Genomic DNA, 121,896 nt, shown 5'->3' on the forward strand with positions numbered 1-121,896 from the left:
ACCGGAACAGACATGATTGGCAGGCGTTGTTGAAGAATTTCCAAATCTTTGTGAGGGTCGCGCAATTACTGTTCGTGGTCTATGTGTTTTGTCCGGAACTGCATGAGCATCCTCAACATGCGCGCATCTTCGAACGCAACACGCGATAGACTGCGCAACAGCTCAACCTGACGCATGATTGGTGGATGAGAACCTTTCGTTCCTAAACTACCTGAGCACTGGCCATATATACCACGCTCTATAAAATGGGACAAAGGCCAAACTATTGAACCACCTTGAAAAACTAAAACTGCAAAACTATGTGGGAATTGTTCTTTTAACCATTTAAAGCGTTTAAATAAGTTAGAGGGGTGTTTTTAAAAGCTTTAAAGGGAAATTGAGAACAGAGCTTTGCATTTATATTAGAGAAGTGAATGTTCCACAAAAAACTATTAAGTTGCTTTAAAGGCGCAATACTATTCGAAAAGGAAATTCTTACCACATTTTTTACTTAAGATAAAGAAAAGCTCAGTGATAAAAATAAATGATGTTGACATATGATTACGTTTTATAAGGGTAAATATAACTGTAGCAACTATGATATTTTGTTAGAAATAATTGCTATGTCGCCATCTTCTGGCCAAAAATACAACATGGTGAAGATTGTCTCTAGTCAACTGTCATTATAAATGAAATTTTTTTCACACAATAAACAGTAGTCTAATGTTTTATTACACTGTAAAGCTGCTGGACACACATGAAAGTAAAGGGAATGTATGAAAACATTTTAACAAAATACAACAGTTAGCATTTCTTTTCAATAAAGATATCTGTGCACTATCGAGGTTTTCCTGGCTATGATGGCCAAATTTATACAGATTTGGTGACTCTGATCACAACTGAGCTGTCTGTCACCTTGGTATCAAACAATTCAACCATGAACTTGTTCTTCAGTCTGTGGAGGAAGTGAATGTACCTCACCCCAGGTCCGTACTTGGAGAATACATGGGAGATCTAGTACCCAGAAACACAGACATATCATGTAGGCATGTGACTAATAAAATACATGAATATTAATATATGGATCTACATTGTATATCAATATAAATGATGTGGACCTTTTTCCAAGTGTGTGAATAAGTCTCCAGTTCTTCTTCAGGGCTACAGGTATGCTCTTTGATGACCGTCTTACCATCAGCACCCAAGAGCTTTACGTCAAGCAGATAAATAGATTTATGAAGCTGACTTTCCTCATACCTTATAAAAAAGAGGGGATATCATTTAATTGTTTGAACACAGCTGAAATGAAATGGATGTTTCTAAATTATAAATGTATTTCGGCAGGTGAGTAAGAGTCATCTTGAACCTCTATTCAACACAGTAAACATACAGCTAAAGCTTTAAATATATTAGAATATGCAGTTCAAACTCACCAGTCCTCAATGACTATCTCTGGCTGAAACTCATCCAGCAGTTGGTCCCACAGACCCTCTGCCTTCAGGTCCACACGCTGCTCTAAAGAGAACCACCTAGATGCATCCAGGCCATGAATTTTAGACAAATTACAGCAGAATAATAGAACTAATAACATTCTATGCACAAGAATCATTAAAATTTTATAAAAGGTAATAAAATATCCACCTTTGTTCTAGAAGCCATAGGAACGTGACCAATGCTTTTAAATGCCTTTTTATCAGATGAACACTTTTCTCACAAAATCTGGACTCACTTGTACTGAGGCAACTGGCAGATCACAACCCCTGGAGGAATCCCACTAGTATCATAGGGCAAAACTTCTGTACTAGTGCTCCAGCCAGAGAAGTCGCCTATGATTGTTATTCAGATTTATAACTTTTAATGGGTGAACATTGATAACCTTAGGGCAACAATGATGAAAGTGTTTAATAAGTTATTCTATAAATAGTTCAATAGTTAAAGACAGCAAACCCTCCAGACTCACCATCTGGCTCAAACCTTGGTGGTTGGCCTGCAGGGGGTCGTTCTCCCGTGAGAAGAGGTTCAGGTGGTGTGTTGGTGTGGTTCACACCTGGCCATTGAGCAACAAAAACAGTTCTTGAAAAATCCTAATAAAGCCAAACATTCACATCCACGTTCCTGTGATTCCCTTGCACGCGTAGTGCTAGCCATAGGAATTGTCTTGTTGAATAACACGTTTCAAGTTCTTTCCAACAATATGTCACAGTTAAAATGAGTCTACACTAAAGATATAACAATAAGCAGCAGTGTCGAAAACGACTGGCAACTATAACTAAACTCACGAAAAACACGTAAATTATTTTTAAAAATAAGTATACTCCATGTCTCTTTATGTGTCAGTATACACATTTAGGAGATTGTGTGCTGCGATGTGAACCAGCTCGTGCGGTCTGTGTGACGACATTACCGTAAGGCGAAGGGTTCTGGAGCAAGTTCCGCTCAAAGGGCTTCTTCTCATACACGGACTTCCAATCTACGCCATCTGGAATAGGAACACCGTGAGCCCCCAAAGCCCACTCTGAATCGCACTTCTGTTTCCATTCAGCCGCCATGTCAAACCGAATGACCCGCAGTCCGCTTACTGCACTAGGAAGTGTTTTCTTAGTGCCCCACCCCAGAGAGAGATTTCAACACATTACAAGATTTCACAAGCCTATCCTCCCTGCGTTTGACCAAGAGATCCCTTCGAAGTCACTTTTTTACTTTTAATATGGATTTCATTATGGTTTTAATGTTGACTACGTTGGGAGAATTTGAACTGTTCATTCCTTAATATGTTTTATGCACAAAACTACAGAATTACAAAATTCTGCAGGATTACTCTGGTATGTTCTCAGTACAATGATTCATGATCAGCGAACAACTTACAGACCTCACCCATAATGAAAACATTTCTATGACACGGTCAAATGCTCATTGTGCAGACATGCAGCATGGTTAGAGGAACTTTTTATGACGAATGCATCTGATTGAATTTACAGAGCAATAAATATAGCAAACATACATTGCAGAGAACAAGAAATCACAAACATCTTCATTGTTTTAAGTACACACACTGATATCCATTTACACATAAACATCTTTTCTGTATGTTCTGTAATAAAATTCACAGAACACCATTTGCAACTCAACGATTGATTATTAATCAGTTTGTTATAGATTATCTCTTGATCATTAATCAATAATCGAATGTGTGTTCTCTAGGTTTTGGATTGCAGTGTCAGCAAATGACCGCTAGGGGGTTTCTTGGTTGTGCTCCATAGACACAATAAATACATGTCTATGAGGCGCCGTATAGGGTGTAAATCAAACTGCGCGTATGAATACATATATAAAAGCGCGCATACACACATATACATTGCTCACACATACATACAAACTCCGCACACCCACACACACACACATCTATAAAACACTCGCACATACATACAAACTCCGCGCGCACACACACACACATCTATAAAACACTCGCACATACATACAAACTCCGAGCACACACACATCTATAAAACACTCGCACATATACATACAAACTCCGCGCACACACACATCTATAAAACACTCGCACATACATACAAACTCTGGGTACACACACACATCTATAAAACACTCGCACATACATACAAACTCTGGGTACACACACACATATATATAACACTCGCACATACATACAAACTATAATGCAAACTTATAGAAATATAATGACTGGCATCTAGTGATTTCATGTGTGGTTGTGCGTGAACTTTTCAGTGTAAACGGAAGTCATTTCAGTGTAAACGGAAGTAACCTGGCGACTCCACGAGGTTGGTAATTGCAATGGACAGGGATCGTGCAACAACCGAAGCTATTAGCATTTTGCGAAATGTTCTTGCTTCGCCATCAATAATCAAGTCAATTGCTGATTCCGTGGAATCAAACGTGTCGCATTGTGCTCAGCGGCAAACAGAACCAGAAGCTGAATTGCGCGCTTTGTTCCGGCCTTCGACGCCTGTTGTACCAACCACGAATAACGGACTAATGATGCCATCATCATCCGCCGGGGCAGTTAACGGGCCACGATTTCACGCTCGGCAGCAGTATGGTAACTGGCAGTCTCGCTCTAGGAAAAGGTAAGAAATGCATCTAGGAATGCCCTTTCCTCTATCCCGATTTTTTGTACAATTAGTTTATGATAAATTCTGCTTACTTTTCGTTAAGCTGTGTTTATTTTTACAGACCCAGGACACAATACCATCGGACCTTTAATAAGGATATTATATTGTTGACGTCCCCACACGATAATGTCGTCGTAAAACAAAAGAAAAAGCAACACTTACATGAAATTGGACACATATTAAATGCCTTTGAAATCGATAAGGCGTGGGACGGTACAACGGTACTCGAAAAAATAAAACAAGGCTTCAAAGAAAAAGTGCCATCTGATGTGAGGTAAAAGTATTTTTTTATTATAATAAGTTGTATTTATCATAATGTAAATGTTCTTTTCGATGTTTTAGTACATGGTGTATTTGTACTGCTCTTTTTATTGTGTGCAGTTTAGAAATACTAATGGGATGTGGCAACAAACTCATGACACCAAAGTTAAGTGAAGGCCAGGATCTAGATGGCAGCTTGATTCTAAAAGTGTTCAGATTAAAGGCCTTATATGTGAGACCCTCAAGAACACTACTATTGGTAAGACTGTTGTGCTTGTTGAATGATTAATAATAAACTTCTATTTCTTTACTTTTCATGAATGTTTTTTAACATTTAGGGTTATTTTAGGCAAGACTGTTGTTTAGAAGGAAGCTTTTATATTAACTCATGTGAAGTCATAGAAATATTATGCTATTATTGTTCTTTACAAGATATTTTTTTCCAAGGCTGAATCTGAGAGCTCCGATGACAGCTGTTTTGAGGTTGACATGCCTTGTGACGATAGTGTCCGCCAGTCATTAGATTCTGTTTCTGAAAATGGAGAGAATATGACTGGCCCGTCCACGACACAAGACTCTGTAAGTGCCCACTGTTAGTTGTTTAAACTTCCCAAGCACTGAAGCTGTTTCTAATGTGTTTCTCTTCTCAGTCTTCGATTCAAAGCATCTCTTTTCAGTCCTGCACCAGAGCTCAGTCCCCCATAAGTGCTCAGGCCTCCAGGAGTACCGTGGGTGCGCATCCCTCCACCAGCTCCTTCGGTGCGCAGCCCTCCACCAGTGGCCTGCCTTGCACAAGACCTCGCTCAGCACCCGATTGTTGGGACAGTGAGCAGTTCTCCAGATCTGCTTCCCGGGAGGGTGATTATGACACCTACATTTCTCTCATTCGGGCAGTGTCTGAGGATGAGGAAGATGATGAAGATCTTTGCCATGCCATAATGGCAAGCATTGAGGACCATGCGTGAGTATTATTCAGTTGTCAAAAATTCTAGTTAAAGCGGCCTTAACTTAAACAGGTTCTGCATATCTCATATTAGTTATTGAGTACTTGCAGAATAGTATCACACCCTTCAAATATCCGTAGTTTTTAGTTTCATCACAATTTATAAAAGACAGATACAGCTGTACAATAATTTTTCCGAGATCAGTCAAGCTGCTGGAGGCATGCATTGGGTGGAACTTAAGCACACAAGCCATAATCGCATTATCCCTGTACAGTTATGTTGATTCACTTAACTTTCGTTTTGTTAACATTATGCACACACACGTGATTTCCAACAAATCACAGACATTTGATTTTGTTTGACCTACCATGTGCTATTCATGTCTGGCATCTTTTAGAGTTGGGACCTCTCCGTCTATCAGTTTCAAACGATCTCCTTATCCAGTGGTATATCCACCGTTTACATATCATTTATCACCCAAATGCATTGAACAAACAAACATATTTGAACTTCGCCAATGCACATGCTCATTCTCTTTTGCTCCAAGTGGTTGACTACGCGCGCATGCTCCTTCGCGTGCTCTTCTCGCTGCAAAGGCTTGATGCCTGCGTGCCTTTACCGGGAGAATTGTCCAAGAAAAATTGTTATGAAACTTATACAAACACTGGGGGACTGAATCGAGCACAGAAATACTACGTCATACGACCAACTCATTTTTGACAAGTGGACATGTCAAGCATGAGAAGACAGCAATTCAGAATGCATGAAACATCATTGCACAGGCTTTTTAAAGATCACAGACTGTGTATAGCTAAACATTTTTGACCTGTATCACACATTACAATATGCATTACACAAGTTACCTTTTGGTGTATTTTCCTTTGTTAATTATATTTCATATTACTTATTTGATACTGCTTAGTTTACCTTGTTTACTGATTAATTCATGCAGTTACATTGTTGCCAAACAGAGTATTTAGTCATTGTAACTTCACTTATAACAACTAAATTTCATCAATAATTTATATTAGAATACAATATGAATGAAGCTTACTCTTTTTCAGAATTCCCCTTACAGTTGAAGTGTCTATTAAACAAATACTGGAAGAACTGTCAACAAAAATAAATACAAATCAAAACTGCAAGTTCAACATCAACCGCGCAGCTGTGCTGGATGGTGCAATCCGTGGATTTACAAGACTCTCATACAATCCAAACAACAGAATGGTCATCAGGTTTTCTGATGATAAAGGGAAGTTTGAAGAAGCCATTGATCTGGGTGGTCCTAGGCGAGAATTTTTACGGATACTCCTAGTGGCACTGATGCAGTCATCAATGTTTGAAGGAAAAGAGGGCAGTCTCAACTTGGCACTTGATTCCCAAGGTATCATTAATATTTCTGCTTTTTGAAAACTTGTACTCTACATTTTATAATGGTTATTTTTTCTGTGAAATCTGCTGTATTAACATGATTTCTAATTTATATCAGCCATCAGGGAGGACAGATATTTCATAGCAGGGAGAGCAGTTGCAGTCAGTCTTGTACATGGAGGACCTGCACCGGGTTGTTTATCAAAGACCCTCTTTGACAGCTTAGTTCAGGGCCCAGACATGTGCAATCCTGTTTTGGACGATGTAGCTGATTGTGAGCTTTATAATAAAATCCAAAAGGTTTGCCTACAAACTACAGTATAAAAGTAATATTTTCTTATGGAATCATGCTTTATCAGATTAAGTAAAAAATTGTGTGTGTTAATAAATCCAAAGCTTACTATAGTATATACTATTAGTTATTAATGGCAAACATTTCCATTTAATGAACTTTAATGAAATGTTTAACTTGAAATGTATGTGGCATTTATTACTATGTAGATTTCTGAAGCCACCACTCTAGAAGAGCTACAACACTCAACAGAGCCCATCATGGACTACCTTGCCAACGCAGGTTGTCTTAGGCAATTAAAGAGCATTGCCGACAGGGACAGGCTGGTTGAAGACATACTGATGTTTCAGGTGATGAATCGAGTTCGTGGACCATTTGAAAGGTTTGTTAGAACTTCAAAAATATACCTAACCAATTTTGAAACAAACATATTATCATAATAAATGCAAGAAGTTCTATGAATCAATGTTATTTAATCATGATTCATGTTGAATTCCATTAATTTAGGTTTAGGGATGGACTAAAAACTCTAGGCATCCTTGAAAAAATCCAACAACACCCAGAAGCTTTCAGATCTACATTTTGTCACCAGCCAAATCAGCTGAAAGCAGACATATTGGATGACCTGTTTGAAATAAAGTGGTCCGAGAATGGGAGCAACAAAAGAGCAAATGAGAACCAAGCTATAGCCTTCTGGAGGGACTACTTGCAAGATGTGGAAGGTAATCCTGTTAATAAGCTTTTTGATGTTGATAGCATCTAATAAATTAAAAAGCATCTTTGCTAAATTTAATTCATTGAATTGCTACGAATCATTCTCATTTGTTTTGTGATTTAAAGACAGTTTTTTTCATAAAAGTGTGGTGCAGGATTTTTCAACACATTGATATCTGGCCTTCAATAATTACCAAGATATTGTAATAGCTTAGCTAACTCCATTTCTACATTATGTAAATGTATCATATGATGCCCTGAAATATTTGATTCTAATTGGCTTATGACATTCCAAGATCTGTTATAATAACCGCTCAAAATGAATAAAACAGGGTTGTTTTTTCATTTAGTACTGATCTGATACTGAACACAGTAATATTGAACCATTAAACTGTCCACTGTTCTTTCAAAAAAAATCCCACATTCCATATTTTTGTAAATTCAGCTTGGAAATAACTTTAGTTTTCTATTAAGAAGCACTGTGCAAAACAAGATTTGTTTAAACATTTAGCAGGCTATATTTTTGTAATAACACTGCAACACAAAATTTATAAAAATTTTATAAACGTTTATGTTTTGCTTTTTTCCTATATATTTAGAGGAGGGGTCACAGAAGCTTGGAGCAATCTTAGCATTTGCTACAGGATCCGATCAAGTCCCACCAATTGGATTTCATCCTCAGCCATCTATCGCATTTCATCATGACACAGAAACTCCCCAAAGATTTCCAGTTGCAAATACATGTATCAACTGTCTTCGTTTACCACTGTATAGCACATATAGTGCTTTTAAAAGCAACATGGACTTTGCCATTGATAACACTCACGGATTTGGTAAGGAGTAAAAGATACTTTTAAATCAATGATTGTTAATGTTGTGCTAACTTGTTATTTTTCAGGCATTTGTTTAGTAATGCTGTCAACTGTTTAACTAATATCCTGCAATGCTAAGTTAAACAAGTTCTGCCAAGATTTCTTCTTAGCTGTTGGTTTTTCAACTGAAATGGTCAATATCTTTATGCAACACTTGTCAACCTTTTATGGGTTTGGTGCATAAATAATAATTTGTCAAAAGTAGTTGTTTAACCCAAAACATTTTTATGCAACAATTGTCAACCTTTTGAGTTCAAGTTTATAACGAAACATTGGTCATAACTAACATTTACATTAAATTGCTTTACGCTTTTCAATTTGATTGTCTTTCCACTAATTGTACAAGTGCCAAAAACATATCAATTCCATGATTTTCATCATTCTGAAATGGGTTAAAGGTACGATAAATATATTCCATTGTAGTGTCATTCAGGTGGTAACTGTTTTCAGGAACAATTATATTATTCCTGGTGTGTAGTTCAGGTGCTTGGTTGTTTTCATTCATGAAAAAATGTTCATCATTCGCTAACACACCAGATATAGCTGTGGTGTTATTGCCAATATGACTAATAATACCCCTGTGCCATAACTGCAGAGGGGTTTGTCCTCTTTCAGTCGACAGTCCATGGTTATTCCACATGTCCCTAAATTCCCTAACTGCCCTCTGGATCCGAGGCAGGTAAATGAAATGCAAACAAAATAAATGTATCTCAGACAGAGAGTCTAATACACCTTGGTACTCCATGAAAGTAAACAAGTCTGAATAATAGTATGAAACAACTCTGTTCAACTCTGCCCATAATCGTTCTATCCGTTGGTTATGAACACTTCGGCCTGTAATGACACTTCCTCTATTTAGTCCTCTTCTGTCTAACATGTAACGTGCAACCTCAATGTTTTCCATGCCGTGGTCACATCTCATCCTAGATGGCAATCCAAAGTTTTGAACCCCTTCTTGGAACAAAGATAGAACACTTAATGCTCTATTATTATTCAGGCAGTTAAGGTAAATAATGGTGCGGCTATATCCATCAACACACCCGTGGAAAACCAGCCTCCACCTGACCAGTTTATGGTTGCCATCTATATGCCTGTTAGGAAGAGAATAACCAATTAGTTTATTATTATTAATTAGTTTATTTCCATAAAATATTTTATCCCTCATATTTTGAGTGTCGTTTGGAATAATCCCCTTATTAAAAATAACCATGATTTTTTTAACAGTAAAGGTGTAATTTTTTTTTTGCAAACTGATTAGCAACTAACTACAAATATAGTTACCACTACACTCCCTAATAATAATATAAATAATATAAAAACTATGGTTACTACTAGTTGTGATTAATTGTCGGTATATTTCTGGCTCAATGATAGAGCATTGTGGGTTCGATTCACAGGGAACGTAAGAAACACAAAAAAACATAACTTGAATTCACTGTAAGTCACTTTGGAAAAAAAGCATCTGATAAATATGTAAATCTAAATATTTTAAGGTAGTTAAATAAACCGATGGACGTACCACAATTGGTTAGGAGTTTTCACAGAATAAATTCTTCTTCTAACAGCACGTCGGCGCCTGAATGATCTACCGATGGGATCTATCTCTTGCAAACTTTGTCTCACCCTCCAACGCTGGATACGGATGTGGCGAGACCTGAGGCTGCCCAGAACGTAGGTCTCGCCCGCGTTTGGGGTTCTCTGCAAAATCTGTCTGACGAGTGTGTTAAGTTCATTGCTAGACAGTTCTGTAAACTCCAGTGGTCCAATCCCAAGATCCTGTCTGTGCTGGAACAAAGTGCGGCGATCTATTCCAAATAAGGATGCGATTCCCTGCCAGTTAAATCCAAGCTGGAGACAATGGGACATTTGCTCATACGAGATGTCATAACGTGGACGGCCTCTATGGCCTGTTCTAGATGTCGGTGGTGGGACTGGTAGTTGTCCAGCAGCTCTCACACCATCAAACGGAGGGATTATTTGGCGCAGCGTACGGTACAACGTCTCGAGTTCTCTGGTTTCGACATTTTGATCAGAACGAACCACGGACAAAAGACTGTTAATTGTTCTGGCGTGGTTATCTAAATCTCTATAGAGTGTCTCCCTGGGATCCTGCTGTATCCGTGTAAGGCAGTGTAAAACGCTATTAAAGAAATCTGCTATATCATCTTCATTACAACTTGCACAAGCAAGTAAATGACTAATGAACGTCAAGGCTATTATCGCTCTCAGGTTCATGTTCATCTAAATGTAGACGACTTCCGTTTATACTGAAATGACTTCCGTTTATACTGAAATGACTTCCGTTTATACTGAAATGACTTCCGTTTATACTGAAATGACTTCCGTTTATACTAAAATGACTTCCGTTTACACTGAAATGACTTCCGTTTACACTGAAAAGTTCACGAACTGTCGCTACCCGATCCGTCCCGGAAACACGATTTGTTCCGCGCATGCGTGAAACTGACGTCACTTCCTGTTATCGCCGACGTTTTTACGACAGTTTTCTCGACCTGGGAACAGCTCGGTTACGTCGTGCAGCCAAACCCCTTTCGTTTATTCAATGATAACTCCTGAACTACAAGCACTTATTATAGAACATGTAAGTTTTGTTGACAGAAAATTTTCCAACAAATTCTTAAGAGACTGTTTAATACAACATTGTTTTCCTGGTCCAGTATTGAGAAATTATATTTTTCGTCATTATGAGAAGAACGATGTGTGTAAAATTAGGACTGTGTTTCTTTCATTTCCCATTAATCCTAAATGTAAAGAGGTGCATTTTTAAATTCTGAATCATATATATCCAACAAAAGAATTTTTAAGAGTAAGATTTAACGTTGGTAATTCAAATGTATGCCAAATATGCAAGGTAGAGATAGAAACGGTTGAACACTTTTTTTATCAGTGCAATTTGGTAACCATATTCTGGAACGATGCGTTGAGCTGGTTGCAACAAAGATTCCCTGTAAGGCTGATATTGTCGTGGGAACTTATTAAGTTTGGACTATTAATTAAGGATAAAAAGTTATTTTTTGTAATTAATAATGTGTTGCTTTTATTGAAATTTTATATACACAAATGTAAATTTTTCAAAATTCCTCCACGGTTAGTGGCTGTCAAGGAGGAATTCAGAGTATATTTAATGACCGTGAAAAAGTTGAAAAGCCCTAAAGCAGTGTATTTGTACTCAGTGTTGGAAGATTTTGGTTTTATAATTTGAATAACTTCCTACTCCACTACTTTGTTTAATTTATTGTTTGTTTATTTATCTATTTTTTTTTCACTGTCTTCATTGTATTTATGAATGATATGAATATTATGTTCTAATATTTGTATGTAAGCTAAGGTTGGTTGTAAATGTTAAACTATGATTGTCTTTTTTTGTTAATGTTCTACAATGTTAATAAATAAAAAACAAAAAACAAAAAAAAACCTTTCATTATGTGTGACAGCGGTATGGATTCATTTGCTTTTCACGAAAGACTTCAAAAATGTATCTTAAAAGGAGAAATTCCTGACTGTCCTACCGGGCATCTTCGAATTAAGTAGCGTTAAGCAATTTTATATTTAACACAAAGGAGAACTGACCATCTAGAAAACAATAAAATCTTCACAGAGATGCAAATTTTTCCATTAAAATACTACTATGAACTATTAGCTTTTACTATTAAAACCATTACAAATGTCATTCCTTGCAGTGTGATTTGGGCATGATTCCTGTAGGATTGAATTGTGTTATTGGTTATAAAATCAATTTATATAAAAAATTGGTTAAATTGATGTCATGTTTTTATTGACTTTTATCGATATCAGATAGTCAGATAATATGTATTTTAACTGCAACTTTCATGCTTTTTTTCTTATTTAAACAGGCGACAGACTCTTCTACACCGGCCCAACTAAACAGTACATGCGGCTAGTTGTCCTGTCCGAGGAAAGAAGAGTGCTGTTCTTGCAGAGTGCTATAATAACCCTGGAACTGGCAATCACTGTGGCATCAGAGGCAGTTGCAACAGTTGTTTTTTAAACTAACTGTGGATGGACTTTTCCTTTTCCAGTTTTTCCTCAACAGTCCAGTGGGGATTCTTGCGGTGTCTACATGCAAGTCTTTCAATGTAAATTGTGTTTCACAGTATGCTCTCAGCATCTGCACATCATGTCCCTTAACATTCACAAAGGTAAGCTGCATTTTCACACAAGTATGTCATTTAACTACTGGTATGTGTACATTTCTTTTTGTGTTTGTGTGTTTTAGGAGGAGGTGCCATTAATTCGCCAGTGGTGGTGCATTAACCTCATATGAGAAAGATTTTGCTTAGAGGGATATGATAGATTCTACAGATATAATTTCAGTATCTTGGCTGTATTAAGTAAGCTAAAGCTATTAAATAGAGTTCATATACGTTTACATATATTTCAAAGGCATGGACAGAGGTTTGCATACTGGACTGAAGAAGCATCCCAACTCCTTCAGGGGATCGTTGAGCCTGTGTTTAGGGTGTCGAAATTCACCACCACCAAACTGTCACCCAGCAGAAGAGTAGTGGATGACAAGGACATTGATAAGGTAAATTATTATACAGAAGTCGTTATACATTAAACATTTGCATGCATGCTGAAGAAATAGTTTAAATGTTGTGCCATTTTAGTATGCAAGAAATAATTTAGTCAACCAATTAGAATGTAACATAAACTTCACTTACTTCAATAGGTGCAGGACCCAACTATTGTGCAAGACCTAAATACAGCGTGGGACTGGGTACAGAATCACAGACACGTATTCCGTGGGGAGGTGATAGAGGAGGCCTTTTTGCAGATGAACAGGGGGGATCGAGAAAATGCCATCAAGAACCTCCTGGGGGGTCAATTCTCTGAGGCGAAGGATGACTTTTTGTTTATATTTTACTACCAAGAAGACATGGAAACATTTTTGTCATATTGTGTTGATGAACAAGGCCTAAAGGTCAATGTTATGTTCAACAATGAGAAATGTAGTGTGTGAGTGTGTGTATGTGCGAGTGAGTGATTGAGAGAGAGTGTGTGAGTGAGAGAGAGTGTGTGTGAGAGAGAGAGTGTGTGTGTGTGAATGAGAGAGAGAGAGTGAGTGAGTGAGAGAGACAGGGTGTGTGTGAGTGAGGAATAGAACACATGTATGAATAAATTGAATCAATGCATATATGACTTTATTCTGTGTGTTTCTTAAATGCAGACATTTGTTAAACAATCTAGAACAGTTAAGTAGAACCCTCTTTAGAAAATTAATTGAAAGAAACACACCTGTATTTTCCAAAGTCTGTCTAGAGAATTTAAACAATTCAGTTTAATTTGACCATTTATTTAATTCAACAAAGTGAATTTATGGCACATATTAACCAAATTTTAACTGATATGGATTTAGTAGTTATTTTTTATAACCACCATAAAACAAACAGGCATTATAATGCAGCAACAATTTAACAAGCCAGGAAATATCTCAAAGCAGCTTAAGAAACACATTAAGAAAGAATAAACGTATAGGCCTACAGATATAATAAATACACTTATTAATAAATGTAATACAAAATCTATAAAAACGCAGTGGGCGTATCGGGTGGCGAGTGTAAAGCATAATAATAATTATATTATAAATAATACCCGAAACTGCCGTAAAGTGTTTCGATTGATTTCAGACCGGAAGTGACGTCCGTTTCGCGCATGCGCGGAACAAATCGTGTTTCCGGGACGGATCGGGTAGCGACACGCACAACCACACATGAAATCACTAGATGCCAGTCATTATATTTCTATAAGTTTGCATTATAGTTTGTATGTATGTGCGAGTGTTATATATATGTGTGTGTGTACCCAGAGTTTGTATGTGCGAGTGTTTTATAGATGTGTGTGTGTACCCAGAGTTTGTATGTATGTGCGAGTGTTTTATAGATGTGTGTGTGTACCCAGAGTTTGTATGTATGTGCGAGTGTTTTATAGATGTGTGTGTGTACCCAGAGTTTGTATGTATGTGCGAGTGTTTTATAGATGTGTGTGTGCGCGGAGTTTGTATGTATATGTGCGAGTGTTTTATAGATGTGTGTGTGCTCGGAGTTTGTATGTATGTGCGAGTGTTTTATAGATGTGTGTGTGTGTGCGCGCGGAGTTTGTATGTATGTGCGAGTGTTTTATAGATGTGTGTGTGTGTGGGTGTGCGGAGTTTGTATGTATGTGTGAGCAATGTATATGTGTGTATGCGCGCTTTTATATATGTATTCATACGCGCAGTTTGATTTACACCCTATACGGCGCCTCATACATGTCTTTGGTGCTCTCTCTCCGCTTGTTGGCAGTTAAGACAATTAGGTTTCCAAGAGAAGCTACCTGAAAGAAACATCAAATATAAACAAAATTGTAAAGAAATTAATAACATATTTATTTGAAAACAAAACCAAACAAATGTCTCTCTTAAAATGTTAAATGATTTAATATAGGTTTAAAAATACACATAAAATAAGAATTATTATAATAAATTTGGTACTATTTATAATAATCTTATAAAATAGTATTTTATATTTAAAAAGAGAAACCCCCTAGTAATGTGTGTAATATATACATCTTCTAGGCACACAGAGTACCAGACCTACTGAACTGTAAATAAATATAGGCCTAGTCAATATCACATTTCATAAAACACATGCCAACTATACACATGATACACTCATTATGTAATTGGCTAGACTGCAGTCACACACATCAAGATACAGTGAAAGAGAATAAAAAAATAAACTACTGTCGGTTAAAATAATTTTGTGGAGACTATTTCCTACTCTATGTGAAGATGTAATTTATATATATTTAATATTAATACATTTAATTTAAAATTTATATTTAATCTATTTATTAAATATTGTCAAGCTAAATCAACCGGAACCAGAAACACTTCCGATAACAACTGATGTACTTGTTCCACCAAAGAGTTCAGAACAGGACTCTACTCTCAGCCAGTCTTGTCTCATTGTTCCAAGGTTACCACAGCAGTCAGGACACAGTTCATGCCCAGACCTGACAAGAGCTGAGATAATAGAGCTGGATAAAGAAGGACATGGCAACTTGACACGTCTTCCTTACAAAATTTCAACTGCAACTATTAGATTATTAATGATAATCTTAAATCTATAATTCACCTTTATTTATTTTGGCTGCAGCTTTTGCCAGAGGGGAACTGGAATCCCCTGGTTGGGCCTGGTTTCCCTTGAGGTTTTATTTTCTCAATTGGAGTTTTGGGTTCCTCGCCACCCTTTGCATACTGTATGCCTGGCCGATGGGGCTTCTTCAAGTTTTATTTACTTAACTCTGCATATAGGAATTTATAGTCTGTTTAATATTTGACCTGTGTTTCTCTCTCCTTATCTTGGGTGTGTGGTTCTCGGTGACGGCCCCTGTGCGTGTCTGTGTGTGTGCATGTGTCTGCCCATCCATCTGTGTGCGCATTTGTGTGTCTGTCTGTGTGTGTGTTGGTGCATGTTGTGTATGTGCATGTTGTGTGTGTGCTTCTGTTTGAATCAATGTATGTGTTCTGTGTTTTTACCTTTTTGGTTTTTACCTGTATAATATTTTATGTTTAGCTTATACTGCTTTAAAAATGAAAATTGTAAAAAGCACTATATTAACAAAGTTGACTTGACTTGATTAGTCTTTCTATTCTATTCTCTTTACACTGTAGTCTATTATGTCTAAATGACCCATTGAGAGCACTGATGGATCTACCCTCGCTGCATAGAAAAACATAAGAACTTACTCACTCTTTACACAAGAAGAGCTGTCTGGCTGAAACAAAGCAATCATATTCTAATCTAAATTACATTTGCCTTCTTCAGATTATTCTCTTTCTACAGTGCTTTACAGTAAATTTACTGTATACATTATATCCATACGTACACAGGGTTCAAACTCCATAATTTATTAGTCATCTAGTTTAGTTAAAGCTGGAAAGCAATGTTTTGTTGTGTTGTCTCAGGGTGGGGTTATCAGAGTTAGATAATGATTGCAAAGCAATTGTGCATAAAAACCAATAAAAACATGCAGAGTTTATGATCAGTATATTAAAAGTCATGGATGTTGCATAAATCAGGCAGGCTGTATTCCAGTTTTGTGCAATATCCATCAGACTGTTTGACTGAGAGTGATAGGATATTAAAGAAAAAATTACAAAACATGGAAATGGAGCTTTATTTAGAAACTTTGTTTGTTAGTGTAATTTGGGGTTAGATTGTGTATTGACAAGTACAAGTTCTGTCAATCTCATAAATCTCATGCATTAAAGTTGATTTATATTAACTTCACCCTTTGAGTCCTTTGCTGAGTCAATGCAATATAACCCTAGACCAGAGAGAAAGAGAGAGAGAGAAAGAGAGAGAGGGGACGAGCTGGCTGAAGCGGGGTGTTGGATACATATGAAGTAGGGGAATATATGTAAATTATATGTATCATCTTCACCAACCTCAATACATTAAAAAATGTGCACACACTTACACTCTGGTCATTACTTCAACCAACATTTAAGAGATACTTCACCCATATATTCTGTGATACTCACCTTGTGTTGAACACAAAAGAAGACATTATGAAGACTGTAGGACAGCAAACAGTTCTGTGGTACATTTGACTACCATTGTATTTTTTCCTACTATGGTTGTCAACGGGGGGCAAAATCTGTCTGGTTATAAACATTCTTCCCAATCTCTTTCTCTGTGTTCATCAGAACAAAGACATTTATATAGATTTGGAACAACTCCAAAGGTGTGTAAATGATGACAGAATTTTCATTGTTGGCTGAAGCATCCCTTTAAGTGCATGCAGGGCGTCTTATTTTTACAAGTAATGCATGAGTTCATCTAATGTTCATATAATGTATTGAAGGCACTCTCTTTGCTAGGAAGAAATTCTGTTACAGGAACAGACACTTTAATAATCCCCCTTTAAAAGTGTTTTGTATAATGCTAAAACTTTATTTATATGTCAATGCATTAAATCGTTGAAAATATTTGTGACAATATTTAGGAGAATACATTGTTAATATATTACATATTAATATTAATACATTAAATAATTAGAGCCTGGAGTAGCATGGACATCCAGACTATAAAATCTATAATGTAAGACATCAGCTCCATGAATAAAGCAGGGACTAAAGGGTGTTTCCCCATAGAAACCCTATCAATCAGGGGCGTGGCAAGCCAAAATTGGCGGCCACATAAACCCTGAGAGTACCGGGGCAGTCTGGCAGTGAACTGGGTCTGCATGGTGTACTAGATCCTTCAAGTGGAGGGAGCCCTAGCATTTAAAATAGTCTCTATTACATCAGGCGGAAGCACCGAACCTCTTAGTTGGTGCCTTTCAGGGGCCATATATGGAGATTTCACAGCTCAGTGAAGGGATGAAACACTGTCCCCTGTGCCTGAGACAAAAGATCTCTCCTGACTGGGATCGCCCATGTTGTGTCATAGAGGAGGGATATTAGGTCCGAAAACTAGATTGTTGTTGGCCACCGAGGATCTATCAATAAGAGGCGAGCCCCCTGTTGACGGACCTTTGCCAGGACTCCCAGGAGAAGAGCTATCGGAGGATATGCTTAAAGACGCAGTCTGGGCCACGTATGGGCCATCGTGTCCAGACCCAGGGGAGCTGGTTGACTCAGAGAGAAGTAGAGGGGACAATGTGCTGTCTCCTGTCTCAGGGTGGAGTTTCCATTCCTCGTTCGTCACAGCTTGTCTGGACAGCAAGTCTGCCTGCCCATTCATATGCCCCGGGATATGAATCACTCTGAGTGACAGGAATTTGCCTTCTGACCAGGGCAGGATCTGCTGGGCCAATTTGTTCATGTGGTGCGACCGCAGCCCACCCTGGTGATTTCTACCTGCACTAGAACATGGTAGCCTTGTAACTGCCGGAGCCAGAAATACAGCCATCATTTCGAGGCAAATGATGTGCCAGTCGAGAAGATGACCTCTCCAGATCCCTTCGGCTGGACAGCCATCTAAGACCGTACCCCAACCCGTGAGGGAAGTGTTCGCCGTTAACATCTTGTGACGACAAAACATGGGCCGAGAGTTGGACCAAGAGTCAGAAACCGAGGTCTGAACCATATAGAAAGGGTGCAAAGCCCATGGCGGTCACCCTTATATGCCTCTGGGGGTTGGCTCTTGGATGAATCCCCCTGGCTCTGAGCCCCAACGGAAATGCTGCCGCCATGAGACCTAGAACTCTTTGAAAGTCATGATTTGTCACTTTCTGGCCAAACCTGATGCTCCTCAGGGTGTTCTGGATGGATTTGACACGGGCGGGTGACAGTTCTGCCTGCATTGCGATCGAGTCCCATATATTCTTTTTGACGTTGAGTCTTAACCCGAAAGTCTCAAGATGAACTAGGACGACATCCCGATGTCGAAGTACTAGCTCCCGAGACTGAGCTAAAATCAGCCAGTTGTCTATGTAATTCAAAATTCGGATGCCCGGGAGTCGCAGAGGAGCCAGATCTGCATCCACGCACTTTGTGTGTGTGCAGGGTGACAAGGTTAGGCCAAATGGAAGAACCCGGTACTGGTAAGCTTCGCCCTTGAAAGCGAACCTCAGGAATTTCCTGTGATGTGGCAAAATCTCTATGTGAAAGTATGCGTCTTTGAGATCGATCTTCACGAACCAGTCGTGACACTGAATTTGAGACACAATCATCTTGATTTTCTAGCGGTTCAATCCGCGAAGATCTAGAATTGGACGCAACCTCCCATCCTTCTTGGGAATTAGCTAATAGAAAATAGTAGTTTCCACGCTGCCAGCTTCTCTGAAAGGGGTATAAATGTTGACACCTCATCTAGTTGGGGGGATCCAGACAATCGGCGTCCTGATTTGTGGCAGGAGACAACCGAACATTTAGCATTTTTGATACCGCTATTCCCTGAAACGAATATGGCAAAGCGGGCTTGTGAGGGTGCCTCTAATTTCTCAGGATCTCTTCTTCTTGGAGGAGATGAACTGCCTAAGCTCCGGCCTCGCCACGGTGGCCTTGAGGGGCCGCTCCCCTGCCTCTTTGAGGGGGGCGTGACTCGCCACACTCTGCCTGATGACCACGTCTCAGGTAGACCGGACCCACCTGAGACTGTGTGCCTTGTCGGGACTGGGAAACTGGTCCGGAGTGGGTGGCTGTTATGTTGGGAATCAGTCAAATAAAGAAGCAGAGAAACAGGCCGTACTGAATCACTTCTGTTTTTATTAACGAGATATTTCACGAAAGCCTCCTCGTAGTGTCTCGCCTCCCGGAACCTGGTGACTACGGTATTTACCGCATCACCAAACAGTCGAGAAGGCGAGATCGGGGCATCAAGGAGGAAGGCACGGTCCCTGTCCCTGAGGTTCAGCCACAAGTGTCTCTCCATGGTCACTAACGCAGCCATAGAATGGCAGCCTTACCGGCTGCCTGAAAAGCCTTCATCACCAGTGCAGATGTAATCCTGCAAGGCTTGGTGGGGATAGAGGGCTTTTTCAGGGACGATGATGTCCCAGGGGAGAGATAGCTCTCCAGCGACTCTTCCACACGGGGCACCATCGTGTACGCCCGTGGTCTTGCGCCGACAATAGTCAAATAAATTGACGTTGACGGCACAAAAACACAGGAGGAATGAGGTCTCTGCCATGACCGAGATATCTAAGCGTGGAGTTCCTCAAAAAAGGGGAGGGCCCGACATTTGGGCTCGTCCCCTTGGCCACCCGACAAGTACCTGTCGTCTAGTTTCGAGTGTTTGGGGTCTCTTGTTCCTGCGGCCAGTCGAGCTTAAGACGGTCGACTGCTTTCGTCACCGCACCAAGAAGCTCATCTTACGCTTTCGCGTCGCGAGAGGAACGCACCGAGGCGGCGCTCTCCAAGCCCACAGAAACATCGTCCTCTGCGAGATCCGAAGAAGTGCCGGGGCACGTTTTGTAAGCAGACGCGAGGACGTCGCGGCTCGGCGAGTGCACAGGAGAAACAGCTTCAGTCTCCCGTGCCTCGTCTAGATCGAACCGCGAACCCCAGCTCGGGGGAGAGGCGGCTCGGTCGCTCTTAAAGAAAGAACGCCGAGCATGGCGAACTCGCATGTCAAATACATCGCAAAGTTTGCACTCTCCCTCTAGCCCCCGGGTTGAACGATCAACCCCCAAACACTCAAAACAGAATACATGTCTCTCCAGTTCGTCCAGGTACCTCTGACACGGAGGCACACATTTCCGTTTTGGACATGATTTAATTTACTCTTCTTTTTGTTACCAAGAAACCGTAGTACTTAGAAATACAAAAAAGCCCTAATCTACTTTGCATTGCACTATTCTTAATAAATTGCACACAAGGCGGACCTTGAAGACAAAAGAACCTGAAGACGCGTTCGCGCCATGCGTATTTATAACCTGCAGGTGCTGGTGTAATTAGCCATGTCACCTGCCCAGGTTATTTAAAGCCAAAAAAGTTTGCCGTGTTTGACGCACGTGCTACACAACCGGTCGAACAAAGACGTTCTCCCATAGCGTTTGAAACGCAGCATCGAGAGTAGCTTCTGATAGGAAACTAGCCCTGAGGACTTTAATGCGGTACACATAGGGCCTTCCGCAGACATGGGTGTATGTGTATTTTTGCTTTAAGTGCATGCTGGCTGTCTTTTTTACAAGTATTGCATGAGTTCATCTAAATGTTGTACACTTATTGGTTGCATTCCCTTCGCTAGGAAGAAATTACATTGTGCAAAATGGTACAAGAACAGACACTTTACAAATCCCCCTTTTAAAAGTAGCCTTGGCTGAAGGTCATGTTACCTGCTGCAGCTCTTCCAAAAGTCAAGTGTATTATTAGCCACTGCTGTTAACCTGCTACTCTTACCCAAACTACAGAGTGATGACGATGACATGACTTCCCGTGAACACACACACCAGCAGAACATGTTACATATGAAGACATTGAGTAACACGTTTGATTTCGACTTCCTCATTCTGTATGTGAAATATGTTTTCTTCTTAAGGCTAATTCACACTGATCCAAGAATGATATTCTGATTCATCATGAATGAGTTTGTTGGCGTTTATTGTATCGTGAATCAGCCTTTGGTGCCTGGCAAATCTTATTCTATAGATGATTTAATGCATCTTACACAGCACGGTACATTCCAGGAACATTCTCTGTGACAAGGGAGTTCCACTAAACACGTATTTTACACTGCTAGGTGTATGGGTGCTAAGACCTTATGGATTTTAAATGCTTATGGAACCATTAGCATTTTATTACAACAGTCAACTTTGAATGTTATTTTTTACACTTTGTTTTAAAAACTACATTCTATCTTTTCTTTAGGGGGTTGTATAACCGTTATGTGTAAGTAGATGCAGTTGTAACCAGGATCTGTACTTTCATCCTATACTAATGTTATGTAACCATACCGCTCCACCCATTCTGACACCACCTTCGAAACCTAGAAAGATACTACATGGCACTTAAACACCCAAATGAAAGAAGTAGTCTTGCACGATTAGAGTGTTTGTGTTTACTTCGCCGTAGAAAGGTTTCTGATTAACTTTAAAAGGAAACCCATACTACTAAGAGCCAAGCTGCTTTCTAATCTCAATAATAACTGAACCGCAACACATTTACTTTCTGCACAGGACAAACAGAAGACAGCTGTGAGTGTGAGCAGAGACAGGACATGCAGTATCACCACAGGGCAAGGGCACAGTGAGACCCAACCCCCTCACGTATCTAATGCTGGACACAAATACCACAAACTCACCAACCAGCCAGTTTTCAAATACTACTCCCCTCAAATCTGTTTTTTAAGCATACATCTGAAGCCACATTGAAAAGAGTTTCATTAAGTACTGAAATTAACAAACAATTGACACAAAGAAAACAACTGAGAGGCGTGCATGTTTTTGTGTATGTGTTTGACAAGTGCTGGGTGAAGATGCTAGCCATGAAAGGCATGTTATTCACACTTGCCATGTGTCATGTTGGAGACTTTTCGACTAGAATTAATGTCTCTCAATGAGTCCTGTGAAACCTGAAGCTATGAGGAACAAATAAACAATGCATTACGTGAAAGGTGCATTCAATCGTTTGTACGCCCAAAGGCTTTACACATAAACAAAGAATTTTTTTTTTTAAAGAATGTTATTTTTAAGGGACATCATTAACATAAAGTTAAATTTGACATGGACTGGGTCACCTTATGACAGACATGTTAACGGTATAGTTCACATTCAAGGTGATTATTTACACGTCAGCCTCTTGTCATTTCTTTCTTTCTTCTGCAGAACACAAAAGAAGATTTTGATAACAGAAAACTTTTGGTCCCCTTTGTCGGGTGTACTCTTTGTTTTGATACATTAACTAATATAAGCATGTGATTCCGATATATATATATACACATGTATAAATAAATGTAGTCCCATATAGGCTATGTTTGTTTAGCAAGGGTTCCAACAAGGTAGTACAATAAAGAGTGCATAAAATATGTCAATCGATTAAAATTCAAGGCAGAAGTAATCAAGGAAACATGACAACTTGGAGGGATGGGCATACTCATATAGTGTGAGATACTAGCACTGACGACACTAATGGGGTACACACCGGGCCTTCCCCAGAGAGAACATGGGTGTATGTGTGTGCATGAGAGAAACTGGGCAGACAAAAATATCTTACGTACCATAGAGTTACTCAAGAGAAGACTTAAGAATTCCTAAATCCTATGAACATTCAAGGTCTTTTGTAAGGTCGAGTGCGCTCAGCCACTAAGCAATATCCATTTAGAATTATACAGTTATACCAATGTGAAATTAATATGTTGGGTTACACTGATATATTTGGACAGAACTGTTGGTGATAAATTAAATTATTATGAAGTGAACTTTCACAACAACTGTGTCATCGTTAAAATAAGGTGACAGCTGGTGACCTTTAACACCAACTGCATGAATAATTCCTTCAACATGACTGTTAACATATAAATGAAATAAATGTGCAGAGGTTTATCATTTAGTATGTTATGGACTTGTGGACCAGTCTACTGTGTGACTTTTTCCACAGCTATCTGCCTGACGTGAGCACTTTCATATCCACGGTATGTTTGGCAAAAGTGCTGCTCAGCCTTTTTAGCAAGGCCGGACTCTCCAAGCCCCATCACCCCAACTCTAACTTTCAACCCGCTGGAAAGCTATGTATGGGTGGGAGGTGTAAATGGATATCGGAGGGGCGGGGGAAAACAACCCGCAGCTGCCATCGCATCTAAGATGCCTGTGACATAAATCGAGGCCTTTTTGTAAACTAAACAGGGCATAGGAGACAGGGCCCAGCCAATCAGAATTTAGTTATCTCTAAAATGGGCCAGCCAATGCCCGCAGGGGTTAGCAGTATATAAACCCAAACTGGATTCTGCTTGCTTGGGTGACCCCTATTTCGGCTTTGGTGAACAGGATCTGATCCCAAGGACTGTTACCGCTTTTGTTGCCTTGTGTGCAGGTAAAGATATTAATATACTAAAACAGCCATCATTCACAGGGATGGAGAAAACTTAGTTTAGTTAAAATAATCCGATAAAATATTGGTAAATGCTTGCTAATTAAATGCCCCCTAAAAAACAAGACATTTTGATGATAATAAATATTGATTTGGTAATCATGGTTAAAGTTAAGAGAGCACGTAATATTACTTTTGGGGTTACATTTCATTTCCAGTGAAAATGTTGAAGTATTTGTGAAATGCATCTGAATTTACTAGGACTATGTAAATGCATGTTCAGTATTTCTTTTTTTGAGCAGTTTTTAATATTTTGTCCAATCAGATGTCAAATGAAACCTTACAAACTCTCATGTACGACATGCAGTTGCTCTGAGAGCTCTGATACAGCTATAAAAACTCTGGAACATTCTACTGTTTCTCCTACTGAAGCATTTGGGACAGGTTTCCTCTTATGGCTATTTTTAAAAGGCGATCATGTGACATCCATGTGAGAAGCTCCAGACTAATATATCTCACAGGTGTTCAGTTATATTTCATTAGTAGAGTTTAACCCAGAGCAAAGAACACTGCTAAGTCAACTCTAATGATATGAACTAAATTTATGAACTAAAAATGATTTACATCGTAGATCTCTGCAACATCGCACATCCAGGATCAAAGAGTTTGGTCAACTCTTCTGTAATGCGAATGCTTGGAGCATTTCCTTTTATTCTCCTTCAAATGTTGCAGAGCTTAGTGACTGCAGGTGGAATATATGTGGCTCTTTGGAAACGATTCAAGATAATGTGAAAGCACATGGTAGGGAGTGGATACCATAGTAAAAATAGACCAGTCTACATATAGACCTGAGAGTGTTTCGTTTTCAAGTCAGACATATCATTTCACAAATATTGACCTCAAGTGCAGGTTGTTAAGACACCTGACAGATGCTTTGAAACGGTTTCATATGTGCATCATTCATCACAATGTAATGACACTTGAATTCAACGTGCAAAATGGCATTGAATGATATAAATCAAACCATTTGACTGTCAAGCCATTTATGAATTTGTATAATATAAACTGGATTGGACTGGCGTCATGCATCAGGGCCTTCACATTCTGTAGTGCTTCATTATATAATTATCTAAATTAATAGTTTAACAGTTTGAAGTCATAGACCTCACCAATTTTATACAGGTATTTGTCTATTTAAGTGAATTAACTAATGAAAGCTCCGTATTTTAATATGACAATAACTGGAAACATTCAAAAACTTTTCTAATTTCCCATCTTTCTCATGTCCAAACCCCAGTGTAGGAATCGCAATCATGCCTTTTGGAAATACCCACAACAACTTCAAACTCAACTACAAAGTTGAGGAGGAGTTTCCAGACCTTTCCAAGCACAACAACCACATGGCCAAAGTGCTGACTAAGGACATCTATGCCAAGCTTAGAGACAAGCAGACACCAACTGGTTTCACTCTTGATGATGTCATCCAAACCGGTGTCGACAACCCAGGTGAGCTCCACGTCTGTTTTACATACATTATTCCTTCCACAAATCTGCTGATTAGACTGAATCAATTCTTACCCTGTGTTTTTCACCAGGTCACCCCTACATCATGACCGTCGGCTGTGTTGCTGGTGATGAGGAGTCCTATGAAGTGTTCAAGGATCTCCTTGACCCAATCATTTCTGACCGCCATGGTGGATACAAGGCAACTGACAAGCACAAGACTGACCTTAACTTCGAGAACCTGAAGGTACGAAACCTTACCTCTTACCTGTGATAAACACAGTGTTGCTTAATGCTTTTATAAACTCTGTAGCTCTGTCAAAACATAAAGACCTACATTACAACATTAGCTCAACCAAAATTGTGAACAAATCAGAACTGGAAACTAAACAATTTGAGTTGAGGCCTGAATAATATTAATTTAGGGAGGACCTATAAATGTGTCAGACCAAAGGCAAACAGAGGAAGTGTTTAGAAAACCTTTTTGAAAACATTGTTTTTGCAAAATCTTACCATCATGCAAACTGTACAAAATAGCCCAATTTATCTTTAAATTGTTAAACACTATTTACCTACAGTTTGGAATTTTTCTGTTTTAGGGTGGTGATGATCTGGACCCCAACTATGTTCTTAGCAGCCGTGTGCGTACTGGCCGAAGCATTAAGGGATACGCTCTGCCCCCCCACAACAGCCGTGGAGAGCGCAGAGCTGTGGAGAAGATGTCTGTTGAGGGTGTGTAGAGTAGAAAGATTTGTTCTTATATATGTGCGCATATTACAAATACATAAAGTATTATACAGTCGCAATAAGGGGATAGTTCACCCAAAAATTTTACTTCTGTCATCATTTGCTTACCCTCAAAACTGTATAAAAATCTTAGTTCTGTAGAACACAAAAGAAGATATTTTAAAGAATGGGGGAACAGTTGGGGCACTATTAACTGCCGTGTCCCTATTATGGATCTGGATCCTCCAGATCTGTTTGGTTACAAACATTATTCCAAATATATTTTTTTGTGTTCAGCAGAACAACAAACTTTACACAGGTTTGGAACAACTTGAGGGTTACTAAATGATGACAGAATTATCATCTTTCGGTGAACTATCGTTTTAAACAAATATACGATTGACGAGTGACTGAAATCAATCACATTACAAATGCCAACATCGCAGAAAAATTCAACAAGGTGAAATCTGTTAAACGAGGGTTTATAAGGATAAATTCTCTTTCTCCAGCTCTGAGCATCTTGGACGGAGAGTTCAAGGGTAAGTACTACCCCCTGAAGTCCATGACTGATGCCGAGCAGGAGCAGCTGATCTCTGACCACTTCCTGTTTGACAAACCCGTCTCCCCCCTGCTGCTGGCTGCTGGTATGGCTCGTGACTGGCCTGATGCCAGAGGCATCTGGTAAGTGAAAGGACTGAACAGAGATATACTATATTATGTAAAGCATATATTCATATTAATATGATATTATACAAACACAAATGTTTGAAAAACCGTATGCCTATATTTTTCAATGAATTGTCTTTCACAGGCACAATGAGAACAAGACCTTCCTGGTCTGGGTTAATGAGGAGGATCACCTGCGAGTCATTTCCATGCAGAAAGGTGGAAACATGAAGGAAGTGTTCAGACGCTTCTGCGTTGGTCTTCAGAAGGTATCAAGAACACACGTGAACACATACACAGACAGACACTCCTCCATTGTCAGTTACAACACATGATGATGTTACAACACATATGCTCTACTTTGACAGATTGAGGAAACTTTCAAGAAGCACAACCACGGATTCATGTGGAACGAGCATCTTGGTTTCGTTCTGACCTGCCCCTCCAACTTGGGCACAGGCCTGCGTGGTGGCGTCCACGTCAAGCTGCCCAAGCTGAGCACACATGCCAAGTTCGACGAGATCCTGACCAGACTGCGCCTGCAGAAGCGTGGAACAGGTATACAACACGCACATAAACTTAAAAAAAATCAATCAAATCCCTTTATTATAACTTAACCATATACGCAAGTTCAACAGTTGGATGCAGTTCTGACCAACATAGCAGTATAACAGATACTAAAATATATGAACATATTCACTTTAATTAGAATGTTAACTAATGGTATGAATGCAAAATTCTTCTCTTTCTCACACAATCAAATTTTTTCCAAAATTCTCTCTCAGGTGGTGTTGACACTGCTTCCGTTGGCGGTGTTTTTGACATTTCCAATGCTGACCGTCTGGGCTCCTCAGAGGTGGAGCAGGTGCAGTGCGTGGTCGATGGTGTCAAACTGATGGTTGAGATGGAGAAGAAGCTGGAGAAAGGCGAATCTATTGACAGCATGATCCCTGCCCAGAAGTAAAGCAAGAGTTCTTGCTTTATTTTTTTCCTCGTCTTGTGTTGTTTTTTTACAGCCCATCGTGACAGCAATGCAGAGGAAACTGCTGCTCAAAAAGACAGTCTTGACTTTGCATCTGTCTTAACTTTCCTTTTTGCCTTCTTCATTTTCAACGTAATTTCATCACCACGTTTTCCACTTTGTTTCCCGTTCAGTCGGTAACCTCTTGGGATCAGATTCTAGGCACAGGTGTGCGAGTACCTGATGTCAAGGCTTCACCTTATTCGTAACCTTGGTTGTAAAAAGTGAATCAATCAAGTTGTATTTCAATAAAATACCCCATAAAACACAGCAATGTCTTCTACTATTTCATCACGTTTGTCTGAAAACGGTTACATTTATTTTTACATTTAGAATTATTGCAATACACTGTGTTAAAAAACATCTAGTTAGCAAAAGGCATGGTTTATGGATAATGTAGATGGTTTCAGCAGCAACAACATAAACAACTGTTTGTGGCCCAAACTTAACTTCTGGTATACCTCCGCAAAGAATCAATAACTGTAGGTTAGTTTTAAGTAAATTGAATCCATATACAATAAAATAATAATATAAATTAATATTAAATAAATTATATCGTTATTTTTTATTATAAGTAAATTAAAATAAATAATAAATTAATTTCAGGCCAGGCGTGTGTGTCTTATTAAACCGTATTTGTTACATTTGTCATTAAGACCAAATAGTACTAAAACATTACTTTATAATTGTAGTAATCATTACGAAGAAATATCAGATACAGAATGAAAATCATTAAATCCATCATATATATAGCCACATGTACATCCTAATCCATTAACCTAATGTAATAACTCAACACAAGCAGAGGCCAACATCAGTGAAGTTTATTTCTCTCAAGATCTTTTGTTTCCATTTTAATATTTGTCCAGAAGTTCAAATACCTCTGTCAAAAGAATTACTTTCTGAAAACAGCAGTATTGAATCTCTCTCTTGCTCTCTCTCATGTACACGGTTTGTCCACCTGACTTCTTTCGGTCATATTGCATTTTAGCTAAATGCATCATGATAAATCCAACATCATTGCAGACAATTATGACAGATAGCACAACACCGAATTTGAGAGATTTTACCATTCACACAGAACACAGATTCAAAACTCTTTCACTATCCATAATATTCCCTTTAACATTATAAAGCACACGCTTTCACTCCAGGTCAAGTATGGCTACCAAAGCAAAGGTCTGCCTTAATTCTCACACACAAATGAGAGAGAGAGAAGGGGAGTGAGACCCAGGGGTCAGAGAAACAGAACAGGGTTATAATATTCACACATACATGCACACGCGTACACATACTAGCAAACACGCTTGCTCGCTCTCCCTCTCTCTCTCTCTCTCTCTCTCTCTCTCTCTCCCTCCCCGTAATTCTTCTGCACCTTGCGTTATTTCATGTGTATCTTTTCTCCATCTTCCATCCTTTCTCTGAATCATGCAGGATTGCAGGTTAGTGTTTCACTTCAGTACACATAGAAACGTCTGAAGAGCAAGCAGAGAGTATCTGCTCTAGCTATGAGTTAACCTGGAGTTCTAAGATACTGTATATACTATACGCACAATATTATCATCAGTATCATAAACGTTATATACAGTCAGAGTCTGACTGATATAAACCACATATTTTCTTTCCTCCCAAGATAATTACTCTAGAAAATAAATTAAGTACCTGTGCAAATATACACAAATCCAAGTGTTCACATTTAAGACATTGGCGCCTTCCGGTGGCCAAATATGGGTACTACCCACAAAGCTGTAAGATGCAGCTGATTCAAGTCAACATGAGTGCACAGAGGGTCTTAATGAACATCTAACAGATACAGATCTCAGCAGTCCAGTCTAAACCAGACAGAGTCAGATTGGTCCAGGACTTATTACACTGCCCAGTTTTGAAACAGAAGTCTCTCCGTGACAGGAGTCCAGAGCGGACAGAACAATGACACAAGGGGTTCCATTGATTCAACAACTGGACGAGGAGGAACTGGGGTCGTTCCAAATGTGCAGCACAAAGGCAGAGAAGAGGTGAATTAGACAACGTAAAAAGTGGGTCGGCAAGAGGATTCAATGGCATTTGAGTTGCTATGTGGCTTAAGTCAGAAGTTAAAAGTCAAGAACCACAGTGCAACAGTAAAGCCGGTCATCACTGTTGCTCAGCACAAACTTTCAAGTGTGAAATTGTAGATCAGCCTTAAATGTACTGGATGCAGACGACAACCAAAAAAAATCAACCAACTCTGAACCACAAACAAGCATATCGGGCCAAATTGAAACCCTTTTAGGAGCATGGAGAAAGTAGAAATGAATCCTTCTGTATTTATGTTAAATGTCATAATACCTCAAACCAATCAAAGGGTCTCTAACACATCACAACCTGAACATCTGTATGACATTGCTGTCCACACTCTGATTGAAAATATGCATGTCATTACCCACATACCCCCTCATATTAAACATCTCTGGCAGCACCAACAGGGCGTAAGCACGGCATAAAATAAAAACAACTTTCAACATTATAACATCATATAACGTATAACATTTATTGCTATTGCACCATTACCATCACTAATAATCACATTTTTGATCCACTCAATAGTAAAATCTTTTGAATTTAATGCTCAACTAATGCAAAGCACTAATAAAAAGGATTGCTCAAAAAACAAAGGCAGAGGCTTTTTAAAAAGTTTATAAGGGATTGGTCCATAGCAGCATATACTGTTCCTTCTTTTCAATCACTCCAAATGTATAAGAGAAAAAGATTCACAGATGGCTACGATGGCCAACCCACGGATATTTTTTTAGACCAGAAAAACTGCTTATAGACTTATAGGCTTATAGACTAACTCTGTTACACAGCATTGTTAGGACTTGGCATGGCTACTGAAATGCTTCTACGTGGATGCCAAACTAAAGAAAGACTGGCTTGCCACACACTATACAGCTCTTTTACAAGCCCTGTTGGTGCATTTGCCCCTACAAAACCTATTGAGAAGTAAGAGCACTAAATCTTTCCCTGCACTCCTGCATGAAAGTCTCCTGCATTGTAGATATCTGGTGCATTTGTAATATTTCATGTACTTTGCACATTTTTAATTGAGGTAATATTTGTTCCTATTATTTCTGTAGGTGCTATGTATCCTATACACGCAATAGAAATTCTAATTCAGATTTGGTCATTAAATCATGTTTGGGAAAGTTTTATTCAGATGTCCAGAATGCAGGAGGTGTGTCTTCGCGAACAGTGATTCCTTAGAGCTGAATCGATCTTACGTTACACAATCACACATGCTGTAACCTCAACTCTGTTCAAAATTTAAATCCAACAAGTAAAGAGCTATCAACCAATCACAAAGCCAGTGTAAGAAGGGTCAGGGTCAAGTCATTTGGCATCAATGTCTCTTCTATATCTGGATAATAAATAATTTGAAGGTAATAAGTAAACTGGCACTATACTTCAGAAAACACATTGCCTAGGGAAGAAAATTTAGCAATCTCAAGAACAAAGTGTATCGTGTTCCACTACGAGTCTGTGATGGATTGTGGACACCAGCGAGTTTGATTTAGATTTGGGTGGGCAACGTGAGCTAGGATGACTTTATGATGCGTTTGCCAACTTCATATTTGTGCATATAGTTCATTGGCAGCTACAGTTCTACGTTTTCAATGACTCAATAAGTTTATGAACTGTGTATTAACAAATGTAAGACACGTTAATCACAAAAACATAAAAAACGATGACCCGTTTAAAATGACGAGACTTGTTGAAAACATACAAAAGTGTTTAAAAAAAGAATGACATCAATTATTGAAGTAAGAATTTCATGACTACAATGAGAATAAAAATACTAAACTGGATTCAATCCAGATCCAGTGAATGAGGCTGCTCGGAGTGTGTGTGCATTCGTGTTCGGATGTGTGTGTGTGTGTTCAGAAGCGCTCATGTTCCATGTTGGGCATGAAACGGGGTGTGCTTGTTTTTGTTTTTGAGACGTCAGTGTCCCGTGCCTTTAAAGTGACTGCTTTTTCTCATGTAAATGTGTGTGTTTTTAAAGTTTCGGTATATGCAGTGTGTTGACTGGACGAGGGAGCAAAGGTTGTTTTAGGTCTATAACACATAGGTGGGCAGGTCAAAGTCACTTCGAAAGTGAGGGGTCGTATCCTAGACAAATTTCCTCCCCCATTCCCTCAGAGCTCCACCTCTTTAGAGATCTGCGAAGCGATGTGCCTGAAAGCGAGGGGGGCCCCCCACAAGCGTGTGTAGCGTACTCCGTTAGCCTCTGCGGGACCCATACTCAGATGGCACACCTCAGCTTGGAAGGCAACCTTTGACCCTGCCGCCCCATGACTGCAGCACAGCAGAAACGGGCCAGCATGCCGGACCTGGCAGCCACACCCCCTTGCTGCCTCACGCAAGGCCAGTATCACTTCTGCAGGGGCCCGGGGGGGACGGGAGAGATGACTCCTTACATCCCACCCCCCTCCCCCGCACCAGGGCTCGGACGCTTTCTGATCCCCAGATAAATTGCCACTGGTAGACAAAAACAAAGTATGGAAGGCATCAATACTTGGAGATTGGATCGAAAGTGTTATTTGGGGAGGGGCATTACTAATATTTGAGCTGCAAACCCTTTAGAAGAAAATCACATGCAAGTCTGTGTAGAGTTCCCAAAAATGAAAATTCTGTCGTCATTTACTCTCCCTATTGTCATTTTAAACCTGTATGATTTTCCTTCTTTTGGTAGAACAAAAAAATATTTTGAAGAATGCTGATAACTGTACAACGCCGGTACCCATTGAGGATGAGTAAATGATGACGGAATTTTCATTTGTGGGTGAACTATCCCAAAAATAACTAGATTATGTGTGTGCATGAATGCTTTGGCAATACTTGGTAAAAACACTGTTTATAAGACAAGTTGAAATTAAATGCATCAAAAGATTCGTCTTGTCTGTATTTAACTTTTAAGAGCTTTTTAGACAATTATGTATATGAAGTCTTACCTTGTGACCGAAGATCTGCAGACTCCCTCAGATTCATTTGCGACCCTGCAAAGAAAGACGTATTTTTTGGTGATCTGCTTTTACCCAAACAGGGTCAGATCCATGCAACAGAAACTTACTTCACCATAAACTACAAGCATACATGCATACATACAGTACATCCTCAATCCTGTCTGAAGATGATCCAACAATCTAATCAGCAAGTCAACATAACTGGTTTTAAAACTTGTTTTCTGTGTATTTCCTGTGTCGCTGGATGTGCATGCAAACCAATAAGAGACAAAGCCTCCATGCACCACTATCCAGACTTTCCTCACACTTACACACTGTTTACCAGCAGGATCTCAAAGGGGACTGAGATGCATACGGGCATGCCAGGTGCCAAGACAGACAGACGTGCAGCGAGACGGGCAACGGACAGGCATACAGTCGCAGGTAGGGGAACTTACTAACTGTTTTGGATCCCTGTGGTAGAGTGCAACCCGACACTGATTTATTAGAGCCTTGGCGTTTAGAGGGGTCAAGATTGACCCTAGAAGAGAGCAACACATGAGGAAGAGCAAGAAGGAGAGAGAGAGAGAGAGAGAGAGAGAGAGAGAGAGAGGATGAAGAAAATCAAAGAGGGTCAGTGAATGAGCGGCAGTCCAAGCAATAGTGAGAAAGAGAAAAGACAGAGAAATAAGAACAAAGAGTAAGAGAGTATAAATCTGTAAGCATAGTCAGCTTGAAAGATAGGTTGACTAAACAACAGAGATTTTTGAAGCGTGACGAGTATAAAACTAACTTTTAAGAATACAATTTCCAGCTGCTACCTAGTATTACTGTAAATAATATTGTCTACAGTTAAAAGTCATCCAGATTTCTTTATTTAGAGGTCATGACCAGTACGTCTGGCATCCAAGGTCCATAATTATATTTCAATAAGGACCAAGTGTGGATAAAATGATGTTATGACTGTGACATCAACAGTTGGCCAGCAACCTTCTAAGAAACTGTGACATAATTCATGGCTGAAGTCAAATTGTAAGAATGATGATTTGACATGAACTGAAATAAACTCAATTCAAATCAAAGAGAAACAATCTATCATATTCTATCAAAACAAATGAATCTAGGCTACCTGAAGTTTTTTCCTCGATGTGGTTTTCCATCACATATGTGAAATAATCCTCAAGAAATCACTCCTCGCGTTTTTTTATAGTATTGATATTTAGATTTTCTTAAATAGCATGAAGAGAGATTAACTTCACTGTTTCGTTTTTCCCCCCAATTTCTGCTGTCACATATAGGACACATTTATGGTTTTATTGATCAACTACCACTAAAACTTCTTTAAAACCTTTTCTTCAGAATAAATTAGGTCTTGTCTAAAACAAGCAAAAATATCTGTTTTACATTTGATTAAGATTTTCATTCAAGCTTATTTTTCTTACCCCATTGGCAGATATTTTTGCTTGTTTTATGCATAAACGTAATATTTTCTTTCAGAAAATGAGTTGATATCGTAGATCTCTTTGCTTCTCAAGCAATCTGTTGTCGAAACAAGAAAAAAATACTTAGCAAGAAATTTATTTTTTGCACACTGTAAAAATTTACACGGATATTTACTTAAAAAAAGATGGTAACAATACTACACAAAAGTACTTTAAAGCTTATTTTTTATGCAATATTCCATGAATAAATTAAGTAAAATTACCTAAATTATTTAGGCACATGTCACATGATAAACTTGATACTTGAATACTAATTTGAGGATTTTTTTAGTTTCAGTTTAACATTTATTATTGTTTCCAACATATGTGAGCTATGTACAAGTAAGCTGAGAGTTGTCTCGATACTGGCATCAGTACCATTACTGTTCACTAAATGAAAAAGAAAACATCATGAGCTCTCCCATAACCCAAGCACCACTCTTCTGAACGAAATACAAACAGAATCTCTAAAACTTGAAGACAAATGAACAATAAACAAGATTAAGTGTTTCATTTTGTTGTAAAGCACATGACTCTCAAAAATGACTCTCCTAATGCTGTCGCATTGCAAAGCATACTGGGAACTCTAAAGTCACTAAAATAATTAATGTAGTCCCACCACAAAATAATTAAGTAAAGCTCCTTTATACAAGTTTAAGTGGGTTGCACATGATAATATTAAGTTGAATTCACTCAATAATTTGTGAATTTAGAATTCCGAGATTGTTTCTATAATTTTTCCTAAAATATAGAACAGAGAACAGAATTGTATTAAGTAGAGTTTACTGAATTAATTTCATGAAATCTGCAAAGAATAATCCTTTACAATGCAGTCATTAAGGTCTCATTTTTGTTTAAATGACTAAATCATGATGTTGCAAGAGACTCAATAACTGGCGGTCTCGAATGAGCAACTTCTTTCCAATGTCAATAGGACAAAATACATATTATAGACTGTAAATATTTAAGATTATTTAAATAAACCTATACAACATTCTGTTTCCCCGTAAGGGAAAATCATTGAAATGATAGAACTCAAGATTTAGCTATTTAAGGATCTCACTTGTGGACCTAAACATCTCTTCCATTTCAGTGACACATTACATCACTTACTATCATGTGACATGTAAATCTTTGTTTAATTTCACTGCTGGATGTTTTCTGTATTTATTATTATTTATATTTTTTTCCATAATGAGTGTGTGTGTTTACAGTTCCCTCCTTACCGGCGTGTGAGTTTGGAGGTGAGTTTGGTGAACAGGTTAGAAGTGGCCCGGCTGCGGGCGTTGGGCGGCAGGGCTCCAGCGTCATGGCTGAGAGTGGGCGATGTGGGTGGAGGTCCATAGGTGGGTGGAACGCGGTCACGGAGCTGACCCCCATGGAAGGTGCTCCGGATGGTGGATCCACGTGTCAGCCGACAGCGCTCGCCTGAGGAAGAGGAGGAGGAAGCGCCTGCTCCGACAATACTGAGGGTAGAGGGAGAGGTGGGGGGGAGGCGATGAGACAGAGAGCTGAGGAGAGACAGAAACAGAGTGAATAAGAGGCAGAGAGTGACCAAGGGTATACACATTTTATTGTGCGCCTGTATTTGAGTGTTTTTGTCACCTGTTGTCTTTGCCGTTCTGCAGCAGCGAGTGGCGTTCAGTGCTGGAACGATCAGTACATACGTAAGTGTTCCTGCGGGTCATTGTACTTCCTGGGATATTATTCTGCAACAAACAACATTTCTTTAATCAACATTACAAACTATCATATTGATACACATTTTATACAAACCCTCCCAGCCTCCCTCATTCCCTCTCTCTTACAGTGGTGGCCGTCATCTCTTTGCGCCGGTCAGGTATCTCCGCCTTGTTGGGGTTGTTAGCGGTGCTGACCATTGGGCTGGATGGAGGGAGGGTCCGACTTCCCATTACGCTACAGCTGGCCTTCCGCGGTGGCATGCGGCTCTCGCGTAGCTCACGATCTCCGCCGCTGGTCGGGCTTCGCTTAGGGTGCATCACAGGCATGCTGGGACCACCTGTACATGTAAAGATTATTACAGTAAAGAATTAGTATCACTAGAGTACTTCATACATTTCTGTTTAAAGTTCAAGCTTCAATGAGTGTCTCATACAGAAGTCACTGTGCCGTCTCTGGCGATGGTAAGTAGAGGCACTGCGCTGAGTCTTGCTGTGTGAGGATGAGGAAGATGATGAAGAAGAGGTGTGTTTGTTGGTTCCATTCGTAATTGGGTTTGGACGCACCCGTGGCAACGTCATACTGCCACTAACTCGGGACTCAGGGGCATCCTGTAACCATAGCAACAATGTCACATTCTCAAGTGGTAACAAGCAAGAATTAAGGGTACTGGATCGATGGATGATTTTCATCGTTTCCTGGAAATAAATACAATTTAGAGGTAAGTGTATTACCTCTGTCTTTAGGCCCAACAACAGATATGTAGCCGTGACTTCATTATATTTCTGATTGAGTAAAGAATCTTTAATCTCTTCTGTGGTAAAACCCATGCCGACCATAATCTCTATAGAAAGAGAGAAGAAAGAAATAATTCCAAAAACTTTTTTCCTTTTACAAAAATCCTTGTAAGCAAACTGTGACAAAACAAGATGCTCACCAATGCGGTTGGCATCACTGTAGTCCTCCGTTGGCTCGATGTGGGGCTTTAGGTCATCATCCTCATACCCTGTATTCATCCACTTGTCATTCATCACTTGCTGTGGAAAGAATACAGGATACTAAATACAGCTTGTTATTTGACGTCAGAGATTCCATAGACATACAGTATTTTCATATTTTCCTTTGAGGCATAATTCAACCAAAAACATTTATTCTGGCATCATTACTCACCCACTTGTCATTTCAAACCTGTATGACTTTCTTAAGGTGGTAACAAATAACATTGCCCCCATATTTCTGGACATTTCTCAAAATATATTTTTCTGTGTTCCACACAATAAAGACTCATATTCGGATTTTGAATGACAACTGGGTAAATAAATTATGACAGATTTGTTTGGCTGAATTATCTCAGTTAGTTCAAACAGTTTAATTCATAATTATACCCATTACACTACATAATACAAAGACTTCACAGAAATCATCTAAGTTTTCTATTTAACACTCAATAAATGAAAGAATCCTCTCTTTCATGCGGGCTGAATGATCACAGATAAACTCAAAGGGAATTTTCGTCAGTAATTTTGCTGATAAGATTATTGCTGATAGAAATACGGCAAAGAATGTTACAATTTGCATAGTATAATGTGTCTGTGTGTGTTTCGATCTGTACCTCTAGAGTGCAACGTTTGGAGGGATTTAGCACAAGAAATCTGCGCAGGATCCCCTCACAGTCTGTGGACATGTAGAAGGGTACACGGTACTTTCCCCTCAACACGCGCTCACGCAGCTCCTGCAAAAAATGTTAGAATAGAAAGTGTTAAAAATTTATAAATTGGTTAAGGAATAGCTCAAAGTAAATGTGAATGGGTCAAAACGAATCAAAGACAGAGAAGTTGGAAACAATTTTTAGAACCCAAATTGCAAACCATGTTAATGTGAATGAGATGCGTAGAATTGTTGGTGTCAGTTTACTGTTTCTATATCATGACAAATGAGTACAACAATATGATACTATACGGTTCTTCGGCGCTGGAGTTGTAAATAGGTTAGAATTGATGAAGACTGAACTAGCTGTACCTTGAGGTTCTGTCCATCAAAAGGAAGAGACCCGCTGACCAGTGTGTAGAGGATGACCCCCAGACTCCAGATGTCCACCTCTGGCCCATCATACTTCTTGCCTTGAAAGAGCTCTGGAGCTGCGTAAGGCGGGGAACCGCAGAACGTGTCCAACTTATTCCCCAGTGTAAACTCATTACTAAAGCCAAAGTCTGCAATCTTTATGTTAGAATCTGCATCCAGCAGCAAATTTTCAGCCTATAATAAACCAAGACATGAATGAATAAAGGAGATCGAAAAAACAAGTTGGCAACTGTGTGAAGGTCAAACCCAGAGAAACAAGCATAACAGATGCTGAAACACATTACTAGAGCGGCAATGATGCCAACATTTCTGTTGTCAATACCTATTTTATTAATACAGCAAAGAGCTAAAAAAAGAATGTAATACTGTTCAAATGTAGGCAGATTAAGGCTTCATTTATCAGATGTGTCTTCTGAGAAAAAGACCAGAAATCTCACATTTGTCTCTGTAAGTGGCTCTATTTTTTGCTTGGTCTATGAAATAAAAGATAGAGACGGGTACATTGGACTAAATCCAAATCCACTATGTTAATACAATTTGTCTGTTACCTTTTTATGTTCTTACTTATATTTAAAACACATATGCAGCTGCATTAATACCTCACCAACATTTGTAACAAGATTTGCATTTGACTGTTTTTTTTTCCTGAAGACAGTATCTGTCCAACTGTAGTATTTAATTTTTTAATTGAAGAACCAGAACTTTTGACATTGCTGCAAGAACAACAACTACTCCTTTAAACCCGTACACATTCTCCTTTTCAGCTTATACCTTCAGATCTCTGTGAACTATATTCTTCTGGTGACAGTAGTGAACAGCTGACACAATCTGAAACAAATAAAGAATGAGCGAAACTGTAAAACTGCAGCATTAATGTGATGTTACAGCAAAACGTCTTGATCGCTGGTCCTGCGCTGTGGTATAAACATATCACCTGTCTGAATTTGGCTCTAGCCTCAATCTCCTTCATTCTCCCATGAGACACCAGGTAATCAAACACCTCACCTGGAAAAGCACAGGTGTATCTCAGAGATCACAGTTGCACCCGGAAGTATTAGGTTAAGGTATCATTTTGCCATTGAGCATCCCAGCAGTATTCAGAAGCAAGTATAAGAAACCTTTGTAAACGCAAAGATTCTTACCTTAAGGTGTCTTCTGCAGAAAAAGTACAAACTCGAGTACAAACTGCACGACTTACCTCCACTTGCATATTCCATTACAAGATAAAGCGTCTTCTCGGTTTCAATAACCTCGAAGAGTTGCACTGTAACACATAAGTGTAGATTTTAAATGGTTTTGGAAAGCTGACACCTATCTACAGTAAATTCATATAAAAAGTCATTTGTTGCACTTCATTGCACCTTACCTATGTTGGGGTGGTGGAGGGTCTTCATAATCCGCACCTCTCTGAACAGCTGCAAGAGAAACACACCAGTGTGAGAAAAGTCATCAAATATTCAGTGGTTTTTAGCTTCAGAACATAGGAAAACTAAACATTATAAAAAAATAATCATCTATCCAGATATAGAAACAGACATTTTTATACTTGTTTCTTAAATATTTAGTTTCTCTTTCTCAACCCATAAGGAGTAACCAATATACAATTCCTGTTGCTATGGAAACCCCAGTATGGAGTCCTGCAACTGTTCCAGAGGGATAACCTGCATCCGTCCCATAATACATCCAACAGGCACGCGGTCCAAGGTAATGGATTTGAAAAGGTCACAACCTACATGTCTCTGATTGACATTCTCAGATGACACATACACGTGTACATGCACATTCACATAATTGCACACATAAACACAACACACACATCAGGAGGCCCATCAATCTAACTTCTGATTGACCAGCCATGACATGCAGTCTAATCTGATTTCTAAACAAACATCTGTGTTTCAATTTCAAAATGGGGTAGATGCCCCACTATACATGTATGCATTTCTGCCTCTTCACTTCTCATGTCTAAAAGTGTCAATGTTATGTTAATTTTACTATAACAGGAAAAGATGAAGTTTACAGAATATTTTCCCTTTAAACCAATTACGGTGCCTTGTTCTCTCATGGTGCTTAGGCACAATATAGTGCTAAAAGATTCCAATGAAAACGCAATAAAGCTTTTAAAAAATACATTTGAGAGTCCTTTAAAAAGTTTGATGTTTAAGTTAGCTTTTAGACATCAGACAAATGTTGAGGCCCAATGAGAGAAGAGCAAACTAGTTGAAGTGACAGAGATTCTGGGTAATACAGCCATCAAGTCTTCATGTGTCTCGCGTTTCATCAAACAAGCCTGTTGCATCAGAAAATGGCCAAATGAACAGTAATTGTATTATAAATAAACCTTTCCTTGTCAACTAAATACTGAGCTATGCACATGACATGCAAAAACAATTACTTTATCGTGAGCATGAGTACGAATTTGTTCCCAAGATAAATTCATATGTGAGCACGTTTTTATTAATTCCTTCCCTCTTTTAAGATAAATGAGTTTGTTCACTCCTCTTGTGAACAGGTTCACCATCCTGCCTAAAAGTCAAAAAACATCCACAAAGATTTGTCTTTGCGAGCAGGAATTAATAAAACATGAGTATGATTTACCTAAAAAGTGGGAATTATATAATTAAAAATAAATTGCATGTAATGTGCAGGGTTTGGTAACAGTACATACAATGTGTATGAATAAATGGTCCAGACAACATTCACAATTTTATTTCACATGTAAAAACAGTACTATGTTGTCTTGATGGTAATTTAGCGGTAAATGAACTATCATCCAATATACATATGCCTTAAACTGCATGGCAAACATTTTTTTGCAAAGGGTTATTGTCTACGTAGAGTAAAACATAGACTGTTATATTGTTTAACAAAAAACTACATCTGACTAACTACAGAAAAACATCTTTAAACACCTGACCAAGAAAGAGGGGACAAAAACTGGTTTTGTTTAGCAAATGGTCCACTGAGCTGTGATTCTACCCTTACTACAACAACACAGTGCCATATGACTGATCAAAATGCCAAACATGACTTATGTTCAATAAGGATGGTTTACGGTTTGTGTAAAGTCAATTGTGTGTGTGTGTTACAAGACTGAGATTGAATCACAGAGGGGAACTCTGGGCCTGTGGAGAGCTGCGTCTGTCGACCTCTTCTCTCCAACATATACACTAACCACACAAACAAATGATGCATTTTGGAAACAAGACTACCTACGACCAGATTTAAAGAGATAACAGTGTAAATCAAGAGAATCAGGAATACAATTGATTTAATAATTGAATAAATAAAGTTCAATGCATTAAAATGTACTTATATACACAAACAAATATATAATTACCTACTGTATACCGTAGAAATACATAGATATACGTAGATATTTAGGGAAATACAATTATAAACGATTAACTGATTAACAGTCCAACGTGAGGCATATAGAATATAAAAAATCACAGATTTTACAACTCAAATCCAGAAGTGTAAAGTATAATCTAATGCATTATATAAACTTGAATTAAACAGCATTAGAGTGGTGAGCAAAACGAAGGCAAGCGATAATCTATTGCAAGACAGATGAGTCACTGGTGAACAGCAGAGCGCAGACTCAACACAGATGCTAAATACTCGCACTGAAAAAAACACTGCAATACTTTAGAAGACCTTTAGTGAAAAAGAAGCCTCATAAAACAACACAATGAGCCGTTTAATATGTGGTGTTTCTTTTTCATATGGATTTTTTTTATTGATTGTTTATATGTAAAATCTATACAAATTTCTATGTATGTACATGAAATTCTTACCTTTTGTAGGCTGGTTGGGTTCAACTGAGTTTTGTCAATAATCTTTATTGCAACCTAAATATACAATACACAGTTAGTCACTTGACAGCATCAGAAATCCAAAACATATGAAATGTTCATACATCAGATACAGACCCTACATTTATTTATTACCATATTATACTTTTTTAAACTAAATGGACTGGAAACCAATTTTAACTCTTCTTCATTACAACTTACTAAAACATGTCTGTACATGAATCTTTATTATTAGATTATTTTTATTTTATTTCTGATTTCACCAATCATTCACAAAACAATAAAAGCAATAAAGAATTAAATATGCATTTTTGTCCCATGCAGCTTAAGTCTCTGATATTCTGTGTTCAGCAACAAATGGTAAAAAGGTATGGTATAGAAATGTTGTATTCATAACTAATATCAATAGAGTATGAAGAAAATACCTTTATGTTAAGACTTAGCATTATTTGGGTGTTAAATCCTGTATTTATACACAAAGAACCACAATTTAGGGGACGTACTCCCACAGCGAAATGCAACTTAAATTCTATCTTAAACCAGTCTAGGGTGGTTAACTGGTTACCCAGCTAGGTCAAACTGATAAAGTCTGTTTTTACAGTTTTCAAAAAGATTTTGGCCACTTTTCAACTTGTCAGGCTAGCACACAACAGCAGCTGGCTGACCAGCTCATCATCGTATTGGTTTAAGTTGTTTTTTCATTCGCTTCTGGAATGTATATAAATGACTATTCATAAATTCACTTTTAATTGTGAAAGAGATTGTAGGTTTACTATGCTTATAATTCTAATATTCCAGGCATGTATTACATTTGATTATTGTTCAAGATTTTTAAAGTTTTCTGCTTCCTACTAAGAGATTTAAAATGGCACAATATCTGGTTTGGTATATAAAAAGAAACCGTGGGTGTGGAAATGTTCACACTTGAGTGGGAGCAATTTAAAAATATACACAAAGACGTACATTGGATAAGTGATCTCATGAACATAAATCTAAATAAATGTTTATTATTTAAAAACACCTCTCTCTCTCACCTCTTTGCCTGTGAGGATGTGGCGGGCTAGTTTAACTTTAGCAAAGTTTCCCTTGCCGATGGTTTTAAGGAGTCGATAGTTTCCAATATGTGGCACCTCGTCGGAGCAAGAGGCCATGGAGTTACGACACCTTGCACCCAGTGAACGACTTGACACATTCGTCCCCTTTTCTGAGCGACTCGCCACCAGAGACGCATGCTGGACAGAGGGAAAAAAGCACATCAGAGTTACATTTGTTATTGTATTGGGTTGAACAGGGGAATACAGTTTGGTGGTGAAGCAAAGAATAAGGCTCTTAACACCAACACACAAAATCAGTCTGCATTTACATGAATGCAAATAAGTCAACATGAGTAACTAGTTATTAGTATTTCATTTTTACTGCTGTTTAGCTTTTTTTGGCCACTACAACACTTTCACTGTAATGTCTTGCTTGCACTGTTACGGAAAATAATACATTTATTTCAAAAGACGACAATGTTAGGTTTATACAATACATTGCAGAGCCGTTTAAAAACAGAGTTGCGACACTTGCATAGACGTTGCGTGGAAAAATGGAATGCGGAAGTTACTCATGTCATGGAGGGCTTTTCAGTTCTAAACATTGCATTGAAGCCCTTTATTTAACTGTTTCCCAAACCTATACGCAGGTAAAAAGCCCATTTATCTAACTGTTTCCCAAACCTATTCGCAGGTAAACTGGTGTTTTCCTAAATAAAAATAGCTTTTAAGTGTGTCTGTATGTGTGGTTGAATGACTTACTATAAAGACTGCTCATTAAATAAAATGTTATCTACCCTTTCCCTGTATAAATTATATAATACAATCTCTTACTGATTGAAATTTTCATTGCTTGAATATTGTAAATTTTTCAGTGTTCTTTGTGGTGTGCATATACTTGCAATCATGGATTATTTATCAATAAATTACTTATGCATTTTTATGCGAATGTCTTAACATAATTTAACATTGGTTGTCGGATGATCATAGAAGCATAAGAAACAGATGAATGCATGCATACAGTAAATGTATTGCACATTATGCATTCTTCCTAGTCAAATTAAATACACAAGACTGTCTCTCTACACTCATTAGACAAAATGTTCAATTGAATCAACATAGTAATCAGTTCATATATTGTGTTGGTATTAAGTAAAATTCTTTGCAAATACAGCTGCTTTCAACTATTGAGAGCTCCATGAACCACGTGCCTACGCGGCGGGGAGATCAAAGTGTGTCGCAATTCGGTTTTCAATGGCTCTGGTTCGTAGGAAATATTACATTTAAGGAACCGATTTTACACACAAGATAAAAAAAAGTGTTTGCAGTGCACAGAGTTTAAAAGCTGTCCAATGAGCTCTTTACAAAGCTATAACATTAAACAATCTGTTTCTTAAATAAATCAAAAATATAAAGGAAGAAAAGAAACAAAGTCAAATCTGATGACTGACATGCATGATCATTTGAATAATACACACTGGTGTAATGCGGGCAAACAGAGGTCGTGTTTGTGTGTGTGTGTGTGCGTGTGAGTAATTCTGCCCTATAATACAGGATTAACTTACTTTGCCAGACCAGCCAATTTAAAACTAACCTAAACACTTAGGCATAAGTCTGGTAGAGCTTCCGAACCGATCCAACGGCCTCCTTTAGAGGCCAGAGTAAACACAAAAATTGAAACATGCCCAGGATCCCGTCTGCAGCGCTGACCAGGATTACAGCTCAGGGACTGAATAAATTACTTGCTGTGCACTGCCCTACTCTTACTGTGCTCTACCCCACACACGCTGTGCCCTACTCCAAATTCACAGTATACACTCTTTCTCACTTTCACTTACTATCTGTAAAAGTGCTGTAACTAGGGGTAATGCCGTTGACCCATGAAAATTGAGAATTGTTTTTATCAGCATAGGCTACTGTATCGTGAGGAATGTTTTTTTTCAAGGAATCCTAGCCTTACACTGGGTGGGTGTAAAATAAATCTGTCCAGTTATTCACAGTACATTAAGACCTTACTGGTTTACCTACAGAATCCGACACAAAGGTCTAGCTTTCTTCAAATGGCCCTATTTGTTTGTATACTGTATGGTAGGCTATATTGTGATCAATTTGTTTTTTATTGGATAAAAATGAATTGAACGACATCTATTTGTCACAATTCATTAAAAAAAATGATTTTTTAAATTATTTTATAATTTACTCACCATTAATATATTACTTTCTTTTTTCTGCGAGCACAAAAGAAGATATCATGAAGAACGTTGGTGCCCCAGCAACATTGGGGCCCTATTGACTTCCATCGTAAGGACTCAAACCCCATGAGACATTTCTCAACATATCTTGATTTGTGTTTCTCAAAAAGAAAGTCATACACAGGTTTTGAATAACATGACGGTTAATACAATTTTGAGGGCTACAAAGTTACAAATAAAAACCACCAGATTATTGGTCAACAAAGAAACAGATGAGCTCTCAATTCCAAACTGAAATGTCAACAACATAATCCTTGGAGTGAAAATGTTACATGCATTTACTCTGAGAAAACGTTTTACATTCAAACATATTGCATTAAGTAACACTGTCTATAAGTAAATCCAAATCTTTAAAATCCATCTTTACTGATGTGCATGTTGACATTAAATTGACACATAAAACCACAGAATAAAGCAGTTTTCAGAATTAAGACACTTCGTGGAATACAGATCTTGGTCAGCTCATAAACCTGGCACAGAAATGCTAGGCCACTACGTCAACCAGTGCGTCTGTTTATGGAACATGCTCCTAAAACAAGTAAGCGAATGGAGAAAGCAGACCACAGCAAACGCTTGAATGGCATTCTCACACTCCACCCTGACAGAATGTCTCGAGAATGCCATGCTGCAAAATACATATTTTCATTATAACTATGTAGCGTTTTCTTCATTTTCACACGCAAATATAGCAAATAAAGCTCAACTGCTCTGTGTGAGAGAGGTGCGCTATGATTCCGTGCAACGGAGCTGCGCTGTGAGCGTGAGGCGCTAGTGTGCAGACGCTGCGCTGATGTCTACACTATGCGGATGGCCTGCGCTGTGCTGCCTGCGCGTTTCGCAGCGGCGCGTTTGCTGTTTTGCACATTCAAGGATGCGGCCCATTTTGCCAATGAACCTGCTACGCTTACACGGGCCAATGTATCCATCCTCTCCATCCTCCCATGAACAATATCTATCATTGAAGGCCAGAATTCAACCCCGGCTGCAAAATAAACCATGAATCTAATAATACAATAGCCCAACAAGTAATACCTATTTATGTGGGATTTTGAGCAAGGTTGTTATAATAATTGAAATAGTAAATGAAGGCACTTACATGATCTGTGCTCCGGTCGTTCGCAGACGGCAAAGCAGACCGAGAGGACATTTTCCCTGAGATTGCAAACGATTAGCGACGAATAACGCGAATAAATATTTACAAATTTAAGCTCCCCCGGTAAAGGCAGCCCACATCGGCCGTGCTGCTGCAGCTGGGGCCGCGCTTCTCTCACACCGCCTGCACGGTAACCGGTTGAGCCGTAAAGCCTGCGTCTGTCATGGCAGCGGCAACAGCAGTCCCGCAAATCTCACAGATGTCCTCGAGACAGCTGCATTATTCTGATGTGATGCAACGTTACGTTCAAAAGCGTCTATGCTCGATGGAAACGCGAGCTCGGCGGTGAATGCGTGCTAAAACAGAGCAATGCTTGGCCGGAGACCAACGATTTTGTAGCGACTCGCTACCCCCCGCCTCATCTCCGCGAGCAAAACAAATACGGCTCCGACTACCCCGTTCGCTTTTCTCATAATAATACCGATTATCAGTCCGCTCCTCTGCACTGTACGCCCTCACTCGCGCGCTGTCTCTGTTCGCATCCGTTTGTCATGGAAAAACAGTGGCTTTGGCCGGTGGCGAGGCCGAAAATCGCTCACATCCTAAACGGCCGTAATATTCCAGCGGCGGTTATGTGAGATGCGCCACTGCTGCCTCCTCTAGCGCTCACTGACTGACTGACACACGCGCTCGAGCATACACGCGCAGCGCGTGCACTGCCACTGGTGGAGACTGGCAGAGAACTTCTGTAAATTCTTCGTTATAGCGTGGAAGTGGATGTATAAGCTTGCTTCAGAATAATCGTATCTTTATTGAGTCAAAACGTTTACTTGGTGTTGTCCTGGGTGCGCGCTTTATTTTTTGATGCTGGAAAGAGAATATTGTGGGTAGATCATAATGAAACGAAATTGTGTAATAAAATGTATATGAAAGTAACAAACAAAGTCTGCCTGGTCCGGTATTCATTGACAGTTGTCAAAAACAGTAGCGAGTCATTTGTTGTGGCGCCATTTCAAATATTGTCGTTTAAATGACCTCTTAGAAAGTGTATCATGGTAAAGAAATTTCATTGCTGACAATTTCATGTACTGGTGTGTTGTAACAGCTTTTGGTCAGATGATAGTGCCAGTTTATAATTCTAGTCCAGTTGTACCTTTTTTGGCTACTTTGTAACTTTTTATAACTTACAAATACTTTCAATATTTGGTAAAAAAAACAATCAGTTACTATTTCAGAAATGTTCTAACTAAAACTTGTTTTCTATAGAACAAAATAAAACCCGTACACCCTGACTCATTGAAATTCAGCGATTCAGAAATAAATGTCTGCAATTTTGTAGACCTTACCCCGCCATAGATTCATTTACACTTTTTTTACATTTAGGCATTTGGCAGACGCTTTTATCCAACGCGACTTACATTGCATTATCCTATAAACTTTTTTACATAGGTATCTGCAATCCCCTGGGTTCGAACCCACAACCTTGCGTTTCTCGAGATTCAATGCTTTACGGTAAAGTTCAACCAAAAATTATTTTATAATATACTCACCCTCAAAACAGTATAATTTATAATAATTTTTATGGCTGAATGGTTTTATTAAGACTTTCAACATGCAAAGAATATTGCTGTTTCACAAAGGTTCTTTGTACTGGTAAAATGTTCTTTAGATTATAAAAAAGAATTTTAGTCTTATAGATTTATAAGAATCTTTGAGTAAATGATTCTTTGGGGAATCAAAAATGAGTGTATTTTGAAGAACGTTGGTCACTTTTGTCCGTATTGACTTTTATTGTGTGAACAGGGTATGGCAGGTTGTGAACAAATAAATTATGTTGGGAGGATAAATGATGACAGAATTTTTATGTTTGGGTGAGCCATGTCTTTCTTTAAGTTATTTGCCTGAAATCTATTAATTGAATGTCATGTTACATAATTTTCCACTGCAGCACCTATAAGATACACAATTTTCCACAGCACTGTTTAGGAACAGGATATCACCGCCTGTAATTCACAGGACTAGCCCCGGAAAAGCGTTATGCTTGACAGACCACATCATTAGTGATTATCTGCATTTTGCAGATCATTTAACCCAAATGGTCATTAAATGTATGTGCAGCTCAAGAAAATCCTTCAGGACCTTAACCTCCCAAACCAACGAAAGTCTCGGTCATGTAATGGAAAAAGAGTTGTTAAGTATCTCATAGCCTTCTTGGCTTCCTTATGATTTAACATAACAATTATGCCTTGGACATTCAGTTGCACTTTGCACAATGTACAAAACAGTCACATGTTTCCCAAGAGCATATTGTTTTTAAATGAATTTATTAGAAGTTCAATAGATAACTGTAAGAGTAAAGTTTGAAAGTCTGGAAAAATATGGGTATACTTTTTGTTTTCGTCATACAATTTGTGCCATACTGTCAAATCACCACTAGATGGGGTCCTCAGATCATGTTAAAGTAACAGTTCACCCTAAAATAAAAATTCTGTTATAATTTACGCACCTTCCAGTTGTATCAAATCTGTATATATTTATTTGTTCTGATGAACACAGAAAAATAGATTTGGAAGAATGCTTACAACCAAACAGTTCTTGGACCGAATTGACTCCCATCGTAGGAAAAATGAATTAATAATTTATTTTGTTCTGACATAAAAGAAGATATTTAGAAAAATATAGATTGCAGGTAATAACCTTTATACAGCAAATTATTAGCTTTTTTATTATTCAACAGAAAACTATTAAGAAATGTTTCCTAATATGGTAGTCAACGGTTTGGTTACAAGCATTATTCCAAATACCTTTCTCATTTACATGGATTTGGAACAGTTTGAGGGTGAGTAAATGAAGCCAGATTTTCCATTTTTGGGTGAACTGTTCCTGTTCCATTTGAACAATGAAGTAGCCCCATAGTTGACTTTGGTCCAGATGTCTGCCTTCTGTTCATAGACGAGGACAATCACTTCTGTTTGTAGAAATATTTGTTCAATGTGTTAAATTTCTGATTAATTAAATTGATTTGTAATGAACAGTAATGTCCGATTTTTTATGATCAAAGCAGAGGATTAAATTAACTTTAGTAGTTCTTTCTGTCATCTTTTTGGGATCTTTGTAACCATGCAAGAAAAGTTCCTTACAACCCCAATGGATTCCTCTTAAAATTATTAAAAATGTGTTCATACATTTTGTACGTTTTGAGTCAGAGAGTCCAAGAGTTACACAGAATTACATCTACACAGCTACTGGTGAAAGTTTCCATTTTCATTCTGAAGAAGGGTTGTGTGAACAGAGGACCCCGTGGCAACAAACCTGCATGCACAACAGAAATGTCTGCTTACACAGTACAGTCTCTCTAGATCATCACAACAAATGGAAAAGCAGCAGAGGAAGAAACATATTTTGACCTTCTTGTCTTGTTGGGTTACTTGAATAATGAGTAATGACAAGGCTATCCTGCAGGAAGACCTCCTAAACATCTAAGGCTCAAGTGCGTTGCTCTGGGGCACAATGACAGTGAACAGAGGAAGGGTAGTGACATTACCACCAGCAGTTCTCGCCTGCAAACCCAGCATCTTTATGGGAACACAATGTCAACATCCTCAGAGGGCCCATCTGGGCAACACCGTGATTACTGGTTACACATGTTGGACTAGATAATAAAGAGCGAATGAACTTTGGTGTGAGTGATTGGGACCTTTTGTATCTTTGTGTAATCAGTTATCTCTACTTCTCTTTTTACATTCATGATTTTTGGAACTCTGTAAGTTTCGATGTGTTTAATGTGTAGAAATGTCTTGAGACTTTTTCCAGTTTCAGACCCACGCTACTGCTTCCTGCGGGACGTCCTCCTGACTGGTTGGCTGATGAAGCAAGGGCCTGTTTGCGTAAATATCCACAAAGTCCTATGTGAAGGGGCCAGAGGTCGAACACCCAATGTAATATTTCAGCAAGCATGCTATTGTTTATTTTTCTCTCTCTCCTTCTCCCCCATGTCCTCCCTGTTCCTCTCTCGCCTCGCGTCTTTTCAGGACGTCTTTCCTTCTCCTTCTGCCCTCGAGACACTATAAATTAATGACATGTTTTTGGCTGTGCTCAGCTCTCAGGTGGACGGTCAGAGTTCATGAAAATGCAGTGTATGTGTGTTTACATGTAAGCCTGTAGACTTTCAAATGCCATCGAACAAAAGGTTTGTGTCAGGATAAGAGTTATTCCAAGTTTATTCTTGGAATTTCACATTTAAATAATGGGCTCTAGACTGTACAAAACACGGTACTGAAGAACCACCCAAACACAAACCTCAGGCTGACCTTGCTCTTCCTATTGACCAATGGCTTTTAAATCACCTAAAATGTACCCCATATGTTATCTTTCTACATACCATCAGTTTCCTCAGTTTGTTGTGTTTACGCACTGAAGGTACAGAAATCAGTGATTTTGGTCTCTTTCTAACAACTCACTTAGCATTTATCACCTAAGGTTAAATCTTAATGTTTATCCAACCTTTAAACCTTAAAAACAGCCCAAAGGATCCTATATGTATTCACATAAATTCTTATATCACTTAAACATTTAATATAATAAAATGGATGATTTGTAAAGATCATTTTGACATATTAGTCATAATTTATTCAAATATGCATCGATAGAAAAAACTAGTAGACATTATAATTCGAATGAAACAAAATATAATCAAATTAGCTTTTGTATTGCATTTTGTTCATTCTTAGTATTTTTACTATATTATCCATCATCAAATATTCATATATTTTATTGTGTTGAAGATGAAGATCTTGAATGCTGAATCAAATATGTTAATAAACCTCTATGTGTTAAATAACATTATTATATTTTTATTTATGAAACTAGCCTATCATTGCATAACAATAATGACAAAACAGCAGGTGTTGTGCTGTAAATGTAGTATTATGGTCTGTATTTGTCAAACATATCGTGAGATGATTGTCTCTCGGGAGCACTGGGTTTGTCAGTTGGGTGTTTTCTGTGTTTCTGCGATGTGCTGATGACGCAGTCGGTCTTCTTCCTCTAGATTGACACCCTGGGACAAAAACACACACAAGCCTGACTACAGGTGTAAAGGGCCAAAGGTCAAAGCACAGAAAGGAAAAAGGAGAAAAGTCAAGTGTAATTTGTCTTAGAGACTAAGAGAACAAGGGAAGTGGTACCAGTGTGTGAGGGAGTTTCAAGAGTACAGTCCTGACTTCACTGAATATGCCTAAATTATTTCCTGTTGACGTTAAACTAATGTGAAACTGACTTAAGGGCAATGCATTTCAGGTGATCTATTGCTCTTTTTTGTAATAGTATACTTCTAATAGTACTGTTAAAAAAGAGAGAGCAAGAACAATGTTTTGCCAATTGTTCTGCCTTTGTATATATCTATTCTGAGAAGGCTTTTCTGTGCTCCCGTAAAGGGATAGACACAAATTCTGTCATGATTTATTAATGCTCTTGTTATTCAAAACCAGTATGTGATTCTTTGTTCTGTGAAACACAAAAGTGGATATTTTGAGAAATGTCTCTGTGGTTAAATGTCCATACAATGGAAGTAAATGGGGATCAGTGTTGTTCGGTTACCAACATTCTTCAAAATATCTTCTTTTATGTTTCGCAGAAGAAAGTTAGTTTGGAATGACATGAGGGTGACAGTAAATCATTAAATAATTGTAATTTCTGAGTGAACTATCCTTGCACACCCTCACCATTGAGACTCTTGTTTTGCAGTAATTCAAAAACAGTGATTATAGACTGTTGCATAACTACTGTGTGTTCTAAAATAGAAAGCATGTTTTATAAGGGCTTCATGATTAATCGTATTTTAATAGTTATAACGATTTAAGATTCCCGCAATTATCTCAGCATAATCGTTGCAATAAAACAGTTTTAAAAGCAAGCACAAAACTCACGATAAGGTCAGAAAATCATTGCAAAGCTTGTATTTCATTAAACTGACACTTTACAGGAATTAAAAAAGCAACAAATGTTTTTGCTGCATTTGTACCGACAGGCACAGACAAACATTAAAGGTGACCAATATTAATTATAAATAAAACAAGATATAAAAAATAGAGTAGTGAGTTTCATTCTGAAGGTCACAAAATTTTATTTTTGTGGTGAAATGTTTAGATGACTGATTGCTTGCTATACGGTGTTGAAGAAGTTACATTTCAGAAGATTATAACATGGTAATTGGCTGTAAAATACAGGCCTTATAAACATGCTGAAGTGAAATTAACAACCAAAGTTCTACCAAAATAATCGTGTTTTTTAATCGTGATTAAAACTCTGAGCAAAATAATCATGATTATCATTTTACCCATGATTGTGCAGCCTTTACATCCTTTGTGTATAAAAAGTGTTTGGGCCGCCAGATTGGCTTAAGGAGGGGATGTGTTGTCGTAAATAAAGCACTTCTTGCGCACACAGGGACATAAACCATTTGTGTGCTGTAATCCCGTGGTTATTCAAATGTCACAACTGTTTATTAAAAGGAAAAGGCACACCAGCCACCTCACTGTCTGTTTATGGAGACTCTGACATCATCATCAGTATTTATGTTCTTATCTGATTTGTTGCTATTAGTCAGTGATATTCCGGTCTTTCAAAAATACATCAGAATGTGAATGGATATAACTTATGCCCAAAAGAATTCAAAGCACAGGAAGCACAAATTTAAAAGTTCTTACATCAGAAACAAAAGCAGTATCAATTATTTGTAAAATTCATAACCTATTCTTTATTTACTTTATTCTTTATTTATTTATTACTTTTTTCCCAAAAAATGATTTTTTTTAAAGTATTTATATTATAAAGGAAACAATATGCTGCAAGTTGCAAACATTACAGTATATAACAGTTCATTCATCTTGAGTTTAGTTCCTGAACATAGTTTTTCCGAGACATTATTTATTTGATTCTTCTGTATTATTCGTAAACTGATATATGTAGATGCAAACAAAAAACAATGTGTGTATGAATGTGTGTGTGTGTGATTTTTTTTGTGATAAATAAGGATGTCCTGTTTGCTTGAATACACACCTCCATTGTTCAACATAAGTGGTGCCACAGAGGTGAATGACTGTCTTTTTATACTAAGGGTGTGTGTGTGTGTGCGTGTGCGTGCATGGGTGTGTGTGTTGCATGTGTGTGTATTTGGTTGTGTTATGTTATGTCATGTTTTTCAGCAGGGTACTTTGTGTGTTCCTGTTTAGTGTAGTGGCATATATATATATATATATATATATATATATATATATATATATATATGTGTGTGCCTAGGGCTCTGATATGAATCTCAGAATATGTTTCCAAAATACTCAAACTAAATGTGTGTGTGTATTTGTGTTTTCAATGGTTGTAGTGGAGAAAGAGACATAGGGAGGGGTGGGAAGAGAGTTCATGACCAAGCTTAAAGGTGAGCCGCACTCCCAAAAACAAACAGCAGTTAGGTACTGATGGTTCCTCCACAGCACCCCATGATGAAAGGAAAGCTGCTTCTGGGAAGTCCATTGTAATATTCCAATTCAGTTGCACTGCTTGCAGCCACTGATTGGAATGTCTGATGAAGTAATTAACTTTTTGTCAGCGGTAGCCAATGCCAGAGGTCCATCTAATGTTATATTATACACTCACCTAAAGGATTATTAGGAACACCATACTAATACTGTGTTTGACCCCCTTTCGCCTTCAGAACTGCCTTAATTCTACGTGGCATTGATTCAACAAGGTGCTGAAAGCATTCTTTAGAAATGTTGGCCCATATTGATAGGATAGCATCTTGCAGTTGATGGAGATTTGTTGGATGCACATCCAGGGCACGAAGTTCCCGTTCCACCAAATCCCAAAGATGCTCTATTGGGTTGAGATCTGGTGACTGTGGGGGCCATTTTAGTACAGTGAACTCATTGTCATATTCGAGTTTTGTGACATGGTGCATTATCCTGCTGGAAGTAGCCATCAGAGGATGGGTACATGCTAGTCATAAAGGGATACACATGGTCAGAAACAATGCTCAGGTAGGCCGTGGCATTTAAACGATGCCCAATTGGCACTAAGGGGCCTAAAGTGTGCCAAGAAAACATCCCCCACACCATTACACCACCAGCCTGCACAGTGGTAACAAGGCATGATGGATCCATGTTCTCATTCTGTTTACGCCAAATTCTGACTCTACCATCTGAATGTCTCAACAGAAATCGACACTCATCAGATCAGGCAACATTTTTCCAGTCTTCAACTGTCCAATTCTGCATACCTCGGTTGTAACGAGTGGATATTTCAGTCAAAGTTGCTCTTCTATCAGCTTGAATCAGTTGGCCCATTCTCCTCTGACCTCTAGCATCAACAAGGCATTTTCGCCCACAGGATTGCCGCATTACTGGATGTTTTTCCCTTTTCACACCATTCTTTGCAAACCCTAGAAATGGTTGTGCGTGAAAATCCCAGTAACTGAGCAGATTGTGAAATACTCAGACCGGCCCGTCTGGCACCAACAACCATGCCACGCTCAAAATTGCTTAAATTACCTTTCTTTCCCATTCTGACATTCAGTTTTGAGTGCAGGAGATTGTCTTGAAAGGACCACACCCCTAAATGCATTGAAGCCACTGCCACGTGATTGGTTTATTAGATAATTGCATTAATGAAAAAATAATCCTAATAATCCTTTAATTGAGTGTACAGTATGTTTAATATTAATGGAGCAAAGCTTACTAATGATGAAAAAGTTTTAGCTGTTTTTTGCAATGCACATGTTTGGCACCTCTAGAATTAAGAGCACATAAAAACTTATCAACAACTGTTGATCTGATGTTTTGGAAAAAGGTCTTTGACGGTGTCTTCATTTAAGGAATTTCTGATGCTCTACTTGATTTCTCTGTTATGATGCATGCTGTGCTTTAACAGTTACACTTCCTCAATTAGTCAACTGTAAAATATAGCAAAAGAAAACCCTAAAAAATTGCATATTATAATGCACTATAATCCACAAACATTATAGTGTTTAACGAAAATAAATGTGCATCAAGGGTAAAAATGAAATCAAATTAAACACTGAAGATATGACATAAAAGAATTCAAGTTAATCAAGTGCCTCTTTGTTATTGCATTGATCTACAAAATGTAGTAGAAGAACATGTCCAATTTATCGAGGAAATCTAAATCAAAATTTACATTTAGGAGCTGCTGTAGTTTCATAATACTGAAAGCGAATGCCTGCTATTTTAAGGTTATTTTATTATTTTCTTTCTTTATATGTTTGTATGTATGTGCACGCGTTTCTGCAACTGCAGGATTGTTTGGGCTGAAATGGCGCTGTTGTGTTGAAAAGGAAGTGACTGCCTGTGGTGGTGTGTATACTTGGCTATGATAAGAGGATTCGTTTGGCACCTCTCAGAACAACAGGAATAGAGTAGTTACCCAAAACATCCCTCTGCTGACAGGCGGCAGAGCTCAACCTCAACTTAACCTGAACCCACATAAATACACACAACAAAAAGAAACCTGTAGAGAACAATTAGTTTTGCAGGTCTTATTAAGGCATCATTTAGCTTCTCTAGGAACACTTAAAGGGATAGTTCACTCAAAAATGAAAATTCTGTCATCGTTTACTCACCCTCTTTTTCTTAATCCAAAAGACGATATTCCAAGTACAGTTGGTAACTGAACAGCACCGGCACCCATTCACTTCTAGCATGGACACAAAATTAATAGAGGGTATGCATTGACATCACTTTCCCACATGAACAACCCCCCTTGAGCGCCAGGACACGTTCTCCTGAGTGGTAAAACACGCAGCAAAATGGCTGAGGAGAATAGAAGGAAAAAGAAACCAGGACTAAAACTGCAATTATTTGCTGAAATTACACAGTGATCCTTACGACTCGACGGTGATCCTTACGACTTCTCTTTGACTTACAAAGGAATCAGGTGTTCCTGGAAACTCTGAAATGTTGCACGGAAATGTGTTTCCTAATTTTGAAAGCAGTCATTTTGCTGAATGTTTTGTGCTATACGGGGGCGCTCTGGTGGACTCACGTAGTGTTCACGTGGTAAAGTGACGACACGTCCATACCCTCATACAAGTGAATGGGTACTGGTTACCAACATTCTTCAAAATATATTTAATATTTTGTATTCTGCGAAACAAAGAAAATCATACAGGTTTGAAATGACAAGAGGGTGCGTAAATGATGACAGATTTTTTTTGCGCGAACTAAGATCTGAATAAAGCCAAGTGAATAAATGTCATCTAAAATATAAATTATACATATTTATGAATAATTGAAAAAGAAAACTTTCTAACATTCGAACCCTTTCATGCATAGAGGCCACAGTGGACTCTCAAAGAACAACCACATGCATTCTCTCCATTCAAGTGGACATCTAAAAACCTCTTTAAAAATGGAAGGGTAAGTTTTTTGTGTTTAACATTCCCTAAGAGAAATAAACACACACACAAAGTTCTGACTGAGGTTGGCATCATTTACACTTTTTATTATGTCAAATGATGTCATCATTTACTCTTCCACTTGCCATTTCAAACCAGTATGATTTACTTTCTTCCGCAGAATACAAAAGAAGATCATTTGAAAAATGTTGGTAACCGACACTCATTCACTTGCATTAGTTTTGTGTCCATGCAAAATAAGTGAATGGGTGCTGTTCGGTTACCAACTTTCCTTAGAATATCTTCTTTTGTATTCTGAGAAAGAAAGAAAGTCATACACAAAGAGGGTGAGTAAATGATGACAGAATTTTCATTTTTGGGTGAACTGTCCCTTTAGATTAAAAACAACAAAAATTCTACTTGTATTAGATGTACTTTATTTCCCAGTCAATGGGTCTTTATTTCTTATTTACCTTAAAAGCTGAAAACATATCATGTACATTGTCAGAATTTCTCATCATTAATCTCAGTGTTGGAGTTATATAGATTAAACATTTAAAGGGACTCCGAAAAAGCGGAATTAACATGTCATATGTTACAAAACAACAAGTTAAACTTTTTTTAATATTTGCTCTAAATCACATCATTTGACACAGAAAGGTGTATGTATTTTTGTACCCGATGACATCACTACATGCCTCTGCTATGCGAGACTCTTCCATTTACACTACATTGTTCAAGTTACCCAATTCCGAATGGTTTCCTTCAGTGTGGTACAAGTTGGAAAAGAGGCACACATGTGTAGGCAGGTAAAAAGCACACATAGATTTAGGCAGCAACCGTATGTGGAAATAAATTAGAAATGTGCATTTGCATCTTGTAAGCAGACAGATTGGATATCCCCATTATGAAAGTCTGACGGTGGTCACCAACGTAAACTTTGGTAGATATTAACTGCGATCATTACCAGTTCATGACTATCTTCTTTTCATAAGTATTTTGTTTTCATGACTCTTTAACTGTGCAATCAAAGCAAAACCTTGTACAACCCATTTTTCTTTCCTTAGCCAGAGCCTAAGCTTTTCCAGTTATGCCTTGGAATGTTTTGATGATGTGAGCAGCACAGCCTATACAAGCTACTTCTAATATTCTCAGCTTTAGCACATCTTACACCGTACAAAAGCACTGTAAGAAAGTACTGTAAAGTACTGTGCCAATCTGCCTAAATCATGGGTTTGTTCACACAACCAGTTACTCTGTACACAGCAGCCTATTAACAGTCTGTTTAAAGCCTGAGAATTATAGACTATTTCCTGTCTTTTGAAGTGCCCACTGGTTTATTTGACTGCAGTTGTGTGCTGAAGGATAGGCGAGCTGACTGAGTCAGAACAGACCAAGCAATACATTTAATCATTTTCCTTTTAGGGATGTCAACAGTGAATGCTTGTAGAAATATGCAAACTCATAAAAACATTCTTATGTTGTTGTATAAAAACAATACATTTATTTGTTGTGTTTTATTTGTTGTTTGTCTTTTAGATATCAGAATGCTGTGCTGTGTAGTTATGCTGTACTGTATCATCTTTAAGGCTCATTAAAATGCTTTCTGCGCATCGACTGTGGTCTCCCGTCTCCGTGCTTCTCTTTCTGGCTCCTTCTGCTGTGCTTACGATGTGGTCGGGCACTGCCGACCCACGATGACACAGTCAGAGCGCAGCGGATCAGAACCAGCCCAAGACAAGGCATGTCTTTGGCCACTGCGATTTCAGAGAAGAGGGCACGATCCCTGGGCAGATTAATGGAGATGTCACTGGTCTCCAAGTCCCGGATGATGGCTAAGATCTCCTGACGGTCTGCCTGATGCACCATCCCACGGACGTTTAACACAGCAGAGATGTGTCTCCTCCTGTGAGGGGAGATGTTCAACAAAACAGTCCTTAATAAATAAAACTGCTATTTAGTTTGAATTGTTTAAAGGGCTCCTTTTTATTATTAAAGAGACAATCTGACAGTAGGGACAAATGTTTCTTCATGTAAATATCGTAAAACAGTTTTATTTAAAAATGTAATTGTAAAACAATATTTTCGAAAAACAAGTGTGATCCAGTCTGAAAACCAGACTAAAGTCTCAGAATCTGATATGATTTTGCCAGGATTTCAACCTTTACATTTATGCATTATGCAATCCCTGGGATCGAACCCATGACCTGCCATGCTCTAACCACTGAGCTACAGTGGATCTACGACATGACCTATAGTAAATATGAAAGATTTCAAGGTTTATTTCCACGAATGTTCTTAACATATATCTAATGACTTAGTTAAAAAAATGCTTTTGCTGGGTTTTCACAGACTGGGTCACGAACATGCTTAAAAGGTAGTGCGTGATTCCTATCGTCCCTCAGCACTGGTCATCTTGGCTCATAAAGTCAAAGTCAGCACTCTATACTGCAAAGATTGGCTTGTCCCTCATATAGATAACAATGTGATAATATGTATCTGTGACAGACTTTATCATAGATAGCCAATAACAGGAAAGAGTGCTAAGCACAAAGAAAAGTTTGCAAGCCTCGACTTTTTGCTTTTGATCTTTAGTTTGTGTGGGTGTGTGTTTGATAGGAGCGTGGCACCAGTCAGTCTCCTGTGACCTGGCAGGAACAGGAAGTACTCCAGAGCCACTTCCTGTCTACCGGGGAGGGCCGTGCGTCAGCAAGCAGGAGTACTGCCAGCCGGTGTCTGAGCACACACATACACCTCTCTACATCCAAACAAAAACACCGGACTAAGTGGGGTCACATTTCACCTATTCCCCTGTTTACTGCCTGCTGCTGCCTCCCGTCCACTGGGTCCATTCCACATAAAGGAAAGTTGGCACCGAGATGGAGCACTTCAGTGACTATTTTCAGACAGGCATTCTTAGAATGACCTCAGGAAACAGCGAGGTGTTGTGAAAAATAGCCCTCAACTGCACCCGGAAGTGAGAGGGAAACAAGTCAGATTTTTCATGAATGAAAGCACTTTAAGACGACAGGGTTCAGGTGTGACCCTTCCGCAGGTCTAAAAGTGTTCAGCAAAATTGCAATAATGCATTTGTTATGTAAAAGGACAAAAGTGCTGTAAATTAGAGTGTTGAGTGCAAGAGACAGAAACTCAAGTGTGGGATTTAGTTGCAAGATTTGACTTAAGGGATAGTTTACCCAAAATGAAAATTATATTATTATTTAATCAGCCTTATGTCATTACAAAACTGTATGACTATCTTTCTTCTGCAGTACATAAAAGAAGATTGTAGTTAAGATGGTAGTTAAACAACATTGGCCCCCATTGACTTTCATTGGATATAAAAATATCTTATTTTGTGTTCTGCAGAAGAAAGGGATTTTGATCACAGTTTTTTGGGGGTGAACTAACCCACTGAACTCAAAAAAGCAATTGACTTGAGACTTCATTTAGACTCGTAAACATATGACTTTCGCTTCGCAAGCCTTTACTCTACATCTAACACTTTTTCGATTTTAATAATCCTCTAGTACATTCTTTATCTGTAAAAAATGTATAGTTAGAAAAATGTGCAGTTTTAAAAAACTAACCTGCAACTTAATAAAAAAATTATACTAAAAGCTAGAATGTCTGCTTTATGTGAGTGCATTAAAACTAATAATAAACATAAAGCTTTCCTTCCTTTATGGTCTTAAATGTGAAATGTGCATCCTTTTCTCATTTTACAGCTTTAGTGATTGTAAATTCCTCTTGAGGCCTGACCTTTCCTCAGAATCCCTTAGTAACCACTGCCATTCTTATGAATCATTAAATGTTCATGGAAATATTCTTTATTTGTCCGCTGGTCTTACCGTATATCTGGAAACTCCTTCACCAAAACTCCAACCTCCATCTGAATAGAGGGTGTATCTTCCAGCACTATGATGTCAGCCAGGTGAAGGATCACATTGTCCAACCAGGATGCATTTGACTCCTGAAAAACAGGATGTCATGTTAAATATTTTTAATTTATAATTTTTTAACACATTTGAAACTAAAAGTACTGCATGACAGAGCCTCTCACCAGATCTTTAAACAGAGCCTTGAGTTGTTTGGCTTCATCTTGGAGACGGAAGGCCACTCTCTTCCTCATTTTGAGTGATGTACAGATGACCCGCCCCCTCATGATGGCACGCACATATTCAACCAGGACCCGCCTGTGCATCTCATTCACCAATGTCTGTCAATCAAATATACAATCAGTCAACCAACCGGTGAGTATGTGTGTCTAAGAGCATATGTATTTTGGACGTGGGTCATACCTGATATGGAGGGCAGTCCATTCTGCGAAACTTTTTAAAGTGCTGTTTAATGGATGTCTCAATGCTCTCGTAGGACTCGGTGTTCTCCAGCCACTTCCTCTTTACTAGCTTATCAAAGAATGGCTGGAATCATGTCAGAAAAATTATAAATAAAACCATTGAGAACCATATCATGTGGGCTGAATGTGAATGTGTACTTGTTTCTCACCCTGATATGTTCAAACAGTATGTCAGCGAGAACTCTCACAGACTGGTTGACAATCCGCTCTAGAGAGGAATTAGCTCGCTGAGAGACGTCCTCACTGCCGAGAGTGTCACACAGACGACAACGCTCGACAAAACTCCTACACAGTTCAAAACAGCATAACTCTAAAATCCCACAGACTTACATTCTTACATTACTTAAATCATAGTCTTTATTGTCAATTACATGCAGTATTTTTAAAGACTTTTTCATCAATTAGCCAATAATTATAAAATAGATATTTTTCTGTATGTTAGTTTCCGATGCAACTATTTTACAATACTATGAATGTTTATTATATATGTATAATACAATTTAGAACATTAATATTCAGAGTAAAGTAAAACATGATATCAAGCCTGGTGATTCTTAGAAATAAACCATTTTCCCCTCAGGAAAATCCCTTTATCAAAATTTAAACGTTGACCATACAAAAAACACATTTATAAAAAACGAAAGACTATTTTTCTTACACCTCTCAAATCAATCGCCCATCCTTACAGGTTGGGAAAGATTGGACTAGACTGATATATTAAATAAAGATGAAAAACCTGAATGGTGGAACACAGTTGACAAGAGCAATTGTCCTGGAGACATAACCATCCCCACCATCCCCACACTCTGACTGTGTGTTGTGGAACATCTCAACCTTTCTCTGGAAACTGAAATACAACCAAACATATATTTATTTTATTATATATATATTCCAAGTTTCTGGAGCTTTTGAAGTGTCTAAATACCACTGATGGATAGTCATTAATTGTCAATAATCATATTAATCAGTTACAAAACATTCTACTATTAGTTTTTACGTACTATTATACTATACTCTTTATATACTTCTATATGACTTTCAATATCATCATATGTTAATGATCATACACTCCAGTGGCGTTGCTAAGCCCTTTTTAGGGGAGCTAAAGCCCCCCTAAAGTTCTAGCTAAATTATTGTAAGTGCAAGTCTGTAAAAGTATTCGAGATCATTTTATCGTTCCCTTTAAAACTCTCATTATGAAAACAGCGGTAGGCTACGTTACTTAGCGCATTCTTCAGTTCATAACAGCACAGAGTGGATTGAATGTCATTGAATGTCATGACATCTGCATCTTTGCCATTATTTGTTATAAATGCAGCTTACATAATATGATGCGGGAGCAATACTAGACCCTTTCTCATCCACTGTTAAACGTTTTGTCTGCGTTCACCCCTCGTCACACTGTTAACTAGTTGTTTACGTTACCTTTAACAAAATAAAATCATGTCACACCAATGACGGCATACTTTAGAAAACAAGCATGATGATGTTGCTGCGCACAGATATGTGTCATTCATGATGATGTGCTGTTTTTTTTTTTATTAAGACGACGGGCAGATTGAGTATAACTGTAGTTATTCTTTTCAGCAGTTGATTGTGACATTTATTATGTGGATTTGTGACAGTTGTTGTCACTTTGAATATAAATGTTGCAGATCGATCAATTAATGTGATATTAATTTAAATAACTTGTCTTTAATCTGCATATACTTTCAGAATTATTTATTTTAGTAATGTAAACAGTATGTGGTGCTAAGAGAGTGGCTATGTACAGTATTATTAATTTAAATATATCCTCATTGGAGACTGAGCCCCCCTAACATTGAAAACCTAGAATCGCCCCTGATACACTCTGCACTTCCATCTCACCTGTGCAGAAAATCTGCAAGTCCATTCAAGGTGCAGCGAGCAATACGGGCTCCTAATGGCTGGCTGACAGCTGTTGATCTGTCCAAATCTACTTTTAGCCTCTGAAACACACATAATGAGAAACAAAGAAATATGATAAATATAAAAAGATGTTCACAAAGATGTTTTAAAGGGATAGTTCACCCAAAAATAATAATCCTGTCATCATATACTCGCCTTCATGTCATTCAAAACCTGTATGACCCTTTCTTCTGTGAACCAAAATAGGATATTTGAGAAATGTCTCTGTGGTTTTGTGTCCATACAATGAAAATAAATGGTTGCCAGATTGTTTAGTTGTCAGCGTTGTTCAAAATATCTTCTTTTGTGTTATGCAGAAGAAACAGTGGGTCAGCTGTGGCCAAATGGTTAGACCGTTGGGCTTGTGATCAGAAGGTTGCCGGTTCTAATCTCAGTGCCAGCAGGTCATGACTGAAGGGCCCTTGAGCAAAGGCACCTTACCCCTGATTGCTCTGCAGTAATGTGCCACTGTATAAAACTTCTTGTAAGTCGCTTTGGATAAAAGCGTCTGCCAAATGAATAAATGTAAATGTAAATGTAAACAGGAGTCATACAGTTTTGGAATGACATAAGGGTGAGTAAATGATGACAGAATTTTCATTTTGGAGAAGAACTGTCCCTTAAGGCACAATGACATATAGACATCAACATATAGTTCGTAAGCAAACAAGCAAAATGGAAAGCATGCATCACTTTCAAATAAACACGTTCACTGATTAATTTTTAATGCATTGATGCTGTTTGGTTTACCTGTATAATCGATCGGGCAAGGCCAGACTGATACTCTTCAATGTGCAACGTCTGAGCCCAACGTTTCTCCTCGTCTTCCAAAACCTGAGACAACTCTGTAGTCAACTTCTCCTGGAGCACAGAGAGCATGATGGGAGTTATTTGAACGGTTTGTTTCCTGATGTTAGTAATTGATGGACAATTTGAATTAAGGTTACCCAAACAGTGTCGACACAGTCCTGTTCCAGCCGATCTATGACATCATCTGGCAGAAGAGGATCTAGAGCTTCACACAGTATGGTGCCCATCGTTCCAACTGTAGCCAAGACATCCCTGTGACAATTCACAATGTCAGCGTACGTGCGTATAGACAAGCGTTTTATGTATCCACAATCACAAACTGTGTGAAGTTGTGTTGTTTTCTTGTGTACAGTAATCCCCTCAGGTATTCAGCAGCGGTGTTGTTTATGATAAACAATGCAGCTGTTATTAATAGACCTGAGCAAATTCTTCCACTAGGTGATTAGACATAACTATGTGAAAGAGACTGAAGGGAGGATGTTTGAAAAAAAACACATCACGTCGCAATCACGCTCCTGTATGCCTGCATGTACCTGTTGTAAATGTTGTAGATCCAGTCCAGCAGCGAGTATATATCTGTGATCTGAATGGGTCCACAAGTGATGCTCTTCAGCCGTTTGGCAACAGCCTTGTGATAACTCTGCATGTAGACCTGAAACACGGCAAACTCCTCAGGATACACCGCCACCACATTGCGACGTGCTGCGTCCATGTCTTCCACCACCCTGCCCCTCAAACGCTCCAAATACATGCCCATCTGACCTGCAGCGATGCCCCCCGGCTGTGGAAGACACCAGTCGGCTGCCTCTCCGACTGCCTCCACCCACCTTTGACGCATCCTCCTGGGTCGCTTGGATGGTCGTGCGCCCTCACGCGAGACGGGACGGTCTTCAGAATGATCTTCAGCTTGAAGGTTGGACTGGGCCTCTTGATGCATGGCCCAGACCTTGTCAGCCTGTTCCTCTTGCTGTATGACCAGCACCACAAGGCCCAGCTGAGGTCCGGTGCACGGTTGCCGTAGCGACTCCCTCACCACATCCCACATCTCTCTCTGAAGGGCCTCGTAAAGGAGCTCCACGTCTTTCACTTTGCGTAGCCCGGCGTCCCACATGCTTGGACCGGAATCATCACTGCCTGTACCAGCCAGCAGGGGGAACCAAGGAGATGAGGTCAACGTGGGAGTAGTGATATTGCTGGGCGTGGTTGAAGTGGGTGTGGTTTGTGTCAAGAGGGAGGGGTCAAGTTCACACTCCCTTTCAAGCTCCTGAATGTGGGTGTCGGCAAGCAGCAAGTCTCGCTGATTAACCAACTGCAAGATCTCCAACACTAAAAGTTGATAAGAGAGAGATGTTAATTTTGTTTTTTGCTGGAGCCATGTGTTCGAACACTTGTGTGTTGTTGTCTTTAGAACAGGCTGTGCACAGTTCTGATTTTCAGTGTAGGGCTTATCAGGTAGGATCTGCCACACAAGGAAGGTGTGCAATTTCCTGTCTCTGCAGAAGTATTTGTTGATTGGCCGATGACTCACTGAGACTTTTGACATGTAACTGATCGTTAAACCAATGTATTAAGGGTTGAACATTGAAACCTTTGACATGTAAGCATAAAAACGTTTCAGTAAAAAGTACAAACAAGTACACCGGTTACCTGATAGTGGCTCCCTGCGTTTGACTGGCTGTTCTTCCTCCACAAGCTCTTGCTCGGACCCCTGGGAGCTGTGGTTTGTTAGCGAGTCTCTTCTGAGCTTGCTCAGACTGACCATACGGAGGAACGAGGGACGTCTGCGACTGTCTTCATCGTTTTCAGTGCTCAGATCACCAGTAGGCAGACTGTCTCTGCGTTCGCTCTCTTTACGCCGACCTGCCAGCCTAAAGAGAGGAAAACATACAACGTTCAGCTTATTTAATAATGGATCCACATGTATGGTCATATACATATCATCTTTTATTCACAGACCCTAAGTCAAACTGAGGATAACTTTTATCAGTCCATGTATTTTTCTGAGAATCAAACTTGAGATGCACCGATATTTCGGCCAATAATCGATATCGGTCGGTAAAAGCGACGGCTATGAGCCAATGGTTTAAAAACAGTCGATATATCCTGTCATTCAAAGACAGGAAAAAGCAATGATTTTGTTCTCTTTGTGTAGAAATTGTAAGAAACACCATTTTCAATATTAATAGTCATTATATGAATTAGGCCAATACAATTCTGAAAGTTAGTAAATATTAATTAAATCTTCAGAATCGGTATTGGCAGATAACTCTGAATTGGTTATCGTATCGGTGGAGACATTTAGAATCAATGCATCTTTACATCAATCCCATGAATCCCATGGTTTTGCTAACACCATGCTCTACCGACAGGAAGTCAAGAAGACAACACACATTTACACTCTCACCTCAGTATAGTCATGATCTCCTCTGAGGCTCTTCTATAATTCCTTTTTTTCTTCTTATCTGAGGAAGGTGTTGCCGGGAGAGTAGCGCTCCGTAGTGAAGGTGCAGCACCCCACACATTCCTCCCGGTGATGCGAAGCCCCTTGCCTAACTTTCCTAGGGTCTTCAGCGGTGACGAGCCACAGATGCGTTGCAAAGTTCCTCTTTTTTCCTTGGATCCTTCGGTGACCTTCGACCCTCCACGCTGCTCTGCGTTTGCCTCATTCTCCAGTGCCTCACTCACCTGAGATTGGTAGTCTTGTCCCTTTTCCCAAACTCCACTGTCTTCATTATTCCAGCCTTTGCCTGCCCATGCCCCCTCAAATGGATTGAGATCGGATGGTGGCAGAATGAGCTCCCCGTTGCTATGGTTACTGTTTAGGATGAGTTCAGCGTTACCAAGTTTACTCTTTTGAACGAGATCGCCATTGCTCTGGGTATCCTTGAGCCTGCCGGGTAGCTTCTTGAGGATGGGCATTCTGGTGCTGGTTAACTAGAAGACAAAATGGTCACTGCATTTACTTTCATTTTTAATGAGCTATACATGAACCATAACAGCGTAACATACTTTTTTTGTTTTTTTAACATAAATGCAATACATTACTATGTCGTCAGAGTTGTATAAAGACCTTACAGAATGAAAAATAAATGTTTTTATAACATTATAATGAGCTTTTTCTATCTACATACACCGCAGGTCCCCTTACATGGAATTCACCATGTTGTTTCTAGAGTAGCCTGAAACAGACAAACAGCTCTACATAGCTTTTACGTAAATCGTTATCTCTTTTGGCAAACTATCAAAAATGTGAGGACATCTTAATTCTGTGTCAGCCACCGTAGTGCTCAAAAAGGAAGTTATGGAGTGAGTCGTTGGTTGCAATTTGCAACCTCACCACTAGATGTCGCTAAATTTCATACACTGGATCATTAAGCCATGATACATTTGCAATAGATATTCTCTAACAGTACTCCAAGAACAGTTGTTTCACCGAACAGCCGATTTCAGTTTAGTTTAATTTAGGGTTAAATCTAAGTCTAAAAATAAAAGTATTGTTAATTTATCAAAAGTATAGTCCACTATTCATCCTGCTTTAAGGTAACCAGAGTTGAAACCTGTTCAAACCGCCTTTATCAGGTCACTACTAAATGACTTTGCCTTGTTGAATTCTCATTGTTCCGTATTCCGGTGAGCGGAGTGCATTAACATCATGATGTGTGTGTTTGTCTATGCGTTTGCAATTTTTAAGCACCTCTAATCAAATCTCAGGTCCAGATGTTTCAGAATAGTTTCCTGTCTTCAGGGTTTCTCAGAACATAAACACTCAAGCACACGCAAAAACAACAAACATTCACTTTCTTTCTGCAATGTCTCTCACAGGACCAATGAAGCATGGTGCATCAACAAAAATGCCACAATCTAGACGTGCATCTGTTACAGACAATCTGCATGTGACAAATTGTAAAAAGAGATGGCAGACACTTTCATCAAATTAACATTGTGTTTTAACATTCCTGATGATATTTGAAATAAGATGGGCTACCTCATTGCGGTGGTGCAGTGGTCGACCTTTTTTGATTTTGAGTTTTAGAATCTTTGCTTTTCATTATTGAGATGTTTTAAATCTGTGCAAAATGTTGGTGTGCTAAAGATTTTGGATGATAACCCATTATCATTAAGTTGTAATTTTTTGCAGATATGCTTATATTTCTTACCCAATTTCATTTTAAAGCATCCCTAGTGAAAGCTTGGTCGGTGTTTTACTTCTTATACTGGCAGCAATAAAGAAAGAGAGACAAAAATTTAACAAGCAAAGAATAAAGATCCCCTCACAATTACTGTTAATCATAGAGAATTAATACAATTATTGGATGATACATTTTGGATTGCAAGTGAAGTTAATTACATAAAAAGCAATGTCAGGACGGGCTGTGTTCATACATGCACTCTGCAGCATAAACATAAGCTTTTCTTCTGGCTACTGCGGTTAATACGTTTATTTAGCCAAAACAGAGCGGACAACATGCCACTTGTATAAGGTCGTTTAGTTAGGACTGTGTCTTAACAACTAGTTTCACTGACTAGCAATTATTTAGGACTAATCAGTCTTACTTGTTAGATTTTAATTAGACCAATCTATCTTTTTATGTAACTGATGTAAAGAAGTTATGACCAGTCTTGAAGAAAAAACAATCAGATGACTTGTAAAACTACACGGTTTATGCAACTGTCTCCTTGTCATTAGGTGTTTTGATTTGGTCATTATTGTAAAACAATTCAGTATCACCAATAAGAGAAGAGAAACAAATTATATATTATTATACACAAGAAAAATTATATAAAATACATAATAAATGACATAGAATTACGTTAAATTTAACATTACGGCATGATTAGTCAGCCTGACCATTTTTTGCCAGAATGTTTACACAAAGTATTGTAAGGCTAATTTTGCTAAATGACAGTAAAAAGTAATAATAAATTTTTTTTCTTTTAACTTTTATAATCATCTTTATCTTTTCACAAAAACGTTTAAATAGCTGTTTAAAAATCAGGGAACAGCTATGTGAATCTGATATTGTCAAACGATGGAAATATATAAAATACCAATAAACAAGAATGTTATTTCTGATTTTGTAAATTTTGTTTTTGTATTTTTATATATTTTTTGTGGTGACTTTTATATACAAAAAAGATCTACTATACTTAAAATTTCACTTCAATTCTAAAAATCTTCAAACCTTACATCTGAAGCAATGATCTGAGAAATGCACCAGCTAGATTAAGACAGAAAACTGTAAAAAATCATGTACAATTATTTCATTGACTACAAAAAACACAATAAATTATTTTTAAACAAACATACAGCACCACATATCTTACCTTGTGTTGAAGTGGGCAGTCAGCTCAGGGCAAATCCATCCCAGCGTCTGTGAGTGATATAAAGAGCCTATTAGTGATACAGAGCCAAAGTATGCGTGTATGTGTGTGTGTTTTACTCTCCAAGATTTTGGGGCCTTCTGCTGGAATGTCGGAGGCAGCGTTCACTTTGCTACCAAATGATGAGGCATTTTCCTCAGGAAAAAGAGACACCCTCCCTAAACAAACATACACACATACATACACACAAATCTTCACACACACAAACAGAACACATGCAACACGTGTACACATCTCTTTCTTACCTTATTAGAATTATTTTCATCACAAAAACCATTTGTTCTCCGGATGTCGAAGGTTCTTATCTGGCATTGTGAAGCATATTTTAAGGAGCGTATACAGCCATTCACAAAGTAGGAATCCAATAGAGCCTTTTGATTTCACTTGATGTAAGATCCATAGTGAATAAACAGCTTTAAATAAAAGAATCAAATTAGTGTCTTCATTGAATTAGTAAGTTCATTCGTAGAGATAGTATACATTAAATAAAAAATATAATGAAAGAAGCAAAGCTGCAATATGCAGTTTGTATCTTGCCAACAATTGTCACTTCAGTTATGCATATTTCCCAGTATTTGCATATAGTTTTCCAAAACAAAAAGTTAACATACTTTTAGTGCATAGTATGTAGATGAATTGGGCCGCAGCTCATGAACCACCATACAATTTCTGTGTAAATTAAATTAAATTAAATGCAACAGTTCATGCACAAAAAAATTTATAAAGCACTTTCAATACCACAAAGTGGAAACCAAAGTGCTGTACTGAAAGACTGAAAAGCAGAAAAACAACATTTAAACATATACTACACAACAACAATGAACACATTTAAAAGACATTTTCAAAAGCAGCGCACTCTGAAATATTTGAAGTGTAGAAGATTTGACAGAGGAAGGTTATTCCAAAGCCTTGGAGCAGCAAAAGGAAATGCTCGATCACCTTTGCATTTTAAGCGGGATCGAGGAACCATCAGATGTAATGTCCTCTCTCTTCTTGGTACCTGTTAGAAGCTTAGCAGCTGAATTCCGAACAAGCTCCAGGCAAAAAAGAGAGGCCTGACTCACAACCAGATACAATGCGTTACAATAATCCAAAGGAGATGACACAAGCACAACTTTCTCCAAGTCCTCAAAAGAAAGGATGGACTTCAACTTAGATATAGATCTAAGAGGGTAAAAGCTTTTTTTACAATGGCATTAATTTGACGATCAAATTGGTCAAAAATGACATCAAGGATTTTCACACTAAAAATAAATTTTCCCTGGAAGTAACCTCATGCAGTCAATGACATTCTCCACACATCCCTTTTGACCAAATAAAACTCAAACTCAGAAAAAAACTGATGTGCAAAGAAATTTTATTTTAAACAGCCGTTTAGAAACGTGTCTTTAATTCTCAAAAAGGAAAGAGAAATGTAATTTTCTAAACATGTATAATATAGTGTTGAAGTTTACCCAAATATGAAAAAGTCTTTCATAATTTTACCTTTAAGCCCTCCCAGATTTACACGACTTCCACTCTTATATTTTTATAAGGAGACACTGATAATTGATCCTCACATAAAGCTTAAGAAAAAAAAAGAGATTTCGGAGCTTGAATGCACTTGGTGACCTATTTATTTCAAGTGCGTGTCTACATACGCGTCTCTGCTTCTGTGTGTTATTTCTGCCCTCTGGTGGACGCTACGTTGTAGCACAGCATATTTAACATGAACATCGACTGTTCTGCCATAAAACCACGGAAATTCAAAATAATGGTTACCTTTTTATTAACCTTTTATTCAATCAAATATATCAGTTTCGTAAATATTAATAAAGTTGTTAATATTGCCATACATAAACAACTGCTCAGGGTATGGCATATAAGAATATTAATGTGAAGAAAAGATTCCTTTATAACAATCAATATTACTAGATTTAGCTTTACACAGTGAGAATCAACACAGTCAATTAAACGACAGTCAGCCAACGCAAACATAACCATATATTAATTTATGCCAGCAGTGATGGTGATTATTTCACATCCTCAATTTAGTTAATTGCTACTCGTTGAAATTTGTAAACATAAACATAGATATCCTATGTGTTTTCAGAGTCTGTGTGTTAGTCAGCTCAGTCCATTGACCACAGTGTTATGGGATACGATCAGAGTGTCTGATGGGTTCGGTGTTGATGGTTGTCACTGTGATGATGGATGTTACCATGGTGATGAGGGTAAGTATGGAGGCAAGGATGCTCTACTCCCTCATTCTGCAACTCGTCTTGTTTATGGAGACCCTGCAACTTCTGCAACAACTCTGCAATGAAGCCCTGAACACATACACACACATATAAGCCTTGGTGAAAAAATGTTGCTGCTCAGGACACATACATAAACTTCTTAGAATCTTAGCATAAGTTTGGTACCCTCACAATTCACATTAAGCAAAAAACAGCACCAAATAAATACATTGTTCATATGTGTATGTGTACTGGTCAGCATATGTTTTTAGCCTCACAATCAAATTGTGAGAATATGTTTCTTCAGATGTCAGTGTGTTCTATGTGTGTAGTTTGGGTTTTTAAGTGGTCTGTTCCATCCTCACTGATTCTACATGATGTGTCAGCACCTCAGCCCTAGCTTACCCAGCGATACACCCACAGGCGCCACTCTGCACTTCACACACACACAATAGTGTAACAATCATGTACACACTAAACAAAAAACAGAGAGTACAGAGTAAAGATTGTTAGTCGTACTGAAAGAATGCTTTTGTATAACAGCGGGCAAAAAGACAAGGAGAGAGAGAGGGTTAGACCACAACAGAAAGAGAACAAATGGCTATTATGAGAAAAACGTGGTAGTGAGTGTCAGCCACTGCAATGTCCCTTAGAAAGAGAGAGAGAGAGAGAGAGAGAGAGAGAGAGAGAGAGAGAGAGAGAGAGAGAGAGCGAGAGAGAGACCATAGATGGGTACTGAGAATAAATAAATGTAATAGAGAGCAAAATGAAAAAGTTAAAGTATAATCAGAACAGAATGAGAAACGAGGAGGTAGAAAGAAAGAATGAGAGGAAGATAGAGAGTGTACCTCAGTGTTGCTGGTGCAGGCTTGCAGAAGGACCTGTAAAACAACCAAACCTTTTAATCTTTCAAAAATCAGCATTACAAAGTTAAAATACAGTACTCATTCAATATACTCATAGACCTTGCAACCTACCAATTATTTAATTATAAGGACTTCAAACTAATGTGCCAAGAAACACAAGTAGGCCTACAGGATTTAGTGTAAATGAGAAGAGAGGATTATGGTACCTGTAGTTTTTGTGTTCTTGCTTCATAACTTGGGAGTTCCAACAATTCATCAATGTTCACTTCCTCTGGCATGTCCTCAAACATAAACAAACAACAAAGTTATTTTAATATACACTTCCTTCATCATTTAAAACCAAAATATGTCCCTCAAAAATGTTATGTGACAAATATTATCTAGCCGCATTATGGCTCAACTGCTGAAGTTACAACATGTCCTCACTGTAACGTATCTCTCCAAGTTTCAAGAGCTCAGGGTATTAGATATCCCTGAAAGCATCTCAAAGTTTCAATTATTCCATAATCGCTGTGGAAAACTTTCTCCAGCACATCAGCTGAATCCCAAAAGCAGAAAGGAAATTGAGATAACAGATCACATAACACAACTCCAGCGGGACATCACTGTCCTGTGTTACTGTGGGACTGCCTCATAACCCAAACAGCTTATGTTTTAATTTTTCCGGCTTGTTGTTACCATTACTGACTGGTTCTCTGGGGGTGTCCATGTATGGTAGCAGTAGAACCAAGTAATCCCCCTCTGTAATTTAGGGGAGAGCAAGCAGGACCTCCCCCGGTAGCCTACATCCTGAGGCCTGGTCTTCCTAACCTTTTATGGGCAGTCAACATCTATATCTGAATATCTTATATTTCACAACATTAATCACTCAAATTTCACTCCCAAAAATGAAAAATGTTCTGCGAAACCCAGAGTTAGATATTTGGAAGAATGTCAGTAACCAAACAGATCTCTTCCCCAATTGACTCCCATAGTATTTATTTTCCCTACTTTGGCAGTAAATGGAGGATGAAATCTGTTTGGTTACTGACACCAAGAAAATGTATACAGGTTTGGAACAACCTGGGGTGAGTAAAAGATGACAGAATGTTTGGGTGAACTATCCCATTAAAGAAATATAGACGAAGACGAATGTGCAATCTTGAATCTCCTTGAGAGCTGTATATTAGTTCATTACAGTGTGGTCAATATTTTGGAGAAGGAAGTGAAACATTTCAGCAGTCAAAACTTACAAAATAACGTACGACATTTCCTCGTGCATGACCTCTGATGTGTTTTTCATTATTATGCATCACATCTAATCAATCTACACTGCCTGTGAATTCTGGCGCAGCGTCAACACACACCTGTACGTGAATACTCACCTTTTCCTCGTACAACTCCTCGAGCACTTCGTCAATCCATTTCTCCACGTCCAGCCTTTTCTGAAGCTGCTTGCGGTTGTACTTGACCGTAACCCGCGCTTGTCTTTTTTGCAGGTGCAACGAGTGCTCTCGAGCGGTACCTAAATCTGGAGAATGAAAATCGTGTATCTCTTCTAAATCCGGGGAATGACTGGCATGTGTCTCCTCTGCCATGTTTCACCAGCCTGCGCTTGTCGGGGAATGAGCGAGCGCTCGGAGCGGAGCCCAAACTGTCCTGAGCTCTGTGAGATGATTGGACTGGAGATTTGTAGTAACGGGACGCTCGCTTAGTCAGCACTAGTTTATCTGATACTTTAATTGTTAGAAACGGATATTAAGATGAAAAAATGTATGAATAACATAATAAAGGAAAATCTGTATAGCCTATAATATTTTGAAAAGTTCATTTGCAAAAATAGATAACTCTGGTTTAAAAAGAAATAAAATAATAATACTTAAAAATCAAACTGCAGTTGGGTTGTTTTGATTAAGTAATAATACAAAACTAACACAATAAAATACAATAAAAGATGACTTGATGTTATCTTTTTGAAAATACACTCTTCATTTGTTTAAGGCAATTGTTATCTGTAGACAGAACACAAGGAACTATATGTGTCTTATATAATTTATTTCGGATTTTCATTAAAGTAAAGTACATGTACAAAATAAATTAACATAAATTCTTACAAAGACATGACCATGATTGAAAGCAAAAGTACAAAAATGCAAAATAGAAACTCATGTGTAAACTTAGGCAAAAGTAATAAACATTCATTAGATATAAACTCAATTGAAAAATCTGATTTTATGTCATTTAACATCAGATTACGAACAGATCCCCATCTCATTAGAGGAAGAAAACACGCTGCTTAATACGCAATACAAAACTGGAGCAAAACCTTCCCATTTGGTCTAAAGAACATTGTTTAAACATATTCCTGACTGTGTTCTGCTGGCTTCCTTTCTCTACATATTTTTATTCTATTTTGTTAGAATGACAACATGGCAGATTCAACTGAGTGAAACATTCTGACAAACCTTCGGTAAAATAGTAAAAATAAAGAAATTAAACTATTATCCTTCTGAGAAAAAAGTCTTTGACAGTTTTTTTACTTTTATACAGACTGAGCCCAGACTGGAATGCAGTTAAACCAGCTCTTCTGTTTTACTTTTGTCTTGTGTCTCTTTGAATAGAGGTATTTCATTTACTTCTCTTGTTACAGAGTTATTTTAATCCATTGATCTTTTTATAAAGATATGAATTCTCTGTAAATAGAGTTCTGTAACCTAAAGCAGTCGAGTTGTCGGTCTGTATTATATTCACAGAGACCAAGCACACGTGTGCATGTTAGTTTCTTTGTTTTTGGTTTACAGAGTCGTCCACCCATACAGATGGTAAAGGTCCAATCCCATATTCAGTTGTAAATACATATTCATGCATTCATTCACCCGTTAATCCATTCATTCATAAAAAATTAAGACAAAAGCAAGTGCTGCATCAAAATTCTTAATCCCTGCATGTGAGTGTGTCTGACGTGTTTGTGTTTTATGTGTTCATGCGTGTACTTTCATAAGTGAGCAGTTGACATATATTTTGTACATACATGACAATTTTTCTTCCCCATTTTAAACATTGTTTTACTTTCATGAACTTTTTTAAATAATCCTGTCGGCTGTCGTGTGACACCTGTTGTAGGTTTTCATAAGGAATATAAAGTCTCATAATAATATTTATCAATGAAGTTGCAAATTGCTGTTTAATATAGCTGTAGATGAAGTATTGCATGTCACACAACAGGACACATAAGCTTTCCAATATAATTTTCTGTCAGCTACTCATGTGTATGCATATGAGAGTTTGTGTATAGCTTCGCTATTAACGCACACTCATCTGAGCCCTCCTCCAGCACTCCACAGGAAGTCCTGCCCTGCAGGTAGTGTGTTGGATCCGGCCAATGAAAGACTGAGTCTGCCCTCCGTGTTGGTGGGTTTCACCTGACCTACAGAATGATTGTATGAATCTCTGTCATAGGGATAATGCTGTCTGTCCATATTATTTACTGTCTCCAAATCATTAAACACAGAATCGCACAGTTGCTGTCTACGCAGCCTATGTCTCCTTCTCCTGATCACCACCAGCCCCACACACACTCCCAAAAAAACAGCTAGCACACCTAACACACACGACACTGCCATGGCTGAAGAGGAGGCCTGTGCAGACCGAGGGGCCATCTTCTCCAAACCGCCCTGCACAGGGAACTCGCAGGTCAGCCCCATGAACCCAGGCACACATTGACACACGGGCCCTGAGAAGTGTGTGAAACACGTTCCCCCGTGTAGACATGGGTTTGTGACACAAGCGTCTGCTCGGAGACTGCAGTTTTTACCAGTGAAGCCCAGTGTACACGTGCAGGAGAAGTCATTTACGCCATCAACGCAGGTTCCGGCGTTTTGGCATGGATAGCGGGCGCAGTCGTCAATGTTTGTCTCACACCAGGAGCCAGTGAAACCAGGGCGGCAACGACACAGAGCGCTAGCACCCAGATCCACACATTCGCCACCTTCAACAAAAGAGACAACACCGTTGCCTTAGAGTATAGGTATACAGTAGATGAGGAGATGTTACACATCATCCTGAGAGTGTGGTGGAATAAGTGTTGTTTCGTTCAATAAGCCTTCAATTACAAATGAATGATTAGGTCACATAAAAAATTGCTGGTCTTTCAAAAAAAGCTGGCTAACCAAAGAGAACAGAATTTTTGTACTTCCCTTTTGCAGATACTGCTGGGGATCACCGTTACTTTTCAACAGGGTTATACACAAAAAAGTTGTATCTCACCATTAGCACATGGTTTGTGACTGCAGCGGTCCAGTCTCTTCTCACAGTTGGATCCAGTAAAGGTTGGGGGGCAGCGGCAGACGTAGCCACCAGTGATTTTCTCCTCACATGTGCCTCCGTTAAAGCAGGGGTCATCTGCACATGTCATAGCGATAATCTCACAGTTCTTCCCGTAGAATCCCTGAGGACACGTACAGGAGTAATCGTTCTCCAGATCCTACAAAGAAGGAAAAAATACATTTATTAAAGAGTTAAAAATTTACTTTTGAAAATTGCAAATAAAGCACATCTGATCATCTGAATTTACTGGCTTTTGAAAAGATAATGAAGAAGTGACATCTATTTAAAATGTACATAAGTGACCAGAAACTTAATATTCTAAATAAATAAATGTGGAATGTTTATAAAGACATAGACCCAAGAGAATGACAACAAATATGAATAACAGATAAAACTATTTGCTTTATTTCATGTGAGCTTTTAGTTTTTCTATGGACTTTTTGAATATTAGAATAAAACCTTTTCGGTTGTTAAGTGGTGATGAAAGGAATACTGTTTCCGGGTCCAAGCATCTATTCATTTCAAGCAGGGCTACAGCTTAAACAGCTGTTAATGATCACTGTTTACTCAGATCACATATTTAAGCGGAGCATTTAATAATTCACAGTATACACAACAGGCTCCAGGCATAAATAATCTCAAACATCAATATTTGAATAAATTATGAAAAATGAATCACTGACTGGCCATGTGGGATTTTGTTACGGAGATAAAGGTTAGGATTGTGGTTTCCGATAGTTTTACTGCTTGCCATTAGTGTATACTCACATTTTTTGTTGTTTGCCTATAGCATCTTATTGAGCGTTTGGACCCGGAACAGTATATACAGTATATGACCTTCCATATATGGTGGTGCGTGACATCAGACTATTTCCTGATATGCTGAGCTTTGCCTTTTTCCCCAAACAATTTTGTCCAATAAATACCCTAAAAGTACAGCTTTTTGTCCATTTTGTACCACACACCCTATTTTGTTAATGATAATCTAACCTTAGGGGGCATTCAAAGCTAAAATTGTGCAGATCTGCCCCCCATGCACCTAAAATTAGGTATATAGACTATTTATAGGCAACTAACCAAAATAATGGCAATCATTTTAATGACATTAACCACAGAACCAAAATGTTTTCGTATTTTTTACATAAGTAGATAACGAATTTACATAAAGCGCACTATAGCAGTTTGTCCATTTAGGGCTACTGTAGAAACAACATGGCAAATTCCATGAAAGGGGACCCGTGGTGTATGTTGATAGAAATAGCTCATTCTAAGGTAATAAAAACACAACCCTTCATTATGTGATGTATTTATACACCTCTGGAGACATAGTTATGTATATTATATTGCATTTCTGTCAATAGAACCTCCAAACATTACGCATTAGACCATAAATGTCATAATAAATGTCATATGATGTTCGACTTACATTGCAACTGCCTCCATTTTTGCAGGGGTTGCAGTCACACTCATTGATCTCCAGCTCACAGTTTGTGCCACCGTAACCTGGCCGGCAAGTGCAGGTGTAGCTTCCCTGTCCAGTGTTGGTGCAGGGGGCGCCGTTTGCACAGGGTTTGTGGTTGGTGCAGTAGTTGAGGTCCTGGTTGCAGAAGAGGCCGCCCCAGCCCTCCTTACACACACACTGCCACGGCTGTGAGCAGGTCCCGTGCAGGCAGCCCGGGTAATGTACGCACTCGCTGCAGGAGAGCCCCTGCCACCCCAAACGACACTTGCACTCACCAGGTGACTCGCAGTAACCATGCCTCTCGCTGCAGTCGGCGGAGCAGATGGCTGTGGGAGGAGAGAAAGAGAGGGGGGGTCAGGCACACCACACACAGACAAACCCCGCCCCCCGGAGAGGGCAGATGAATGGGTGTGTTAAGTGTTGGGGCCAGCAGCTGGTGAGCCGACAGAGGTAATGCACTCTTTTGTATGTGAGCTGTGGACAAGCGCACACACACACACACACACAATTATTTGAGAGTGTGTATCGTTGAGTTTCTTTGTTCTGCTGAACAAAGAAGTGCAGAAGCTTTGGAGAGGCTGCTCAGCTTCCATCAGGGACACACACAGACATAAGAACTAGATAAGGGGGATGTTTCCCTGCTGCTCAGGATCGAACACTGAACACACACACCATCATATTCACTCACATATAAATACAGAATAATCAGGAAGGGCTATTACTTTTCAGTCCAGACATGTTGTCCCGCGAGACTGAACAGACAGCTGACACACAAAGCTAAACACACAGGTGGCACTCACGGTCAGAGCAGTAGTCTCCCCGCCATCCTTCCAGGCATTCCTTGTTTCCATTCTCATCACATGTATAATGTCCCAGTGTGTCATCACGGGGACGGCAGTAATCTGAACAGGCCTCGCCGTGGTAGCCCTCATCGCAGAAAACGTGATATGAGTAACGGAGCTCACTCTGTTCGCCAAAATGAACATCCTGAGACCAATCCTCCCCGATTGCCAGGCGTCTCCGGGTGGCTAAACGACTGATCAGATTGTTTTGATTCTCTGTGGTAGAAAAAGGTATGAAGAAATAATCCATTTGTTAATTGTATAATGTAAATTGTAATTTAGTAAGGTATCGTCTGATTCTTGGCATCCTGACAATCTTGGAAACAGGGTGACGCACCTGTGTAGTCATGATGCTCTTTAGGAGACTCTGGATTCCATGCCTCAATAATAAGAGAGAATGTCCCCTAAAAAGAAGAATAGATTATTAAAACAAGATTAGAGCAGGTCTTCACAACTTTGGTCACTTGATCTTTGCTTATGCAGGATGATGAAACTGAGGCGCTATACCATCTCAGCAATTAAATATCATATTCAAAATCATATTCACATCTATTTCTAATGAACTGACATGTAAACTTTTGTTTTCGGTTGTTTACCTGTACTATGTAGTTGGTTGAGGACATCTTGTGTATGTTATGCAGTAATACAATTGATGTTGGCATATCTATATTATTATTATGCCTACATATAGACCATCTCATTAAATACATCAAAATACATAACACTTGTCTGCTAGACTTAATCCAGTTTATAATATTACAAACGTCAAAAAAGTTTACCGGCCACTTGAAGTGGAAAGGGACGCGGATGGCAACGCTGTTGGCTATAGAGCTCTGGTCCGCTCGGAGGATACTCGTCTGACCGGTTCCGAAAGTGCACGGCGGTTCGGCGGAGATCACGTCTTCTGAATGCTTAAGACAAATCCTGAAGAAGATGTTGCAATCTCGAGTTCTCCGACAAAATCTCCTTGATGTAATGAACGAGTGAACTTTCAATTCAAACACTCCCGATGAAGCCACCTGTCCAACAATAGAGTATTATACAGGTGAATATTAACTATTTTGACAAAAATAAACAAATCACTTTATTAAAGAAAAAGATGAGCATGTGAATCAAACGAGCCTTACCAACTGCAAAAGCGACAGAGACAGAAGACCATACAAAGAAAGATGCGCCATCCTGCAGTGTCCCAGTTAATCCAAAACTTCACGCAAGTATCTTCATCCGTTGCTTTCGAAACTCCCTCGTGTTTAGATTTCCAGAAAATAAATAAATAAGAAACTTTCTACTAAATCCTCGGCACGTCCATAGAAGTCATGTGCGATCGAGGAAAACAGCCCTCTCAACTCCGTTCTTGAACGCGGTGCGGTTCGTCTTCATTGAATGTCTTGATGAATAGGCACCGTTATATACATCTCGCCCCCCTCCGGATGACGTCAGAGGGGACATATGGCCTAATATTGGGCTGATTAAATTGATCTGCTCGATGTAGCAGCGGTGCTGATGAGGTCTGAGATAGGGTTAAAGCTGGCCACTTTGCTGTTTGCATAAACAGATGATTGTATTGACAGGTATTTAGACCAGATGGGCACAAAGTGGCTGAAGTAAGTGACGAAACTTTTCAAAACAGTGTGTGACATACAAAAAAAATAAACATTGCTTATCTTTAGTCCCCCTATTAAATGGGTAATGAATAAATCAAAATATTTGTTTGCTTGTCGAATTCAAATGTCTTTATATAGCAATGTAGTAATGTGTTATATAAGTAGAACAATAGATATTGGGAAAGTTAGAAGTTTGAAGTTTGTGAATTAATTATTTGTTGTGTTAAGTTACATTGTGTAATTGTAAACAGCTTTTATGTTCATTAAAATGTGGATTTAAGTGAATAGTAGGTTGTACTTTTTTGCCGAGCAGGTTTCAGTTTTCAGATCTTCTTCCCCCCCTCCCCAACACACACAACCTTGATCCACTGGCGCGTGCGGGCCGCCGGGGCCGGGGAAGCCATAAGTTTAATGTGGACCGTTCTGTGTGTGCGTGTGTGTGTGTGTGCGTGTGTGTGTCTTTTGTTGTGCAGTGCTGCATGCAGAGACGCGCAGACTGCCCTGCTCTGGATGATGGGTGGGGGTATATCATCATGACGCTTTTGTGTGGGTCAGCGACAACAGCTGTATGTTAACAGGCGGCACATGGTCACTTATTGTCCGCCCCAAACCGCCCGGACGCATATGCACCCAACCGGCATCTGTTGCGGTCGACAAAACACCTCCAGCTACACCATCCTCGTTATAACGTTTTTTAACTGTTTATACGTATACGCTCAGTTTAGGAAATATCAAAAGTAACATCTGCGATTCAATACAACCTATAATACGATTGTGAAGTAGAGCAGTAGCTGTGATGTGTGTGCGTGCGTGTGTGTGTGTGTGTGTGTGTGTGTGTGCGCACCGCGCGTGTGTGTTTGAGGAGGTCGGTCACACTCGTGCTGGCTGTGCTGTTGTTATGGTAATTAGAGACGCGTGCCTCACAGCTCTTTCAATGAGCCATAACCATAATGCATCTCTTTTAATATATTTAAAACGAGGCCTTGCAAATAGTTCCTTAAAGACCACAGATACTTGAAAATCAAATATACAAGTTGCAGACAACAGTCTGCCGGGGACTGTGGAGATGTGAATTACTTTACACAGTTGCCTATTATTAATCAGTAGGCCTATGCAACAAAAACTTGTGCTGGGAGGGTGTCTGCAAACATAGTTTTGTTTCCAATTGTCTTATGCGATGCACCAGTAAATAATTTGAGTGAGTTTGAGATCAACAGTAGAAATATTGTAGTGTGAATGTTGCACCAGATGTTACATTATTGCTGTGGTTCTGTGGATAATGAGAATGCACTGGACATTGGAAAATCATCTCAAAGGTAAACATAAAAGTAATGTGCTATTAACCAAATCACGCCATTTAGTTTCATTCATAATTATTCTTGCATTTACTGTCAATTATAAAACAAGTCAATGCCTCAGAGTCATCAAACGACAACTTTTGTATTTTAGGAATGTTTTTGTGCAGCTTTTTACAGTAAAACATAATCTAAATCAGACATTATTAAACACAAACATACACTGATTATGCCATGCAAGAATTTGGCAAGCGCTAATTTTATTTTAGATGAAAAGCAGGTCACACATGGTCCAGCCGAAAACCTCTTATAGGATTTGGGACCCCTGACATCTGCATCTTTGAGAGACAGGGGATCACTTTTCTAAAGAGAGAGTTTCCAAAGCAGGATTTAAGCATGCTTAGGTATATAAGTAGGTAAATAAGTACAGTTTGTGGACACACTTTAATTTCATTTCCGATTAATTGAAACTCACGCTTGATAGCTGTCTTCACAAAATAAGAAGTAATATGTCCACAGGTTTGTGAAGCATGAGGCGAACAAACTACAGGAATGAAAACATGAATGTTTCATGGATTAACCTTTCAGGTTTTTAGATATTTATGTGCTACAACCTCAGGCTTCAGTTATTTTATCACAAAATGAGTATATTTTACCTTGAAACTTATCGTGTTGTTGTAGCCTATTAAATTTAGTTTTTCAAATGTTGCATAATAGTAATATGATCTTTGATCACGAACATTATTAATTTAACATTAAAAATGTAACTATTTGGGAGATGGAGTTGACATGTCTTTCTTAAAGAAACAGTTAAACATTTAAAATTTGTCTTTATTTACTCACCTTCAGGTTGTTACAAGTTGATGTTCTGATGAACAAAGAGAAAGATATTTAGAAGAATGCTTGTAACCAAACAGTTGGCTAGTTGACATTGTAGGAAACGTTGCTTTGTACATTTCTTTGTTTTGTTGAACACAAAAAAGGATATTTTGAAGAATGTTGGAAAGCAAATAGTTCTAGTGTACTTTTGACTATACCCTTGTTTAAGTTTTGTAAAGTTTCAATTTTAACATTTTAGTAATTATTTCAGATTTTAAATGTAAGGTTGGCTGAAACTATGGAAATGTTTTGTCACATGTTTGAAAAACCCAGAAGTTCTTAAACATCAATAATTCTCATGCCCATGTTTTGCAAGACAGTGGAATCTTATAATCTGAGTAAGAGAATACATTTGTGTTTGCATCTGTCTCTTCATTAAATTATTGCATGTGTGCATGTTGACTTATTGTCAGTGTGCTGCAGATGGGCAATGACTGATTTGTGTCTCAAACGTGTGCGTTTGGGGGATGGTGGTCCCTTGGGGTAGGACACAAGCATGGAAGGAGCATGGGAACTTCAGAACACCCCTCACTCCACATGCATACATCCATATTTATGACCCCATATCTAACTCAGATCCCCATCAACATATATGTCCATGCATACAGGCCTGCAATAAGGCATACAGACTTTCCTCTTCCCTCCTAAGCACCATAGCGTCCAGCTAAGTTGTGAAGAATGATAACTAAATTGAAACAGGGTATTAAAGCTTTTAACAAAGAAAATACAACTCTTGCATCCTCACACACATACATATAAAAATAGTTGAATGCATAGCGATGTCCATCTAGAATCCCAATCTGAGAGAACATATGCGCTGACCTCACACATTCATACACTCACATCACCATATCGTCAGTGGACTCGATAGATGACACTCAGCTAAAAGATTTCCACACGTCATGACATCTGCTTGCCGAGGAGACTGGTACCCATAGGACATTTCACACACACAATTTATCTGCCTGCGTTAGTGACCCATACCAGACCAGCATCCTGAGGACGCATACACACACACAAAATGTCTAACTGCATCTGTTGGCCCCTGAGCCCCTGGGGACAACAGACTAGTCCTTTAATACGCACACACATGCGTACACACACGCGTACAAAATCTGCTGGCCTTGAGGGAAATACTAACCTTTGCCCGATGATCAAACTATTTAAATGTGTGCAGACCAGAACTGATGTGTGTGTGCAGCTGCTGTGTTTTAAGTATGACAGGAATAATCTTACCGAAACTGATCTCTTATATTCAGACTAGGACACACAAAAGTGTTGCATAGTTGAGTTGTGGTCAGTGTGACTGCTGTGATATATTGAGCTGTGATGCTCATGGGAGATGTGGTGAGTCTGGCCTGGGTCACGTTCCACAAACTAAAATGACGAGCTCAATTACAGGATAATCTACTGACAGTTTCATTTTTGGGTTTAACAGAAGAATAAACAAAAAACTAACAAAATAGATGAAAATTAAAATGTTTAAATTATTTCAGATGTCAGAACAGGTGCACTGAACACAACTGCATTGGCCCACAAGCAGCAAAAACAGTTGCGGGGCCCTGCTGTGCATCTCAAACCCTCGGAGTAGGAAAACAGGGCCTCACAGCAGAGGTAGCGTTGGGCTATTAAAGAGCCCAGAATGACAGATGCAGGATAAAAGAGAGGGCAGGAGAATCAGCAGGGGTGAAAGAGAAAGAAGAGAAGGTGAAGAGGTCAGCCGACCAACAGAAGAAGGGGAGGAAAGACAGAGTCGTACTTGGAAAAACTAGGATCGATAAATTATCCGCTGTTGCTTTGCAATACCATCGCTTTTGTACCAGATGGCAGCTGATGTGTTGCCGGTTCCATGAAGCTATCATGTCAAAACACACTAACACCAAGTTTGTCAGGCAGAATTGATCTTTGTGCTTTTCTTGAACAAAAGAAGGACGGCATGAAAATGTACCTCAAAGTTTGATCAGCCCATATTAAAATAAGAGAATAAGAGGGATAGGTAAACAAATGTTTTTTTTATTGTCTATTTGATTATTTTGTGTTCATCATATTTGAACACAATGACAATTTGTTAGAACATGATCCAATCAGTGCACTTAAAATACACCTAAAAAAACGTCTGAGAGTGATATCTGTGTGCCTGGTGTGCTGTCCAGTCTACAAGTCCTGTATGATAAATGACTGATACACTATACAGACATTCACAATCGCTTTCCACACAAGCACATTAAAGTACATTTCTTTTCAACAGAGGTCTCTAACCACACAATACAGCTACCAGCTGCCGTCTATACAAAGCATCCTCCAACCACAGCTCTACATCAGCATAGACACACACACCCAAGATACCGCTCAACACACTCACAGCGGCAGCTGTTTAAGCAGAGCTCTGAGCAGAACAAAGGTTGAGGCCCAATCACTTCACCTCCAATCCTGGGCAGGAAAAAGCCATGCGTTCTTGCATTCTCGTGTTTATACACAATACACAATATTCACTTGAAATGACATCCACTCATACATGACATCAGCAGATGTTAAAACTATTACAGAAAAACATTGTTCAAATTAAATCTTTGTGTCACCTGTTGAGCTTTGTTTTTATTTACAGTCAGACATGAAAACTTCCACAGATAGAAAAGGGAGTGACATTGAACATATACAGTAAGTGATTATTTATCATCATTATAAATGCACCAGTTGTCAATAAATAGGCTTGCTGCCATCTAGCGACAAATTTACCACATTACAGCTTAAAATATGAAGATGTCAATTTGCAACACTTTATTAACAACAATGTATATGGAGTACCAAAAGAAAATTCATTATTAAAATTATTTAGTTTCATTGATGTTAATTCGAACTCCTAACATACAATCATTCTGACAAAATTCTACCTTTAAATTCTGTACTGAATTTTACTTATTAAAATATTTCAATTGGCCTTAAATGCCATAAATGTGACTGAAATATGTAGTGTTTCATTTTAACAGAATATGGCATAAATAACCAAATTTCACATTTTTTTAATTTTGAGAACGTTGAGATCGTCCTCATGACGCATCGCAAGCAGTTTTTAGTTTAACATCCTAAGACTTCATTAAAGCTGTAAAGTAATCTGAAGTGGAGTGTGTTGTTCACACACTTTCAAAAAAAGTTCTTACAATGTCAATTTACACATTAGTTTTAAAAACATGAAGATATTATATTTTCGTGGAAGAAAATATTGCTGTAGGTATTTTCAGTTTTGGGTGAACTGTCCCTTTAAACATTCATAACTGTTTTGAATAACTCTAAAAACATCATGTTGTGCAATGTTTTCTCGCATAAAAACTTGCACTTCAAAGATAGACACCGTTAAAATGTTTTTGTATTTTTAAACACAACAACATTTTCTCAAAATCACAATTAAGTGAACTTAGTTATAATTCTTAAGAAGCAGTGTTTGGGCCCACAATAGGACCAGTCAATATCTTGTAAAATTAATGAAAATAAGTCCAAACAAAAACAAGCTAAAACAATTAAAAGGAATTTAATGATGAATGCATGTAGGGGTGGATTTTGTTTATATTATTGGACAACAGGGTAGGTGTGGGATTGGGGGCTTGAGATAAAAAAGGTTAAGAAAACCAGTTATAATGCAATTTGTCGAATTTACAATGATGACATTGCACGCTCTAATGGTCACAAGCATTCCAGCAAGAAATCTGTATGCAACAGCACACATTACCAATGAACAATGTGTTGCTCATCATTAGGTTTAGGGGTTTAAAATGACACCGTTGTGTCCCTAAATGGGACTTTTTTATAATGCCGGTTTTCCGTTGACCTTTTCTTGCAGTAGCGTTAGAGCGCCAGAGGCGAAGTCTCGTAACACCTGCACAGTTTCCCTCTGCAGTTGCAGCGACTCGTGTGCAAACTCCTGCTGTGTTTCTGCTAGCTGTTGTATTGACTCTGCAAGAATCTCTAGTGAACGAGATACTGTGCCCAGAAGTGCATTGGTGGCATGCTGCTCATTCACACTAAGGCTTGCGCTCTGCACTAACCGCTCACGTGAACTGTCCGTCTCCACCCCTGAGAAAAAAGCTGTTTTAGTTGAGGCAGTGGCTGTGGAGGAGACGTGTCCAGTGTTGCATCTAGTTGCAATTCCATCCTCCTCAGAGTAAGAGTTGGTAACAGATGCCATGGAGGATGATGGGAGGTGGTCCCGGTTATCTTCGTCTGAATCTACCAACTGGGATTCGGGATCTGCAATTCAACAAAATGTTAATAAAAACAATAGGTAAGTTTAAACATGAACATTGTTATTTAACGTTAATAAAATATATGGATATGGTCTGATTTGAGCACATTCAATGTGTTTACCTCCAGATTTGGAGCCATCATTGAGAATCTCTGGAATCCCAGCTCCACTTGTTGAAGGAGGCATTCCTCCCACATCCATTCCTCTGCCCGGTGAACTGTGAACTGAGCCCATCCCCATAAACGCCCCATCTTCCTCCTCCTCATCCTCACCCCCACCCCCACCCTCGTGCTCATCACTGTACACCCGAGATCTGGATCTCTGAGTAGCTTCCCATGGTTTCTTGTCCAATTCGAGGATCGATTCCACTATGAGTTCTATTGGAGAGAACTCCATATTGGTCCGTGCCAACCGTTGAGACAACACACCACCAGTCTGCAGGGCAGCCACTTTACGCTTTGTGTCACATTTAAGGTCTGACCATTTCTTTACAACCTCCATGATCTCTCTTTCGCACTCTCCGATCTCATTGACACGTGCTGTGATCTCTGCCCACTTCCTCCTCTTGACATCAGATGGGACGCCTGCGTTAAACTTACCTATGCAGAACAAGATTCAGTGTTAATGCAAGGTTATTAATTTAACTGTAATTTTCTCCAATTGTGGTATAAAGTAAAATAACACAATTTGACAAGTTTGATGATGTTTGCTTGTCAATTGCATGGAAAACTCACCCACAACAATGTGGCGATTCTTCCGCACTTCATCCAAAAGTATGTGCACTTCACTGAAAGAAAAGCGTGCTTTCCTCTTTCTGAAGCGCACTGTGCTGTCTTGGTTGAGGTAGGGCGAAGAAAGTGACATTTTTATTACAAATTCCACTCTCTCCAGCTATGGGGTGGGTGGTCTGTGAACAGTGAAGAAGTGATGATTTCATAAACAGTGCTTGTAAGACGGTTGATTTGGATCAAGTGTAAAGTTATGCCACTCTATATGAAAATACTTCTATTGTGTGTATTTCAATCTGGTCTGTCAGTTTTCAGATAGCACACAAGACTCAGCATCAGGGTTGGAAATCAACAGGGGCTTGTGTAAAAAATGGCCAACAGGTTTAAAGGCAAAAAAGCCATGTCAGATGCAGCTTCTGCAGTTTTAAAGCCACAATATGTACATTAGAACCATTAGATGGTGCACTTTCGAAACAACAACGAAAGGCGAAGCTAAATGACATTTATGTAAGGGAGTGGACTTATGGGATATGTGGTTTTCATGTTCACGGACAAGGTAATGAATGAAATTTATGTGGGACATTTCGTTTTCATTTTCATGGACGAGGTAATGAATGAATTTTATGCCATCGTAATGAATTAGCTTGAAAGACAAGTGGAACTTAATGCTACGTTAGCACGCAAATAATATTTGACTTGTCAGTTGGTTGGGTAGCGTAATGCTACAAAGTTTTTCATGTTTTTTTTTAAATAAACTACGTTTACACTTTTTGGGGTTTCCTTTACTCGCCAAACAGTAATCGTCATCCATAATAACAGAAGATCAGATGCTGCATCCCAGATGCTGTATAACCACTACCACATTTGCGTGTTGCCAGAGTTTCTACAATCGGAAACACTGAGGGTAGTGCTGAGCAGCGGATCTCAAAGTCACTGATATGCGCAAATACAAGGGAGAGGCCATTACTTTAAATAGGAATTTCTCAGATTTGCACATTCTTGGGAACATTTTGGATAATGTAATTACACAACTGCATGAAATATATCACACTGTACAACTGATTTTTGCATATTTCATAACAAAATTATGTCATATTGTGGCTTTTGTTGTTGTTGATAACATTCTATTTATAGCAGCCCACAGTATGTCATTATTCTGCTTTAAATTAATTTGACATAAAAGGACAACTCCTGTCCTAGTTCTGTGAACTACTAACAATATTTCTCCCAAATGTCTAATGTAAGCATTGTTTCTATTTGACTTTATTTGCAGAAAACAGGTCAAAACAACAGAAAAGATGCTTTGTATTCTTCAGACCACAAATACTGCAAATAGAAAAAGTTCACATTCACTTTTAACCAATACAACAGTATTATTTTTACAATTAGGAAACGTTACATTTGTATTGCAGTTGTCATGCTGTCAGTATTCCACGTTGCTGTTGGATGACTTTATTATGTCAGTCCTGAGGTTGGATTTATTTCAGAAAAATCAACAGACACTGGACTCGAATGGCCACAATACATCTAGAAATGCTGATTAAATTACCATATGGAATGGTTTCTTATTTTTTCCAGGCTGTATAATAATAAGGTAAGCGGTTTAAAAATGAAAAGGTGAAAATGCCGCTGGAATTCAATTCCAGGTGCAAACAGTGCCCCTATAGGAAAAGTTAATTTATGATCCTGCTGTAAATAAAACCACATAGTCTCTCTTGTTTGGTGTGTGGCTGTGTGCAGGAAGTAGCCTACGAGCTAACTTACTGTGTTGAAACAAATAAATTATAAGAATTTCATCTTTTGGCGAGATGTTGATTATTAAATGAATATTTGTTTAGATCAATCAGATTAACAATTCACTTGATCTTAACTTGTTGGCGGCTCGCACATTCATTCTTCTCCTGTTGGCTACACTCAAGAGCTTCTGTGTGCACATGCTCTTACTGTAAATTCACAACTATTACGTTCAGTTTTCCTCTTTGTTTGGTTCTTCGTCGCTATCTTGTAATCAAACCGGACACAATCCCACCAAAATAGCGCACAAATGTTTGACGAGCAAACGTAAAATCACGCCTTTTTCCCGGTAAGAGAACATACACAGATTTCTCATTACGATGCAAAGAATTTGACGCGTTCGGACATTGCACCCTCGTTTTCCTAGCAGCTACATTTTCGCTGTCTAGCTAGTTCAGCTAGCTAAGTTAGCTATATATGTCATCACAGTCACTTTTTGGTCGTTTTTATCCGAACTCAAAGCCCTGAAACGTTATAAGCGAGTAAAAGTACTTTATGATGCCAAATGCATGCCATAAATACCTTAATGCGGTCCAAATGTAATAAGTATTTTGCGTTGAACCTAGATATCCCGAAACTTCGTAGAGAGCAGCGCTGCGCAGGCGCACTGGGTCGACTGTTCTCTCACGGTGGCGTACATGTTTGAGTGCAGTTACCACATCTGACCACTCCTTTAACTGTGGCGCAAGTGATCGCTGTAGTGTTCAGCTCACACACGTTTAATTAAACGTTAAGACAAGTTTCTGGGCTATAATCACACGAACTGCAGCTAGTCCACATATACAATATATTTGGAGAAACAAACGCAAAGATTATTATTTTAATAAAAACAGATGTAAAAGCAAATAAATCAATAAACTAAACAAGTTTTCACTTTCTCATATAATTATTTTATTTCAATATAAATTGTTATTTGACAGCAGGTTTTCTTACCGAGTTTGGTTTTCATGGCAATGATTTAGCATATCTTACATCCCCCATTTGCTTCATGCAGATATGGCACCAACTGAGAAGCATGGTTTGCGCGCACATAACACAGTTCTGCATATTTTTGACTTATAACAGTAACTTATTTTCTAGTATATTTTGAGTCACATATTCATAATTTATTTTCTTTGGTTAGTTTTCTTCCGCACAGTCTTAATAAAAGTAAAAAAAATGTGAAAATTTAAGTGATTTAACTCCATAATCCCAGTGGAAGACCAAATTCATGCCAGTCTTTCCTTAGAAACAGGCCTATAATGTGAAACAAGATAAGAAGTTATGAATGTATGAATTAACAGCAGAAGAGCACTGGGATGAGTCTTCGACAGCACTCCAGGCCTTCACACTGCTCAGGAGTACATGGTCAGCTGTAGCCACTGTGAAAAAGAAACATTTACTTTTGTTAATGTATACAACGTTGATAGCCTGTAAAAAAAGAAACATATAGACATACAATTTCTAAGTAAACATTGGTTTGTTTTGAGTAATCCTAACATAATTTATAATTTCCTTACCTCTTTAATGTTGACCTTGATTGTGCCATCGTTGTCCTTGTCAAGAGTCTTGAAGGCACCTGGGAAGGATACAGATGACGTGAATGAATATTTTAAAATGTAGCTGTAAAGCTTGTTATACAATTGTCACTTGGACAAATACATTAACATGACTACTCACAACTAAAAGTCAATGCTAAGTGATATGTTTATCTGTCACAATGTATTCAATGTGCTATGTATTTTGTGTTGTGCAGAAGAAAGTTATACAGGTTTGAAATGCCTCACCAAATGATGACAGAAATGTCCTTTTTGGGTGAACTATCACTCTAACAGTTTTATACTGCCAGAATTACAAGTAGTTTTTCAGACAAGGGCAAATTACGTTAAATGCATGGATGCCAAATTTACACAATTCGTGTCAATTAAATCCAATTTGTACATTGTACTTTTGTGATTTTTATCTGTTTTGTACGGTGGCCCACTGGTGCACAGCAAAACGAAATTTAAAAAGCAAATATAAGTTCACAACACAACGCAATCAATCCACAACAAAACGCAATCAATCCACAACACAAAGGAATAAAGCCACAACAAAACGGAATAAAGCCACAACACAACGGAATAAAGCCACAACACAACGGAATGAAGCCACAACACAACGGAATAAAGCCACAAAACAACGGAATCGAGTCACAGCACAACTGAAATTCTCCCGACCCCTTGAGGAACAATCTCATATGAACAAATTTGATACTTGTTACACAGCGCTTTGAATGCTTGATTTTTATTGGCTAGTCATGACATTCTAATGTCTTGGCAGCTGTGGAGTTGCTGCGCTGCTGCTGTCTCTCATAGTGAAAATTTGTTGTCTCTAGACCGTCTTTCAAGGTTCCTAACCTGCCTGAAATGCATGTATATTTTAATAAATGGTTGTGTCCACATTTATTTATAATTGTATACATTATTTAACCTTTGGAAGTACCGAATGTGCCCCTAAAAATATAGAACAATTATAAGAACTATGGGGCCCACTAGTGGTCGGGAGCATTTCCGTTGTGTTGTGACTCAATTAATTTGTGTTGTGGCTTTATTCCGTTGTCTTGTGGCTTCATTACGTTGTGTTGTGGCTTTATTCCGTTGTGTTGTGACTCGATTCATTTGTGTTGTGGCTTTATTCCGTTGTGTTGTGGCTTTATTCCGTTGTGTTGTCGCTTTATTCCATTGTGTTGTGAACCTATATTTGCTTTTTAATTTTGTTTTGCTGTGCACTAGTGGGACACCGTAGTTTTGCCCAACATGACCTTAGTCACCATCAGATACTTTTTTTTTCTAAACGCATCATAAAAGTTAGAAATATATTGCTGAAACACGTTACAAAGACTGTTAAACCGTTTAACAGGTTTTTCAACAATTCTGTGTTCAGGACTTTCTGGGAAGGCCTAAAACAGTTACTCGATAAAGACAGGGGCGTCCGAACATGCATGGCCTGCCCCTAGTGGTATTTGACAGTTGAGAAACAGTGTCATGACAACGGCCGCATTCCCACGAGTTTCAGTTTCAGGTTTCAGTGGTGACAGCCGTCATGCCCCTTGCGTTTGAGAGCAGAGAGTCCTGCCTATTTTTCCAAGATTTTGATAACGCATTTTATTGACTTGGATGTTTTTTTTCCTCAGTGTTGTATGACAAACTCAGAACATGTATTTTAATGTCACTTTACTCTTAAATTCATGGCAGAGTTGTCCTTTTTCGGCAGAGTTACCCTTTTAAATGTGTACATGTAACTTAGTCAGTTCTAAGAACACTTATTAAAGCTGACAGTTAATAACCATAACACTTAGATTTTGATTTCATGGGGTCTTTATCTTCTCTCTGCAGTGTGCCTATCCGATAAACACATTATACGACCAAAAATAAAGGTTGAATGAATATTTCTCCTCTCAGAGCTTTATAAAGAATCCTCAACTGTTTTAGTTTTTCTTTATCATGATACAAAATCTTCTAGAATGGACTTACGGCACATGGCATCAAGTCTCACAAGACAACCAATGTAATTGTCAAAGTCCATGTTTCCATTCTCATCGCTGTATCTGCGAATAAGCATCTGAAAGAGCTGGTCATTCAGAGGGAAACCTGTAGGAGAATTAGCAATATAAAAAAAGATTACGTAAATGAGAAAAAGTAATCTCCCTAATTTATATTTATAATATATGGCCATCAGGGACACAAGGTCTTATATGTTAGACATACTATATACAGACCCAAAACAAGTAAAGAACCAAAGCTTTGGTTTTCCATTTGTAGTTAAATTTCAGAAAAGAATGTCCACATCCAGCCTTATATTTTTAACCATACAGACCTGTGCACATCTATGTATGCTCTGTCCTCTGGAGGTCAGATGGGGTATCACAAAGAAAGCATAGTGTGTCTGTACAAATTCACAGTCTGCCATGCAGGGTACAGTTCTGCAATCTAGAATGTTTGCTTGTGCATATAAAATAGCAGCAGGAAGAAAAAGCACGCTCTAAGCTTAACGCTGCCAAAAGACCATTAATAATTTTAGGCTGTAAAAAGACATCTTAAATACTGACTTGGGGCCCCTTATGTATAGGTTAATGGTGATTAATCAACCGAACCCTTTTATATGGGGATGATCAGAATAATAATGGCCTAAAACAATGTCATGGAGACCTACAGTACAATAAAGTGAATTCATCATTTCATATGACATGAGTTCTCACCTGCAGCTTTGAAGGCACCTGGAAGCTCATCTGCCCCAATAGTCCCTGAACCATCCCTGTCATAATTCTTATACACTTCCTGTAAAACAGACAGTAGATTATTTTAAATGAGTCGCACAGTTAAAGAGCGGTATTTATTAACCACTAATGTCAATGTTTGCTTTATATTCAACAATTTAGAGGTTTAATTTAGTTTTGGTAATAAAAAATTGGATTACTGATTAATTCATAATAATAAGTCAGAATCTAATTTTGAGATTCAGATAACCTCATTAACGCAGCCTAGTTTTAAAACCACACAAAGATAAATCCTTCAGCTGTAGGTGAAAAAGTATTTTAATATCTTACTCACTTGCCATTTCTTGATGTTGTTCCAGAGGTATTTAAACTCATGGAAGCCCAGTTTACCTGTGCTATCACTCTGCAACGTGGTGTCAAGGTCAAACATCCAGTCTCAAAGCTCTCTAACAATCAAAACAATGACAGAAAGAATGGCCACTTTTTTGGGACACATGTATTGGGACTATGAATTTGTGCCTGTAGAGATCAGCAGATTTTCACACATCTGTAACGGATATTAAAAGTGAAATATTTTGGATAATTTGAAAATGCTTTCCGCTACCAATGAGAGTGAAACTCAGTTTATGTAACAGACTTTAAAATCCAATAAGCAGGTGTCTCTTCTAAAAGATAAGCATATTTTGCCCTGTTTATTGCTGTATTTGTTAAAATGTGTGTAATGTAGTGTAAGTGTTCAGATAAATTAAAACAAGCAGGATACATCCATGACAGCCACCATACTTCTGCACGACTCAATGCTAAAGCCATCCGTTTTCAGATTGCCATCTGCATGAACATACAAAACAGAGACAATGAGCATCATGAAACAAACACTGCACTTATCACGTAACACACATAGACACAGCACTCACGTTTGCTGATGATTCTGTTGAGGATATTCATCAGTTCATTGGGACTTACTTCCATGTCCTGAAACCAACAGAAATGTTATTTGCATTCATTATTTTATTTATCTTTATTATATGTGCTTATTTATGAACATCTGTTTGTATAAGACTAACATCGCCAGCCAGCTGCTGGAATACTTTGCGGAACTGTTTCTCTTCCGCAGAATCATTGGCTTCAGCATAAGCCAGCGGTCGGCGTGGTGGGGGCTGGGGAGAGATGTACATAATATTAGCACCTTATTTGTCCAAATATTTAAAAACCCAACGGTCAATCCTATACAATAAAGCTTAACAGCGAATGATTAAACCATGAACAAGTTTGTACAGCATTCATTAATCTAGGCAACTTTTTAAATATACTATTGTTTGTTGTAAATTCATAATGTCTTATACAATATATACAACGTAAAAGGTTAAGCATGTCTTAGTTTTTGTAAAAAACAGTTTTAATCAATAATTCCTAAACGCTATATTGTATTACATTGTACAATGTATATTCAATATATAGTAATGAATATATAGTGAAATCTTGATGGAGTATATGCAAAGCAAATATATTGGCAGAACAACACTACAGGATCCTGAAACAGTGCATCAAAAAAACCTGCGTATGACATTGTAATGATAGTTCCTGTTACTTACAGGTTCTGATGGCACAAACTGAGCAGGGTCGATGTTGCTGTGAAAACAAGAAGACTTAATTATGCTTTCAATTTATTCCAGCCTCCGTCAGATTCAGAACTCACTGCTATAAAAATCTCCTTCCGGGTCAATATTTCTATATAATGAATACACAAATGAAACACCACCACATTAGTCTTCAACACTGAGATAGTGAGCACCCTACAGGATGACTATTGTACCTACAGATGAAAGAGAGCAGGTCTATGAAACATTCTCTCACCTGACCACATCAATGATGCCTCCAATGAGTTTTTTGGCTAGATTCATTTTATGGCACAGTTGGTATACTCAGTCTAAGAGGAAGAAAGAATAAAAGAAACGTCTGTAATCTGTTACAAAATATCGGAATTTACAAGAATAAAACCTAGGCACACTTGGCCAGACACAATAAATAATAAAAAGCAAATTGTAAAATTTTTAATAACTCATAAAAAGAACCATAATTAACGCTTAATAGATAAGTACTTAATGGTAACGTTGCTTAAAAAATAAAAGTGTTTGTTTTGTATCTTCTGCAAACACTGTGAATGTTTATAAAGGTAACATAACAGGTAAAGTTAAATATTAGCATAAAGTGGTTTGTGAATGCCCATCATAATCTGTGTTGACAGAATGCTGACACACCCACTGCAACTATGTCCCCAACCCACATTGATAAAACCAATTCAATGGTCCAAATAATCGATGTATAAACTTGCCTCGTGTGCTCTTTAGTAAAAGTGTTTGTCACATATTGGGAGTTTACAGTTAGTTGGTAAACACTTCTGGGGGAAAACGCGTTTTAAACGCGAAGCAATGACAATATATTGATAATCAATGAAAAACTCTATTTAGCATAGAGCCTCCCTTGTAACTTTCTTTAAGAAACGCTTGTCGACGAACTGTGTTATTTTTGCATAAATAAATAAAACTCACATATTTTAGATGCTACGGCAAATGGCTGCGGAAAAACATGCTAACACGCTAAGCAACCCGACTTGACTCTACATAAACCCGATTAAAAAAAAGCGCGTAACATTCATTTAAAGAACTCCGTTTTTGCTATTGTACATGTAACGTTAAACATAGGTTTAAACTCATGCAACTCATTTAGAAAAATGTAACTCACCGGTCGAGAGCTGGAGCTAATGTTTCTACACACGGCAGTACAGTGCGCAATTGACAAGCTACGAGATATTCCTAACGAAAGTTACGCAATCGGCGTAATGAAATATTTAGGCAAACAAACATTCACAATTTGCGTTGCGCAAACGTAGTAGAGAAACACCCAACCATATTTCCAGGAATTTTAGGAGACGGCACATGGCCGACTAGTTTGCATGTCTGAGCCTAAAAACGTTAAAGCATTTCTCCTTTTAAGTTGTTTTACTAGAGCCTGCAGACAGTGAAACAATTATACGAGCTGATTTGAAACCATATGTATTATAAAAAGCAATATACAAAACGTGACTTGATATTGGTTGTGTCAAAAACACAAGTCAAACATACATGCACAATATATTTACTTAGTTGCACAAGCAGTCGTTTGCTTGTTTTCTTAAGATCTTGTTTGTTTAAGATAAGACACATCTTGAGACATTTTAGTTCAGGTAGCATTCTGAAGAGAAAAGTTTTTTAGTCAGATGTTTCTCAGCTTTCTCACCAATTATAAGAAAGACATTTTAAACGCTAATACCATCTATATGTCATGGCATGTACAGAGTCATGTATTTTATAGCAAATTGTGAAACTTCTCCAAGGTACATTAGTATTATTACAATGCCAAACAATAAGCACAAATGCTACCCAGTAATGAATGTTGTAAGATATCCTTATGGCTGATACTGCTTTGCCTTACAGCATATTGTTGACACATTTGTGTGCTGCATTTAAACACTTTACTTAGGGGGGTTCGAAAGGTGTAAAAGTTCAGTCAAGTCCTGAAGTGTGTGTCACTTCCTTCCAAGTAACAGATTGGCTCGAATGACTTTGGGAACATGACGGATGGTAAGTGAGACTCTCGTGCTCCGGGGCAGTGTGTCTCCCACCTGAGCCCCTGCTGAAGAGAGATTTACAACATGTTCTGACAAAACATCCTCATTAACTCCTTTGATACCATGTAGGTAGCATTTATACATGTCATCCTGAAGAATCAGTAGACTTTGTCGCTGTACCAGCAGTGACAACATGTAACGGCTCTCTTCTGTTTGAGGAATTTCGGTCTGGAAGGAGAGGGAGAGAAAGACATTGATGCATTTGTACTTGTCAAACAGACCCTTGGACACTTTGATTTAAGATATGTTTCTCTTTTTTGTTCTTCTGTGGAAAATGGAAAGTCATACAGCTTGTGACCGGATGATCTGAAACCGATCATAATGGCAGGTGTAAATACGGCCTTTGTGAATCAACAACGGGATTAGTTTTTATGTTGGTACCAGATTCTGACAAACAGGCCTGTAGAAATCCAGAAGTGTATGAGAGCCCAGAGTAATAGTGGTCACTGTGGGGTGATACAGTGGTCCATCTTCATGCGCCTTAGAGACAGAAAGAATATTAAATGTCAAAAGGTGGGGGGTAACAATAACTTAAGTAAGGTAAGTCATACAATAACTTAATTTAACAAGAATTGTCCAAAATCTTACCATGATTCCCTCCCCAGGCTTGTATTCATTTACAAGAACATGATTTGCTGTTTTTCCTGCAAATGCTCCAAGCAGAGATATTTTCTCAGTGTACTTCAGCAGCCAATCAGGGAGTTTCTCAGCAAGCATTCCTTTTGGATGCGGCAATCCACCTGAAAGGAGGACAATATTAACACATCCAGCTTAGCAATGTCCACTGAGCGCTTGTAGAAGTGAGATGATGTGTTGCTAATCAAAGATCAAGTTACAATAATTTATAAAGAAATATTTCTGAAGTTTCTTTCTGGAGAAATAACACATAACAATAACGCACATTTTTCTAGGCCCAAATCGGGCCTAATTGCGGCAAAGAAACAGACATCACTTGGCATTTAAAATGTATAAATATTGTTACTGAATAGTTTTTTTTATTAACATAATTCACCTTAAGTTGATGACAGTAACTTAAATATGTTTTTAATAAATGTTTAACGTTCTCACTTGCCTCCCATTGTTATGTTACGAGTGTGATTTTTAAATCATTAATACTAGGCTATAATGGACGACATGTTTTAGAATTATGATGAAGTCAGAGGATAGCTGTGACCTTAGGCTTCAATTTATTGTAAAAATTTTGTGTAGTTTTCCAAGGATCACACACAAAGTCATACTGTTAACCACAAGAGATATGAGAAATGATCAATAGGGATAACATGAGAAGAACAGGGACATCTTTTGAAGTAGTAGTGAGTCCTGTGTATTGTGAGAATTTCATATCAACCATTAATTTTAATAATTTTAAATATTAAAATATTTATATTACCAATATACACCTTATTTAAATCAAAAGCATTTGCTTGAAATATTTAGTAGTTTTTGTATTTGCATTTGACAGTTTCTCTGTATCAGTTATTATATACACGCATACATGAATGGATCACATTTTGATAATAGAATATCTTTATTGTCATGTCACAGCTGCATAAAACAAAGTTTTCGCTACACACAAAAAAGTACACACTAAGAACAAATATATGGATAACTGCACGAGCACATATAATGCATATTACGTAGAGAAACACATATGTAAAGTACAGAAATGTCTAAGTATATATTGAGTATATATAGCGATTTCATCAATAGACCAATTGATCTTCAGTAGATAAAGTGCTGTGGCTCAATCACATCTGCACTCTTAAAATTATGAAAACAAACTGTAGTACTAGTTAATGTTTAAATCCGAACCTGCAATAAAGTAAATCCATGCTCAGAATATGATTAAATCGCAGTGAAGCCTTTTAAAACGGGACACAGCCATGCCTGAAGGAACCACCTTTTATGTATTTAAACAGTCCTGCAGGTCATGACTAAACTAAAGTTTTCTATTATAGCACATGTTACATATTTAGTATATAGTATTTTTACAATACGACGTATTTCACTAATCAATGGTACACATTAATCCCCCCAAAAACGAATGCTGGTAAAGCACATTTGCTATGGGTGACCACCCGGAAGTTTTTCCGCCCCCTGAGATTTAACCAGAAATATACGTAGACAGCACTCTGTGCATTGAATCTATTTAGGTCTTTTCAGATGGGATGGTTATTTCAGATGGATAGTAATTTCAGGGCAGAAGTGCATTTTCCGATTTTAACTTAAGATTTTGAGGGTACATTAATTTTAAAAAGAAAATTACACATTTATATGCTATTTACTATAAACGGTTTCATGAAAAAATAAGAACTGTCATTTTTTATTTCACTGGGACTTTAAATTAGAGCTGTGCATTGATTTGTAAAGTAAAGTTTGTAACAAACCCCAGTTCTGTAGCCTCCGCCCTGATAACTGCGTCCATTTGGGTTTAGGAGATGAGTGTACCTTTTAAAAGATATACAGATATGTAAAATAAATCCTGTGTGTTACAACAGATACGCATGTTATGATGCCACGTCCTAACTTGCCTGCTTCAGCAAACACTCCTCCTCAGCCTCCGTTATGAAGTTTGGAATGTAATACACAGTTGGAGGAGCCTATGTACAAAAAACTTCGGTAAGAAAAACCGAGATCAATCTTTGTTAAATATTCAGACAAAATTACAATTTACGGTGTTTACCTCTTTCACAATGTGTTTTTCCTGGTCTGCCGCAATATTACAAGGATTGTCCATCGCTGTCATTATGCAAAAGTTAATACAAACACATGCAAGTCATGCTGTATTTTTTCTGATTTGTTTAAATATCCAGCTGAGAAGCGCGTCTGACATTCAATACTACTTATGCAACATAAGACAAACAAAGAAATCACTTCAGTGTTGTTCACTGCGATGCTAAAAAAGTCACAATGTTAAAGAATGAGCACAAACAACAATTGATATGCACTATCCATATACTATCACGTATTGTTCCTCGTTCATGCTAACATAAGACATACAACTCAACGTCGCCGTCTATAGGGTTGGAGCGGTATTGCAACCAGAGAGGGCGCTGTTGCATTGAAATCAACCGCTGGCAATCTGCGCATTTAACATAAATCCATACGAAAAGAGCATAATGTTTTAGTACACGAAGTTGATGAAACCCTACAGAAAACATGATTTGGACTATGTGCTATAAATAAGGAAACCAAATGTGTTTCCCATTCAAACACTGTGGCCTCCAAATGCCAAATAGGGACTACTTTTCTCCCCCTCTGTATTTCTCCTGCTTAAATACTAAAATACTCTCTCTCTCTCTCTCTCTCTCTCTCTCTCTCTCTCTCTCTCTCTCTCTCTCTCTCTCTCTCTCTCTCTCTCTCTCTCTCTCTCTCTCTCTCTCTCTCTCTCTCTCTCTCTCTCTCTCTCTCTCTCTCTCTCTCTCTCTCTCTCTCTCTCTCTCTCTCTCTCTCTCTCTTCTCTCACCCTTGCCCATCTCTTTTCCAACTCCCAATTTGAGCCTGCAGCGCTGCAGCTCCGGTTTCCATGGCAACGGCAGAGCAAGAGCCACATCTTGAATCAGCCATGGTTTCCTTCATTAATAGTTATTGATCAGGTGTGATAATGCCAACAACATCAACTCCAGGAGCACATTGCAGGACTGCATATACCTTTTCACTTTTGACCGCTGGAAGCAGAGAGGAGAAAGAGCACGCAGATGTCGATACTGGCCACTGCAGTGTTTTTTCTGTGTCCATTTCATGTAGGTGTAGGGAAATAAACTGAGTGAGGCCAATAACCGGACATATGAGTGAAATCATAAAATGTGACTAACCGACATGTACTTCATGTGTTTTATTCATAAGACGGCATTAGTTGTAACTGATAACCACATTTACAGATATTTTGAACTGACGACAGCTCCAAACAAAGTAGTAAGAGTGTTTTCCCCCTGAACCCCTTGCTAGAGCAGCATGAGTAAATATTGTACTATGTATTTACCTGGTTGTGCTGGTGCGTTTTTGGAGCGAGTTTGGGTTGCCAAGGTTACGCAGAACTAGTGATGAAATCGTGACAGGAATACGCCTGTGTTCTGACACACACTGCTCAAAGCCATGCTCCACACAAACTTGTCGCCTTGACAACATGATTTAAGGATGAGATCCTCCACAACTATCTTTGAAAAACAGACACCCCTAAGCAGCTAGCAAAGCTACAGTAATCTCACACATTATTTCAGCATGGCAACAATGCTGAACGTGTGTTGCGTTTTGCCACAACAGCAGATTTTCATGCAATTCCAATGACCTTGAATGTTGATGAAGGTGACACGGAATCACATTTTATTAACATGTATTGCAATTAATTCCAAAATGTTCAGATTAAATTGAGCCATATGACAAAACATTATTGGCCTACTGATTGCTGTAAGGGTTTTCAATTAAATATACAGTATTGATTCTGTCTAAACTTAATGTCATTAGTGTAGTCTATGCAGTGTATATTCATAAATTGCATTGCATAAATAATATTTTCACAGACATCTAGCAGGCCATGGGATTTTAATATGCAATGTGTATGTGCATGATGGGAAATAGAGTGTGTTCAGTAATGTCTGGGGTCTGTGAGAAAAGATTTAACTTACAACTGTCAATAATCATGTCTTATGCTGGCGATAATCCACCATAGAGCCCTCTGTATTTGTGTAAGTATATAAAATGTGGTACAGTAGTCAATTTACAAGCTTCCACAATGCATTAAGCACTTTTGAATAAAGGGTTAGTGTGAGAGAGCAGAAGAGAAGAGAGAGAGAGTGCGCATGTGTGAGGGGAGCAAGTGACCGAGCAAAAAGACCAGAGAGTACCAGATGGTTCTGAAATCAAAATATGCCATGATTATTTGTTGCAATTACCTGATTCGGAAAAGGGTGTTCAGTTAAAAACAAACTAAATTCAATACTCTTAAAAGTAGATCTTTAAAATTCAAACTGAATGTAAAGAATCCAAGTTTTCCAGTTAAATCATGAACACCACTGCACCAATTACCCACCTTTTATTACAACAGCTGTGAAATATCAACAAGTTAAAAAATGTACATCTGAGAAACTCTTTATTAAGAGTTTACTCTTATTTACATCTGTGAAACTCTTTAATAAGCCTCTTTCTGTCACAGATCCAGATGTCTGATTTATCGTGTGAGTAGGAAATGCTTTTAATGAAGTGTTGTGTGCAGAGAAATATGTACTTGTATTAGGGACATGTGAAGACATTGTGTGCTGGATTAAACAAGACATGGACAGATAAAGCATTGGCTTATCTAGATTTGAGTTCCCACCCTTAATGTTACCAACCAGTTACATTAATTTTATCTGCATAATGGACATTTTTGCTTCTAGACAGCTCAATCCAAATGGTTGATAGAAATTTAGTTTCAGGACTGACAAGGATGTTCCCAGAGTAAAATGTTATTGCTCAGAGGTTTTTCTTTTAAAACCCATACGATTTGATTTCTCTTTTGTGTTTTATTTAATACCTTCAGCCTAGGATGTATTTTTCCTAAAATTGCTTAAAAGAGAGACGAATCTGGATTTGGGTAAATTTGAGAGCAGATTAATAATGAGAGTTCATGTTGAGTTCTTCAGTAACGTACATTTTTGGACACTTGACAAATCTGAGCTCAGTCATTGTTGAGAAAACCTAATGGAGACATTTGTGAGATTTCTGGCAAGAAACTCAAGCAAAAGTTTCCACGTGCTCTACATTTGATCTCAGTAATGTCTTGGATACATCATTTGGGAATAAGAGAGATCGCATCTGTGATTGTTTATGAGTTTAAAAAATATCTACATGCAACAGCATTAACAAATCAGAATTCCTGTTCTAAAGGACTAGACGAGACTGAGAGCATCTGTTAAATTTGTTCATGGTAAAAGCACCTCCTGTTCATTTATTCTAATCTTATATTGAATTTAATAGGTTGCCATGAGCTCTGCATAAGTGAAAACGAGCCCTTGGGTGTGTTATAATTAAATGTGTTACTACTGAACACCAACAGAAAACAATTGATTTTATGACCCACAGAGTTCCTTTGGGTCACTAGATAAATTTAAGTAATTTAACAATATTAAATTAATGCATCCTGTCACCCACTCTGTGAACTGGCGTGTTTTTTCCCGATAAAATTGTTTATTGATAAAACGAATATGAAAGAAAAAATAAGAATTACAATGTGGATGGTTTTGAAACAACGTCCACAAAGTGTGTTTGCTGTCACAAGTGCTATATCAATGAATAGTATTGTCATTTTAATGCTATATGCTTTGTTTTTAGCTATAGCTACATTTTTCTACTAAATAAAAACAGTCAATAAGAGTGCTTCAGTCTCTGTAAATATGTTACCTGTAAAGTACTGACACAGTACTCTTTATAATCTAGGCACCAAAGGCTAGAATTGCATTCTGGAAAACATTCTTTTGATTTGTACCTTCCAGGCATAATCAAGTAAACATAGCACGTATGAACATGTATACACAACTGCAATCTACAGCGGTCTCACTGCCATGGCAACTGCAGAGGCATTCAAGACACAGTGATCACCTAACGTTGTATGTTGTACCATATGTATATGTATATTTATATTTAGGCTCAAAAGTGCGTTAGACAATAGCAATACCAATTTAGAAATTCTACAAATGATTTCACTTGACGTGAAATGCGAAGGCCCAAGCTTCTCTATTTGTCTTTTGTGCAACAAAAAATGGTCCATCATAAGCTCTTCATATTGTTAAGTTGTGAAAATGACTCCCAAACAGATCATTTAAAAAAAAATAGACTATAAAACGTATAAAAGGGCTTAATGTTTCATTACGTTTATACTGTATGCGTATGGTAGAGGAGGTTTTGTTAGAGAAGGTAAGGATGATTGAAGTATGGCTCCAAGAGGTATCCAAGGCAACCAGGTAGTCTTCTTCAGCACAGCAATACCAGATATTTAAAAAAATACTTGGAGATACATGACAAACATATCCTGTTACTGTCACTTTCATTTTTAGCTATGTAAACTCAGTCTTAATCCTTTTCTGAGACCTAATTTGTGTAAATGATCAATTTTGTTGTTTGAATGTCTTATGCATCTAAAAGCCTCTTGGTTTTATGCGACCTAAGAGCATCACAGGCAGACGTTATGATTCATACGGATCTTGCCATTCATCATAATGACACTTTAACCATGTCGTCAAACTGCGGTACTGCAGGACCATACCACTTTCACTCAGCATCACCACACAACCTCCTCTCCCTCTCTCACTGTGTGTGCAGGTTTAGCTATATTTGTGAGAGCCAAATGTCCTCATGTCAATCGTTACAACCGACTTGTGAGGACGTTTTACTAAATACTCTGTGTTTTTAAATCTTAACGTTTTGCACATGTTTGTGTGATTATTATGTTTAGGTGTTGAGGTAGGGTTAGATGACAGAATATATCATACGCCTGATATAAAATAAAAATCAATGGAAGTCTATGGAATGTCCCCACTAGTACAGCAATACAAACCTGTGTGTGAACAGAGAGCTTCAAGACTGGCTTTCCTGTCTCTGCTCTCACAGACAGATTTTTGTTGTGTATTTGTAAAACATTGGCTAAATTTAATACAAATAAAATAGAATATAATGGAGTGGACATCATAGGAATTCCTATTTTAATTTAGTGATTTCTTACAAGACAAACTTTCATTTTATATTATCTGTCAAAACTTTGAGATATTTCTTTCAAAATTTGGTTAAAAATAATATATGCAAAACAAATTCTAGGTTTGTGAACATTTTAATCTATATAAATGGGTAAAGAATTATTATATATATTTTTTTACAAATAGTTTATGTTTTTCTCAATATTATTAATATTTCTTATTGATCTTTCTTAATTATAAATGATTAGCTCAAATTCAATAAAAAAATTTATAGAAATGAATTATGGTTTAAAGTGTCTATAAGGTAGGAGCTTTACTGAGGTGCTGTGCTGCCGGAGTATGCGAGACTGCTTTAATGAATAAACACAAAAACTTTTCAGAGGTTTCTGCAATTTATTTTCCATTCCTCTAAACCGAACAGAACGTACAGTATTGAAAATCAAAAATAACACCTTTCACTTTCAAAGCAGTTCAGCTTCACACAGTTGGCAATTACAATGGTATGTTCCTAGACACTCACAAACACACATCCATGCAAACGTTCTCATTCACGCTCTCTCTCTCTCACTCGCACACACATATAGACACAAGCACGCACGCACACACACCAAAGGGAATGTCACAGGAGAGACAGTGGAATGCAAGACACTTATCATACACTCTCCTTCTGACGTCTCCTCCCCGAAATTAAGAAAAATACAAAAATAAACACACTTTAAAAAATTACAACTCATTTACAAACACCAAAGAATGCAAATCATAAAAACACAACAACAGGAAAAACAACAATATATCTGTCAAAGTTTTCCATGTTAAAAACAGGTTGCTTGGTTCAGTTTTGCATCCAGTAGAAGGTTACACTGTGTGTGTGTGTGTTTGTGATGGGACCTAATGCTCAGTAAAGTGCATTTGATGCATCAGCAGACAGGAGGAGAGAAATGAATTTGGGTGCTAATGTGGCTCTGGGCCTTCCTAACACTGACAGATATGATTGAGCTACATGAACTTCACAACCTCCGCCGTAAACGTCACACCTAAAAGACATTTAACATTGAAATAACATTTTGTTTCAGTTTATGCAAATGTAAATACATTCATAAATTACATGTGGGGTTAGGAGAATCAAGCTGAGAAACTAGAGAAGTCTGATACCAATTAATGCAGTTCTTCACATAACCAAACGTGACCGAAACTCAAATGACGTTTCCATGCATGGGTATTTCCCCTAAAATTAGAGGCCGAGAGATGTCTCGCACATACGTGTTTTGCTGTCGTGAACTGGAATCCTCTGCTTTCATAAATTTCTGATTGACTCCAGTTCCCATGGTTACGCTGCAGTTCTTAGGCCTACGTGTACTGGCCTTTAGAAGGCCACACCCATCCGACCGAGAAAAACATAAGCAGTAAAAACCAGAGGAGAAACAAAATGCAGTGAGAAAAAAGAAAGAGTGCTCTGTTTGTGACACATGCAGAACTGTGTCTCAGAGCGACATAAGACAACGATTTACTTCTTGTTTTTTTAATGCTTGTCTGTTTGTTTTGATTTCCCACCCCTCAATAATTCACTTGGATATCATGCAATAGAGACGTGCAAAAAGATAACACCTAAATCCACAAAACACACTTTCATAAATGGCCGTGTTATGAATGCTTAATAACGTGTATAACGTGTGTATGCCTACTCCATGCCGACCTACAAAGACAACATGACTTAAAAGCAGTGCGGAAGCCACAGGTCAAACGAATGCACCGGATGCTTCTACTGAGTGTATCAAAACCATATGGATGCATAAAACAATGCTTCTCTTAGTCTATGCAGCTATGGGGTAAAACAATACTAACATTGCGCTATGTCATCTTTTTTTCCTTCGTTGATTATCTTTTCAAGATTGGAACTAAAAGATACTGATCGATTGGCACTAAAGGACACTGATCGATTGGCACTAAAAGACACTGATCGATTGGCACTTGTTCGATGCTTCTAAATAAGTTATTGATATCTAATGTTTCACACACCTACATGTTGAGAAGCTGTGAACGTCTAGTTTGGCACAGGTTGACTGTTATTACTGCGTCTATGTAATTAATATTATTGATACACCTCGTTTATACCCCTGTCAAAAACGAGCACAATCCTAATCGACCGACCAGACATTTTTTTCAACTAAAATATTTCTGTATATTTCACTTATCAAATAGCAGCATTTTTTCGTTTTTTTTTCAACTTACGGTATTACAAAAAAGTACATGTAAACCTATTCATTCAAAATTTGTAGTAAATCCAAAGGCTCATACAACGGACATAACAAAACACAAAACTTGACAACATGCTACAATATTGCTTCAAATAGTTCTTTACATTTTAAGTCGATCTAAAATTATCAGTGACGTAGATATGGACACCAGCACTCCAAAGAGAGCAACTCTAATGCACAAACAAATCGCAAAGCTAATCTTAACCAGGCTTGATTGGCACTTTCTCATCCACACGAGTATAACGGATAATCACACACTGAAACCAACAGCGCAAGACTGCATTTAGACCACAAACTAGAGGAACTACATCAAATTACACAAAGAACATGAGACGCGACGGATTCCACAGTTTCATTTTTAACAAAAATGAAGGAAAATGCAGAGATGAGCTTAGATAGTTCTCAGAGAGATAGGAGAGAGTACAAACGATGACGTCATCGTTTGAGATTGAGGTGTGACTATCACATCCATCTCCCTTATACGTTAATGTTTTTTTGTTTGTTTTTTGTTCTTTTTGAACGTTCCGTTTTTTTACCCGAGTTCCTTGCTCTGGGTTCACACACGTCTCACACTTCTCTCAGAGCACAGATTCCCTGTTCTAACTAGGTTACGGTAGCATTCAGTGTCATCTTCAGGCAGAACTTCGGAGAGCATGAGAATTTGATCATGATTATTTATGTTTGACTATGTGGCGTGTTAGTCGGAAGGTACGGCGTTCACCACGCAGGGCACAATACCCATCAACCCCGCTGGTACACGCAGACCTCCACAATACACACGCAACACATCCGTGGCGACCAGCAGCCTGGAGAGGAAGAAAGTGAGAGGAGAACGAGACACCACAAAGGCTTGATGCGAAACGCTGGAAGAGCAGAAGGACAGAATTGGGAGACATAAGGGGACAGATAGAGAAAGAAAAAGAGGTAGTGCAAAGATAGAGAGAGAACAAGAGACTAGAGAGCGAGAGACACTTAACCCTAATGAGCATTTAGTTATCTCTAAACATCAAGCTTATTTTCAGCATACATAATTGTAGTTTTCCAAATATAAATTACGTCACCCTTAATAGTTCATAGTCGTGTTACCCTCATATTGTTGCACCGACTGTAGTGCTTGTGCTTCTGAAATCAGGTACATAGTCTGATCTCCAAACGTTATTGAACAGCTATTACTTTAAGAACCTGATATTCTATGGCTGGTAATTAAATACAGTAAAGTGTATGGCATGTTCAACTTGAAAACAGCAACCATGAGAGATGCAAAAATACTGTAAGTGGTAACATTCCCCACAATTATGCAATGGATATAAATAAGTTACTCTCTCCCCCTCTCAATCTCGGTCTCTCTCTCTCTCTTCCCTCCTTTTTCTACATTTCCGCTCCCCCCTCACAGAGCAGATTAGAGGGCTGGTAGTTGGAGGGAGATGATGAATGTCTTTTAGAGTGTGTATGTAGGTCAGCAGTAGATTGGGCTGTGCAGTGTTGTTATATATAGAAGTCCAAGGTTCAAATGGATATCTGCTAATTAATGACAGGCCCGGGCGCTGGGGGGAATCTGACCCTCGCCGACCACCGGTTTTCGCCAAAGAGCAAGGTAAACTACAGGTAGATGCTCGGGCTGCGTTCTTGTGCTCGTTCGGTTTCATTGCTTTCTTCCGTCACGCCGTGTCGTAAAGGGCTCGCCCTCAATGGTGTGAAATATGTACAGTACATTCCATAGTTGCGATGGCGTCAGGCCGCTGGATTCACAGTGTGGTTCTGAGGCGACCGCTCGCCCCATACGGGACCTCCCGCTCGCTCCCCATGCAAGAGAGAAATGCTGGCAAGACCGAAAATGCTGTTAGCAGCAAACACTTTAATGCGGTGTGGAATTAATAAAACCTTTCTGTGCAACTGATGGCCTGTTGAGCAGTCAAAAATGAAAGTCTCCAGACACAGGGTAGGAGGGGCTGTATTTTTGATGCTATGGCCTGCAGTCTCGATGCTGTTAGATGTTTGGTTTGTCAAAGGAAGCAGATGTAAGATCGGTTCGCCTTGCAGTAACACTGCTTTACAGAAGAAGGCTGAAGGTAGACAGTCATTGGAGTAGCATCCTCTGGGCTCCGAATGGGTTGGAACGGGTTACAAAAGCTGTATGTCATTTCAGTCTCTCGTTTTTAACATTTTTAATGCACCCAAGACTTTGCTGCACTGCATACAAACTGTAGATCTTTCTCCTTTTCTCAAACATGAGGTATGACAACCTGAGCTCCTTTCAAAACAAAACAGACAGACAGACATTGCCTGGCTCCTCCAATCAGAGGAAGAGGAGGAGTTAAGAGGTACATCTGTCTAAACAGGTCAGATTCTTTTTTCAAGTTCAGGATACTAAGGACATAAATGCCTTGGTAGCATGTCCAAAGGTTTTCTGTAGTATGAGATAAAAGTTACCGAGGCAATACAGACGCGTTTAAGGTCGTTCTGTTTTGCCTCTGCTCTGGCGGGATCTTTTGAATATCCACTTATTGTTAGTCTCATGAGTAAATCACAAAACATTCCCTTACTAGTTCATGAAGGCTCACCCATCAGTTCTAAAATCAGTAGATTTGACAACAAAATCTTTTCAGAGTTTGATCTTTTGTGTTTTCTTATAGCACCAAAGTGGGATTCTGTGACTAAACTGCACTTGCAAGTAAGTTTGTATGTATAGATGTATAAGTGTGATTTATGTTTTACATTCCTTTTCTCTAATGCCGCATGTCTGACTTTTGACGTATGCTTCTATGTCTGTGGGTGAAGTTAAGGTATCTACTCTCAACAACATCTCAGTTTGATACTATATGTACATATAAAAAAACCAACAATATCAGGAAGTCTTTATACATTCAGGTCAACCTGGAATCACAGGTTTAAGTTAGTCTAGAAGAGACTGAGTGTGAATGTGTGTGATCCAACTATAATGAAGAATAATCACAGAGATTAATGCAGATCAAAAGGATTAAGCAGGTGTTTCAGATTTAGCCTTGGTTGAAAACAATAAGGGGAAAATCAAGAGTTAGTACAATGTTTCATAAGTATCTTCGAAGTATGTGAGCCATCAAGATGACCTTTTCGTTTCAGACCTACACTATAGCTGTGAATTTAATATTATTAAAAAATCTAAATAGGGACCACATCAAACCTTAATCTCCTTGCTCGGGGTGTGGATCAGTCATGAACTTAACTGTGAGGGTGGAAGCAAAAAAATTTAATAGAATCCAAAAGACCCCAGCTAAGAGAGGAAGTGAGGTTAAAGCTCCTCCTCCCTTGAGTGCCCCAGGGCACAATATTCGGACCTACACAACTTTAAAAATACAGCAAAATTTCAGTCACAAAATATCATATTTCTCCCCAAACAGGTAATCTATTCACAGTTCCTTCATGATCTTTTTCATTTGTTTTGTTTTTGTCCTTATTTTGAGTTGAAATATTTGGACATGTTTTAGCCCCGACCCATCGCATTCTTCCTCTCCCTCCCTCTCTTCCAGTCATCTGTTCAATTATCTCTTTTCATTCGACTCCCATTTTTGTTGTTCCCCTCCCCGCTCCTGTACATCTCTAGCCCACCTTCTGAGGATTGGTGGCACGGACGCCTTGCTCGTATGTGATTCGCTGGCTGATGAGATACTGAGCGGCCTGTGTTGCCGCTGGTGACCCTGTGATGGTCACCTTGCGATTGCGTGTGCCTGGAATGAACTCTCCCTTCTTGGAGATCTGAATTCGTGCACCTGTCAGCTCCTGATACTCTACCAGAGTCTTGCCGCCTTTCCCCAAAATGGCGCCTACCAAGTTCTCCGGCACAGCGATCTCAACCACTTCCTTTCCACCTTCTCCCAGCTTCTCCGTGCCTAACAAAGATGATGCCACCAGTGGGGATGAAGGATTCAGGTAACCATTAGATGCCCCTGTGGCGGCCGCTAGAGAACCCAGTGAGAACCCCCCTAAGCTTGGTGCAGCAGGATGACCGCCCCCTCCAGAGGCTTCACTGGCATATGTGGCAAGCAGGTTGGCTGCAGCCGCTGCAGCAGGATTGGCACTAGCTGCAACGGCAGCAAGCACTCCAGACGCCGCAGCCGGGTTGAGGCCTAGCCCCAACGTATTGGTGTTGTAGCCATAACTGGCCAGAGTGTTCAGGGCAGATGTAATGGTGAGTAGATCGTTACCGGAAAGACTAGACATAGCAGTAGGAAACCCTCCCATACCTGCAAGGCCTGCCTGGCCGAGCAGCGTGGAGGCTGTAGCCGCTGCTGCGGCATTGGGTAAGACCTCTGTAGAGTTGGCAAAGGGGGAACCAGTAGGGTTGGAGTTGGCCACGGGGCCGGTGATGTTAGAGTAACTGATATTGAGACAGCTACTGCTCTGTGGGTCCTCCTGGATCTTCTGAACGATGATCTCCACAGCCTTGCGGTTCTGCTCTGGCTCACCGCTCACAGTCACGACACGCTCTTGCAGATTGATGCCCTCAGGCTTCTGAGAAAGCTGTACCCAGGCTCCCGATTGCTCCATCACAGCTTTAACTGTAGCCCCACCCTTACCGATGATGAGCCCCGCTGTGCTGTTGGGCACGATCAGTTTAGCCTGTGGAGGAGGGGGAGTGTCACTTTGATTGAGGAATTACACGCATTACATGCATGGGACGGCACATAGCCCCCAAAATAGACACTGCTATATAAATTCAGATACATCCGTGAATGTTTACCTTCTTGTACACGTTTTTGAAAATTCTGATAATGAGGATGAGTGCAATGTGTAACTTGTATATAGACTATATAACCATTCCTGAGTCAGTTGTGTTTAGTGTATATACAAGCATGTGTTTGTGTGTGATTGTGTAAGGCCTGTCTCCAAAGTCAGTGCTTATATCAGCCATTTGTTGATCCCTGGTCTTATATTGCAGCTGCTCTCTCTCCCTCGCTCTCTCCTTCTCATTCTGCCAGGATCAAGCAGGTAAAAATAACCCACTGCTCTAACCCTTCGCTGCCCCTCTCAGTCACTCCTTCCCTTGGGAACAACCACCAGCCTGCCCTGTGCTCTGCTTCTTCTGGGCTGGTACATTTGCCTGACGTGTTTTGCTCATTTAGCTGTGTTGCTCATCACTGTCAGATAGCTGTCAATGTCTGTACTGTCATTCCAGAACCAAACAATAGTATGTTACTAGACTAAGCTGTAATTCATTCGAAAAACTCACTTCCCCTCTAGAATTTTACAACTGCTTAAAACTCTGGCATGTGCAACATCATCACCACACTTTTATTTCTAACTAATACTCAAGACTAGAAAGTTGTGTAGTGGGTTTGGTGTGGACTTTGTGTGGTAGTGGTAGGGCAGCCTCGCAAAACAAACCTGTTTAACTCGATCGGGGTTCACAGTAGTCTGTGGCTGAAGAATGCTGACTGGCTCAGTCTTTTGACTGCTTTGAGGCATCTCCCGGACCTTTTCAGCGATGAAGTTATGGACTCCATTCAGAGCTTCTACTGTACCCTGAATCAAACAAACACGCTCCGTCGTACCTGAGCACATACACACAAAAAAATAATCACACGTACAAATATAAAAACACATATTAGTATACAAAGTATGTATGTAGAAAATAAAACCACGAAGGTAACATATTAAGGGATTTTTGTTATAAATGGTATAGACTGTTATTTACAGGGTGTGACAATGTATTGTGGCATGATATATCGCAATAAAAAACATGACAATATGACTTTTTTCTATACGACATCTGTTTAATTTTATTAGTTGAGCTGCCATGTTTTATATTGTGTTCTTTTGCTGCTTTAAGAAGCTCTCTTGTAGGGTTTAGCTTTCATAAATATTTTATTATTTTTATTCTTATGTCAGGGTATATACAGATATCATGGAGCTGAACTTAATACTTTTTAGACCTTTTTCCATACTTTTTAAGACCTCATTGCCGCTTCAAGTTTGAATCGGTTACATTGGTGACACTTTAACTTACATTTACTACATATAAAAAAATTAAGATTGGTTTTGTGATCCAAGTCTTAGTTTGCGATAACTCCTTATTAATGCAACATAATTCAGAAGAGTGGGAACTAAGCTCAAGAGAATTAACTAAGTGACTAACCCAATGCAAGGTTTATTACAAAGAGAAACAAGGCTACACTAAACCCCTTCTGACACACAGAATAGAATGCCCCACAGTTATTCAGAGACCACAGCCATGTCTTTATCCTCCAACCATTTGCATGAAAACTTGCATTTCCCCATTAGTCAAAGATGTGGTTTTACAACCGGGTGTAAATGGACCTCCCACTATGTTCGCCTAAACATTGATTAAATTCATACAAACTTTAGCCTATGACCTCTTTGGACAAATATGAAAAGGTGATACAAAATGTTATACCTTGGAAAATTATATTTAAGACTTTTTAAGGGCCTAAATGTTCTCTAAATTCATTTATCAACTTTTAATACTTAAGGCCCCGCAGACAGGGTGTATGTTAATACTTACATTTTCCTGTAAGAGACATGTAAAGTTTTTTATTTATTTGTCTACAGAACATTTCATTTTATATCAATGTTATTTAAAATTGTTAATATTTTGTAAATAAATCTATTGTTAAATGTTATCATGTCAAAATATTGTGATGCTATCATTGTACAAAATTTTGAGCTGTGTATTTTGTTACACCTCTAATTCCTCAGATTTAATGCTTCAAAACTATATTTTATAATATCAAGAATCACTCATAAACGATCTAAAGTAGCACTTTCTTCATTAATTATGAATGTACGTATCAGAGGCTGTGACAAGGGCCACTGTAACAAGGCAAAAAGATGAAACAACTTTTGCCTCCTTGATGTAATTTATGCCGAATGCATCAAACTCTAAACTAACCAAATCAGTCCCGCGGGACCTGCCGCACAAATGTTCAAGACACACACACAGACACTCTACTTATCTCTAGCATCTCACTGCCCTAAAGGACTCAACCTGTCCAGAATAACTGTGAAAGAACCCACAGAGCTCTGACCAGTCTGGAACAAGTTCTCTACGGCTGGAGAGATTAAATCTACAGCGAGTTATTGTTACACAATATTCTGAATATTGTGTATGCATGAATTCAGGCTGGGATCTGTTCAGTCTTGTGGTAGCAACTATCATTCAATGTCCTAAATATACTGTCGTGACCATCTTCTATTTCATTCAGAGAGAGAGAGAGAGAGAGAGATATGGAAAGCGAGGGTATGCAGGTTGTTGTTTGTGTGTGTTTGTTTCTGGGCAACAGTGCGCACATGCATACTTGACCGAATGTTTGTTCCTCGACTGTGATGTTATTTTTTAACCACTAGAAGAATCACACATCTGCTCTGTAAACTCTTGCGCTTATCTAAAGCACAGCACACATGCCGAAGAATAGTTTGTGTGTGTGACACAACCTGACACAAGATGAAGTTTAGTATGCACCAAGCCTGTATATGTGTGTCTGTAATTTCAGTATTGCTCTCTTCGAGGAAGTGAGACTTATAAAAAGGTCTGCAGTTCAATAAGTTACAACTGAATTGTAATTTGCATAGGTGTGACGGACTACGGGCTTGTGTGGTAAAGGAAACACTGGCTGGACTAGAGCCGCTCGGCGGTAGGTGAATTCTTTTTATAGCTCTCCCGGGAGCCAGAGAGAGTTTAAATGTTTCCCTTTCAGCATCTCATAAGATAAATGAGGTCTGGAAGAGAAGCTGCTATTATATCAAAGACGAGAATGATTGAGGATGTGCTGGTGCTTGTGCCAGAGCAGGGTCGCATTGTTTACTCTGCTGTGCTGCATATTTTATTGACTGGTGCTATGACATTATGCTGTTGGTATAAAAATAAGAAATAAACAAGAAAACATCTATAAAATTTCTCAAAATATACATTGGGTTAATGACAGGTAAGAGCGCAGAAAACACACAGAGGGTGTAAGGTATGCGTGTTAGAAAAAGGGTGAAAGACGTAACAGGTGGTCTCAAGTTATGGCTGTAAAATGTGTGTGTTTAATGAATGAAAACATAGGTATTCAAAGACAAATTAGATTGACAATATTTAGCTCTGTTCTTCACAGCTGCACACAGGTGTCTTCTCTCTTTCTCACACACTTCCTCTCCCTATGGGCATATTCTCTACTGTCATTCTCTGCCGATTTAATTTTTTCACGCTACAGCGTAAAGCAGCTTTTTTATGACATACATGCTGAAATAGATACTATAGTCAATGACACAGACAGGCCAACATCTGTAAACAGACTCACATTACAGTGGAGATAAGATTCAGAACTCTTACAAGCATACTGCTCCTTAAAGACGTTAATGACTTATGCCAGAAAGACTCTAGCCGTGTTAGTTTGCAAAAATCAAGAAAAACCAGTGTCATAGAGAGAATTAATTATTTTACTAAACAATCTTTATTCTCCAAATTACAATCAAAGCCTTTAATAAGAACAGCTTCATAGCCTGATGCCATGGGAGAAACTCCACAAAGAACTTTTATAAAAAATCCTCTTATCGTGTAATATCAAGGAAATCTAAAAAAAGAAGCACAATACCAAGAAATCTACTTCCTTTTAAAAAGAAACAAAACATTGCTAAACCTTTATTTTTAAAGGATGTGTAATGTGAATGAGAGTAATAGATGGCACCATTAACTCTGACATCTGCTGCACAGAAAACGAAATGATTCAACCTTAAGAATTTAGATCATAGATCTAATAACATGAAGTAATAAGCTATAGGAGTGTTTTATTCATAATAAACCTAATAGCGCGACGCTGAGGCGTGAGATCGTCATCATTTAAGTTTAATATAACTTGAATGTGTTTATGTGGAGGTTACCTGGGTAGAAGTCTTTAGATTTGGATAATTTTATGGTTGCTCCAGTCTCTTTCTGAAGCTGGACGATCGTCTGGCCTCCTTTACCGATGATCGAACCAGCAGCGTAGCTGGGAATCAACACCTTCAGGAAATATTCACCCTCCTCTGCGAACACACACAAAACACAAACAGAGATAATAGCATATCTATAAATCTCAGAAAGTCTTTTATTATTTAATATAGTCCTTATCTCACTGCATCACATTGTTCAAGAGAAACAGAAACATGTGAGACATATCTGCCAACATAATCATAAATAATTCATAGTAACAATTTATAAAATATTTGTATTTCTTAACAATTAGTTAATGCATTAGCTAACATGAACTAACAGCGAAGAATATTTCTCCTGCATTTATTAATCTTCATTTGTTAATTTCAGTATTTACGAATATGGTCTTTTACAAATGTTGTAACTGTTAACATTAGTTAATGCCCCATCAAATACTCTGAATAAATTAACTTAAACAAGGATTAATGTACAAACTTTATTGCTCATTATTAGTTTATGTTAGCCAATTCATAAACTAATGTTAATACAAACTTGTTGTATAAAGTGTTACTTAATTAATTATTAATATAAATGTGTGTGTGTATATGTGTGTGTTTATATATATATGTGTGTGTGTATGTATGTGTGAGTGTGTATATATATATATATATATATATATATACAATCATATGTGTATAATAAATGAGTAGTTTTTTACAATATTAGAGTTACTGAGGAATTTATTTAGGTTAGTAATGTGAATTTTGTGGTTGTGTTGTTTAATTCAGAGGATTTTAGGGGTTTTGTTTAATTCAGAGGATTTTAGAGATTTGACACAGTTCTTCAAACTCTAGTAAGATTATATAACAGTTTATGAAGTCAAGCTGAGACTACATGAACGTAACATCATATTGCCTTACAATGCCTCATTTTGAAGCAATATATAAACTAAACATGATTGGAGTACCGCCTGCTTCTTCAGTTTTCTCTATTATCGTTTCTCTCGTTTTCTCTCTCTCCCTGATGAGTTCCTACCGATTCTGCCTCTGTCCCACTTTTTCCCCATGCTGAGATAATGTGACCTGCTTTGGGTTGGTAGAGGTCTAAATTTAACCAACTATCTTTGCATTTGCGTCCTTCGCTATCTTCTTCACCATCTGACTTTCTCTATCCCTAACACACACAAAGGGTCGGCCGGCTGACAAACCGCTAAGATCCACAGCATGGTGGTACAGTATTAAAGACAGAAGTTGAGGTTTAAGGAGCATGTGGGGCGGGTGGTGTGTAGGCAGCCTGTAGCGCTTCGCTATACTGAGGCCATGGGCCTGTGGGTAATTGCCTGGAAGTCTGTTCAGGCAGGAGCATATGGATGCTAAATCCTCAGATTTGTCCTGAAGAACCCAGCCAACAGCGCATAAGTCAGTCGGAGATTCCCAAGAGGATTAGGGTTCCCTCTCCCTCCACAATATTAGACTCAAACACTACATATGAGTCCATTGCTGAAGTTAGGTAAGTTCTGAAGTTCCTTAGATTGTGATTTAAATGTTTGGATTTAACCGAGTCATTCTATTGATGTCAAACTCCTTTCACCCTATTACTAAAAATTAACATTCCAATATTTTATTTATTTAATTATGACATCACAGGGTTTGTCACCTGACAGCGACTAAATTAATATTTTATTTTAAATAATATTATTTAACATTTATTCATTTTGCAGACACTTTCACTGAAAGCAACTTACAAATCATGAACAGGAGGAATACATTCTTAGAAAGCAGTGTGCTAAAGAATTTAAAGGTATTGTGAGTACAAGCTAAAATTAAATAAAAGTCAGATATTAAAGCGAGATAAAGGCAAAAATGTATATACATCCAATTATAAATAAAGTTAGTGCATTAACAGGATTTAGTCATGTGCACAGAGTGAATTGTCTAGCAAAGATAGTGTTTTTTTTCAGTGCATTAGTATATTGTGTGAGAGTATGTGTAGCCAAGAGGAACGGGTACGAATGTGCATTTTGTGTTTGTGTATTAAATCAGTGTCTTTCAGAGACTGTGGTAAATCCAAAAGATAAGATGGGTTTCACAGACTCAAATGCCCCCAATCTTCAGCAGCTGACCCTATATCACTGCAGAGAGGAGGGGAGAGAGACAGAGACACAACGATGGAGAGAGAGACTGCAGGGTATCAGCAAACACTCTTAAAACAAATAAAAAGCCAATCAAATTAAAACAAACAACAGAAAAAAATATAGGAGACGTTGATAATCTGATCTGATCGATTTGCTAGGAATAAAGAATGGAATATTCTACATGGAGGAAAGGACTCTTCAGAGAGTGGAGAGGACAGATGAGTAGAGGAAGAGAGGGGAGGGGTGCAGCAAGAAGGTGAAAATATTATGGTCTCCAAGCAACTCTGATTTGAGTCTCTTATGGAAACACTTAATACATTCCAAATCATAGTGAAGTCGGCTGCATTTCACACTTCAGCATTGAGCGGACTCTGAATTCACCAATACACTACTCTGCTGGGGCGAGTCAATTCATTGGAACAACTGTGTCGTTCCTCTAGAAACACAATGTAGCTTCGATGGAAGGTCAGACTGGTCAATATGTTATCAATCATCCTATGAAGACAATCTCATTAATAACAGAAAAACTGGAGAAATCTAATTGTCGCACACCAAGAAGGAGGATGGCACATTTATCATTAAAGCAAGCGTTAGTTTCAGTTGTAATACGTATAACATTAAGACAAAAAGAGAAAAAAAGAAAGAAAGAAAAAAAAGAAAGAAAAAAAGAAAAAAAAAGAAAGACTCACATGCAGCATAAGTCACTTATACGCAGCTGAACGTGCAATGCACAGTTAGAAAGATACCCGAGCAGAATTTAAATGGAAAAGACAATTCGAGAATAACACAGAGGGACTCAAGTCACTCACATTTCCCCACATTCCTAAGGAAATGCATGACACTGTGAGAAAGGGGAATAAAACTGTATTCCCGTCTCTGTTATATAGATCTAAAAGCTGTTATCTGCAGCACTAGTATTCTTTTGTTCACCCCCTCTCTCTCTCTCTCTCTCTCTCTCTCTCTCTCTCTCTTTCAATGAGCGGCTCTGCTCTGTGCTCAGTCACTCTAGAGAAAATCATTTGTTAAATGAATAAGTGCAAATGTCAGAGGGTGAAAGATTTATTATTCTCTGCACTGGGACTGACCTCATGGTTTCCTGATAAGACATGCGCCACGTCCGACAAATACTTAATCTAGTGACGACGTCATACACAAGCGCTCGGAGGGCCAAAACGACACGATAACCACTAACTGTGCTCTTATGGCCCTCGAGACCGGGTAGTAGACGTGATGATGATAGGGACGGAGGCGTGCAGAGAGGTTCAATCTGTACCTGTCCTCTGCAGCGCTCCAGGTGCGCAGTGGGATACGCATTACATCATTGCCTCACCCGACTCAATGCTTTCTGCCACACACATGACTGACAGGTAATGATAGGATTCCTGTCCACCACGCTAGCTGCAGCCAATGAAGACACACACACACACATGTACACACAGCTGAGCAGATCCCGATCTTATCAATGACTGTTTTGTTAAAGGGGAGGGGAGTGTGAATGGAATGAATGCACACAGTGTTAGAGAGATGGTTTAATGAGGGCAGTTTGCGGTGAGCGGAGGAAGAGGACAGGACGCAGTGGACACATGCTCAGGAATCCATGATGGAGGTTTTTGAAGAACGCAGCCGGTGGGGTGCGTTAAGAGATAAGGAAAGTGTGAGCGCTTTTAGATATGAAAAGATGGAAGGGAAATGGCAATCAAGGCTTTCGCAATAACTAACTATATCTATCTGCAAATACGGGAACGCAAATCTTGGGTTCTCGCCGTACATGCTGACAGCCATTTACCAGAGCGGCGACGGATGGGGACTGTGTGACCTTGGCCGGCAAGGAGAGAAAACTTCACTCTCTCCATCACGGATAGCCATATATTGCATCACAATTGTTTCCACAATGACTTCGAGATGGCGGAAAGATCCAACAGGATGGGTCGATATCATGTACCTGTTGTTAAAAGGCAAACCTAAAGCAGACTTCAGAATGGTGCTTTGGGAGTGCTCCATGTCTTTTAACTCCCATTCTCCCTGCTTGCGGCAATGATGTAAGGAAAGCTGGCGTAACAGGTTTTCAGCAGTGAGACTCTGAGTAAATAATACAATCTGTTGCTGCTGTTTGCCAGCGAGCCATACTTGCACAGCCGCTAATGCAGCCAGACGGTTGCGGTCTCCAACCTATGATCACACACGTACGGCACATGCAGTGTGAAGAGAGTGTCATGCAAACACACAGAGGGAGTGGGTCAAGAGGCTTTGCATTGTTAAACCTCCCACCCCCAAGCAACACACACACACACTCTACATGTGAAAAGGAGGGCCTGTCCTAGGCACACTGCAAGGACAACCAAGCCTCTCCTTGCTAGAGAATGAATGAACGAACGGCGACAGAGGACAGGAGAAGAAAAGGCGAAACAATGAGGAGCGAAAAGAAAAACGGACAACTCAATGGCACACACCTTGCTCGCATTCAACAAGTCAACAAAAGGGGACAGAATCTCTTACCCATTCTGCTGTACTGTGCTGGAGGTGGGGTTCAGATAGCCATGGACGCAGAGAGGCTGTACCAGTGAGCGATGCCCGACCGCAGGCTGATCATAGGAGCTCTGCCGCCGTCAAGGAATGTGGCCAGTCAACCTTTTTCCCCAGGTTCGTATCCGAGAGGGGGACAACGTCAGCGCATCCTCCCCTCCATACCCGCAGTCAGCCCCCGTCTCTCTCTCTCTCTCTATCTCTCTCACTATATCCCTCTCTCTCTTTCTCTGATTGTGTGTGATGGCAATGCAATTGCTGTGTTTGTGAGTATGTGCGTGTGTGTGTGCGCAAGTGTATGTGTGTGTGAGTGTTTGAAGCGGAGAGGTTTGTATTGTTCAGGCAGAGGCGGACTGACGGGGGGAATCTTCCTACTGCATCACCCTCTGCTTTCCTTCTCATCCATATTCAGCGAGAGCTCCAGCCCTGTGCTGCATTCTACAGAGAGGCACCTAGCGTGTCCAATCACCCCGCACCCCTCCCCAGCGTCACACACATACACATACAAACCAAGGCTTTCTTCCTCGTTGCACCCCCCCACACTTTGACGCAGCACTATAAAAGACGTAGCGCCTTGCTCACGTTTGGGTGAAATATGAAAAGGTACGATGGAGGGAGGCTGCGGAGAGCGAGAAAGAGGAAGCAAGAGAAAAAGTGTAAAAGAAAGTGCGAGGGAGTGACCTTGCGTGAGCGGTGAGGAGGTATAGAGCGAAAACGGGGAGGCGGTGGGCTCCTTTGACGGCCATGTTGGAAACACAGCGAGAGAGAGATTTTTGAAAATGGCAGAAAGGATCTGCCGCAGAGCGCCAAGGGGACGGCCAAATAAATTACTGCCTATAAATCCTACATCGCCATACTAGACCAGCCCGCGCATCTACACGCGGAGGGGGAGGGTGTGTAAGATTGGTCCCAGGGTCGTACTTCATTTGCATAGGAGCTTTATTCAGCAGAGGTTGATAAATCCTCTACATATCCATAGAGG

The 121,896-nt window shown here is 38.7% G+C and overlaps 11 protein-coding genes across 15 annotated transcripts; 2 read left to right on the top strand and 9 right to left on the bottom strand.

The window, feature by feature from the left end:
- Positions 1 to 690: 690 nt before the first annotated feature.
- nccrp1 (P1, F-box associated domain containing) lies at positions 691 to 2,900 on the bottom strand. The gene is made up of 6 exons (XM_079487637.1): positions 2,384 to 2,900; positions 1,940 to 2,026; positions 1,709 to 1,805; positions 1,413 to 1,508; positions 1,098 to 1,236; positions 691 to 993 (listed from the first exon to the last, which is right to left on the bottom strand). The coding sequence occupies exons 1-6, from the start codon at positions 2,526 to 2,528 to the stop codon at positions 850 to 852; spliced, it is 708 nt and encodes a 235-aa protein (XP_079343763.1). The 5' UTR covers positions 2,529 to 2,900; the 3' UTR covers positions 691 to 849.
- Positions 2,901 to 3,729: 829 nt separating this feature from the next.
- Positions 3,730 to 8,899, top strand: LOC306902563 (G2/M phase-specific E3 ubiquitin-protein ligase). The gene is made up of 11 exons (XM_079471211.1): positions 3,730 to 3,779; positions 3,913 to 4,085; positions 4,192 to 4,404; positions 4,512 to 4,650; positions 4,839 to 4,970; positions 5,042 to 5,352; positions 6,400 to 6,719; positions 6,825 to 7,006; positions 7,208 to 7,380; positions 7,506 to 7,720; positions 8,312 to 8,899. Exons 2-11 carry the CDS (start codon positions 3,994 to 3,996, stop codon positions 8,554 to 8,556), a joined length of 2,022 nt encoding a protein of 673 aa, XP_079327337.1. The 5' UTR covers positions 3,730 to 3,779; positions 3,913 to 3,993; the 3' UTR covers positions 8,557 to 8,899.
- Positions 8,900 to 23,880: 14,981 nt separating this feature from the next.
- On the top strand, positions 23,881 to 28,292 carry ckma (creatine kinase, muscle a). Its single transcript, XM_079485337.1, has 8 exons — positions 23,881 to 24,089; positions 25,384 to 25,592; positions 25,682 to 25,836; positions 26,189 to 26,321; positions 26,825 to 26,996; positions 27,127 to 27,250; positions 27,350 to 27,539; positions 27,767 to 28,292. The coding sequence occupies exons 2-8, from the start codon at positions 25,400 to 25,402 to the stop codon at positions 27,943 to 27,945; spliced, it is 1,146 nt and encodes a 381-aa protein (XP_079341463.1). The 5' UTR covers positions 23,881 to 24,089; positions 25,384 to 25,399; the 3' UTR covers positions 27,946 to 28,292.
- Positions 28,293 to 28,808: 516 nt separating this feature from the next.
- mark4a (MAP/microtubule affinity-regulating kinase 4a) lies at positions 28,809 to 47,122 on the bottom strand. The gene is made up of 17 exons (XM_079474900.1): positions 46,428 to 47,122; positions 43,080 to 43,277; positions 42,028 to 42,081; positions 39,594 to 39,642; positions 39,426 to 39,491; positions 39,162 to 39,232; positions 38,999 to 39,055; positions 38,165 to 38,401; positions 37,758 to 37,877; positions 37,083 to 37,182; positions 36,880 to 36,989; positions 36,582 to 36,756; positions 36,274 to 36,485; positions 36,071 to 36,174; positions 35,692 to 35,976; positions 32,994 to 33,038; positions 28,809 to 32,520 (listed from the first exon to the last, which is right to left on the bottom strand). The coding sequence occupies exons 1-17, from the start codon at positions 46,476 to 46,478 to the stop codon at positions 32,178 to 32,180; spliced, it is 2,277 nt and encodes a 758-aa protein (XP_079331026.1). The 5' UTR covers positions 46,479 to 47,122; the 3' UTR covers positions 28,809 to 32,177.
- A 9,792-nt stretch (positions 47,123 to 56,914) lies between these two features.
- Positions 56,915 to 70,455, bottom strand: exoc3l2a (exocyst complex component 3-like 2a). 3 transcript variants are annotated; one of them, XM_079447385.1, is made up of 16 exons: positions 70,253 to 70,455; positions 69,925 to 69,982; positions 69,559 to 69,726; positions 69,257 to 69,471; positions 66,336 to 66,865; positions 65,579 to 65,799; positions 64,465 to 65,257; positions 64,069 to 64,183; positions 63,872 to 63,982; positions 63,062 to 63,162; positions 61,929 to 62,039; positions 61,342 to 61,477; positions 61,134 to 61,256; positions 60,896 to 61,051; positions 60,684 to 60,805; positions 56,915 to 58,738 (listed from the first exon to the last, which is right to left on the bottom strand). In XM_079447385.1, exons 5-16 carry the CDS (start codon positions 66,848 to 66,850, stop codon positions 58,417 to 58,419), a joined length of 2,826 nt encoding a protein of 941 aa, XP_079303511.1. In that variant the 5' UTR covers positions 66,851 to 66,865; positions 69,257 to 69,471; positions 69,559 to 69,726; positions 69,925 to 69,982; positions 70,253 to 70,455; the 3' UTR covers positions 56,915 to 58,416. The 3 variants fall into 3 exon arrangements, with proteins under 3 accessions (XP_079303511.1, XP_079303512.1, XP_079303513.1); XM_079447386.1 differs by lacking the exons at positions 69,925 to 69,982; positions 70,253 to 70,455 and having other exon boundaries at positions 69,257 to 69,303; positions 69,559 to 69,597; XM_079447387.1 differs by lacking the exons at positions 69,257 to 69,471; positions 69,559 to 69,726; positions 69,925 to 69,982; positions 70,253 to 70,455 and adding an exon at positions 68,089 to 68,183.
- A 199-nt stretch (positions 70,456 to 70,654) lies between these two features.
- ppp1r14aa (protein phosphatase 1, regulatory (inhibitor) subunit 14Aa) lies at positions 70,655 to 74,074 on the bottom strand. The gene is made up of 4 exons (XM_079472980.1): positions 73,763 to 74,074; positions 72,605 to 72,679; positions 72,381 to 72,413; positions 70,655 to 71,622 (listed from the first exon to the last, which is right to left on the bottom strand). Exons 1-4 carry the CDS (start codon positions 73,973 to 73,975, stop codon positions 71,458 to 71,460), a joined length of 486 nt encoding a protein of 161 aa, XP_079329106.1. The 5' UTR covers positions 73,976 to 74,074; the 3' UTR covers positions 70,655 to 71,457.
- Positions 74,075 to 75,691: 1,617 nt separating this feature from the next.
- Positions 75,692 to 80,185, bottom strand: dlb (deltaB; the record flags this gene model as incomplete). Its single annotated transcript, XM_079451358.1, has 7 exons — positions 75,692 to 76,365; positions 76,644 to 76,860; positions 78,130 to 78,491; positions 78,966 to 79,223; positions 79,345 to 79,411; positions 79,787 to 80,026; positions 80,135 to 80,185. The coding sequence occupies 7 exons, from the start codon at positions 80,183 to 80,185 to the stop codon at positions 75,692 to 75,694; spliced, it is 1,869 nt and encodes a 622-aa protein (XP_079307484.1).
- A 4,594-nt stretch (positions 80,186 to 84,779) lies between these two features.
- On the bottom strand, positions 84,780 to 90,194 carry LOC306907802 (uncharacterized protein). The gene is made up of 4 exons (XM_079480188.1): positions 90,067 to 90,194; positions 87,757 to 87,929; positions 87,145 to 87,621; positions 84,780 to 87,027 (listed from the first exon to the last, which is right to left on the bottom strand). Exons 2-4 carry the CDS (start codon positions 87,884 to 87,886, stop codon positions 86,585 to 86,587), a joined length of 1,050 nt encoding a protein of 349 aa, XP_079336314.1. The 5' UTR covers positions 87,887 to 87,929; positions 90,067 to 90,194; the 3' UTR covers positions 84,780 to 86,584.
- A 156-nt stretch (positions 90,195 to 90,350) lies between these two features.
- Positions 90,351 to 96,841, bottom strand: capns1a (calpain, small subunit 1 a). Its single transcript, XM_079476876.1, has 11 exons — positions 96,524 to 96,841; positions 95,636 to 95,708; positions 95,374 to 95,410; positions 94,846 to 94,938; positions 94,696 to 94,753; positions 94,545 to 94,609; positions 94,116 to 94,184; positions 93,764 to 93,842; positions 93,039 to 93,155; positions 91,044 to 91,102; positions 90,351 to 90,905 (listed from the first exon to the last, which is right to left on the bottom strand). The coding sequence occupies exons 2-11, from the start codon at positions 95,680 to 95,682 to the stop codon at positions 90,879 to 90,881; spliced, it is 651 nt and encodes a 216-aa protein (XP_079333002.1). The 5' UTR covers positions 95,683 to 95,708; positions 96,524 to 96,841; the 3' UTR covers positions 90,351 to 90,878.
- alkbh6 (alkB homolog 6) lies at positions 96,524 to 100,446 on the bottom strand. 3 transcript variants are annotated; one of them, XM_079476844.1, is made up of 7 exons: positions 100,132 to 100,446; positions 99,980 to 100,048; positions 99,836 to 99,896; positions 98,037 to 98,188; positions 97,830 to 97,928; positions 97,531 to 97,616; positions 96,561 to 97,453 (listed from the first exon to the last, which is right to left on the bottom strand). In XM_079476844.1, exons 1-7 carry the CDS (start codon positions 100,192 to 100,194, stop codon positions 97,324 to 97,326), a joined length of 660 nt encoding a protein of 219 aa, XP_079332970.1. In that variant the 5' UTR covers positions 100,195 to 100,446; the 3' UTR covers positions 96,561 to 97,323. The 3 variants fall into 3 exon arrangements, with proteins under 3 accessions (XP_079332969.1, XP_079332970.1, XP_079332971.1); XM_079476845.1 differs by having other exon boundaries at positions 96,818 to 97,453; positions 97,569 to 97,616; XM_079476843.1 differs by having other exon boundaries at positions 96,524 to 97,616.
- A 7,441-nt stretch (positions 100,447 to 107,887) lies between these two features.
- On the bottom strand, positions 107,888 to 121,318 carry nova1 (NOVA alternative splicing regulator 1). The gene is made up of 4 exons (XM_079480537.1): positions 120,888 to 121,318; positions 116,227 to 116,370; positions 112,732 to 112,898; positions 107,888 to 111,966 (listed from the first exon to the last, which is right to left on the bottom strand). The coding sequence occupies exons 1-4, from the start codon at positions 120,889 to 120,891 to the stop codon at positions 110,947 to 110,949; spliced, it is 1,335 nt and encodes a 444-aa protein (XP_079336663.1). The 5' UTR covers positions 120,892 to 121,318; the 3' UTR covers positions 107,888 to 110,946.
- Positions 121,319 to 121,896: the final 578 nt, after the last annotated feature.

The sequence above is a fragment of the Barbatula barbatula genome (assembly GCF_947034865.1).
Source record: "Barbatula barbatula genome assembly, chromosome: 2".
Taxonomy (NCBI): Eukaryota; Metazoa; Chordata; class Actinopteri; order Cypriniformes; family Nemacheilidae; genus Barbatula; species Barbatula barbatula.

What these genes read in the sequence shown, in the direction of transcription:
- nccrp1 (XM_079487637.1), bottom strand. Translation starts at nt 2,528, where the DNA reads ATGGCGGCTGAATGGAAACAGAAGTGCGATTCAGAGTGGGCTTTGGGG. An exon ending in CCAGAACCCTTCGCCTTACG is followed by an intron (nt 2,027 to 2,383) that starts GTAATGTCGTCA and finishes CTCAATGGCCAG; the next exon opens with GTGTGAACCACACCAACACA. An exon ending in ATTCACACACTTGGAAAAAG is followed by an intron (nt 994 to 1,097) that starts GTCCACATCATT and finishes TCTGGGTACTAG; the next exon opens with ATCTCCCATGTATTCTCCAA.
- LOC306902563 (XM_079471211.1), top strand. Translation starts at nt 3,994, where the DNA reads ATGATGCCATCATCATCCGCCGGGGCAGTTAACGGGCCACGATTTCAC. An exon ending in AAAGTGCCATCTGATGTGAG is followed by an intron (nt 4,405 to 4,511) that starts GTAAAAGTATTT and finishes TATTGTGTGCAG; the next exon opens with TTTAGAAATACTAATGGGAT. An exon ending in GCAAGCATTGAGGACCATGC is followed by an intron (nt 5,353 to 6,399) that starts GTGAGTATTATT and finishes ACTCTTTTTCAG; the next exon opens with AATTCCCCTTACAGTTGAAG.
- ckma (XM_079485337.1), top strand. Translation starts at nt 25,400, where the DNA reads ATGCCTTTTGGAAATACCCACAACAACTTCAAACTCAACTACAAAGTT. An exon ending in GGAGAAGATGTCTGTTGAGG is followed by an intron (nt 26,322 to 26,824) that starts GTGTGTAGAGTA and finishes CTCTTTCTCCAG; the next exon opens with CTCTGAGCATCTTGGACGGA. An exon ending in CCTGCAGAAGCGTGGAACAG is followed by an intron (nt 27,540 to 27,766) that starts GTATACAACACG and finishes ATTCTCTCTCAG; the next exon opens with GTGGTGTTGACACTGCTTCC.
- mark4a (XM_079474900.1), bottom strand. Translation starts at nt 46,478, where the DNA reads ATGTCCTCTCGGTCTGCTTTGCCGTCTGCGAACGACCGGAGCACAGAT. An exon ending in CAGTGATGCCAACCGCATTG is followed by an intron (nt 36,990 to 37,082) that starts GTGAGCATCTTG and finishes CTCTTTCTATAG; the next exon opens with AGATTATGGTCGGCATGGGT. An exon ending in ACCTCCAAACTCACACGCCG is followed by an intron (nt 33,039 to 35,691) that starts GTAAGGAGGGAA and finishes CTTTCTTTGCAG; the next exon opens with GGTCGCAAATGAATCTGAGG.
- exoc3l2a (XM_079447385.1), bottom strand. Translation starts at nt 66,850, where the DNA reads ATGCCCATCCTCAAGAAGCTACCCGGCAGGCTCAAGGATACCCAGAGC. An exon ending in CTTGCAGATTTTCTGCACAG is followed by an intron (nt 62,040 to 63,061) that starts GTGAGATGGAAG and finishes GTTGTATTTCAG; the next exon opens with TTTCCAGAGAAAGGTTGAGA. An exon ending in AACTGTGTTCCACCATTCAG is followed by an intron (nt 61,478 to 61,928) that starts GTTTTTCATCTT and finishes TGAACTGTGTAG; the next exon opens with GAGTTTTGTCGAGCGTTGTC.
- ppp1r14aa (XM_079472980.1), bottom strand. Translation starts at nt 73,975, where the DNA reads ATGGCAGAGGAGACACATGCCAGTCATTCCCCGGATTTAGAAGAGATA. An exon ending in CAAGAACACAAAAACTACAG is followed by an intron (nt 72,414 to 72,604) that starts GTACCATAATCC and finishes GTTGTTTTACAG; the next exon opens with GTCCTTCTGCAAGCCTGCAC. An exon ending in CCTGCACCAGCAACACTGAG is followed by an intron (nt 71,623 to 72,380) that starts GTACACTCTCTA and finishes GTATGTGTTCAG; the next exon opens with GGCTTCATTGCAGAGTTGTT.
- LOC306907802 (XM_079480188.1), bottom strand. Translation starts at nt 87,886, where the DNA reads ATGTCACTTTCTTCGCCCTACCTCAACCAAGACAGCACAGTGCGCTTC. An exon ending in GAATCGCCACATTGTTGTGG is followed by an intron (nt 87,622 to 87,756) that starts GTGAGTTTTCCA and finishes TGTTCTGCATAG; the next exon opens with GTAAGTTTAACGCAGGCGTC. An exon ending in TGATGGCTCCAAATCTGGAG is followed by an intron (nt 87,028 to 87,144) that starts GTAAACACATTG and finishes GTTGAATTGCAG; the next exon opens with ATCCCGAATCCCAGTTGGTA.
- capns1a (XM_079476876.1), bottom strand. Translation starts at nt 95,682, where the DNA reads ATGAATCTAGCCAAAAAACTCATTGGAGGCATCATTGATGTGGTCAG. An exon ending in TCCAGCAGCTGGCTGGCGAT is followed by an intron (nt 94,754 to 94,845) that starts GTTAGTCTTATA and finishes TGTTGGTTTCAG; the next exon opens with GACATGGAAGTAAGTCCCAA. An exon ending in TCAAGGTCAACATTAAAGAG is followed by an intron (nt 90,906 to 91,043) that starts GTAAGGAAATTA and finishes TCTTTTTCACAG; the next exon opens with TGGCTACAGCTGACCATGTA.
- alkbh6 (XM_079476843.1), bottom strand. Translation starts at nt 100,194, where the DNA reads ATGACAGCGATGGACAATCCTTGTAATATTGCGGCAGACCAGGAAAAA. An exon ending in AGGAGTGTTTGCTGAAGCAG is followed by an intron (nt 99,897 to 99,979) that starts GCAAGTTAGGAC and finishes ATCTTTTAAAAG; the next exon opens with GTACACTCATCTCCTAAACC. An exon ending in GCGGAGGCTACAGAACTGGG is followed by an intron (nt 98,189 to 99,835) that starts GTTTGTTACAAA and finishes TCCTCCTTTCAG; the next exon opens with GTGGATTGCCGCATCCAAAA.
- nova1 (XM_079480537.1), bottom strand. An exon ending in ATCTAAAGACTTCTACCCAG is followed by an intron (nt 112,899 to 116,226) that starts GTAACCTCCACA and finishes GTATGTGCTCAG; the next exon opens with GTACGACGGAGCGTGTTTGT. An exon ending in ACCCCGATCGAGTTAAACAG is followed by an intron (nt 111,967 to 112,731) that starts GTTTGTTTTGCG and finishes CCTCCTCCACAG; the next exon opens with GCTAAACTGATCGTGCCCAA.